Source organism: Coptis chinensis, chromosome 2 (genome assembly GCF_015680905.1).
Source record: "Coptis chinensis isolate HL-2020 chromosome 2, ASM1568090v1, whole genome shotgun sequence".
Lineage (NCBI taxonomy): Eukaryota > Viridiplantae > Streptophyta > Magnoliopsida > Ranunculales > Ranunculaceae > Coptis > Coptis chinensis.
The window spans coordinates 40,609,997-40,732,428 of NC_141457.1; the positions used below are offsets into that span (position 1 = coordinate 40,609,997).

Consider the following 122,432-nt stretch of genomic DNA (forward strand, 5'->3'; position numbering starts at 1 on the left):
GCTCAATGCCCCATGTGTGCTTTGTATCACTCCACGGTGTTACAGACACGGGAAGCCATTTGGGGCCCCTTGCTTTGCCCTATGCATAATTCTGAACTCGTCTCAGTGAAGGGCTTAACCCCTCCACTCTCTTTCTCATACGATTTCCACATCTTATCCCTTGTTCATTCTGGAACTCTTCTACTGTTACCGCTAACAATTTCATTTCAAAAGTGACGTTGTATTATATATTTACACACAGCTACATATCTTTGCTTTGGTTTTTCGTTACATTCAAGTGTGAAATTTTTTGAACATTCTAACATTCCACGGTTTCTCTACCAACTTGCCTTCCTTGGTCCGCAATTTGTAAGTTCCCACTCCTCCTACATCTACCACGGTATACGGCCCTAATTTCCCATCATTCTCTCTCTTTGTGCTAGGAGTCACTTGGCGGAGGACCTGCTCACCTATCTGAAAATGCCACTGCTTGACCCTCTTGTTATACTGTCTCTGTAACCTTCTGTGGTATTCTTCAAACTTTATGCGGGCTGTATCCCTTTTTTCAAATATTCTCCAATTTGAACCTTCCTCCACTGCCTTTGTCCACGTTGTTGATGCAACCATCTCTGAAGGTATCACGGCCTCCACACCGTAAGCCATGGAGTACGGGGTCTCCTAAGTGGAGGACCGAGGTGTAGTCCGATAGGCCCAGAGTACATGATTCAGCTCATTTGCCCAAGCTCCCTTTTTGTCTTCCAACTTCTTCTTCAAATTGTTCATAAGAGTCTTGTTGGATGACTCTGCCTGTCCGTTACCCTCCGGGTTGTAAGGGGCCGAAAAACTCTGTTTCACCCTGTACGCTTGCAAGAATCCAGCCACTTTTGCTCCGGTGAACTGGGTCCCGTTGTCCGCTATGATGGCATATGGTAATCCAAACCGGCAGATGACGTTCTCCCACAAGAACTTGATCACTTGTGTCTCTTTCCCCTATTGCAAGGGTACGGCCTCAATCCATTTCGTGAAATAGTCAGTGGATGCAAGCATGAATCTTCGCTTCCCGCTAGCCATGGGTAGCGGTCCCACTATATCCATTGCCCACATAGCAAAAAGCCAAGGAGTGAAAACATTGTGCAAAGGTTCTGTTGGGGCGAATATTAATTAAGTGAATCTCTGACACTTGTCGCATCTTTTAGCAAACTCCACTGCATCCCTCTTCATGTGAGGCCAGAAATACCCTTATTGTGTCGCAAGAACGGGTGAGCTGTAGTTCTTCCTGCAGAATGGCTCCCGCAATCTCCTTCGGGCAATTCGGCCAGCACCTCAGCTGCTAGCCGTGGACTCAAACATTTTAACAGCGGCCCATTGAAGTTTTTCCGATACAATTCCCCCTCAAGTAGATCGTATCTCTGGGACGTCTGTTGCCACCTTCTCTTCTCCTTTTTGTCGACCAACTCTTTTCCCGCCAAAAAGTGGATGATAGGATCCATCCAACTCCACTCTTCCTCCGCGACCTTACATATTTCTATTGTGCCCTCCGTGCTTGGTCTTTCCAACCTTCTCACCTGAATCGTCCTTTCTTCTGACCATGGGATTGCGGCGGTAACATAAGCCAGGGCGTCGGCATGCCTATTTTCACCTCGGCCCAAATGAATGAATCTAAGATTCGTGAAATAGGCAGACCGTTTACGCAACACCTCCAAATATTTTGCCATTCGGGGACATCGTGCGGCGAATCCTCCATTTGCCTGGCACACGACTAAATTCGAATCGGAGTATACTGTCAGCTCCCTCACACCTAAGTCCTTGGCCATTGTCAATCCTGCTATTACTGCCTCATATTTCGCTTCGTTACTGGATGCCACGAACCACAATTTCATAGTTTGCTCTATTATGTCATTATCGGGTGTAACCAGCACAACCTCTATGCCACTGCATGTGTTCATAGCTGACTCATCGGTAAACACCCTCCATCCGTTCCTCTTATCCCAGGGGTCTAACAAGTCTGGCTCTACCTCCCTCTCCGGCTCCATGACCATCTCTTCTCCCCAGGTAGGATCCTCCATGGGAAACTCTGCCAAAAATTCCGCTACCGCCTGTGCCTTTTCCGCGGTCCTTACTTGATACTGTATTTCATATGAACTCAACATCACCGCCCATTTCAATATTCGGCCGGACTTTTCTGTCCTCAAAGCCTGCTTTAGGGGCAGATTCGTCACCACCACCACTACGTGTGCCTCAAAGTAAGGTCTCAGCTTCAAGGTTGAGAAAATTAATGCCAAGGCATACCTCTCGATCCTACTGTATCGGGTCTTTGCGTCCAACAAAGTCTTGCTCTGAAAATATACTGGCTTCTCCACCTTGTCCGCCAGGCAAACTAATACTGAACTAGCAGCATACTCTGTGGCCCCCAAATACAGATACAGCTTTTCCCCTGGCTCTGGCCGCGACAACAGAGGTGCTTTGCCCAGATATAATTTCAACTCCTGGAATGCCTCCTCGCACTCCGTGGTCCATACAAAATCAGGAGTATTCTTTAGCAATCTATACAGCGGATGACATTTCTCGGATGACTTGGAGATGAATCTATTCAAAGCTGCGACCCTTCCGGCTAGACGCTGTACTTCCTTAACATTCTGCGGTGACGGCATCTCTACCAAAGATCTTATCTGCTCGGGATTAGCTTCAATTCCCTGCTGGGTAACGATATATCCCAGGAATTTTTCCATTGTCACCCCGAATATGCACTTCTCCGGGTTCAGCTTCAAATTGTATCTTTTCAATATTCCAAACGTCTCTCTCAACCCTTCTATATGTTCTTCCTCCTACATACTTTTCTCTACCATGTCATCTATGTAAATCTCCATTCCCTTTCGGATCTTGCCTTCGAACATTCTCTCCCCTAGCCGCTGGAAGGTGGCTCCCGCATTCTTCAACCCAAACGGCATCCTCGTATAGCAATATGTACCCCCCTCTACCACAAAGGCCGTCTTCTCCTGATCCGGCTTATACATCGCTACCTGGTTGTATCCCATTGATGCATCCATAAAGGAAAATACTTTGAATCCTGTCGTCCTATCCACCAGCTCATCTACTCGCGACATCGGGTAACTATCCTTCGGACATTCAAGATTCACATCCGTGAAATCGACGCACATGCGGACCTTGCCATTCTTTTTCGGTACCGCGACTATGTTAGACAACCAGTCACTGAACTCCACTTCTCGGATTATCCCAGCTCCTTTCAACCTCGCTACTTCCTCACGAATTCCCTCCGCATATTTAGGTCTGATGTCGCGCAACTTCTGCCTCACGGGTTTGGCGTTTTCCTTCATGTGTAACCGGTGACACGCAAACTCAGGATCTAACCCGGTGACATCCTCTATTGTCCAAGAGAAAACATCTTTATTCTCAGATAAAAATTGTATCAACTTATCTTTCCATTCTTCTGGCAAGCTGGATCCTACCGCTGTGAACTTCTCATCTTCTCCTTCCCTAATATTTACCATCTCGATTTCATCAATCGTCTTCGATCCCTCTGATGCCTCCAACTCCCCCTCCACCGAGGCGCACTGTAATTGCTATGCTCGCCTTTTTCTGGGATCAGAAGTTTCTCCCTCCGGTCCGCGGATCAATTGCTTCACGGTGCCCCTGTGACTATTCTTGGCTGTCACTTGGTCACCGTAAACCTCATATATGCTAGCAGGTGTTGGAAACTGTATCATTTGATAGTACATGGATGGTACTACCTTCATCTCATGGATCCATCGCCTCCCTAAAATCGCATTATACTGTGAAACCGAATCTATCACCATGAATCAAGTGAAAATGGTCACCGGACCCATTGTTACTAACAACAAAAGTTCCCCCATGGGTTCAGTCATACTTCCATTGAATCTGTATAGATTGGTCCGTGAAGGCCGCAGCTGCTTAGGATCTACTCCCATCTCTTCCAACGCCCCTCTGAATAGAAGATCCACTGCGCTTCCACAATCAATCAGCACCCTCTTTACCATGTAGTTCCCCATGGCTACTGTGATCACCAGGGCATCTTCATGTATTGAGTCCAATGCCCATAGATCTACGCTGCTGAACACTATCCTGTCCTTTTCTGATATCGCTCATGAATTCTGTCGCGGTCTATCCACCCTCTCACTAATTTGTTGGATGCTCGTCATCCGTCTTATCCTGTCTCTATGAGCATTGTGACTTAGGACTTCACCGCTGTATATCACATTGATAGTTCCCAATATCCTTCCCAGCGGCGGCATGCGTCCCTCATTCTTCTCTCCTCTCACAAACTCTTTCATCACTCCTCTCTCCACCATCCTCTGAACCAACCATTTCAAGGCGTAGCAGTCATTAGTCTCGTGATTCCGCATCTGATGATAATCGCATAACGGTTTTTTAGGTATCTCTATTGGTGTACTCCGCAGTCCCTCGTACCCCAGTAGATTCTTGATTAAGGGTAAGATCTCGCTCAACGGTCTATTCAAGGGTGTCTGCTCTGTCTCTCTATACGGTTTTATCTCCTGATACTCTCTTCGGGCACCCTCCTGTGTCCCTGCTACCCGTGTGCGATCTCCGAGGTATCCCCCTCTTTCCTTCCCGGTAGATTCCGTTCTCCTAGACTCCCTCCCCTTTTCCAATGACAACACCACTTTTCCAGACTTTCTGGAGTCCTTCTGCATTGTATCTTTGTACCTTATGTATTTCTCCACCCTCGGATAAAGTTCATGTAAGGTCACAATCTCATTCTTCGCCACAAATTAATGTACTCCTGTTCCCGGGTACAACCCTCTCTCAAATGCTATCACCGCGGTCCGATCATCCAGATTTTCAACTTTCAATGTCTTTGCCTTAAATCGACATAAAAACTCTCTAACTAACTCCGAGGACCGTTGTCTCACATTGAATAGAGCCACGATATCTACACCCGTCTCTTCTGGTGTATGAAGTGATCTATGAATGCTTGCTCCAACTCCTGGAAATTGGTTATGCTCCCCGCGGGTAACCTATAATACCAATCTGACGCTCCTCCCTTCAGACTCACCGGGAACATCATGCATCGCAGACCATCATACTGGGCCTCCTGCCACAGAGGCATCTGTTGTCGGAAATGATGGATGTGGTCCGCCGGATCTCCCTTACCGTCATACCTTTCGAATCTAGGTTGAGCGAACCGCTTCAGAACCTCTGATTCCCATATTTTGTCTACCAACGGGTTGCGGTTCAACCCCGCCACCACCTGACTGGCTGCTCCTCCTTAATTTTTCTCTTGTCGTCGGTTCGCTTCCTTAGCGTTGTCTATCATCTCCTGGACTTGCTCCATAGTCAACCCTGCTACCGGATTTTCCACCAGATCTGGTCCCCCCATCTCTTCCTCAGCTCTCTCTCCGTTAGATCCCTCATTCCCTTCTTCCTCGATCTCATCCTCCACCCTTTCTCTCTCCTTTCTCAGTTCTTCATTCTCTTCCCTCAGCCCCACGATCTCCTCTCTCATCAGCCTCGTTTCTTCTGTTTCCCGTTCCTCCCTTCGGTCTCCTTCTCCGTCAATCACACCATCCGGCGCTAGATCCGGCGTTATGTTCTCTACCGCCACCTTTTTAGGCCTACCTACTCTCTTCTTCGGTGCCATTCCTCTCTTGTTCTTGTCTTCCCCACAGACGGCCAAATGTATGAGCACGATACACCTCAATCTTTCTTTCTCTCTTTCTCTTTTCCCTTCTTTCTCTCTCTGTTCTTTTTTTGCCTCCTCCTCTTCTCTTCTCACACTGTTCCTTTTATATCGCCCTCCTCTTTTATGGGTCGTCCATCTGTCCTTATATCTTGCGGTCCGACTCCCCTCCGTACCAGTGACACATCTGCGGTCTAAGGTTCCGCGGTTACGATCTCGTGCTTTCCTTTTCTCTTAAGTATTCTGCACCTTATCCCCTACACCGCTGACCCAGTCATCTTTTCCACATTATGCTACTACAACAAACATGTTTAAACTCTCCTAGCATCACCACTAACATAGTATCAGAGCATCAGGTTTAAATTTAAGTTTAGTGGTATGCTAGGAGAGGTAGCCCCCAAAATAAGTATAAAAGAAAAAAAATCAATTCTTTTTCAGTTTTCAATATAGTATTCGATTCAAGTTTCAATCTTTCTCTAAATAAATTATTTATGTTTGCAAGTTTACTATTCACCGACACTGTTCAAGGTTCTAGTTCCGTATTATCAGTTTTAAGTATTGTCTCTTGGTATTGTGGACGAGGCGCGCATGTGCTCGGTTTAGCCTTCTGCTAGGCGCGCATGTGCTCTAGGCTATGTATCTCATAGTTCCTAGTGGAAGGTGCACACGCGCTCGGTTTAGCCTTCGGCTAGGTGCACACGCGCTCTGGGCTCTGTATCTCGTAGTTTCTAGTGGAAGGCACGCACGCACTAGGTTTAGCCTTCTGTTAGGCTCGCATGCGCTCTGGGCAGTATGTTCATCTAGTGCGCGCTCTCTTCATATCCATATAGTAAGTACTTCTTCTCTTTACAATGACTGAAGTAGTACTGTTTCAGAAGTTCTCCACCTTGGTATCTTCATTGGAGCCTTCTGTTTCATCATGGTTTTCTCGATAACTTGCACGTTTCAGAAATTGTATTGCAATTGTTGGGTTTCTTGATTGAAAGTATCGATTCGCTTCCACAATTGGTGTATGTTGAAAATATGGAGATATGAGCTAGTTTAGTAATTTTGAGTATTGTTGGTATGTTAAATTTGAGGAATATAAAGTTTGATGTCAGTCTTGTTATGGATGTTTAAGTTTCTAGATTCCACGCAGTTGGTATTGATGACCAAAGTATTTGTTAGATGTTTCAAGTTGTTTGTTTGAAGTATTATAGGGGCACACGACCTCTATTTCACGATGAATTATTCTTTCTAACTTCCTCTGTTTCAGGTACTGTTCCAGGAGTTCGCAGTCATAACAAGGAGGCACGACCCACCCTCCACCCTCTATAGTGAGTAGTATATCATACATGTCGAACATTGAGTAGTATATGAGGCAAGTTTTATTCGAATTTTTTTTTGTGAAGTATTGTTCTTGTAGGAACCGTTATTTCAGAATGAATATATCTACAAACCGTGAAAACCATGCGCAGCGGAATTAATGGTTCTCACGATTTTGGATAGGAAAACATACCTTTTAGATCAGCTTCTTGATATTTCTGAGAATCCAATAGCTATGAATCCGAATCAACCTCTTGATCTTCTATTATATTCCTATCTTTAGATTGGACGCTGTGTGGGCAACGATCTACCAACCCCTTTCTTTCTCACAAAACTAGAACCTATTTAGATCTATATTTTCTTTGCCTCTCTTTTCAATCAAGATGAATAGTAAATTTCGGCCAAGAAGAAAGGTTTCTATTTATAGGATACAATAGGGACCATGAGGAGAAATTAGGGTTAGGCCACCTGACGGGCTTGGGCTTCCCATGTTCGCCCAGAACATACGGCCCAAGTCCGTCAACAAATGGCTTCTTCCACTAAAGGCCATTGTTGCACTACCGCCCTAATCCCAAATTACGTGTCAGCGTTTATGAGCTCCATATTATATGTTCATTGATCTCCCCGTGTTTAAGATATCGAATGCCCGTTGATTAAGTCAAGTTACTGACAACTACATTAATCAACTTCTTATGTCCTTGAGTAATACCACTCAACCTCATTGTCATGTCAGAATAAATCCACCTGCAGGGTTTACATGACAATCTTTATGAGCTCCTCAAGGAGACATCATCAGCCCGACTTCTTGCTGGACACGGAATTCTTCTATAATCAACAGCACACCTTACATACAATGTCATTACCTAATCCATCGAGTTTGTTGATTATATTCACAAATGAATCTCACTCATTGATGATTTAAAGCAATGTACAATGCAAGTAAGTGCCCATTATTATATCCGGATTAAGAGGACAATCATCTATAATAACAGAGGCATTTGTTCTCTTATATAGTCAGTATAAAGAGAAAAACCTCACTTGTGTAGGAACCATTATTTCAGAATGCAAATTTCTACAAACCGCGAAAACCCTCGCGCAGCGGAATTAATGGGGTTCACGGTTTTGGATAGAAACATACCTTTGAGAATTGGCTTCTTTGATATCTCTAAGAATCCAAGCTTTATGACATCCGTAATCAACCCCTTGATCTTCTGTTGTATTCATTTAGAATAGATTGGACGTTGTGTGGCCAACGATCTACCAACCCCTTTTTTCTCACAAAGCTAGATCCAATACCCTCTTTTTCTAATCCAGATGAATAGGGAATACATTAATTTTGGCCATAGAGAAGAGGGATTCTATTTATAGGCTACAACATGGACCATGAGGAGAAATTAGGGTTGGGCCTCCTGACGGGCTTGGGCTTCCCATGTTCGCCCAAAACACACGGCCCAAGTCCGTCAACAAATGACTTATTCCACTAAAGGCCATTGTTGCACTACCACCCTAATCCCAAATTACGTGTCAGCATTTATAGGCTCCATATTATATGCTCGTTGATCTCCCCGTGTTTAAGATATCGAATGTCCGTTGATTAAGTCAAGTTACTGACAATTACATTAATCAACTTCTTATGTCCTTGAGTAGTACCAATCAACCTCATTGTCATGTCGGAATAAATCCACCTGCAGGGTTTACATGACAATCTTTTTGAACTCCTCAAGGGGACATCAACAACCCGACTTCCTGCGGGTCACGGATTCCTTCTATAATCAACATCACACGTTACATATAATGTCATTATCTAATCCATTGAGTTTGTTGACTCACAAATGAATCTCACTCATTGATGATTTAAAGTAATGTACAATACACGTAAGTGCCCGTTATTATATCCGGATTAAGAGCACAAGCATCCATAATAACAAAGGCGTTTGTTCTCTTATACAGTCAGTATAAAGAGAAACAACCTCACTTGGTCCTGTTCAATACACACAAAGTGTACTAGTGTAATCATATAGTCAAGATAGACTAATACCATATTATACTACAACCGTACTAATGGTTTGCCCAAATCCATCTAGGTTGTGAACGATTACTTATACTTTATAAGGTACTGATGATATGATCTTCTGTGTGTTCACACCATATCATCTACAACATAAAGTATTAGACACATGCATATAACTAATAACATATATAATATGCATAACATTTGCCTATATGATTCTCATTCAAAATATAAAGAATTAGAGTTAATACAAAAGTAATGCTTTTAGTATATAACCCTATCAACTTGGTCCTGTTCAATACACACAAAGTGTACTAGTGTAATCCTATAGTCAAGATAGACTAATACCAGATTATACTGCAGCCATACCAATGGTTTGTCCAAATCCATTTAGGTTGTGAACGTTTACTTATACTTTATAAGGTACTGATGATATGATCTTCTGTGTGTCCACACCATATCATCTACAACATAAAGTATTAGACACATGCATATAACTAATAACATATATAATATGCATAACATTTGCTCATATAATTCTCATTCAAAATATAAAGAATTAGAGTTATTACAAAAGTAATGCTTTTAGTATATAACCCTATTAGTTCTTTGAAGAAAGCATTGGTCAGTTTTGTTGATGGGGTGGTCAGTTTATTTATTGAGTTGGTATTTGGTCTCCTCAGTTTCAAGTTCAAGCCGAAATAGACAAGTCTTTGTATGTTCCATCTCAGACTTGTATATTTCACCTTGAGGGGGGGATATGGAGATATGAGAACATTGATTAGTATATGAGGCAAGGAGAATATGGAGATGTATGAGGAAAAGTACTCATGTCTCCATATTCCATCATGCCTTGGCGAACTCACTTCATGATGGGGTGCGCCTCCTCTGCATCTCAGCAATATGACATCCCCACTATTCAGTCTTCAGTACTTAGGTAGCAATCAAGCCTAAACTGCACGTATGTTCCAGGTAACAGTCAAGCTTAAACTACACGTATGGTTCAGGTAACAGTCAAGCCTAAAATGCACGTATGTTTCAGGTAGTAGTCAAGCCTAAACTGCACGTATGTTTCAGGTAGCAGTCATGCCTAAACTGCATGTATGTTTCAGGTAGCAGTCAAGCCTAAACTGCACGTATGTTTCAGGTAGCAGTCATGCCTAAACTGCACGTAAAAGGTAGCAGTTGAGCCTAAATTGCACGTATGTTTCAGGTAACAGTCATGGATAAACTGCACCATTATTCAGTATTCAGGAGTACCCATAATAGTATTTTGTTGACTTCAACAGTGTTATTGATAGTAGCAGCCAAGAAGCGCACATCAAATCAGTGTTACTGTTTGCAATTTATATTATGACAACCATAGCAACGAATGAAGTGAGTAGCAGCCAAGTAGCGCGCCATCAAATTGGTGTTATGGCTTCAGTTTGTGATATGGCACCTTCAGTATTCAGGTTAGGCCATTGCCTACATAGACAGTTTCACTTTCCAGAACCTCTCAACAGTTGTTCGAGTTCTTCAAATAAAGACAGTTCTATACGAAAGGGAGAGCAGTATTCTTATAGTATCCTTATCCTTTATTTTTGCAATCTAATATGCAATTTGCATAGTTTGCGTAATTACAGCTTGAGGGGGAGTGTTGAAGTATGTAAAGTATCCCACGTTTTTATAAGTGTGGATACGTATTTAGTAGTTGCTGTTTTGAGTAGCTTGGCACCTAAGTAGGTCAAGTATAAATATATGAACTAAGGTGTAGAAAAGACAACTCTCTAACCCTATTATTCTCTCAGCCTCCATTCTTCTCTTTCTTAGTTCCCCCATTATAAACATGTTTAAACTCTCCTAGCATCACCACTAACACTATCCATCTCAAAAGAGCTTCTTTGATCTCATCTTCAGTGAATGCTGCTGTAAGAAGAGTTGCTTCTTCATTACTAATCTAGTAATCTTTGAATCTACTCTAAGATTTTCAAAGAATTCTCTATTGTCTTCGTTTGCATGATCATCACGAAGAATAGTTTTATGGTGGTTGACTAATACTTCCATTACATATTTACGCTATTCTTCAGGCCTCGGGGGATCAATATGACGGAAAAAATGTATATCTCAAGCAACAGGAGAGCCTCGACAACTGAGTGACATATATTGGTGGTGTCCCGAAACTAGTGTTTCAGCAATGTGGTGCTTCACTGCTCATGTTGATTATTGTTCAAGTGTTAACAGAAGCTCTCTACTCAGGGATGTTAGTATTGTAAAGCAAGACAATATTAATCCTTGTTGCTCCCTTGTAACCCTTCTAGAGGAAATAAATACTTGGGTATGGCCATGGGGAGTCTCTTGGAAAGCAGGTAATAAAACTTGAAGAGGGTCTCGGTTAATTACCTTATGTAAATAATATTTTCCCATATAGAGGACACTAAGTGATTTGGTACATGTTCCATCTTTTGTTCTTTTCTTGGGGGTTGTGAGCCGTTTCACTTGGTAGACAAGTTCTAACGATCAAGATGCTAGTCTCTTCTCTGTATTGATGCTAGATGAGAGTGTGGGACTGCACGTATTTACTGAGGTCACTAGCAGTTGGCCCAAAGAATATTAAAATTCAACACTTTCTTTTCATTTTTTTTTAAATATTGATTTTCATTATTCTTATTTGCAAAGGTAGCTGAACTTTTCTAATGCGTTAAGTTGCAAAAGATCAATTACACCCCGAGTCCCCTGGCTATGTGCTGTCGCGGGACACCCAGTCTGAAAAGATCTAAGATCATGGCTCCTGGAATCTACGTTTGTTGGATATGGGGTCTGCCTTGAGAAAATTGGTAGGTGTATATAGCAATTCCCCATGTGCAACTTGGACCACTTGAACTTTGCACAACTAGTAAGGTGAAAACATGCAATTGTGCGCATTAGTGTAGAAAATTTTATCAAAGTAGGGAGGAGACGAGGAGTGTGTCATGTCCCATGAAGAGGTCATGCGGGTTTAACTGTCTTACGTATTCAAGTGAAGGTAGTCTTGTCAGGAGTTCTAAATTAGGGTGTGTTTGTTAAATTTTAGCTCATGGAAAGGAAAAGAAATAAAATTGGTGGTCCAATATGGAATGGAATGGAATAGAAAAAATTATAAATGGTATGTGTTTGGTAAACTGGAGAAAAAAAAGTAAAAATTGAGAAAATGAATAATCATGTTTGTTTGCAAAAACTATGGAAAATAATAATTGTATTGTTAGGTGTGATAGTAGTAATTCCCTAGCTATCTATTTCATTTCCTTTCCACAAAATTTTCAGAAGTTAGTTAAGGACACAAAATCTTTTCCATTTTCATGATTTTGTTTCCTTGGAAAAGCTCATTTTCTTTCCATCTTCCATCGATAAACAAACACCTTAAAAACTATGGAAAATGTGGACCACTCTTCTTTTGCTTTATTTTTCTTAGTGTTTCCATCGTAACAAACACACTCTAAATAGTGTTTCCATCATAATCTATTCTACTATGTAGTGTGGCGCATGCCAGTGAGCCGTTTGCCATGGCAAATTCCGTTCGCACCAATTCAGACGATTATACCCCCAGTTTCTATCTTAAAATACAAAAGAGTCAGCTAAATACAAATGTAATAGTTGATTTATTTAGGGGCTAAACGGTAAAAGACGAAACTTACTTTATTGATGGCGTGGGCTACCTTTCTTGATTGAGTTGTCTCTGTCAATACAAATTATTGGACGATTCTGTCCTTATTTTGCATCTTCAATTACAAGATAATTGTTTTTATATTATTTTAATATTTGTTATGTTTTAGGGGCAAAAATATATTAAGAATTTTTTTGAAAAAATTGGTCGGTGCAAATTGTGGCAGAGAGTGGCGTAGCCACGTGCTCAAAACTAGTCAATATAAAGTGTGAGTGCCCGGTGGAAGCACTACAGAAATGTAAGTCTCTTTTAGGCCAGGGCGTAGAAAGCATGAGCATAAATATTTGAAGAGAAAGTGTACTGAAGGATGTTGAATATTGAATAAAAGTTAAGGCTCTGTTCTTCAGTGAAGTCAGAGAGTTCTATTTGCTTCGGCTATTATTCCATTGTATTTGGGTTCTTCCAAATCACTTGTAGATCAGGACAATTGGCATCTAGAGCTATCGACTCTTGGACTGAGGATGGCTTTGGCGTTGGTGCAAAAGAACGAGACCCAAATCTTAGAGCTTCGGGAACAATTCATACAATCACGAGAAGAGATCGATCGGAGGACTGAAGAGAGGTTTGATCAGATGCTTAAATTGATGAGTGATGGACTGGAGCAAACCAAAGGATATTGGGGGAATTTCTGGCACCAACGAATCAACTGAGATTATCAATGGATTCCGCTCTCGTACTAGCCAAACTTGATCTCGAGCTCCATCATCAATGGGAACCAAAGGTAATTTTCTGAAACCCCCTAAATTTTATTTTCCTCATTTTGATGGGACAAACCCTAGAGCTTGGGCTCGTAAATGTAACAAGTTTTTTCAAGCTCATCCTGTTGACGATAGTCAGAAAGCGAGTGTTGGATCTCTGTACTTCGAGCGTAAGGCCGACTCATGGTTTCTAGATTATCAAGAAGATAAAGAGTTTATTGGTTGGGAAGAACTGATTAAAGAGGTTTGCACAAGATTTGAAGTGGTTGGGCAAGAGAACTACGTGGGAAATTTTAATAAGTTAGTCCAGACCACCACTGTGGAAGATTACTATGAACAATTTGAGGAGTTGAAATCACTAATGGTGAGCAAAAATAAACACCTTAGTGATGAGTATTTTGTGTTGAGTTTCTTGAGTGGCCTTAAAGAAGAGTTGCGAGCGTCGGTACAGATGTTCAGACCTACTAGTCTCAGCCAAGCATTATATTTATCCCGAATGCAAGAAAATGCATTAGATGCCCAATTCAAAAGGCCTAAACCAGTTAAAAAACAATTCCCACCCACCACATCTTATTTCTCAAATTCCTTATTACCTTCAAAAACTCCAATTCCACCCGACACGAACACCAAACAACATATCCCTTTCAAATTTACAAGTACTTAATTACAACAAATCAACCACAACCGTACCACTAATTAAAAGATTAACTCCTGTGCAAATGAGGGCTAGAAGAGAAAAGGGTTTGTGCTATAATTGTGATGACCAGTATAAACCCGGACACCATTGCAAAAGCCAACAGCTATATATGTTGGTTGCTAGTGATGAAACTCAAGAGGAAGAGGAAGAGGTGCAAGGTACTGAAAGTGAGGTAGAGGAGTTGATGCAACAGGTGGAAACTGATATGGAATTATCTTTAAATGCCTTAATGGGAAATGTAAGTTAGAATACCATTCGAATTCAAGGCCGCATTAAACAAAAGTCCTATATATTACTGTTTTAATTGATACCGGGAGCACGCATAGCTTCCTAGATTCAGAAGTTGCAAGACAAGTTGGGTGCAAGGTAGAGCCTACTGCTCACATGTTGGTAACAGTGGCAAATGGAGAGCGAACAATGAGTAAAGCCATGTGCACACAGTTAAAATGGGAGATGCAAGGGCACTCATTTGAAGAAGATATTAGGCTGTTGCCATTGGGGCGATGTGATATGGTGTTAGGAGGGGACTGGATTAAAAAATGTGGAGATGTATTAATCAATTTGAACAAGTTGTAGCTCACTTTCAAAAGAAATGGAAAGAAAGTCACCTTAACAGGAGGTGAAGAGGAAGCAACCTTGAAAATGATGACTGGACATGCGTTGAAGAGGTTTTTAAGGAAAAACATGCATGGGTTAGTGGGACATTTGTTCTCCATTACTGCTACACCAGTAGAAACTGAGGTTCCTTTCTCCATTGGCAGTTTGTTGGAAGAGTATGTCGATGTTTTTGCTGAACCCAAGGAGTTGCCACCAAGGAGGGTACTGGATCACCGCATTCCGCTTAAACCCGATGTTGAAGCCACTAACCAGCGACCGTACAGGTATCCATATGTCCAGAAATCTGTCATTGAGAAATTAGTTAAACAGATGTTAGCAGATGGCCTAATCCAAACCAGCCACAATCCTTTTGCTTCACCTATTTTGCTAGTTAAAAAGAAAGATGGAACTTGGAGGTTTTGTGCGGATTATCGGAAGCTAAATGACCTTACAATCAAGGACAAATTTCCGATGCCAATAATCGATGAGTTGCTTGATGATTTAAATGGAGCTAAAGTCTTTTCCAAAATAGATCTCAGATCGGGATACCACCAAATCAGAGTACATGAAGCTAACATTTATAAGACGGCATTCAGGACGCATCATGGACATTATGAATTCAAGGTGATACCTTTTGGTCTCACTAATGCACCAGCAACGTTTCAGGTTTTCATGAATGAAGTATTTCAACCATATCTTAGGAAGTACATATTGGTATTCTTTGATGATATGTTAATTTACAGTCCCAGCATCGAAGCGCATGTTGTTCATTTGCGAAAAACTTTGGATGTACCCAGACAACATGGATTGTTTGCCAATTTTGAAAGTGCAGTTTCGCCCTGCAACAAATCGAATACTTGGGTCATTTGATCCATCTGAAGGGTAAGCAGCAGACACCTCAAAGATCGACATCATGATAAACTGGCCTAAACCTGCTACTCTAAAGGGATTGAGAGGGTTCTTGGGACTCACTGGATACTATAGAAGATTTGTCAAAGACTACGGTAACATCAGCAAGCCCCTCACCGAGATGTTAAAGAAGAATAACTTCAAATGGAACCCCATCGCAGAAAAAGCTTTTGAGCAAGTTAAGACCGCAATGACTACTACACCAGTTTTAGCACTACCAGATTTTACACACCACTTTGTACTTGAAACAGATGCTTGTACTAGAGGTGTTGGAGCTGTGCTAATGCAAGGCGGAAGACCTATTGCCTTTTTCAGCAAGGCCTTAGGGCCTAAGGCATTAGGATTCCCGACTTGTGAAAAAGAGTTGCTCACAATTGTCATGGCGGTTAGCAAGTGGAGATCTTATCTTTCTGGGCATCATTTTGTTATACATACAGATCAACAAAGCATAAAATATTTCATAGAGCAACGACTGACTACCTTACTGCAACAACGGTGGCTCACTAAATTATTGGGTTTTGATTATGAGATCAGATATAAACAAGGGAAAGAAAATAGAGTGGCTGATGCATTATTGAGAGTTTTGGAGGAACATGCTAGTTGTCAAGTCATTTCAGTAGTTGAAGCACAATGGGCGAAAAAAGTAGTGTCGAGGTACGATCAAGATCAAATGGTTCAGCAACTCATCACCCAGCTATTGTTAGTACCTAATGACGTCCAGCATTATTCGTACAAGTCTGGAATTGTACGGTACAAAAATAGAATCTACATTGGGTGCAATAATGACTTGCGACAGAAACTGTTGGCTACCATCCATTCCTCATCAGTTGGGGGACATTCAGGCATCCAAGGTAGTTATCAAAAGGCTAAATCCTATTTCTATTGGCCTGGCATGAAGAAAGACATCATCGAATTTGTGAGTTCTTGTGATATATGTCAAAGAAATAAAGGAGAGCACGTGTTTCCAGTGGGTTTGTTGTAGCCTCTCCCTGTTCCTGACCATGCTTGGCATGGCAACATATCACTATGGATTTCATTGAAGGACTTCCAAAGTCAGAGGGTAAGGATGTTGTGATGGTAGTGGTCGATAGACTTATTAAGTATAGTCACTGTGTGGGTCTTAGTCATCCATATACAGCAGTAACTGTAGCCAAGGGGTTCATGACTCATATTTACAAGCTACATGGACTCCCAACTTCAATTACGTCGGACAGGATGAAGTTTTTATCAGTTCATTTTGGTGGGACTTGTTCAAAGCACTGGGGACTGAGATTAACCTTAGCACTTCCTACTACCCACAAACTGATGGCCAAACGGAACGAACAAATGCTTGCCTTGAAAATTATCTCAGATGCATGGTGGGGCCTAGGCCAAAGAATTGGTTTAAGTGGTTGCCTTTGGCGGAGTGCTGGTTCAATACAAATCATCACACCAGTCTTAAAATGTCACCATTCAAAGCTTTATATGGGTATTCGCCACCACACCTTGCTCTTCCCACGGTAGTAACTACATCTGTAGCAGTTGTAGAAGAGTATATGAAACAAAGGAATGCGATGATAGAGGTGATAAAGGCGGAGTTACAAAAAGCACAGGAGCGAATGAAGTGGTATTCGGATAAAAAACGAACTGAGCGAACATTCGTAGTAGGAGATTTTGTATATCTTAGGTTGCAGCTACTGACAAACTACAGTAGCTATACGTAAGAACCTTAAATTGTCTGCAAGATTTTATGGCCCTTTTAAGGTGCTCGCCAAGGTGGGGGGAGTTGCTTACAAACTGCAATTGCCCCCAGGTTCTAAAATTCATCCTGTTTTTCATGTCTTGCAATTGAAGAAGAAACTCGGGAATTCAGTTCCAATGGTGGATACCGAAGGTCAGATGCTAGTGGAACCTGTTGCTATATTGCAAAGGCGAGTGATTCCAAGGAACAACAAAGGCATTACTCAAGTGTTAATTCAGTGGTCAAACACACTTCCAGAGGACGCAACATGGGACGATTGGTCTTACATTGCCGCCACTTTCCTAAATTTTAATCTTTGAGGACAAGGATGCTTAAAGGAGAAGGTATTGTCACGTCCCATGAAGAGGTCATGAGGGTTTAACTGTCTTATGTATTCAAGTGAGGGTAGTCTTGTCAGTAGGAGTCCTCAATTAAATAGTTCTGGAGTCTATTTTACTTTACTTAATCAAAATGATTAGTTAGGTACTTAGTGTGAGTGCCAGGTGGAAGCACTACAGAAATGTAAGAGTCTTAGGTAAGGGCGTAAAAAGCATGAGCATATATATTTGAAGAGAAAGTATACTGAAGGGTGAATATTGAATAAAAGTTAAGGCTATGTTCTTCAGTGAAGTCAGAGAGTTCTATTTGCTTCTGCTATTGATTCCATTGTATTTGGGTTCTTCCAAATCACCCTGTAGATCGGGACAGAGTGGTAGAGTTTCCCACTACAATCATATTTGCCTTACAGTAAGTGTTGAAATAAATCTGCAGCAATGTTTATCGAAAAAATAAAAATAAAGATTGCACAAATAAAAAACATTCTAAATTTAATGGTTCGCGTGAAAATGCATGAACTTGTATAACTAGTTCAGATAGGAGAGAGTGAATTGTCACCATATGGCATGAATTCTCCTTTGTAATCTTTAATGCGAAGAACATGATATATATATATATATATATATATATGTGTGTGTGTGTGTGTGTGTGTGTGTAAAGCAGGTTCCGTTTACCATATTTTTTGTACCATAGTTTATACCATGTCTTACAACTTTACCTACAACGTGAATTAAAATTTAGTTTTTTGTGGATGTGTTCAACTAATCATGAAAATCACCTCTATAAAATTTCAACTCATTTGATAATGTTTAACTATATCAAAAGATGATTGCAAAATCAAAAAAATTGAGCCGTTAACAAAAATTTAAAGTTGACAATGATTTTTAGCTAGGTTAGATATTTCCAAATGAGATGAATTTTTGTGTAGATGCTATCTATAATTAGTAGATCATATCTACAAATTATAAGCCTTTAACTCATCTTGTAGGAAGGTATGGTATAAACTATGATATAAAAAGTATGCTATTCCGTTTACCATGTTTTTTATACCATATATATATCGAGAGTGACTCTCAAGGACAAAAATACCGAAAAAGTAACTCTCAAGGACACATTTTTATTTTTGTAACTCACCAGGGCCGGGTAGATGAAAGGTTAAGTATACCCTTGACGCGAAATAAAAATTGGATCGGGTAGATGAAATGTCAAGTATATTCCTGACGCAAAATAATTAACGTCCTGGCCCAGACAAAACGACCCGGTGTATTTAGTATGAACATTGAATGTTCATAGTCTTTGGGTATGAACATTGATTGGGTATGAACATTCAATGTTCATAGTGAACATTCAATGTTCATAGTCCATGGGTATGAATATTGATTGGGTATGAACATTCAATGTTAATAGTCCTTTGGGTATGAGCATTTGATGTTCATAGTCTTTGGGTATGAATATTGATTGGGTATGAACATTCGATGTTCATAGTCATTTGGGTATGAACATTCGATGTTCATAGTCATTGGTCATTTGGGTATGAACATTCAATGTTCAGTCTTTGGGTATGAACATTGATTGGGTATGAACATTCAATGTTTATAGGTTTTGGTATAAACATTCAATGTTCATACATCAATATATTGTATAAGGTACATTCACTTATTTGGATATGAACAATCATTGTTCATACACCAGCAGAAGGCATGAACACTCATTGTTCATAGTAAAATGACAAAAAGGCTAAAATTGGAAAATATTTATTTTAAATCCGGGCCATTTGTTCTTGAGGGTTATTTTCACGGAAGGGTATAACTGGCATTTTAAAAAATGGAAAAAGGCGGGGCCAATTTATTTTGTCCTTGAGGGTTACTAATTTTGAAATAGTGGGTTGGTGAGTTATTTTTCTCCAAAATTTGTCCTTGTGAGTTACTCATAAAAAACCGTGTTCTCTAGACTTCATTTTCTCCAAAATTGGGCTCTGGGACCAATTTCTTGTATATATATATATAAAAGAAAATAACAAGATTTTGCATAATAGAAACTTCCTAAATAAATGAGCCTCGCGAGATGTCCCTTAACATCTGGTGATCAGAAGTAAGGCCTTTGTTTGAAAATTTTATATATCCAAGTTCTGTGAAATTCATAATGGTCAGCTACACCCGTGCCTTTTGATCATAATTATTTTTCGTTGTTGCTAGTGTCTGTTGACATCATTTGGGAGAGGTCTTTTCTTTGTGTTGGTTTCGTCACAGACAAATCTTTGGCTAAGTGCCATTTGCAACCATTAACCATTACTCCCTAATCGTCTCCTCAACCATTGTATCACTGTGTAGATGGACATTATAAACATCACAGACATCTAGAACCAAGACCTAAACCATTGTGTATTGTTAGGTGCCCAGCTCTTTTCTCTGTTGCCTTTTCCGGAGCTTGACAAATCTGTTTCCTCTTGGACTCTTGGAGGATCTGCAAGGATCAATAACATGTGGTTTGTAAGGACGGTTCCTCTGTCATTTATTTCAATGTACTCATGACATGACTGGTCGAGCATGCATGCGATTGATTGTTCAAAGAGGGTGACCACCTGAGTTGCTTTGCTACTCCTAACTTTCAGTACAAGGCTACACGGCATATCAATTTTACTCCTTATCCACTACGATACTTTTGTTGGCTTATTTGTACCTAGTATGTTTATATTTTTGTTGGCTTACTTGTACCTAGTATGTTTATATTTTATGAATTTGTTCCTCGATCTACATTTGCACTCAATTATTTCTCTGAGAATGTATTTTGTTCTATAGGTGTCTGGACAAAGCAGCGTTGCAATTGAAAGAGGATGGCGTGGATCCAAATCCTTGGAAGCTTTGCACCGTAACCCAAGTAGAAGAAGTCAAGATACTCTTGAAACTTCTACCCATACCAGCCTGCACGGTAATGCTGAATGTAGTCTTGACAGAGTATCTCACACTGTCGGTTCAGCGGGCATATACAATGAACACCTACATGGGAAGTCTAAAACTTCCAGTCACATGTATGCCTGTCTTCCCAGGAATAATAAGCATCTTTCTTATACTCTCCTCATATTACTCCATCTTTGTTCCATTGTCCTGTCGCATCACTGGTCACCCTCATGGTGCCTCTCAGCTTCAGAGAGTTGGAATTGGCTTGGCAGTATCAATCCTATCCGTGGCCTGGGCTGCAATTTTGGAGAGCTACAGAAGAAACTATGCTATCAAACAAGGTTATGAGTCTGTTTTCCTAACTCCCATGCCCAACCTGAGTGCATATTGGCCGTTGATCCAATATTGTCTGATTGGCATAGCTGAAGTATTTTGCATCGTTGGACTTCTAGAATTCCTGTATCAGTAATCTCCTGATGCTATGAGAAGTATAGGTTCTGCTTATGCTGCTCTTGCTGGCGGTTTAGGATGCTTTGCTGCGACTATATTGAATAACATTGTCAAATCTGTCACGGGGAATTCCAGCAAAGGACAGCCATCATGGCTGTCACAGAACATAAATACCGGAAGATTTGATTATCTTTACTGGCTTCTTACAGTATTGAGTGTTATTAACTTGTGTGTGTTTCTGTATGCGGCACGGAGGTACAAATACAGAAACATAACTGAAGAAGTGGTTGAGATGGGGGAACAAAAAGGAATTAACATGGTGGTCAGTCCACTTGGAGCCAAGGGGTAGGCATGCAAGTGTGAGGCTTTGTCAGCTGTTATACTAGAAAGTCCTGATAGTCATTAAATAAGTTTTTGTTTCGATAGGAATATAGTCATTACATATAGTTTCTACTACGATCCAATTTAATTGGTCTAAAAAAAGCAAAACTGTCAAATTAATTTATTTCCTTTTGCCAATTCTGATCTTACTTCTTAGCCAATCTGCTCCTTCACAATTTTCTTCATCTGATTTTCGATATTGTCAATAATCCATTTCTGCAGCATGGTCTATTGGTCTATCCCAGCTGAACTTGTTCTTTTCCCTGATATTTTTTCAAAAATAAGGACTACACCAGAAGAGCAGGGCGGTTATTTCACTACTATCAGACTTATTACAAATGTTTCGAGTGCATAAGTTTGAAACTGGAAAGTTTTACAGTCAAATTCCCAACAAAAAAGGCAGAGTAGTGACTTGGGCCCACTGCCGACTAAAGAGAATCGACTCAAACATAACCCTTTCTTTTTTCTTTTTCTTTTTCTTTTCTGGGGCTAGAATTAATAACACCAAAGGTGTGTGCCACGTAACTGTTTCAAGTCTATTTATTCTCTCTCATAAATAACACGTAACTGCCATTCTCTCTCTCTCTCGTTTAAAACGTCGTTTTACACTTTTACTATATTGTCTGTTTGCGTCTCTTGAGTGAAGAGAAGAATCAAGAACGTGTAAGTAAACCATTTCTTGAATACCAAGCATCAAATCTTTGCCCTCTTAAAACAAACAAAGAAACAAACTGTTCATCTCGTCATTCTCTCTGTGTCAAGATATATCGTAAGTGTGTTCGTGTATGAAAAAAATGGAACAAAACAAAAAGAAGAAGAAGGAGAAAGATGTGATTCGGTTGGAGCGGGAATCTGTTATTCCTATATTCAAGCCTAGGCTTATTATGTCTCTCGCCAACCTCATTGGTACGTATATCCTACACCACCCTTAATACATGAATTTAATACGTTTGGAATTGAATGCTTTAAGTGTTTTTGAAAATGTAACAGAACATGCTTCGGACCGAGTTGAGTTCTTAAAGCTATGTAAGAGAGTGGAGTACACGATTCGAGCTTGGTATCATTTACAGTTTGAGGATTTAATGGTATATATAACTATATATATGCCCATCTCGTCCTTACTTTTTTATGCACTCGGCTTAGAATACTTATTTTGTGTCTGTAGCAACTTTACTCACTATTCAACCCTGTCAATGGAGCTGAAAAATTGGAGCGACAACAATTATCTGAACAAGAGATAGATGTTCTTGAACAGAATTTCCTCACCTACTTCTTTGAGGTCAGTTTTTCTTGGATAATTTTTGCTCTTCTATATTTTTGTCAAACAGAGGAGATTGTTAGATAGACTTGTTGCAATCAACTCAGTTGCTCTTTTTGTGTTCTGTATTTTGACTTTCTGTTCAAAACTGTTTTGGAACTTTACCAGTCACTTTGCATGAGTCGCAGAACCACTAGAGAAGAAGAGATGGCTAACTTGAACTTTTTTTGGAGTGCCCAATACAAAATATAGTTATTGATGTGGTGATTTTGTGATCATTGTACACTTGTATAAACAAAAATACGGAAACAAGCACACACATATTAGCATAAAACGTTAGGTGCTTAGAAGTTTTCTTCCTTCCAAAATCTGATTGCTTTCTTAACGAAGTTGTAGGTTACTTGGATAATCTATCTTTCATTCTATGTCCCAAGATGCAAATGATTTTTCGGCCATGTATCTTCCACTTTTCTGAAGTCTTTTATGCTGGCTAGGCAGGGGCGGATGCAGGATTCAACAATAGGGGGGGCTACTAACACTAATTCTCACTACTTTTTTTTTTTTTTTTTTTTTTGGAGTGAATAGTTACCACTGTACTTTTGGGTTTTGAGCAAAGTTAGGGGGGGCTACAGCCCGGGTCAGCCAACTCATAGATCCGCCCCTGGCTAGGACCTTTTTTTTTTTTTTTTTTTTTCATTTTTTGAGAACTAAGGGAAACAATTAATTTGGGTAATCTTACTGTATACCTGGTCATATACAAGCACATGTTTCTTTGGTAAATTGGATGAATTGGTCGGTAAGTTGTCTTTTTAGTTGAAAAAGGTGGATAATTCATATGGTAAAACTCAAGCTGAATAAGCCATATCAGATATGTTTGTGTTTGTGACTTTGTGAGGTTTGTAGTATTGTAATTCCATAAACGAAAGAACTAGTATTAGTGGTTTCATCATCGTTGTTGTTATTATACACCATTAGCATTGATCATCACTCATCAAATCATCATCAATGTCATAAACTCACAAGTACTTTTACCATTCACATTCATCATAAACACCATCGTTCACTTCGAACATGATTTTCATGATTTATCATCATCATATGAGATCATTAATGTCGTTCGTCCTCATTATCAATTTCACGACTCATCAACATTGCCATAACTCGTCAGTCATCATCCTCTTCTTGCATCAACATCACTCTCGAGAGATTATTATCCTTTGTTTTTATGAGTATTCATTTCCATTTCTATTCGCTTTTGGTTTCTACTATAACAGTAACATGATGTGCTCCAAAATTTTGTGGCCAATCAATAAGTATCCTATTTGTATAATGACTTTCCTTAGTTTTGCATTGTACTTTCTAGAAGTTTCATTACCTTGTGTTTCCTTGCCTTCTTATTTTTCCTTTGTGTTTCCCCTTAATTGCAGGTGATGGACAAGAGCAACTTCAAACTTGCAACTGATGAGGAGATTAAAGTTGCACTTTCCGGACAATATCTTTTGAATATTCCTATAAGCATTGATGAATCTAAGGTCTAAACATATGCAATGTTTAATCATAGGGTCTCGAGATACTCTATCATTATTTTCACATGCTTTCATATCTAGACGTATTAATCCCAATGTTTTGTTTTGGTGCACATAGCTTGACACTAGGCTTTTGAAAAGGTATTTTGAGGAGCATCATAATGAAAATCTCCCTGCATTTTCTGATAAGGTAGACGTTGAACTCAAGAAGTTCGTATCACACTTACCCTCTTATTGTTCATTTTGTATCTGCTATCCTTTTATTCGTGTATTAGTTTTTTTAATGAAGTTACCAGGGTGCTCCTCTGACCCCCTTTAAAAAGTTACATGTGGCTATACCTTTGGGATAAATGATGGAAAAACACCTTTCCCAATGGGTGAAGGTTGCACCAGGATTTTAGTTCGGTTGTGTCACATACTTGGGATTCTCAACTGACTGTGAAGAATGACTATAATGGTTATTGGTGTTCTATGTGCTAATTCCTTAGTTTTTATATGTAACATGTCGTCTAAGAGCATGACCAATGGGATTGTGTAAAACATTTTTAGTGTAAATTTACACAATTCTCACTAAAAAACCTCTACCAATGGTATTGCGTAAAATGACTTTTAACTTATACTAGTTTTCGAACCCGTCCTACGAACGGGTACTGTTATATTAAATTATTTTAAAAATTATTTTTAACTATGCATAGTTATAAAATATGAATATTATATTAATCACTCATCTAAATTTCTTGCAACGTTAAAACCCACTCTCAATAAAAAAGAAAGAACCCACCCTTAATAAAACATTTTGACTTCTTTTTGTTGTTTAATAGTTGTTTAATAAGAAAAGTTTAATTAAAGTTCAATAATAATACCCAATGAAACAAAGATCATATTGAAGCTATTTGAATGGCAAATCATTCTCAATCATACGAAAATAGATATTATAAACTAAATTTTAACTGTAAAACTATACTTGTCGAGACATTCCCAATACAACTATGTTTTGAGGCTAGTTCAATGTATTTCCATATATTTTCCAATTTTATGTTAATTATTTTTTTAGGTTAGTTCAATGCATTTGTATCCAGTTTCTGATTTCCTGTTAAGTATTCTTTAAGTTTGGTTCAATGCATTTGTAAATTCAGTTTCTGATCTATCGTTAATTATTTTTTGAGGTTGGTTCAATACATTTGCAAATCCAATTTTCGATTTTTCGTTAAGTTTTGTTCAATGCATTTGCAAATCCAATTTCTGATTTCTCGATAATTATTTTTATTTGAGGTTGGTTTAATGCATTTGCAAATCCAGTTTTCGATTTCCCGTTAATTATTTTTTGAGGTTAGATAGTTTAATGTATTTGCATCTAGTTTCCGACTTTCAGTTAATTATTCTTTAAGGTTAGTTCAATGTATTTGTATCCGGTTTCTGATTTCTCATTAGTTATTATTCTTTAAGGTTAGTTCAATACATTTCCATCCAGTTATCAACTTCTCGTTAATTATTCTTCTTTGATGTTATTTAGTACATTTGCATCCAGCTTTTTATTTCTCGTTAATTATTTTTTTTTAGGTTAGTTTAATGCATTTGCATCCTGTTTTCGATTCCCCGTTAATTTCTTTTAAGGTTAGTTCAATACATTTGCATCTAGTTTCTGATTTCCCGTACGTTAATTATTCTTTTATGTTAGTTCAATGCAATTGCATCTAGTTTTCGATTTTATACTAATTATTCTTTGAGGTTAGTTCAATACATTTGCATCTATTTTCTGATTTCTCGTTAATTATGCATTTGAACATCAAAATTTTGATTTCCAGCTATTTATTCTTTGAGGTTAGTACGATGGATTTGCATCCAATTTCTGATTTCCCATTAATCCATTATTCTTTGAGGTTAGTTCAATGCATTTGTATCCAATTTCCGATTTCCGGTTAATTATTCTTTTTTGTGGTTTACCAATTGTTTCCAGTTTCCGATTTCTAATTTTGTGGGATCCAAAAAAATACCTTGAAATGATATAATAACATGTGATAAGTAATAGCGTCATACTCTAATTTGTGCTTCTATTTCCAAATTGTGTATGTTTTATGATTTTAATTCGTGGCATTTTAGCATTTCCCAAGTCATAAACGTCTGGGTAGGAATCAACAATTTTTTAATTGATTTTACATGCATCAGGTTCAAAATTAATTAAAACAATATTGGTAAGAAAAACTAATGACAATAATTAATAACACCACTTATGTTTTTCCCCGTCAGATATATATAACATTTATTTAAAGAAATCAAAAGAAAAAACAATTGGCGAAGGTTTTTGTTAGGGGGATGGGGCCAATCTAGATATTAGGAAAGAAAAAAGCTTAAAAAAAATAGAGGACGAAGGGCACAAACGGCAGCATTTGATGCCTCTTATATAAGTAGAAAGAATTATTTGCGAATATACATGAAATGTAACCAAGGAAGCTTTGTATAAAAATAATCGATTTCAATTACGGGTCCGATTTCAGACCAGTAAACAGTTTTACAATAATTAAGATATATGAAACAACATTTTTCTTGTTTCATTAAATCAGAACTTCGCAAGAATAATTTCCCTCATGAAGTCTTCTGGCGCTGCAAACACAGATATAAGACTATGTTAGATATTCGTTCACATAATGCAATATTGAACAGAACATATATCGAAAAAATTATTGGAAATTATTTGGCCTGTGCAGTCCATATTGCTAATAATACTTGAGCTAAGAATACCGGGCTAATGATCAAGTATCAATCTAAACTCTCGAAAGTATTTAAAGTATCCTTGGTGCGTAGAAAATAGCACAGATAGTGCACAGCCCACAAAGTCAAAATGAAATAGAAAGTATTAGAAGAAACAATTAAGCTAACAACTAACACCTAACTTGATAAAATCAATCTTTATTTCAATACTAATGTCGTTACAACACCATACCTAATGGAAAATAAAATACTAAAAAGCTCAAAATTTTTGTCTAACGGGTCAGAAGTTTCAACACCTGACTGGTATAGATTGATGGCAAACGGAAGGGGTAGCATGCTCGTCAAATTAATTTACTTAAAATACTAAATATACTTGCAGATCGAGATTTGAATGATAGACTCCAAAGTGGTTGAGTGTGGCTTAATTAACAAACGATAAATTGCTTTAAGAAAGTAGAACACATTGATTAAAATCAGTGTAAAGAAAATAAACTGTGCAGTTCTAATAATAGCTGAATCACGGTGTTCATGAAAGAAAAGATAACTTACCAGATTTCTAAGATTGAACACAATAAAATTAGTGTTGGAAACCCTTCGATTGCAGAGATCTCAAATTCTATTTCTGGAAATATATAACGAATATGAGGAACTAATCTCACCATCAGAAATTCAGAACCAAACCCAAAAAATAAAAATCAACACTCCTAATAGAACAACTTCAAAATAATATTAATAATAAAATAGCTTGATTTTACCTCGCGATCATGGAAGTTCTGTTAAGGGTTTCTCAACATCTTGATTTGAGACGATAGAGTTCTGAGTGGGGTTTGAAGCAAAAAGATCTCACCTGAAAAAATTCCTAGCCAAACCCCAAAAGTTTAATGAGCTTGAAGAGAGAAATTAATGACTTCTCTAGGTGTCTGATTCGCTTATGCAGTGGCCAAGCTTACAGAAGTAAGCGGCAAATATTGAGAGAGAGAGAGGAAAGAAATTGATTTGTAGTGTTTGGGGGAGGGGTTTAATGAAGGGTAAACTTTGATTTCTAGAGTTATTATTCATCACTAATAGATTCCAAGCTGTGAAGGTGAATAATATTTATTCTCATTGTTATTATTCATAGTATCTCCTTCTTCTGGATTGAATCCCGGATAATAGAATCGGAGGCCCGGCCAGTTATGCATCTAAATCTCTTTGGTTCTGAGACTCCTAGTATAGGTCTGACTTACCCTACCGGCGGTGCCTTTAGGTAAGGATAGTTGAAAAAAGAAAGTGATTACTATTTCAGCCCTGTGTGCCTATACTCTAAAGCGTAGTGATCGGTCCTCGCCCATGGTAACATGAAATCCAGAGATGACTAAGAAGTCGCATGATGGACGTAGAAAAGAACTACAAAATCTAGTCTAGCTAAGAGCACTAAGCCCATCAAATGCGGTCCTCCCTGGCTTATGTTCATAGGTGTTGGGAACTTTACTTCCTTAAGAGGGGGGCTCATGTGACATACCGGAACATCTTTCTTTGAGTATCGAAGCCGTCCATGAGTGAAGGATCAATCTCAGGAGAACCGTATCCACGCGAACAGTTAATAGTGAGTGGTTGTTACACTAATACAGGTCTTAAGTTCAATATAGTTAAATATAATTTTGAATTAAAAGACGCTAATATCTCATGTGTTTAAACTTTAATATTATCATCAGTTGAATCATAAAAGAGAAATCAACAAAATTATTAAATAAGATACTGGAAAAGAAATTGTTTACCTTATCTATTTTGTTAACTCTTTCTGAAGCCTTGATTAAATATCTTCTATTGCATGCAATGAAAAAAAGAAAAAAAACTCAGTTATATATGTAAAACTAATGTAAATCAGACTAAAAGAAAAAACTGAAAGTTTACCTTTGTTTTTTGTTTTGTGTTAGGAGGATCGTGGGTTTTTTATATATAGGTTTGTTTAGGTTTTATTATGTTATTAGAAGTTTAGTATTAATAGGATTCTTATTAGATATGTTTGTTTAGGAAGTTAAGTATAAATAGGATTCTTTTGGTAGAAGAAGTCGTTATGTAGTCCTGGGAATTATACCGTATACTTCGTTGCTAGTCCAGAAGATCTTACTCAGGCAGTGAAGTTCGGGTACAATAATGAATCCAAACCCAAGATGCTTCTTGAAGTAGGATCATCCCATATCAAAAGCAGGACCCTCACACCTTCCTGCGACTTGGACTTAAGAAAATCCTCTATAGTGCCATGTTTCTAATTCCGCCAATGTGAATAAGATGTCATTGCAGTTCCAACCTCAGTAGTTGCTCTACGACATTGCCCTTTATGACCCAACTCAATCCCTACACGCTTTGGTCCCATAGTTAAGCGGTTAACAACATCATCTATGTCTGACTGAAGGATAGAACCACGCCCTCTCCGAACTGCCACCAATGCAGCCTCTTGGAGTAGCTGCGCCAGTTTTGCTCTTGGAGTAGCTATCAAACTTAAATTTAACAATGCACCAAATTGAAGGACATAAATACTGTATGCTGTCACGCTCCATACCCGAACTTTATGATCCTTGTGTGTTGTGAAGAGCATGTTATCGTAAGCTAATATGGCACGAACATAGCTAGAATTCGTTTTAAGGTATCCCCTCTCTGCAAAATCCATCTACTATTCGTGACTACTCTCTGAACCCGTAAACACACTGCCATGCAATACTGCAATGGAGAAAATATTTCCTTCATGACGGTGTAGTGATGCAATACATTGGTAGAGAAGAGTTGAAGAAGGTGAGGGATTAATAGGGGTGCATGCCCATGGCAACTCTTGACTCGGAGGGAAATATGGGTCCGTCAGTGAAGCTGTATAATATTTTGCAGGACGTCGACTATTTTGAGGATCGTTCATATATTTCATCTTTGAGGTGATTTTTGGGAGCTCTTTTAGATCATTATTAATGAAACTTAGTAGTGTTCAATTGCCGAGATTTCCATGAATATAGAGAGGAAACCGAGGTTGGCCCGGTGATCACTTGGTTGAATAGTTGAGGTATATGTTGGCCATACAGATTGAAATGGTGGGTTGAATATAAAGATGTTAATTCCCATATAAGTAGAATTAAATGCGTGTTAGATTGGGAATATTGAAGGCATTAAAGGCTCAATAAATTCGATGGTGATGATATGGGCCATTCATTAGGCAATGGAGGAATTAGAATTAAGATGGAGGTCCAAGAGCAAGAATAATATTTGACATCTTCTGCCATAATTCTGAGTCCTTGTTCTTCCTGACGTACTTGGTGGAGCAGAGTCATTTGAACTGGCTGCCAAGTTTTGTTATGGGATAAACTTCGAAATAAGTACGGATAACATTGCCATGCTGCGGTGCGTGGCAGAATATCTCTAGATGACAGAAGACTATGCAGTCGGTGAATGAAGTAGCGATGAATAGCCTTTCAGGGGCAGTCTCCGTGTTGCATCTATCAGAAAGTCTCCTTCCCATGGCGGGGTAGGTGAAACTGATGTGGTCGTTGAATAGACGCCATAGCGTACATAGCCTGCAAGGATAGTGAATTCTGTTTGCCTAGCAGGATTGACAATAACAATGAGAAATATAAACCTATGGACAATCTATTCACCTTCACAGCTTGGTAAAGTACATCAATAAGGGTTAATAACAATATTATGAATAACAAATATTCATAATATTTGCATAAAGAAAAATATAAGCAATAAGAACGTTGCAAGGAAGGTAACTACTTATGGCTTGAAAAGAAAAATATCAATGTTTATTAAGGATGAAATGTTACCTATGTTGCGAACGCATGCCCAATCTAATGGTGCATACAACATCTTGGGGAGTTGGGGTTAGAACCATCCTTGGCAGTGCAAAACTTTTGGTTTGTAGTCATTCATTCACCAATAGTTGCCCAGATCTAGTGCATTGGAAATGAAAGCATCGACTACTCACTTTTGTGATCCATACTATACTGTTACTGCCACAGACAACTATATCCCCAAAGAAAATGATATTGAGCAAAATAATCCATTTTGTTAAACATCAAGTATCCTATTACTAACTGTTCCAAGCAAGATATTTGTCAAATTATTGGGCCAATCTTTGTTTTTTTTCGCTACCAATTATTGGGTCAATCTCAACTTTAATAGAGTTGAAAATCAAAGCACATAATATTTACAATGAATCAATGTGAAAAACCCCAACTATTTAATTATTATATATAAGCTCTCATTCAATGCTAGAAACCCTTAAATAAAGGATATGGTAGTTTCTACACCAAATTAAGGTGGGCAACGTTCAAAATGTTTTGCTATATTAGCTTCATACCTAGAAAAACGTGAATGAAATAACATTAGGACAAAAGTTACTTATACTGGATAGACTTCTACGTCAGTTAAGAATGGGATTATACTTGTTGCATGTAATATTTTTGCCTCCATCGCAACTGCCCTTCCATTTTTCGGTGGAGGACCATGACGCCCACTATGACGTTGCTCTCGTAGCAACTCTAATAGAGCATGTAAGATGCTATGCTTTAATTATTAAAATCGAAGTTAAGTACTATACTAATTGTCAAGCTTTTTCCTCTCTCTAGCAATGAGTTTGGCTGCAAATCCATTGAAACTTATTTTGTAGCTATGAACCAAGGAATCTGAAAGCGAATTGGGAACTAAATAAAAACTACAGAAAAAATAATCATAGGTGATTAAATCGGGATACAAAAAAGTAGAGAAATTCCCAAGTAACGTGAAGAATTAATTAACTAATATGCAATAATTGTACCTGTTCTCAAGAACTTGTTCTAGAATGGTCTAGTGGTGTGCTAGAGGTGAATATGTGCTCTTAGTGAGAGCTCCCATATACACAATGTAAACCTTTATGAAAACAAAATTATAATTTTCATTATACATTCATACTCTATCTTATAGTATTCTTATAAACATTTACACACTCATGTACACAATATCCCCTATAAAGAAAACAGTTAAAAGAAATAAAAAATTAGACCTATCACAGAAACACCCTAATCACACACGGATAAGTTGTTCTTACTCCCTATCCAAAGACATAGAACCAACAACACCTAATTCACGAAGTCACGCAACTTCAAGTGGGCTCTTCTTTGAACCCAATTTTTCCAAAACCTATCACACAGTTGAGAAAAAAGAAATATATATAAAGTAAGTACTATCAACAATGCTAACATTGCTAACAGGGCCTCCACAACCGGTACCATTTGCTAACATAGCTCCTGCTGCTTCAACCGCTTGTGGTTCAGAGTTGGCTGTAAAAAACTTCGGTGTAATGAAATTCGATCTGAAGTCGATGGTGAAGAGGTGTGGAGTCCATCAGCCCTTCTTGATATCAACCTGCAATTCTCTAATTGGGATAGCAGCCAGAATTTTTTTTGATATACTCCTTGCATGATTCCTTCCCTCTACACATTACCTCTTCTTCCCCTCCATTTTTCCCAATTCCTCCGGCTTGGCCACTTTGGTTGCTTTGTTCTTGGCGTTTCTTTTTAGGTTGTTGGTCTGCTGGACCTACCCATTCCTCCCTCTGCAAATCAAGCACTGATCTTACGATATGCACCAGTTTTCCCTTCTAACAATTGTGTTTCAATGGGCAGTCCTACGATGGTTGTCTCCCCTATCGAATTTGAGGATGTAAGCCCGGTCGCACCCTTCATATAGTCTCTCACCCAAAGTGTCAATAAAAAGGAAAAACCAAATGGCTTATTAGGGAGGAGTGGAGGACAAAGTAGAGTGTTACCTTGCGATCATCAAGCAAAGGCGCGAACAATAGAAGATGCTTAAGAAGGAGATTAGAATAAAATAGTTGATGTTAACTCTCTTGATTGACTACAAATCTCTTTAATATCCATAAATAGTGGTTGAAATGACGAATGTACCTTCTGAATTTCGGTAGCAAGCATTATCGACCATAGCTATGAGAAGTAAAGCGGTCATTGTAGACACAACTCTAGCCTTGCATTGCCATATATTGATCATCCGCCAAGGACTTGATGACCGGAATGCTCAGACCGATCCCCGCCCAACGCCTCACAAACTTGACATATGTGTTTTTTTTTTTTTTATTTGAGGGGAGACCACGCTAATTTCCCATCTAGTGGGGCGGAATCCTAATTGGCTCATGTGTGTGTGTGTGTGTGTGTGTGTGTTAATACTACTTAACCCATAAAAAGAGCTCCTCGTAGACATACATTCAATCCATGATCCAAAACATTCCAATTAGCACTCTTTGTAGGGCATCAATAGATTTCCATAAAATGATATTCATTGAGTAAAACGAATGGAATTATACCCGAAATCAGCGTAGTACTTTCGAAAAACTTTCCTTTAGTTGAGAAAAACAATCAAAGAAGAACTGAGATCTCATGAGCTTTCTTTAGTAACCCGGACCTTCTTTTGATCGAAAACATAACTTGTCTGTTAATCTTGTTCTCAATCCTCTTCAACCTAACCCTACCTTTTCCCATACTTATTTTGTTTTTTTCTGCAAGAAATCGAAAGAAAGGTAGATTGATTGATTTGTAGTACGAACAATTTCCTATTATTTGGATTGGAAAATAAATTTCAAACACACAGCAAGTTGAAAATTGGATTTACAATAGATTTCAGGTTGTAATATAAAAATCACTTCTAATGAAACAATGAAATGGCTAGAGGTATAACAATCACATATTGTGGATAGTCATAAATACTAATATCTATGGAGCTGATAAATTACACCATGAGAAAAATAACGTGAATTTGGTAGGCACTTTACCTTGGTTATTTAAGTGGATTTACAATAGATTTCGGATGTAACACAAAACCACTTCTCATGAAACAAAGACAATGGTGATGGTATAACAATCACAGAATCTGGATAATCCAACCACATTAATATCTAACGGCCTGAAAAATAAGTTACGTCGGGAGATAAAGAACATGAATTTGGTAGGCACTTTAATTACCTTGGTTATCTTGCGTGTTGAGCTCTAATGGACGCCTCTCGATCCATTGTTTACCTCGAGTTATATTTATATCACACGACGGACTCCCCGTGGACATCTCGACCCATTGTTAAATCACGATATCTCGATAAATATTAAATAATCTCGATAGGAAATATTTATTGCATGAAAATGCCGTTCAGGTTGGATTTATTTAGACTAATTAATTCCGAAGGTTTACTATTATGTTGAATTACCAAACAAATAAATATATTCAGATGCACATATGGAATTTCTGATAAACTAAAAAGGTATATCATTCATGTACTAAGTGAGGAAAGATTTAACATGGTGTGGCAGAACCATTTGAGTAAATGGGTGAAGGAGGGTGTCATCTTGGTAATGGTATCTGCCGAGATTTTAGAGCAAATTAATATTTACTCTAAAGTGAACCATTGAGCATGTTAGGTACGCTGAAGTTTTTGCAAGCTCAATAGTGTGTATGAACTCTGGAGTAGTGATAGATGCACTATATTCAGTGTAATGTGTTTTATCACCAACAATGAAGTTATGAACCACCTCATCATCCACCTCAACAAAACAACACCCCGGGGAATTCTTAACTCCTCTCTTCTTCATGGTTTTTCTCAATGTCTTGGTATCTTCCCATCGTCTGGCTATGTACCTTCAGTGGTAGGAACACTATTTGCAAGCCTAAACTAAGAGTCATATATAGCTCATGTTTCCTACTGAAAATTTTTCTTACTAAAAGAAATTTTGATATACATAAAAACTATCATAAATGCCGCAATAAACAATTAACTAAACCATCTAACTGTGAAAGGAGAAGAAAACACAGTAAAAATGCCTCACCTATGTTAATTGAAAAGATAAAAGCATATGCAGCCACCAAAGAGGGAGGACGTAATCATTCTCAGGACGATAATTTGTCAATTTCGACATTCTTAACCTTGCAAGTTGCTGCATACGAACACGAAATAAGAAATTAAAATTACAAAAACCCAAGTCCTACCAACATGTTCTGTTATTTCTATATTTATGAATTTTGTTAAATGAATTATAACAACATATGTTTTTAATAAATCAATGTCTCAAATTAAATCCATAATGGAAATAATTATTTAAATGTTAAATCTAAACAACCACCGATAAATAATTATCCGAGAAGATAATCAAGTTTTAAACGTATTTAGTGGCACACCACTTCTCACCCTGAAGAAACGGGGCATCTAGCATTTGAGCTGTTTTCATCCGGTCTTTGTGTTGGGTTGCACATTAAAGAAGAGAAGAGCATTCCCTTTAAGTGGTTTGACGGCATAACCTGTCCTTGCACACTCGGACCATGTATCTTCCTTCGGTTGGTTGTTTGTAGGTGACAATGAGAATATACTGATTGTGTCATTCAGAAATTATAATTGGAATAATAGCTAATAAGTAAATAGTAGTGTTGAGGAATATCCTTCCAATCACATACCTCTGATTTACGGAAGAAAGTCTTGCCACCATGAGAGACATTTGATAGATACAAAGACTACATTTGCCATCAATGACTTGTCAAATCCCAGTCTAGCTATATCGCCATAGTAATCAAGATGCTCTCTAGTATCTTCATGAACATAATGCATAATTTGCACAGGCTCACTATTCTCTGTAAAGTATACGAACATCTTTTCATATGTACATGTACACGATCAAAGGCAACAACAATATAACAAAATGAAATTGAGGCCTAGAATCTAAAGAGAGAGACAGAAGCACAATACCCTTAGGAAGAAAAGTCCACCCTGAAATACGGTCCTCAATCCTCGCTACAATATCATCCTTGACAACAAAATAAAATTAAATAGTCTATCAATTAAAAATGTGATACTGAAAACGCAAGAGTGTATAAGAACTTGATAATCCAAGAAGCAAACACTACGTTTAAAAACACAAAACCAATGGAAATATAAGTTCGAACGAATAAGATGTCAAATTGTCTTATACCATAGTAATTGGTTGTTTCTCTTTACTTTGTTCGTCTATTTTTCAGTATAAGAAGACAAAGTATATTTTTTTAGTATTGATTAAAAACGACTAAATAAAGGACCAATCGGCCTATAACACATAGGAGGGAAGATACCAAAATGAAGGTCGATCAAACAATCGCTAATTCACTATAGTCCAAGTGAAGTTCTTACAGATAGATATTCATTTGATTACTTCGTGCAAGAGGTGAAAAACTAAATACAGGTAAGCAAGTTCAATTCTCTTGGAATCCAAAGTAGAATTTTAGAATCTAAAATATGAATCCATTATAACAGATACTACATCGTAATAGGCAGTTAAGACATGACATACCTAGAACTTTTGAAGTAGTGAGGCGTTGGGATCAAGATCTGAGCATTCCAGTGATCAAGTCCTTGGCAGATGCAGATATGTGATCCCAAGAATCGATGGAAACCGCAAATTGGCAGCCCTGATAGAATTGAAAATCCTCAACTTAGTCTTCCCCAAAATGGTGGCATCCCACCGAGAAGAATGTAAAGAATAACCCCAAAGACTCCGGACATCACCCGGCTTTGGTTGTAGCCCCCAACTAATACCTCGGGGGCTATATAAAATGGACTTCCAACTATCCCCTGTAGACTTTGCCCTGTTCATAAAAAAAACCAAATTGTTTACACCCCCACTACGCCCATTATAAGTTCGGGTTGATTCGATTCCCCCGCTTGCCAAGTCTTCTTCAAATCCTACTTCGTCTTTGTTTAAATCTTTTCTTCCATCTTTTTGGTAGAATCCGATTGTTCAGTGGTATTAGAATGATAGGCGAGCTCGGTATTGAAAAAGAATTCAAAGAAAAGAGGAATCCGGCCTAATCACATATATAACGGTCACCTTAAGTTTAGGCAAGGGAGAAAGACGGACAAAAGGGATAGGTTCTCTATCAGAAGGGAGATAGGTTATGCGATCCTATGAAGGGCTTCATGCCAAAAGTTTAGAAAAACATTGAGTTATTAGTTAAGTCTCGGAGATCTATTGATGGCCTTAGTTTCCTTGTAGATAGTGAGTAGTATTCCAAAAGAAATATTGTAAAAAAAACATTATCCTAAAAGTAGATATATACTATAAAGATCAAAAGCAAAGTAGCCTATCAAAAAAAAAAAAAATATCTTCAAATCAAAGGTTGACAATGTACAAAAATTTAATAGTTTTAGTAATTTGAAAGCCGAGAAATGGAACCAACATCATGTCGTAAAGCCAAGGAATCAAGAATGCTAGAATATTTGATCACTCCACGGAATATTTTTGTTCAAAATCTTTAAGAACTTACATTAAGAATATTCATTGCTATCTGTTATTTGACCTGTATAGATAAAAAAAAAAAATTGATCAAAAAGCAAACTTGTATACTGGAATTGATTAAGGGTCAACTTAGATGATAAAATTATGACACACATTTTAAAATTTTAGAACATGTTTTCTAATCACTAAAATAGGTATAATTTTAAATTTGAACCATTGGAATCCATGATCAATATTAGAGCTTCTTGGGAGCAGAAACTCTGCAAGTACGCTATGAAGGGGTTACACACTATCAAGAATAAAAAGAGAGGAGAGTGTAACTACCTTAGCTATGAGTACATCAAAGTAAGTTTTCTTCATTAATCTCAAATTATGTGCAATCCAATTCAATAGTGATTCACAAACCATTACTTTTGTTACTACGAACCTAAAGTTGTTGCAAATGTTGTGAAGGATCACCATCACCAGCCCTACATAAAAGTGACTGTGAGACATTTTAACAAACGCTTTGACCAATTCCATTCAACACATGCCATACCTATTTATTATTAAAAATTACAAATTTGAAACTAAGATTTGGTTTGTTCTTGGTAAAGTAATCAAGAGGCTGAATTTGAAAAAGAGAGAAACTTAACATTTAGATTTAAGTGCCAGCGTGGCACTAATTATCCATTGAACATATATAATGGAGTAAATAATGGGCACATTTCCAAATACATTTCCATGGAATGAAATTCAAGCGAGTAGAAATGAAAATTGAAGGGAGTAAAAAATAATGGAATGATACCCGGAATCAACAGAGTACTCGAAAAGTTTTTCTTCCTTTGGTAGAGATAACAATCAAAGCGACATCCGCATTACAAAGAACTGAAAAGCTTTCTTCAGTAACCTAGACATTTTTTTCAAAAATGTAACCTATCAGTAAATTTCCATTGATAAATTTGAATTCATAAAAAATAATTATTTCAAAAACAAATAATCAAATTAGTTCAAATAACAAAACAACATACATGATACATTCAAAAGTCAAAACCCATCATTCTGAACAGAGTCAGTACCTTAACTCAGGCAATTTTATCAAGTCACTATATATTTGAACGTCAAATACATAAGCCACATAGTATTGAACAACATACCTGGAATCAACAGAGTACTCGAAAAGCTTATTCTAATATACAATTGGATATGGACAATGAGACTGTACGTTCAATTTGGTTCTGAAGTATATCTACATCTGACTCAAATTCTATTAGTACCATAATCCTCAAGACCTCAACGATGTTCTTTCTAAGATCTGACATCATAATCCTATTGGTATCACAATCTCCAACATATCTGCCTTTCATTCTAATTTAATCCCAAGATCTACTGTGAAAAAAGTGGACTTTATAAACATCTACACTCAGTTCTGATCCATTAAGACTAAGGTGATGACTTAATTAATGAATTATACATCAGAATAAGCTTTCATAATATACTCATCATTTCTAATTAGCATGTATTAACATAAGTGCAAAAAATTTCTGGTGCATTAAACTGTATTTCCCTTCACAATGTAAAAGATGCAAACAAGATTAGGTAGGAAGGAATTACATTCCTTTGAGATGCTACTGATGCCATACATGAACATTTATATTTTTTGAACCACAATTAAAAGTGAGTTCTTTTTATCGAATAACTTCTTTTCACTTATACTTGAATGTAAAATCCACACCCCCTACTATGTTTGATATGTCCATGATCATAAAGAAGATAAAAGTTTAAACAAAATTTATATATGCTACGGGTTACAATTAATTATTGATTCCTGTTCTTTCATTTGTTGACTTTTTTTTATGTTTTCTTCCTTTGTTAGTGATAATTAAAAAAGAAAAAAGAAAGAAGCCAAGCAAATACAAAACTTTTACTTTAAATTTGGTGGAGTTGTTTGTTGTAAGATGAGAGTCACATATATCAATTCATTCCATGCATCAGGAACCCCTAGAACACACCAATGACTGTAGTCATGCTACCTTGTAGAAACCTTCCGTCCATCAGTCACATTTTTGCCGTAGATTGATGGGTGCCCATCCTTACGAAGTTTTGTTAATCTTGTCACATTCAACAAGATCACCGGTACCTTCATTTTATGAATAACAACCTCGTCATCCCTACTCAAGCTCCTCTTCCTCGATATCATGGGGCTTGGGCTCCTAAAAGGACGCCACTCGAACATGGAGAACTTTTCAAAAAGGTTTTGGGTTTTGAGTCTTTGGGAATTTTTTTTAGGGTCGGGGGAAGAGAAAAGAAGAAAGGTTTTGGTTTTTTAAATCGCGGGGTTGTTTTTTTTTTTTTGGTTTAGTTTTCTATTTTGAGCCAGTTTCTCGGGCAGTTTTTTTTCCCCTTTCTTGTAATCGTGGGGTATAATTCCTTTTTTATTTTTTCCTCTCCTGATTTAGCGTGAGTAAAGTGGGTACTTAAAATTTGCCTACGTGGACACCCTCATAGAGCAGAAAAAGGGACTGCTATTATATATATATAAAGAAGTGTTTAAATGGTTGTTTAAAAATGAGAATAGTTTTACACATTTTTTAATTCAATTACTTCTAACTACCCACTACTTTTTTTAATTTTTTAATTGTTTAAAAATGGTTGTTTAAAAACACATGAGACTCCTATGTGGCTGTGTAAATCTACACAACCTATGGGTAATGCTCTAAGGATTCTGGTCTTAATTAATTTCCAAAATAGCAGTCTTCTAGCGTTTGATGTCTTCTCAAAATTTAACAAGAGAGGACAAAAGAAGAGAAAGAAAGAAATATTACTTTTGTACATCTCCTCACTATATTATGTTAAACTTTTAAAAGATTACAGTTGTGTTGTAGCAGAAACAGTTTTGTCTACAAATTTTGTGTGTTTTGGAGGCAAAACAATGGTTGAGATGGAATGATAGGAGGGATACATATAAATGGTAAACAGTCTACCGAAGATAATATATATAGGGGTTTGGGTTCCCCTGGTCAAGCTCTAGACGAAGCTTGTGCTCGACCCCTCGATGACCTTTTGTCTTTCGTTTATCTCGGTGGTTGTTCGCAAAGTGTGTTGTTCCCTTTATTCTGAAAGACAAGTGTCACTACCCTCCTGGTCCACACTGGGTCTTGCGGAGCGATGTAAAGAATATAAGAAAACTTGTTTCAGTGAGGCACGACTATGGGAAGAGATAGATCCAGATTTTAGCAAAGTAACGGAAAGGAAAAGATAGAAGTAAGGGAAGGTGGTGGTGGGGGTATTTTTTTTTAAAGGGGGGGTTTGGTTTAATCGGGAACTGGCCGATTATGATTCTTAGGGTTGAAGTCTTTGGGTTTTTAGATTCAAACAACTTATTGCTACATGAAGAATTCAACCCTAAGAAGCAGAAATGCTTTCTGTTCCGGGAAACAGTTGTGCAGGACTTTTAGTGAAATACTAGTATCATGACAAAAGAATTTGTTTCCCAAGCCTCTCCTGCATGTTTTAGATTCTCCGTAGTCATTTACTATGTTACATGGACATGCCATAATTTGAGAATAATTTGTGTTGGATACGTGTCCATGTTGGACACATATTCAATGTGATATACCCTAATTTTATATATTTTGTCGTATCAGACACTTCGTATCCGTGTCAGATACAAACACACCTATCGTGTCAATGTAACTTAGGCCATTTATTGTATAGAAATTTGTAATCATCACAGCTGAGACCTCCATAAAATTTATAATCACATTTTGTTCCAAGTTATCATCACCTCTATCAAATATAATAATGGTGGTCCTCCTCGGTATCACTGCAGCGAAAGTTCTGTTTCAATCACAATTAGTCTATAACACTAAACATGAAAGAAGTGCCAAGGCTGAAAACGCTTCTTGGCTGATTTATGGAGTTTTTTTCACATTTTGTGGAATATAATTAGTTTGTTTGTATTTCAGGGGCTTGATTTCAGATATTAATTCTAAGTAAAGAACATGAAATAGGTTAGAACCTTAAAAGTGGAAACTTCTTAGCACAAACTAATATATCATAATGATTAAAAAGTTAGAACATCTGAAACATTCAAAAAGTTCTAGTGTTGAGCATTACTGTATCATACTGGTAATTCATATTAGGCGTTGTTCATAGTTCCCTCTGATAGTTTTTTTACATTAATTGTCTGACTAGTATGCCTTTTGTCTATTTACAGCTTTATAATTCACTTTTTTTTGTCTGACCTTACACCACTTATTTGGATCTATATGTGGATGTAAAGTATATAATATTCTGCCGGGGCACTGGAATTGATCACACAGCCGGGTTTTTTTTTTTTCTTGGAGAAAGTGAATATAATTATTGGAAGGTTATGGGCGTGGCTTCTAAGAGTTACTAGGTGAGTGGATTTGGATCACAATTTTTCTATCTAATATATATTATATAATTGTACTAATATGAAAAATAGCATTCTCTAAAGAGGATACCATATGGACTCCACCTCATGCTACCCTAGCAAGGCACTAACAAATATAAAGCAAAACTCAAGAAGTAAAAAGTTACAAAACATCAAATTTCTAATACAATACATCCTGATTACGAGCAAAATATTTGAAGTTCACCCGTCTAAAATATGTTGAAATGGTGATTTCTCACAGAATGTCAAAGGTGGGAGTTAATTCTGTTGAAATAGTAATTGATTTTGCTACTTGTTAGACCCTTGAAATGTCATCTCGGCAGAAAGTTGGAAAACATCATTATTTGAAGATGAAACTATTTATTAGAACTTTCGTCTTTCTTCTACTGTTCTTTGTTTGTATGTATAAACTATCTTTTTCATGACTATAATACAAAGATTGGTGGTTGAGTAAGGTTTGAAACAGAACAGAGAAGTCAAGTTATATTAGTTTCCATACTTAAACTGTATATTTTGCAAATGCTGGTTTGGCACTTTATTGAAATATCCAGACAATTCGCTCGATTCAGTAATTTATGTGAAATTTGATTCTTTGTTGTTTTCTTTATATACATGGGAAACTTTGTTTTCATGTTATCTTTGGGTCCCTTTTTTTATTCCCTTTTTCCACTTGCAGAATAGAACGTATTATATCCAGGAAAATAAGAGCGGCACACCAGAAGGATCCAAAGAAAACTGATGAAATTATCATTGAAGGAGATCAAGAAGATTTATGTGTTGAACGTATCCGCATTGAAAATATGGAACTCAGGTTGCATTCTGTTTATTAATATTCTGCCGATTATAAAAGATTGTAGTATTAGTTGGATATCCCTAAAACTTTATGCTTATTGTACGTCATTAAAGACACATGCTATACATAAAAATAATTGTATACACACCATTCTTATGTTTATGGATTCAATTAAACTACTGTGTTTGAAAACCATTGGAACTTCTTAATACCTAGAGATTACTCACAAGAAATATTCCATTCTAGGACCATTCTTTCAGAAAGTTGGGCTTGTCTACTATCAAAGTTTGGTGAAGGTAGTAATTTTATCATTATTAAGTAATTTTATCATTCTTAAGTTTGGAGCGTCCAACTCAAAATCAATTGCAAATGAATGGAGGGGTGGCGGGACTTATATAGTATGATGCAAGGTTTTTTATGCCAATTTGGGACTATATATCTTAACATGCATCCTCACATGCGGTGTAACTTGAGCCCAACATGTGGACTGAAAAAGAAAATAGCTCTTTATCTTTCGAACCTTTAACAACATCTGACATGGTGTTTTTGATAAAAGAAAAGTCTATCTTGTCAGTTCTTGGCCTCTTTTCACAAGTAAAATTATAAAAATGGAGATGTTTATAAGTAATATAGTGAGAGTATGTATGTGAATATCGTACCTTGACTTCTATAAAAGTTTTTGTTATATTGAGTGTTACGTTGATTTGTTTTGATAAATAGATATTTTCTGAGATATCATTTGGATGCTCTGAGAAATCTTCGTTGTTACAATGTATGCGTTCCTTTTTCACTTGTATTATTTAAATTATAGATGCTTAAAATCTTAACAACTTTTCAGTTTTGGGGACGGACTTGATTGTTATGTCGACTACTGTTCAAATTTCTTATACTTTTTACTTTCTTAGCACCTTTTTCTATTTTTCATGTTTTGATTACTTATTTACAACATTTGTGTACATCCAGCATGCAAAATCTGCTTAACAAGGTCACAATACAAGAACCAACCTTTGACAGAATTATCGTTGTATACAGGTATTAGTATTTTTTACTTTTATCTAATTATTTTGTTTGACTATTTTCCAAGAGATCAATATGCTTAGAAAAATTAATATATGTATTTTTGGAAGAAAATTTTGGTGCTATCTTTGTAAGAATTTAGTGTCTTTCTGGAAGAAAGGAAGGTATTCTTTTCCTATTAGTTCTAAGGCTCTACATTTTTTAGGGCTATGTAGACATAAAAGGAGTCCCAATCTGAAATAAGTATCAAACAATCCAAAATATTATATTACTCAATATCATATTTTTTAATATTTATAGAAGTTAGCTGATTATGATCAAAGTATTCATTTATGTTGTGAACTAGATTTTGAACATCGATTTTCACTGTGGTTGTTCCCTTATTAATTTAGTGACTGTAATAATTCAATGGTGGTTTCTGGTCCCAGTTTGTACACTATTTAACATAATGCAAATGTCATTCCAATTAAGAAAGTGTGTTCGTTTGCAGATGAGCAAGCAATGATGCTAAAAGAGAACGGGGAATATATGTGAAGCATTTTAGGAACATTCCAATGGCTGATATGGAAATAGTTTTGGTAAGTGTAGTTGTATAAATACTCCTTACTTGTGCTTCTATATTTTGTTTACTTCTTACTTTTTTAAATTTATGTCTTTCCTAATAGCCAGAGAAGAAAAATCCAAGCTTAACCCCAATGGATTGGGTTAGTTCCTTGCTTCTGCTGCCATTGGGCTGGTAAGCACTTCACAATAATCTTGAATACAAAGCTAACCCCAAAAAATTCTTACTTTGCACACTCACACACAGTACTTAATGATTGTTGTGCATCTTTCATTCCTTTGTTTCCAGTTTACACTTATCAGCTCCCTCGAAAGTCCTAAAGATGATGTATGGGTCATTATTGCCATTTTCTTTGGGCTTATGGGCTATTGTGCTAGGATTTATTTCACGTAAGTGTTACTTATCCAAAATTAGATGCGTTATCCATTTTTCGTTTTTGCTTATTTCATCAATCAATTAGAATAATGGCACTATGATAATATCATCATGATGCTGCGACAAATTCTTTTTAATAAACGTAGTATAATTTTATTTTGTATAACTTATTATCTTTCTGTTCTTTTGACACAACATTTTAATCAATATTTCAATTGTGGCCAGGGAGCATTAATAACTAAGGAATGGAACATAATTATTGTAAATAGTAGTTTGGTTTTCCAAGTTAATCTCAATCTAACTAATAGCAGCTGTTGCCGAAACATAGTTACTAATAGCATTAAAATTTCAATTCCATTTCTTGTTTGCTAGAAACCTAATGACACATCCTAGAGTTAATCATCCCCAATTTTGTTACTATTAATATTAGTAATTTCAAGGATTTTTAGGAATTGAGTTTAATTAGTTTTTTGAGTGTTTTAGGCTATTTTTATTTTTTAGGTTATTTTAATGTATCTATTTTGATTTGAGTTGGTTTTTAGAATAGATTTCTAATGTCAAAGTAGTATAAGGTTATAAATTGAGTTGTAGGGCTTTGGCCATAGTTAGAGTTGATGAATGATAAAGTATGACTTTAGAGAAAGGTTTTCTCTATGTGAATTCTTGTGTGAGAGTTCATGTTCTTCACGAGGAACAAGGTTATCGAATCCTGAAATTGACATAAGAATTGGAATTTTAGGTTCTAAAGTCATATCTTGGTCTTACTCGACCATCACCTAAAGCCCAAATATTGTCACGGTGTTATTGTAAGCATTATGAGCATCCAAATTAAAACCAATTGGTGATAAGTGGAGAGGCCCAGGAACATTTATGCTATAATACAAGGCTTCACACATCCAATAATGTGGGACTATAATAGACATCTCAACACGCCCCCTGACGTGTGGAATTACTTGAGTCCTAACACTTGGGTGACGTGAAGTAGACGAGCCCTTTGAGCCAAACACAATATCCTGCTCTCATATCATGTTAAACATTATGATCATCCAACTTAACCAATTGGTGATAAGTGGAGAGGCCTAACAACATTTATACAATAATGCAAGGCTTTACATATATAATAATGTGGGACTATAACAAACATCTCGACGGTTATAATCATCCCTACTTTTTGTCTAAAGTAGCATGGACACTTCTTATTTTTAATAAAATCCGTGTTGGACACACAGACACACGAACACGTGCATAACTATTTTAAATTAGGGTTTCTTTTGAAAACAGTAAAAAAATAATTCTATTAACACAGTCACAACTCCATAATTTTCCACTTTCATAGTTATATATTTGTAAGGATGCGCTTTGGAAGGTCTTGGGCCCAAGAATTAGTTTTGTTAATATTTTTAGTTAGTTTTGTCCTCTTCCGTATATGTTTCATATAGGTGTTGGACACTCCATATCTATGTCGGACACCGACAACGTATCCTTGTCAATGTGATTTAGCTTTTCGTAGTAATCTATTGTATAGTAGCCACACAATTTTCATATTTTTAGGTATTGCTTGTTGTGAACCTCTTGTGCACTACCCACGATATGCATCATTATATTAGTGTAGCAATTGATTAATGTCAGATATCTCAGTGAACCGCCCCTCGCTCAGAAAGTCCAGAGGCGGTTCTAAAATTGAATGGGCCCTGTGTAAAAGTGTGAGAAGGTCCTCGCATCGCACGCGATGTTCTGTGTACTGTTATCCTAATGGTTTTAGTGAGGTGCCATAATTTTCTAGTAGTAGCATATGTTCCCTCTGAGTGCTCATGATTAACGTTTGATGTTATTGTAGGTTTCAGCAAAACATGGCAACGTATCAGAATCTAATCACACAATCTATGTATGATAAACAACTGGATAGTGGGAGGGGCACCCTTCTTCACTTGTGTGATGATGTCATTCAACAAGAAGTAAGTAGCTAGTTGTTTTCTTTTTGGCTAATTAGTACTAGATTCACAATAATTGAAAACTGCTTTTAGGAGTGCATGCTCTTGGTTACCTAGGCTGGGTAGTGATGTAAGCTTAGCAGTTTTGTCAATCTGACTTTAACCTTTTATTTATTTATTTATTTATTATTATTATGTAAAGAAAAAAAAATTGAGTGCCCTTCCTCAAATATGGATCAATTTAACTTTTTAAAAGCTAAGGAAATTCTTCCCTCATGGTTTGACAACTACTGATTGAACTTCTAAGGAGCATAGGTAGTTGTGAACTTGACTTTTAAACCTCTGTTAAACGACAATATATTTTTATGAACGGTCGAAATGACTTGAACTTGCAGGTGAAAGAGGTGATTCTTTCATTCTATATTTTGATGGAACAGGGTAAAGCTACGAGAGAAGTATGAAACGTTTGTTCGCCATCCTTGTTTCCATTGTCAGTTTAGAATATGTGTTATGGGTTCTCTAGAAGTATGCTAACTTGTGAGTTGTGTTAATGTGTCATGTATGATCTTGACCAGCGTTGTGAAGACTTAATAATGGATGAGTTTGGTGAGAAATGTGACTTTGATGTCGTTGATGCAGTACAAAAGTTGGAGAAACTAGGCATTGTTGCTCGGGTGTGTGCTACTTTGGCATCTCATATTGATTAAGTTACTAGGTTGATGGGTGCTATATATATATAGTGACACGGTAGAAAATGGAACTTTGCTTATAACCATCATTTTATGTTTCCAATATATGAATATATGTACAGGTCACAAACTGTAACCAACTGGATAACCTACAATCTAATTTTACTAATTTTAAAAGTTCAAAAAGGCATAAAAGAAGATATTCACATACTGGGTAAGAAGTCTTTTCATAGACAATGCTACTAGCAAGTAGGACTATGCAGACCTAATAGTAAACTTTTATGACATATTTGCCATCAGGGGTGATGGAAGTATAAATTGTACTATTCCTGGGAGCATTTTAGATTTGCATAATAAATGCACATAATAATTCGAAATAAGTGATGTAAGTGTAGGAAAAATTGTACAGTGTCAAATGGGACAGTTGGCAAGGATTTTTGTTGGGCTTTTAAGATGAGAGGAGAAAATAAGATTTAATTTTCCTCTTGATTGTGATCCTACTGTTAGTCAATCATCTCTTGCTTGGTTTCCGTCTTTGGGTCCTTATGTGTTAATCTGTGCATGACAGGATACTATTGGTAGATATTACTGCGTAAGTTTGAAGCATGCCAATGAAATCATCGGCACAACCACCGAAGAGATGGTGTTAAAGGCTAAACAAGGTGCTACTATTGCTTAGCATTCATATTTCTCCGACTCCACTGTTTTATTTTGATGCAATAGGTGTGCTTATGAGCTTTTTGAAACTTGGCATCTCAAGCTGTATATTAAAGTCCTGTCCAAGATGGCTTGTATATTCCTTGTGGTTTTCTTTCCCTCTAGGCATATATATTGGACTAGTTTTCAAGCTTGTGTCTAAAAGAAAACTCCATTTGGACAACATGGACATAGATCGAACAACCACATTAAGAATAACTATTTCTAGAACCTTAAGATCCCAAAAGACTGCTCGTGGGTCTGGAATAATATTCTGTAGTCCAGAGATGCTGCTAAGAAGTTCATCAAATACATCATCTCCAGAATAGAAAACACTCATGTTTGGTATGACTAATGATGTTATGAGACTGTTCTCATTGAAATGCCTGAAGCTAGGAATCACTTGGATGTTCCTCTTGATGCCAAAGTTGCTCTCTTTTTTCAGCTAGGGTTTGGAATGATAATGTTCTGAATATTCTCTACGGACCTGTCAAAAGAGCATGATTTTGGACACAAACATTAACAGATACATTACATGATGACAAGATTATATGGGCTCCAAGCTCTAATGCATGGCCTTTTATCCTCCAAGTCAGCTTGCGAAGCTACGAGAATCCCAAAATATAATAGTGTTACAGTCTACCCAGCAATTTATCCATGCCTTTATGTTAGAAAATAGTTAGGCCTCTCCAAGCTAGCTATAAAATATACATAGATATTCCATAGCAAACTGGAATTGTTAATCAGGTCACTAATGCTCCCTATATATCTACTAAAATTGTTAATTGTATACCGTAGTATACAATTAACTTTCATCATACAATATATTTTTTTTCCCCTTCACATTTTCTGCATATGAAGTGGAGTTCCAGAAAGTTCCTCCCAAACCCATCGACCCTAAAACCACAATTTATAAAAGAACCAATTCCAACCAAGTTTTAGAATGTGTAACTGAATAAGTAGCATGCCTAAATATGAAACACTGTGTCACCCACTCTTTGGATGAGTTCAGTAATCCTCACTCTGATACGTGCTCAAATCTTCTTTTATCTTTTTGTATCTCTGTCATAGTTATTAACAATGGCTCATGTGGTCTTCCATCCAAATACGTAGGTTGAAAAAAGAGTCAAGTTAGTTGTAGAAAAACAAAGAAATAGCTTATTCCAAAGCCTCATATCCATAATGCCTAGCCCTCCTTCCTTATTTCTCATAATATATAGTTCTGGCCGTATTTGTATGATGCATACTTCCTTCCATTTGTAGGACCACTTTAGAGAAATCTGTTACATATTCTTCTAACCTCATCTAAAACAATATAGAATGGGATGAAAGTTCTAGCCCAGTAAACATGGAAAGATGAGAGGACATAGTGAATCAATTCAAGTGCGCCAGCATGAGAAATTCATCTTGACTTCCAATTTTGAATTCTATTTGTGACTTTTCCAATGAGAGGCTAGCATTCCCTTATACCAAACCGAGAAGAAACTAATGGAAGTCCAACATAGGTGATAGGAGGTTAAGGAAGTTTTACCTCCATGATGTTAGCCAAAAGTTGACTTTCTTCATGACTCAATCCTCCAATGTTTAGAGTAGTCTTGGAGTTGTTGATATTGAGTCCCGTTACTTGAACAAATGTGTTCAGGATCACCTTAATAGTGTGCATGGACTACATATCTCCCTTGAAGAATAGTAGTAGGTCGAGATAAGGGCACATAGAGCTTCCTTGTCTCAATCCTCTCTTTCCTTTGAAGTAGCCCTCCGGAGAACCATTTATTAACACTTCTTAATCCAATGCACTAGTGATGGGAAAATATGAGACAAAGGAGGAGGCTTATGGTGTGGATTAACACATCTTAATCCAATGCACTAGTGATGGGAAAATGTGAGACAGAGGAGGAGGCTTTCAATGGAAGTCCAACTGACATAGTATCAAAAGCTTTACTAATGTCAACTTTCAACTAGTTTTCGAACTCGTCCTACGAACGGGTGCCGTTATATATTATATTATTTTGAAAAATATTTGCAATTATGCAGAGCTATGAGATATAAAATTATATTGATCTTGTAACGTGGAAACCCCACTTACCATAAAAATAAATAACCCTGTTTTTTAATAATAGGCGTTTGATCAAAGTTTTTTTGAGAATGCCAAATTGAGGTGAAGATCATATTGCACCTAGTTGAATAGCTAAGCATGCCCAATGATACGAATAAAGATGTGGTAAACATCATTTTAAATACAAAACTATACTTGTCGAGACATTTCGACTACATATAATACAATTATATTTTGAGGTTAGTTCAATACATTTGCATTTAGTTTCCGATTTCTCGCTAATTATTCTTTGAGATTAGTTAAATGTTGTTGCATCTAGTTTCCGATTTTTTGTTAATTGTTTCGATGCATTTGCATCCAGTTTCCGATTTTCCATTAATTATTCCTTGAGATTAGTTCGATGCATCTGCATTCAATTTTTAATTGTCAAGTTAGTATTTGAATTCCGTCATTTCGTTATTTGCATATTGATTTGTAGTTTCCCATCGTAGTATAATTCCATCGTTACTCTCATTGACTTTGATAGACTGATAATCATAGTTAACATTAAATTCTAAAGAACTAGGAGTGGAACGAATTTTCTATTCCAACTATATTGAACGATAACGAGAGTAGAAAACTTTGATAACTTATAAAGCACGTAAATTAGTTTTAGTTTTACTTGCGTTTGAGTCTCGTCATTTATTCGTAGGTAAAACTATTCATTTTACAGTTTAGCAGTAGTTTTGTCAGGAGTTCTAAATTAAATAGTTCTGGAGTCTATTTTACTTTACTTAATCAAAATGATTAGTTAGGTACTTAGTGTGAGTGCCAGGTGGAAGCACTACAGAAATATAAGAGTCTTAGGTCAGGGCGTAGAAAGCATGAGCATATATATTTGAAGAGAAAGTGTACTGAAGGATGTTGAATATTGAATAAAAGTTAAGGCTCTGTTCTTTAGTGAAGTCAGAGAGTTCTATTTGCTTCTGCTATTGATTCCATTGTATTTGGGTTCTTCCAAATCACTTGTAGATCAAGACAATTGCCATCTAGAGCTATCGACTCTTGGACTGAGGATGGCTTTGGTGTTGGCGCAAAAGAATGAGACTCAATTCTTAGAGCTTCGGGAACAATTCATACAATCACGAGAAGAGATCGATCGGATGACTGAAGAGAGGTTCAACCTGGATCTGTAATGCTCACTAGCATTGGATTGGTAAACTACATGCCAGTTCGACCTAGATCTGACATGCTCACTAGCATTAGATCGGTGAACTGCATGCCAGTTCTACCTGGATCTGACATGCTCACTAGCATTAGATCGGTGAACTGCATGCCAATTCGACCTGGATCTGACATGCTCACTAACATTGGACCAGTGAACTGTATGCCAGTTCGACCTGGACCTGACATGCTCACTAGCATTGGATCGGTGAACTGCATGCCAGTTTGACCTGGATCTAGATGCTCAAATTCTTGATGGATTGCACTTATAGGAAGGGCAATCATCAGCGTTTGTTTGGTGAACTATATGCCAGTTCGACCTAGAACATAGAATCCTCGGTGGGTTGAGCGTTTAGGGAAGCAACCATCATTATTTGTTCAGTGATTTAGATTTACCAGATGAATCAATGATTTAGATTTACCAGAATTAACCTACTTTTGGATCCGCTCATGAAAGAGGGCCAAGATACTTTGATTTATTACGTTTTAGCAAACAATACATATATGCTTATGTCGCACATACAAATTTTTTTTGTGGATTTTATTTAGATGATTTACTATTAGTACTATTTATTCAACAAATTAGATTGATTGATGCGGGTTGATTTTCTGTTACGATGAATTGATGAAACAATAGCTAATCCAATAGCCGCCTCAAAGCGCTGCAATTGCTATAACAAAAATCGAAAAACGTCTCCTTTTAATTGGCGACTATCAAAAAATCAGAAAATGTTACGAAATTCATATTAACTGCATTCAAGATAAGCTCAAGACACATAAGCCGAACCATATTTCGACTTGTAATCAATCCATAGATACCGATTGATAATAAATAGGCACTCAAAACAAGTACATGTTCGAGCATCATTGACCAACTCCTCACCAATCTCGATTCATTTCAATATGAACAACAATTCAACCGATTCGATTGACCAAAAAAAATATAATTATAATATTATATTAAGATTAAGAATATAAAAAGTACGTAATAAAAGGAAGGTATTGGTAATACATAATAGACTGAACTAAGAGCATTTTTCTTTTATACATGAACAATAAATTAAATAGAATTTATGGTATAAGACATAGCAAGACAAGTACTTATTATTTTCTTATTATTTCTAAGTATTTAGTAATCGACGAGCCATAGCAATTGCACCTATCAAGGCAACTAAAAAGAATTATCGAAATAAGTTCAAATGGAAGAAAAAAATCTGTTGATAAATGAATCCCAATTTGTTGACCATTATTTATCAAGTCCCGTTCTATAATCTGGTTTGATCTTGTAGTCCAAATAATCCCGCACCATGATGTATCTGGGATAGTAGTAATTAGTGAAAAAAAAAATACTTCCACAAACCAGTGAAGTGGCTCCATCTCCAACGGCCCAAAGATGGAAATTTTTGTAATATTCTGAACCATTCATGAACATCACAAAGAAATACAATTAATACATTTATAGCTCCCACATAAATAAGGAGTCGCAGCTACAAAAATGGGAGTTCGATGGAATATGGAATAAGGATGTACAAACAAGAACCAATCCCAATGAAAAGGCAGAAAAAAATTGGATTGGTAAGTAATACCACTCCTAGACCTCCCGCTATAAGACCCAATCCCAAAAATACTAAAAGAAAGTCGTGTATTGGTCCAGGTAAATCCATTCTATGTAAAAAAGCGATAAATTAAGTCGAAATGTTTCATAACCCTATTTATTGACCAAACCGGAAAAAAAGAAGTTACCCTTTTTTTTTAATAATCCTAGTTGAATTAAATCTAATGGGGTTCGGTTGATCTAGATATACTTAATTAATTGAATACCGTTTCTCTATCCGAAAGGTTCATTTTATATTTTCTGTTTTTTAATATATTTATTCAAAATATAATTATATTATTTTATATAAATATATAATTTCGAAACCATCAAAGATATATATGAAGAGGTTTTAAATCTAAAGCAAACAAACCATTATTCTCATCACTCCATAGTTAGGATTTTTAGTTATTGACCAAGCAAAATGAAAGAAGCTTCACTACTTTAGATCAAAACTTAATCTTAGTAATTGGTAATTGCTCTTGAATCAAGTGGGTTACCCGTGGCTTTTTTTATTTGAGTCGAATTCATAATTGTTCGAATTGTGTAATCTCCAATTACTGATATTGGTAACCGACCCAAAGCAATTTGATTATAATTCAACTCGTATATCATCATAAGTAGAAAGTTCATACTCTTCAGTCATTGATAAACAATTTGTTGGACAATACTCAACGCTAGTTACCGCGAAAATATACAGATTCCAAAATCAATACTGTAATTAAGCAATCGTTTCTTTTCAATATGGGTTTCCAATTTCCAATCAACAACGGGTAGATCTATAGGGCATACCCAACACATACTTCACAAGCAATGCATTTATCAAATTCAAAGTGGATTCGGCCGCGTAGAACGCGTTACGATGTGATCAATTTTTCATAAGGATATTGAATAGTTATAGGTAAACGATTCGCATAGGATAAGGTAATCATAAAACTTTGACCGATATACCTTGCAGCCCGTACCGTTTGTTGGCCATAATTAATGAACCCAGTTACCATGGGGAACATATCTTGAATATCTATAAATAATTTGATGTTTCTTTCTCTTGTTTGAGAGAAGTTATGAATCTAGAATATCCCGTGGCCCTTTACAATGAAAAGAGTTGGGAAGAAGTTGTCAATAATAGATTACCTAAAGAAATAGGTAAAAGAAATTTCCATCCAAAATTTAATAGTTGATCCATTCTCATCCTAGGTAAAGTCCATCTTGTTGTGATAGGAATGAACAGGAACAAATAAGCTTTAGCTAATGTAATAAAGATACCTATTGTCGCTTCAAAGACTCCGCCCCACTTCATTTATTCCAAAAGCCCCAGGAATTAATATGTAAGGAATAGATAGATTCCAACCACCCAAATAAAGAACTGTTACAAATAATGAAGAAACTAGTAGATTTAGATAGGAAGCAACGTAAAATAAAACCAAATTTTATACCGAATATTCGGTTTGATAACTGCTACTAATTCTTCCTCGGCTTCTGTAAATCAAAAGGCAATCTTTCGCATTCCGCTAAGGAAGAAATTAAAAAAAAACGTAAACCCTATAGGTTGACGCCACACGATTCCACCCCCAAAACCATATTTTTTGATCAAGCCTCAACTATATCAACTGTACTTGAACTGTTAGATAATTATAGTCGGTGATAACATCACTATTCCCATCGCTATTGCAAAACCGCATACATGAGATTTTCACCTCATACGGCTCCTCCATGGCCACAAATAAATCTAACGACCGGTTCAATATTATCTCGATATACTTGTAGGGTAGATAGAGTAAACATCGGAGAGTCACAAATTAGACCAATGCAATTCCATTTGCCATAATAACCAAAAATGCTTCTGAATTGATCTCATTCCTTATAATAATAATATAAATTAAAGGATTACTTGTTCCTGATAGTAATTTGTTTAATAAGTGGGTAAGAGCATACTGGATCGGGATCATGGGGAAGTACTTGCTTGGTCATTTCTACCAACTTAAGGCCCCATCGATTCCTTTTATTTTTATGCAGAAATACATCTTTATATAATCTACATTATCTCCATTACTAATCCTTTGTGTACCTTGGTATTCCTAACCTTCCACTCATTTTTTGTTCGATCCCCCGGTATGGTAATCCATACAATAGTAAAACCCCATACAGTTGATCTTTTGTACCCGCTTCAAACTATGATGACCAATCGACCAATCTTGGGGTAAAGCGTTTCTACTTGTTTATGTTTACGTTCTCGCTTAACTCTTGTACCTAGGGAATGAGACTCATTCTTTTACTGCCAATTTCTAAGCTGTTTTGTTTCACTCATATAACTATCTGGGTTTAGTTCATCGCCCGAATGATGAAAAAAAATAGGTAAAAAAAAAGTTCATGTCCTAACGAATCGCATCGTAGAGATATTGATAACACACATAGAGTTAATGGTATTTCATAACTAATCGATTGAGCGCTGCTAGACCACCCAAAAGGAATATTTATTATTCGATCCATATCCCGACATAAGAAGTCCAATAGGAGCAATACGAAATGGCAATCCATAAAAAAACCCTATAATTGAGATCGGCTAAAACAAGGTGATAACCAAAAAGAATTACTGAATAACTTAGTAAAATAGATATGACCGCTATAGACGGTCCAATACTGAATAAACTAATATCTCCTCTAGATGGGAGAAGGTCCTCCTTGAAAAGTAGTTTAGTACCGTCTGCTATAGCTTGAAGAATTCCCAAAGGACCTGCAGATTCAGGCCCAACACGTTGTTGTACCCCAAGATATTTGTCTTTCTAACCACACAATTACCAGTACCCTATTATGATTCCCGATACGGGGAGTAAAAATAGGAACAAGTAACCATATGAGCCCATAAACCTCTTTTAAGGATTCCGATCCGAAAAAAGAATTGATAGCTTGTACTTTTGTCGTTATCAATTATCATTTCAACGATCAACTTCTCCCATAATAATATCTATACTACCTAGTATTGTCATAATATCAGCCAATTTTATTCTTTTAACTAGCTGAGGGAGAATTTGCAAATTGATAAAACCCGGTGGACGAATTTTCCATCTCCGGGGGAAAACGCCTCGATCTCCTATCGAAAAAATCCCCAATTCTCCCTTTGGCCTCCACTCTCACATAAAGTTCTTGTTTAGACAATTCAAAAGTAGGCTAAGGCTTTTTACTAATAAATCGATAATCAAAATCATTCCATTCGAATTCTTTGTTCTATCAAAGCGTCGTACCTCTAAATTTTCATAGGGTCCCCCGAATTCCTTCCAGAGCTTGTTGAATAATTTTTATGGATTCCGCCATTTCACTGATTCGACTAAATAACGAGCTAATGAATCTCCTTCTTTTTGCCATTGTACTTCCCAATCAAACTCGTCATAACATTCATAATGATCAACTTTACGAAGATCCCATTGAATTCGAAGCTCGTAGCATTGGTCCCGATAAACCCCAATTTATTGCTTCTTCTCCGCCCAATAATTCCCACCCCTCAACTCGTTCCAAAAAAATTGGATTGCGCGTAATAAAGCTTTTGATATTCAGTAACCCCCGTTAAAAATAATCACAGAAATCCAAACATTTATCTATCCAGCCATGAGGTAGATCAGACTACTCCCTCCGATACACGAAATAATTATGCATCATTCGCATACCTGTGGCAGCTTCCGAATAGATCATATATCAATTCTCTTTCGAAAATATAGAAGAAGGGAGTCTCAGCACCGATATCTGCCATAAAAGGGCCAAGCCATAACAAATGAGAAGCTATAATGACTCGGTTCTAGCATAATTACTCGAATATAGCTCGCTCTTTTAGGTACTTGAATATTTCCCAACTGTTCTGGTCCATTTACCGTTATTGCCTCTGTAAACATAGTAGCTAAATAATCCCACCGTGTTACATAAGGAAGATATTGTATAATTGTTCTATTTTCTGCAATTTTTTCCATTCCTCTGTAAAATAACCCAATATGGGCTCACAAATCAATAACATCTTCCCCATCTAGAGTAACGATTAGTCGAAGAACACCATGCATTGATGGGTGGTGAGGACCCATATTGACTATCATGAGGTCTTTTCTTGTAGTTGGTACAGTCATATATTTTTTTTCCCAATTAATTATTCTATGAATTGCTGAAAACGAAATAACGAAATGAAGTTCATCAAAATTAAAAATCTAATAACTAATCTAATATCTAATATAGTATAATATAAATCTTCAAATTAACTTAACAGGTTTTTGGCTCCCGAATATCCAATTGACTAATTAATTCTTTATAACGTACTCTGTTTTTCTTTGACAAATAAGCCAATAGCCGTTGGCGCTTTTCCTGCATTTTCCGTAGACCTCACCGAGATAAATAGTCTTTTCTCATGCAATTCCAAATGGGAAGTAAGTCTACGATCTTATTGGTGAAACTGAATACTTGAAATTCAACCGACCCCTTTTTTTCTTCTTGAAAATAAGCTGAAATGAATAAATTTTTACCATAAAATTTTTCCCTTTTTTTTTACGATATGGATTTTACTGATCAAGAATAATAATACTAGTCATTTTAATTTGGTTTTTTTTTGTATACACAATAATCTGGATTTATTCATATATCGTCTTTTTTATCAAATCTAATTATCAATTTTATTCGGATTATGAATACAATGGATATAAAAGGGTAGTACATTTCTCCACCCACAAAAGAGAATACTTTGGACCTAAGATTAAGAAGATTATGATGATTCATTCCTAGATATAATTGCTAAGCCTAAGTTAAGATAAAGTCATCGAATCAAGATTATCATGTACCGAATAATGTAATATAACACAAAGGCGTATGATATTTGTTTGCCTTCATATACCATACCGGATATGCCACTTGATCCATAGGAAATTTATTATCAACTAATTCTTAATCGTGGATACATATGTATCCTTGACATACTGAAACGGCTACCATTATTGCTATCAAACCAATAGCGATTCATACAAGCTAAATCTTCTAATCGATAATTGGGCCAAAAAAATAATTTTAATTTAAAAATTTATTTGTATCTACATCAAGATGCTTATCCTCATACAAAAATTTACCACAGTTCTTTGCATTATTCCCATTGCAAAAACTTTGGTTCTTTCCCCAACATTGAAATTTATCGAATTTAAACAAATTTGAATTCTAAGCTCTCTACTGACGCCCGGGAGATAAAATATTTTCAGGAACAATAAAATCATTATGATTTTCGTCTCTATTCCCAAACAACTTTTCATGTTGTGCAATGGATTCACTAATACCATTATTATTAATTTTTTTTTTTTTGCTTGATATCTTCGATTAGTTTGGTGCTTACTCTTATGCACCCGAAATAGCTATGGTTTGGTACATGAGAAATTGTCCATCCCATTTTATGGATAGCCGAACCGTTTCAATAATAAATATTCCCCTTTTATCAATTTTGTAAGAGTTGTAGTCTTCGAATCAGCATTACATCGATACTCATTTCGTCTCTTTGAATAGAGGATATAGCAAAACTTCCTTTGGATTTATCAATCTAAGCAGAGACAATATACCTTGATATTTTGGATTATTTTTTGGTTAAAAGAATGTTCCCATCTCAGTTGAAAAATAAAATATCCTTTCAGAATAAATCTAGCTCATTTGCTATCTTTGTTCTTAGATTGCTTTTTGTTTCTACGTTTTTGAATGTCCGATACCCCAAAATCTTCTTTCATTTTTTTTTTTCTTGATGAATATGGATCCAATACAATATTATTTTGGTTTTGCGCAGTTGATCCAAGATTTCCTTGGACTGACTGTTGTTTTTCTTCTTGATTTCTATTCTCTAATCCAAATTCAAGCAATTTTTTTTTATTAGATGATACACGAACATTTTTTTTTTCGTTGATATTTTTACTAAAATTTTGATTTATATTTAATTTTAAAAGAAGTAAATTTATTGGTATGATCCGTGGTTGAATCTTATATGCATGATAAAGTAACACAAATTCTGGCAAAAACCAAAGTTCTAAATTCAATATGGGCCAATTTAGTATTTCTTCATTCAGTTCCATCCAATCAAAACATATATTTTTTTGATTGGATGAGTTGATTTGTTTATAAATATCGAGATTAAAAATATCCTTATTATCCATTTTTTTTGTATCGATTTTTTCAATTGTTTGATAATAATTAGTCCGAGTCTTAGTATTTTTATTAATGTTGGGCGGCTCGATATCTATATTTGCCCATTCCTCAATATTGATATTTTTTATAAGACAAAAATTAATAATTCTCCAATCAAAATATTTTCTATCCGTATTTTTATCCCTATCAATAATATAATCTTTTCGTAGATAATTACTAAGATCTATATCTCCTGGCAAATAAAAAATTCAGAATTATATGTGTTGTAATTATAGGGAATCCCGGGACTTATTTACTTGTAACGGCTTGAAATATATGAACCCTTTTTATCTTCATAATGAATATATTTATTTGATAAAAGATCATATTTGTAGGTTTTTAATTTATCGTTTTGACTCGGTAATGAATTCATTGCATAATTGTTTTTTTTATTGTAATGAATTAATTGGTCTTTTTTCACATGAATCAAAAAATTTGAGTTTGTATTTTGAACCAAAAACTTTGATTTATTTTTTTTTTTCGCCATTTTTTTGGTACTACTAATCTAGACCATCTAGTCTGAGATAAATCGTTATTGATAGTGATCATTACCCATTAACCAATTTTTCCATTCATTCATTCCTAATTTCATGGTTTCTTATGCCTTGATTTGGAATGAAATATTCCTTTGTGTTTCACAAAAATCTTTTATTATATTCTTAATAAAAGGGGTTGTTCCGTGATATTGAAATATGGATTTCAAGTGATACTTGTTGATAACTTGGTTTTGTGATAATTTGTAAAATATATATGCCTGTGACAAGGAAGAGAGGTCACAAAAAAATCTGCAATTCTTATTACTAATATTAGAAATGGATTTTTGTAGAGTCTAAATAAAATAAATTGTATTTTGATTTGTTTCATCATAGTAACTGTATTTATCACTCATTTTTTTTTTTTTAAGTAAAATTTGTACATTGATTCTGGGAATATTAATGATATGTAAAAAGATATCTATGTATATCCTTTCAATAAAAAATTTAAAAAAAATAGTGACATTTACGCATTAGTCGGGCATTTTTCTTTTTAATATTAATATCTGCCAAATTTCTTTCGAGATTCTAATCTGTTATTATCACAACTTGTTTCATTAGGACTAATTTTTATATCCGAGTTAAAAATATGTTTTTCTTGTATTTTTGTTATTTTTTTTCTAGTTGATTTCTGATTGTACTTGTCCTATCCGTCAAATCCTTCATCTTTTTTTCTGTCAGTGAATAGTTTGTCCAATCGATGGATCTAATTTGAATGGACGATTCATGAATCGTATGATTACTTATTATTAAATTATTATTTTTGATATTCGATTCATATACCCCCCTCAATCCAAATAATGGAATTGGACTTACTTTTGCAAAATCTTTCATTTTATATTTTATAAATAGAACTATTTTTATAACCCATCTTGTTTTTTTTTTTGATACCGTTAAAAACCATTTTGCTCTTTCTTTTACTTTTAATATTTCTTTTACTTTTAATATTTCTAGATCTAGAAAAAAATTTATTTTTTTACTTTTATCGCTTGTTTTTCAAGTTCTCTATAAATAGGTTTAAAAAAGGAAGGTTTTTTTTGGGGGAACCAAAGGGCGCTTCGCTTCCATTCCCCAAACTGTTAAAAAGAAAAATTACCCTTTTTACCTTTCGCTTTCATCGGATCTCCGTGATAGGATTGTAGCTTAGATCTGTGCCACGGTTTTGCATGAAAGGAAATAGGATCTTTATCCTAATACCCTCGGTTAACCAATTTTGTGGAAATTTGTTTTTATATAATTGAACACCATTATAGGTGCATTTAACATGGATTTCTCTACTCCACTCTTCCCAATCCTCGCACCCACTCGGGTAATTGAAATAATAGTATACGTACAATATTTTTGGCTATTATCAACGAGGGCAATATTATATTTTTTCTAAAAAACGATTGAATTACTAACAAAGAACCCCTTATTGCTTGAGCAAATAGAATAGTATCCCAAGTTTTTGCTATTGTTATACGTTCATTCTCTTTTTTTTTCTCCTCATTTTTATTATTCTTTGCTTTAGTCTCTTCTGAATTCAAAATTTTGAATTCCACACCTTTCCCCACCCAATTCCTAAAAATAAACATTCTGGAAATATATAAAAAAAAAGAAAAAGTTTTGTATGCTTCCCTAAAGATACTTGGAACTAAAGATAATGTTTATGGGCGAACAAAGTAATGAGACTTCAATTAGTACTCCAGACATCACCCAAGGAGTTGCTAGGAAGTTTCGGGTTGGATCCAGAACCTAGCACGCAGTTGTAGTCTGAACCTCTGATAAAATGTAAAACGATAGTTTTACCTACGAACAAGTGATGAAACTCAAACATAAGTAAAACTAAAGCTATTTCCTATTCTATATATCACAGTTCTACACTCTCGATGCTATTGCAATAAGTGGAGTAGAGAATTCGTTCCACTCCTAGTTCTTTAGAATTAACGTTAACGACGATTATCAGTTCTATCAAAGTCAATGAGAGTACGGATTAATGTAATTATGCTAACAACGAGGAAAATAACGTAATCGAAATGTTCTAAATAATAAGATGACAAATAAAATAATAAGGTTCGAATCTAGATAAAGAATTAGGGGGATTTGATTCCACCTTAATTCGACTTAATAAACTAGCAAGAATTGTCGTAATCCGAATTGCAATGCTTTCGCATAACAATTGGGTCTTTTTAATCCCAAATTGTTCATGGTAATCTCTACCAACTAACAACTAGCATGTGAAGTAGTCAAACCCATTCTCATGGTGAACTAACTACTTTCTAGAATGGAATAGATCATTACCAAAAATTCTACGCTAATAACAATCAAGTTTCATCAAGGCTTCCTCAAACCCCTCTAATGGAGGTTTTAGCCTTGAATCATTATACTATCATTTCTAAAGCAAAAACAATCAAAACAAGTCAATATTGAATAGCTAATTAACTTTATTAATCTAATTTAACAATAGTCTAAGATTTAAAATGGATTAAAACTGAATTTAAAACTAATTTAGAACTAAGATTATGAATACTAATTATCAATTTAAAACAACTAAATCTATGAATGAAAGATTGAATTCGAAATTAAATATTGAAATATAAACTAAGTATTTTATTCTAAAATTCAAAACTTGTTCTAACAACTAATAAAATTGACAACTAACTAGATTAATCTATAAAAACTAATTTAATGAATTAAAACTAATTATTTTGATTCTTCACTAACTAAAAACTAACTAAAAACTCATTGACTAAGTAAAAACTAAGATAGCTTAAGAGCTAAGCCTTTGTCTCTCATATGGAGGAGACAATATCCACAAATTTGTGCATAGGCTGAGGAGCCATGTTTTGGCCCGAAAAATCGAGCCCAAAACCGTATTACTTCAGTCCAGAAAAGGATTTTAAGCTAAATTTGACTTCAACAGAATTTTTTCCCACTTTTGGTCCTTTGATTGGGTCAAGGCTTGGACCATTAGAAAGCTCTTTCTGAGCCGGTTGTTTTGACATAAGGTAGGCCCAATTCTGAGGTCTGAGTCCAAAGATACTGCCTTCGGAAGTTCAGCTGACTTTTGTGCGCTATTTCTGCCCGCGTTGATTTTGACTTTTCAGCTTTGACTGGGCTTTAAAAAGGCTTTTTCTCCTTGAATCTTGGCCTTTAATCATAGAACTTCTTAGCAACCAACCTTTGCTTCATTATCTCGTAAAAGGGGCGCATTTCTACACATATTCGACTCCAATGCCTAAAATACATAAGAACGCGATAACAGTACTAACTCTTACTTATTAATCACATAATTGGTCTAAAAGTAATATTTTTAAGGGGTTAAAACTACAGTTTTGGGCTCTTATCAAACCACCCCCAAATAGCATTTTGCTTGTCCTCAAGCAAATATGAGAAATTAGAATAAGTGACCAAAAATGGAGTTCTAACTAATCTCATTTCGTCGAGTGTGATTGCATTGACCATATGCAACAAGGCCTTAAACTACTAGGAATTCCCTAGTGGAAGAGTTATAGCCTCATGAGAGTTTTTCAGTGAAGATACTCACAAACTTCATCTACACTATAACGACTAAGAAATAAAACTATTGTTTCCTTATTTATGTCTCAATTATCTATACATCTCATTAGCAATGAATACAGAATAATCAAGTCGAAACCTAAGCTAATATATGCATAATAATCAATCATCTATGAATAAACATATATACAATGAGTAATACTATGAAATGCACTAACAGTCCGTTTATGAAACTTTGGAATAAGCGTCCTTAAGTAGGTCCTCACATAAAAGTCAAGACAAAAACACTCTGATTTTTCCGCTCAAGTTTAATTTACTCCAAGCAATGCGATTGGGCACACTTTACCTTACAAACTCAATAACACACAAGGAAGCCGAAGTCGATCAAACACATCTGCCACTTACTATCACACTAACATAATCCTAATTGAGCTAGAGGTCTTTATTAGGTATTGCGGGGATTAGTTGATGGTTTTAAGAATGAAGGAAATGTATATTCGAAAAGAACCAGTTTGAGATAATAGAGTCTTCATATTATGTAACTAGAGAAAACATTGTTCTTTACTTTGTTTCCATCCTTAGCCATTTTTTTTTCTTTTTCCTTGGCTTTTGACTCCTTTGATTCTGTTTTTGGAGTTCTAACTCTTTATTTTTATTTTTATTTTCTTTGGATGGAAACTTTCTTTTCTTATTTGAAGCAACTAACAAATTCTTGATTTCAAGGGTCGTTCTCTTTTCTATGCTTTATCTCTATTCTCAGACTTATTCAAAGAATGGGTAGGCTGATTTTTATTTTTATTTTGTTTTGTAAAAGGGTAAAGGATTTGCGGTTTATGAAAGGTTAATGAAAGGCTCAGAAGGACGACTAGTAGAAAATAATTCATAAGGTTTGAATTTCTGGCTATATCAATCCAAAGAGGGCCTAAATTCTCGCTTAGGATATGGTATAGTTATCAAGCAAGTGGACGTGTGATTTCTCTATTCGAAATTTACTTCTCCCTTGTGCCATTTTCTCGAATATTTTACTCATTTAGGCTTTAGGCTATATTCTCACAGGATTTGTAGAATAATAAGTACTCTAGCCTAGTTTTCATAAACTTACTGCCAATACAACATTGATACTCATGCAATATATATATAGAAAGATGTAAAGATTATTACCTACATATTAACCTAAGTTTCTAAAAACTATTCTAATGCAAAAGCTAACGTGAAACTTCTAGATTATTAAGAGCATAGAGAAAAAAAAACAATACCAATATTCCTAAGTGTATAGCATAAACTTTTTATTTATTTTTTTGAATTTTTGATTTTTTTATTAGAAAACAAGTGCATATTATACATATCATGCTCCTAACAGATGTGTTAATTTACTCGTGTTTCTATGCCACCCCTAAACAAAAAATCATGCTTTGTCCTCAAAGTATTGAAATAAAAAGGGTAGAAAAATACCATGGAAATGCGTGAAAGTTTAGAACATTTGCAAAACAAAGTCAAAGCATACTAATATAGACAAATAAGAACAGATGCAACTCTATATGAGTTCCACCCGTGATGGGGTTACAAGAAGTAAATTGCTTGGGACATAAACAGACACTAACTGAAACTAAAAACTTACATTATCTCCAGCGTTTAAGCGTCATCACTCTCCTCTTCATAGGACCAAGGTTCTTTTACGTGCTGCCATGCTATGATAACTTGCCAAGCCCTTCGCCGTGTATCATCAACTATAGATAACCATTAGCGGTTCACAACCTACGTGTATGATCACCTCGCGAAACCAAGCACCATAGGTGTCGCTTTGGAACAAATCTTCAAAAGACTGCTCAGGTATAACTGTAGGAGATGTCATCACAATAACTACTCTCTAGAAGTGCTGCAAACAACCCTGGAAAACTCACAAAAAATCAGAAAATTAAAGCGGCTGCAAAGGTCAGGGCGCGGGGCGCGCTCTGGTCTTACTCGAGTTATAGTGATTTCAGCGCAGGGTGCGCTCTGGAATGGTGTGGGTAGGGCGCGGGGCACGCTCCGTGTACTTTGAGTAGGATGAAGTGAAAAACAAAAGGAAAAATTTAGAGGTTCAAGGTGAGATATGCAAGTGAGATATGTGGGTTGTGAGTGTAGAAGGAATCAAGTATATATAGGGTTTTAGTTTCTAAAACGAATATCAACAAGTTGCCAAAAAAAAAAAAAAAAATTAAGGCAATTGCCGGAAACAAAATATTCTAAAACCAAAATGGAAACAAGTTAGGTGCATATTCCGAATATAAACCAATAGTTTTTTGGTTAAATTCAAAATAGCAACTTCCTAATTCTATTCATTGAAATTCCATTCTACAACAATATCTAATCTTAGCCACATCAATATCGGCAACGTTCTTAAACACTCGTATTTCCACAGTTTGCAAATTAATGTCTAAAATGGTGGATAAGATAAAAACAATGCTAAAAATAATAATATCACCCCCAAACAATTCGGGAAGGTGGGATTTACGCAAAAATCATCGCATGCTTAGACAAAAAACCAAATTAAATTAAAATAAAAATTCAAATAACAATTAACTACATAATTCAAATTTAACTACTAAATTTAACAACTCAATATCCAATCTACTAAAAACAATAAAAACAACATCAAAACAATAAATTTCCTAAACCATTAGCCACAAGATGAAGATGGTCCCTCATACGAAGATTGGCCCGCGTCATTTGTCCTTTGGTGACGACGCTCATGCCTCACAGACTCCTCTGAGGAAGAACCCTCGATGGATGGCATGCGTTCTAGAATTTTACTGTTGACTTGGGCCCAAGCCCAAACAAATTTGGAAATACCCATTTTGTCCCTATGCACACAAAATTAAAATTGAAATTCTCGACTCGTTACCGGTCCGATTTTTGCGAATGGGATATGAAAAAAATCAGGAGAGAATTTCCAATCCAATGATTCATAAAACATTCTATTCTAACCATGGTTGACATATAAAAAGGTGGAAAATGCCTCGAAGTGCGTGAATAACGTAAGTTATACGAACAAATGAAATCTAAATTCATAGATAATGTCAACCATAATCAAAATACGATTAAATGGCATAAGCAACAAAAATAGAAAGTTTAACAATCAAGGATGGATATACTAACACTCCACCTCCAAACAAATTTTATAGAACAGAGTTTAGAAAATTTGTTTTAAACGTGGGTCTTTTAAAGTCAGATTCCCAAGACTTCCTAAATTACAATTTTTATGGTTTTGATATTTTTATGAACACAATAAGCAGTAAAGACGTAAATCACTCCATAGATAAACATGACCCAAAAACCAAGAAAATATGCGAAAGTGGAAAGCATGAATTACATTAAACGTGGACTTAGGATCCGGTACTTACAACCACTCACTCCATAGGGAGGGCCCGGTTACCTGAATAGTGCACTTACCAAAATATAAGATTGGAATGGAGTACACCGAAGAATATAATGAGTCTTTTATAGTCATCTACTCAAGACTTTATCTCTAACATATGTATATAATGAACATGCAGTTTACCATATATCAACAACCGAAATAGTTGTGGATCTTGCCATAAATAATTAACATGGAATGCACCCCCAAACAGAATCAAGTACCAAGACTTTCGACGACCCAACTTAGTAAAATGAAAGCGAAGTCTGATAGACCTAGAACGTAACTGAGCATACACCTTCTTCTTCATGTTTGAAGGAAAAGGTGTCCAAGTGAATGATCGTGAGAAAATAGATGTTTGTGGAAGATATGTTGGATATGTATAAGTTTTAGAAGGAAAGAATGGAAAGAATGGAAAAAATGGGAATATGGGTTTAGCACAAAACTCATTCATGGTGTAGGTAGGAATTGTCTCAATTCTGAAAATAAAGGTGCCAAGTGCCTTTTCCTTGGGAATTATTTTCGTATTAGGAGGATTTAGAAAATCATAAAGCACAGGAGAAACAAGAGGTTCAAGTGCAAACTTAAGGTTCCTTTGAAAAGATGGAAGGTGGGGAAAATTTGTGATGGAATATGAATGAGTGACAGGATGATGGGAGGTGGATGAGTGGGGCCCGGCTAGAGCTCTCCGGTCTAGATCACCAGAAGCCTTGAGATATGCAAGACATTCCTCAATAGGTGGGTCAAAAGAATCACTGGGATAGAGGGTGAAAAATTCTTCTTCTGTCATGGCGTCAATGGATGAATGGAGTTAATAGGAAAGGACTCGCGAGGTGGCAAGGAAGAGTTGCAAAAGAGTCGAAGGAAATCTTCCTCAACTTCCAGGGAGTTCTCGTTGAAGTTCGAACTTCCAATGGAAAAGAATTTGTGCATCTGATTATCAGGAAACGTGGTTTTGAAATAATCTTGAGCTAAGCTCTCGATCATGCTAACCTCTCCATCTAAAGTCATATCTGGGAACTATTTTGTCATTTTAAAAACATTTACCTTAACAGAAAGATGGCCAAAAGACATGGACATCAAACCATCGCGTCAGTTTATAAGCGCGTTGGCAGTAGCCAAGAAAGAACGCCCTAAAATGATCGGAACAGAGTCGTTAGCGACTTCTGTATCGAGGATAACAAAATCAGAAAGATAGTAGAAATCTTGAACCTTAACAAACACATTTTTAACCACACGCTTAGGATAATTAATAGACTGATCAGCTAATTGCAACGTCATTTTAGTAGGTTGCATCTCCTGTAGACCTATTTGTTTATATAAATAATACGGGAGTAAGTTAACACTCGCCCCCTGGTCTAATAGTGCGGTCGTCGTGTGGGAATCTCCTACGGTGCATTGTACAGTAGGACGACCAGGGTCCTTGTACTTAACGATTCCATTATGTTTGGTTAAAGTTGGAAAATGTTCAGTTAAGAAGGCATCTTTAGGAATATTTGTCTTACGCCTAGTAGTGCACAACTCTTTGAGAAACTTAGCATAATGAGGTAACTTTTTAATCTCTTCAAGAAAGGGTAGGTTTAGCGTTAGATTTTTGAAAACTTTCATAATCTCATCAAAATTCGTATCCTTGGTTAACATGGCTAATCTCTGAGAAAATGGTGGTTTCTCTCTATATTTAGCACATGGATCAACAAGATGTCTAACCTTGGCTTTTTGTTTCTTAGGTTGTGGTTTAACTGGTATTTCTACTGGGGTAGGATCTTCAGTTATTACTTCGGTATCTAGTATAATATCTAGTGTAGGGGCTACTGGTGGGGTAACTACAGGCATAGTTACGGCGTTATCAACCACTCTGCCAGAACGGAGAGTGGTGATGGCCTTAAGCTCACCTACGCTTCTATTTTCATTACTAGTATTACCGTTTACCTCAAAGGTTGTGTTTGTTGCTTTAGGATTAGGTATCGCTTGACATGGAAACATACCTTTGGGTTGTACTTTCTCTTGGGCTAACTATTGTAAGGAAAGCTGGATGGACTATAAAATCTGTTGTTGGGTTTCCATAAAGGCGTTGAAACAATCCGGTTGTGGAGGAGTGTTTGTTACAGGTTGTGTGATATGAACTATGTCACGTTGATTATTAACAAATGGGTTGTGATAGTTATGATTAACTGGAACGATACCTCTATTAGTATTATAATTATTATTGTTATAATTATTAAAATTCCCTTGTCCTTGTCCTTGTCCTTGTCTCCATGGAGCTTGATTGTAATTGTTTGCTGGTAGCGACGCCATTTGATAAAATGTAAAACGATAATTTTACCTACGAACAAGCGATGAAACTCAAACATAAGTAAAACTAAAGCTATTTCCTATTCTATATATCAAAGTTCTACACTCTCGATGCTATTGCAATAAGTGGAGTAGAGAATTCGTTCCACTCCTAGTTCTTTAGAATTAATGTTAACGACGATTATCAGTTCTATCAAAGTAAATGAGAGTATGGATTAATGTAATTATGCTAACAACGAGAGAAATAACGTAATCGAAATGTTCTAAATAATAAGATGACAATTAAAATAATAAGGTTCAAATCTAGATAAAGAATTAGGGGGATTTGATTCCACCTTAATTTGACTTAATAAACTAGCAAGAATTGTCGTAATCCGAATTGCAATGCTTTCGTAACTCTACCAACTAACAACTAGCATGTGAAACAGTCAAACCCATTCTCATGGTGAACTAACTACTTTCTAGAATGGAATAGATCATTACCAACAATTCTACGCTAATAACAATCAAGTTTCATCAAGGCTTCCTCAAACCCCTCTAATGGAGGTTTTAGCCTTGAATCATTATACTATCATTTCTAAAGGAAGAACAATTAAAACAAGTTATTATTGAATAACTAATTAACTTTATTAATCTAATTTAACAATAGTCTAAGATTCAAAATGGATTAAAATTGAATTTAAAACTAATTTAGAACTAAGATTATGAATACTAATTATCAATTTAAAACAACTAAATCTATGAATGAAAGATTGAATTCGAAATTAATATTGAAATATAAACTAAGTATTTTATTCTAAAATTCAAAACTTGTTCTAACAACTAATAAAATTGACAACTAACTAGATTAATCTATAAAAACTAATTTAATGAATTAAAACTAAGTATTTTGATCCTTCACTAACTAAAAACTCATTGACTAAGTAAAAACTAAGATAGCTTAAGAGCTAAGCCTTTGTCTCTCATATGGAGGAGACAAGATCCACAAATTCGTGCATGGGCTGAGGAGCTATGTTTTGGGCCGAAAAATCGAGCACAAAACCTTATTACTTCAGTCCACAAAGGGATTTTCAGCTGGATTTGACTTCAACAACTTTTTTGTCCATTTTTGCTCCTCTGATTGGGTCAAGGCTTGGACAATTAGAAAGCTCTTTCCGAGCTGGTGGTTTTCACATAAGGTAGGCCCAATTCTGAGGTCTAAGTCCAAAGATACGGTCTCCGGAAGTTCTGCTGACTTTTGTGCGCAATTTCTGCCCGCATTGACTTTGACTTTTCAGCTTTGACCGGGTTTTAAAAAGACTTTTTCTCCTTGAATCTTGACCTTTAATCATAGAACTTCTTAGCAACCAACCTTTGCTCTATCATCTCGCAAAAGGGGCGCATTTCTGTACATATTCGACTCCAATGCTTGAAATACATAAGAACACGATAACAGTACTAACTCTTACTTATTAACCACATAATTGGTCTAAAAGTAATATTGTTAAGGGGTTAAAACTACAGTTTTGGGCTCTTATCAACCTGTGTCGGCATAACTGTGCTGAAGAAGACTCCGCCACTTTTGACTTACTCAACAGTGTCATCCTCGATAGGTTAAACTTTTAGGGAAAATGGGCACACTATCTGTTCAGTAAATTGTATGCCATTTTGACTTGGAACCAGAGATAATGTTCCTGGTGATCGGACCTGAGTTGTATGCTAGTTTCTTGTGTTCCCATGACATCACCACCGGGGTTGCTAGGAAGATTTGGATTGGATCCAAATCTTAGCACACGATCACTGGCCTAGACTTCTGTCGGCATGATTGTGCTGAGGAAGACTCCCCCACTATTGTTCTAGCGATAACCTATTTATTTTTTAAATAAACAGGACCTATCATTATTGAACGCAGTGTCATGCTCAAGGCATCGAGATACCATCGTATAGAGATCCCATCCGATGTTGTTTCTCTCCTACGATCGTGACCTCCACTATGGTTAAACACCACTATGGTTAAACATGATGGCTCCCAGGATGTCCTAATCAAATTTTGGTTATACCTCTGTTTTACCAGTTCAGCTTTTTAGGGTTACCTATATTCTTCCAAATAAACTTTGGGGGCATCAGAGGTAGAATATGCATATTAGTCCATGTTATGTCGTATAACAACGGAATTGTTCAAATGCATGCATAAATAAGCACAGAACTTAAGTGAGATTAAGTGCTCAATCCGGTATATCTGATTGAAATGTGGAGTCCCGAGTGTATCCTAGAATAAGTTGTTTAATAGTTTAATATGAGCATAGACACTAGGTTATGGACAACTTCAGAGAACTTCTCGCTTAAAGCTAGAGTTTAAGCTCAGTCCACGAGTGGATTGGAGTTCACCTCATATGAGCATTAGAGGTGTTAGTAACACTTATTCACTCAGAATTCAGACTAGTTATTGTTGGAGATCAAGATAACATGGATCTAAGCCAATCAAAGTGAAGTTCTGAGGTGCAACACAGAATTCACAGGAGATCTCCTACCAAGAGTCACACCTCAGTGGTGTCAGCTGACTCTTGACCGAAGAGGGGGCATCTGTAGGGGTAATATTCCGTCAATGTCCTAAAGACACGTGGTGGAGTGAGATTACACCGAATGATCATTATTAGAAAGAGAATGGGGTATAAGATAATGGCTCTAGAACTGATTTGATCAGTTCTGGTCAATTCCTACGAGTTTAGGACTGTTCCTTTAGTTAGACTAGTCAGTTCCGCGAAGTAGTTCAGGAACTGGGCAGGTCAGTTCCGGAATTGGTCCAGAACTGGATGACGACCTTGTACAACTGTATTTTAGTATTAGAAGGACTCTTGGACGTGTTTAGAATAGGTGTTCCATTTATAGCAGACTTCTAGGTCTAAAGGCTTATTATGGAAACCTAGTCCAACTATGTTTCCTTCTATGTGATAACTTCTATTCTAATGTTGATCCTATCTTGACAAGAAAATAGGAAACCCTAGTGAGAGGATGGTTTCTTGGTAGCCAAGGAAACCTTATTCTAGGGCCTTCCATAAGTCACTATATATAGGAGGCAGCAGTATGGGAATGGAGGACGGATCCCTAATGGCCAAGATATAGAGGCTTTTTACGGAGGCCGACTTACGGTCACCTTCTTCTTCCCTCTCGAAGATGCTATTCACCCCATAAAGAACTACTGACGGACTTGATTCCCCGAAAAGAGGATAATGAGGTAGCCACTTCGTGGTTCAGTCCATATTATCAAACACTCATATTGGTTTCAGGAGATACGCTTTGAACTAGAACACGGTGTAAAGACATCAACAGAAGATTGAGGGATACTCGGAAAATCCCCTATACTTATTACCTTCAAAAACTCCAATTCCACCCGACACGAACACCAAACAACATACCCCTTTCAAATTTACAAATACTCAAAGTAGTTACAACAAATCAACCACAACCGTACCACCAATTAAAAGATTAACTCCTGTGCAAATGATGGCTAGAAGAGAAAAAGGTTTGTGCTATAATTGTGATGAGCAGTATAAACCCGGCCGGACACTATTGCAAAAGCCGACAACTATATATGTTGGTTGCTAGTGATGAAATTCAAGAGGAAGAGGAAGAGGTGCAAGGTACTGAAAGTGAGGTAGAGGAGTTGATGCAACAGGTGGAAACTGATATGGAATTATCTTTAAATGCCTTAATGGGAAATGTAAGTTAGAATACCATTCGAATTCAAGGCCGCATTAAAAAAAAGTCCTATATATTACTGTTTTAATTGATACAGGGAGCACGCATAGCTTCCTAGATTCGGAAGTTGCAAGACCTGTTGGGTGAAAGGTAGAGCCTACTGCTCACATATTGGTAACAGTGGCAAATGGAGAGCAAACGATAAGTAAAGCCATGTGCACACAGTTAAAATGGGAGATGCAAGGGCACTCATTTGAAGAGGATATTAGGTTGTTGCCATTGGGGGGATGTGATATGGTGTTAGGAGGGGACTGGCTTAAAAAATGTGGAGATGTATTAATCAATTTGAACAAGCTGTAGCTCACTTTCAAAAGAAATGGAAAGAAAGTCACCTTAGCAGGAGGTGAAGAGGAAGCAACCTTGAAAATGATGACTGGACATGCGTTGAAAAGGATTTTAAGGAAAAACACGCATGGGTTAGTGGGACATTTGCTCTCCATTACTGCTACACCAGTAGAAGCCGAGGTTCCTTTCTCCATTAGTAGTTTGTTGGAAGAGTATGCCGATGTTTTTGTTGAACCCAAGGAGTTGCCACCAAGGAGGGTACTGGATCACCGCATTCCGCTTAAACCCGATGCTGACACTACACCAGATCGGTTGAAAAAAGACATGTAAATGCATCGTTTTTCTTAAAAAACGACACTTTCCTGGTGTCAGATAGTGACCGGTTTTTTTTGCAGTCGTTTTTTCCTACGACACTTCACATGTGTCTTTTATAATATTTTCAATTTTTTTAAAAAAAAGGCTGAATCAGAGCCGAAAAGTTCCCTAGCCCAAAATCTACTGAATCAGGCCTAACAAAGCCTACTACATATAGAGAAAGCCCAGTCCAAGTCAATTGACCCCAATTCTTCCTTAGCCCAAAATCTCTGTAGAAACCCAAATCAGAACAAAGCCTACATACAGAGAAAGCCCAATTCAATTGGATCAATTTCTATCCTTGCACAAAATCTCTATAGAAGCCCACCAACAACCAAAAGCTTGGGTATAATTTCTCCCCAGCTGTTTCTCATTTGATGTAGAAGATTCACCCTCTGATGAACCACTTGTGCTTTCCAAGTATCTCAAGTAGTCTGCAGTTATCTTGGTGTTGATCTGAGCCATGAAGGCACATCTAGAGAGAGAAGCTTCTGATGCTCTATGATTTTGATATGCACGTAGGCCTGGTTCAATCTTCTTAACAGCACCCCACAATCCCACATCCCCTGTCGAACACCAAGCTTTGCAATTTCCCATGGGATGCCCATATCTTCATGATGGAAGAGTATCACCTCACATGCAGTCAGCTAGCCATCACCTCTATTTGATTCCACTGATACATGTAGAAGATGACAGATCAGTTGTTGTTAAGAAAAAGAGAGAAACAAAGAGGAATATAAAATTTAATGAAAAAAAAGGGAATATAAACTGTTTGTTATCTTTTTGAATGAGATTTTGTCTTTAAGGATGTAATTGCCCAAAGGTAAGGGAGAAGGGGTAATAAATTTATTTGGTGTTCATTAGGACCGGCATGGTATACGACAAATTATAGCAGCAGGCAAAATAATAAAGAGTTGTGCAGACTGAAGACCACAAAAATTAAATAATTATTTAGGTAACATATATACACACTGATGTGTTGTACTAAAAAAGTGCTACAAAACACTGCTGAGATCAACTGAGATTTTCGTTCAGACTACGCAAAGAAAACAACAAAATTTGACAAGTGGCTACCAATTCTTTGGTGATATTCATAAACACACAAAAATTTGATTAAGCTTTTACCAAAAAAAAATTTGTGGAAAAACAGGTGAGATTAACATTGTTTGAAATATATGAATACACCTATAAAACACACCTGAAAATCGTGTGATGAACAGGCCCCATCACCAAAGGATTTCTTAAAGCATCTGATACAGACTGTATATTGACCCCATCAGGAATAAATCCAAGAGAAAGAAAGTCCTTTGCTAAGCCGAGAGAGTCACAGTTAACATAATGCACAAGCTGAAAGACATTAGATCACCATTGTTAAAAAATGGAGTAAAATAGAATATCATGCGTTAGAACAGAATTAAAGGAGGAAAATAAATTATTCAACTAGTCCAAACAATTGAGATATATCATTCCTATTTGTCAATGATGCCAGCACTTTCAACTTTCTACAGACAAGAAGACAAGACAAATTCACAGAGGGATTTTCATACGGAAATCTACAGATGAGGGCAATAACAAACTATGAAAAGGAAAAACAAACCAAATGGAAATCAACTGATTTGTGAGCTGAAAGATTTGATATGAAAAGATAGTGCTTAGACCCACAGAGGAAGCATTGTGCATAATTAATGTAGACATTATGTCTTCCAGCCATAAAAGATATTCTCTAACCTTTGAACACCTGGCCTAAGGATGCAGCTGCTACGGGTTCAGGGCTGATATCAGCAAATATTTGTGAAACCGGAACACCCAATTGAGACTCAATAGACTTGATAGCGGGTAGGAAATGGACGTATTTGATCCTAGAATGGACAATTTAGTTCCAATTGCAAGCAAAGGGAAAACCATCCAACAGAAGAAACTGCATAATCTATTGCATATTTAAAACGTCTAAAGTAGCAAATAGGACAACATGACTATATACCTTTAACTTGGCAAGTTCATGGCAGTAAACAGCTGGTAATATATCCGGTCGAGTACTCAAAGCCTGCCCAAGCTATCAAACCAAAGAAAGTATATATTACTGAGACGAATCGAAGAATAACCAAAATATTCAACAAATTAAACACAAGTAGGCATAACGTTCATAGTTGAAGACCCAGAAAGCGAAACAAAAATACTACACCAAAAAGAGTAAAATTGTTTTAAAAGACCAAATAGTGTACTTGTCATTCCCAATAAATTATATATATATATATATATATATATATATATATATATATATAACTAAAACCTTTTAAATGGGTAGTAGCAACATTCAGTGAAGACCGAGGTAATTCAATTGTAAGTCAGGGAAGAGCCCTCTTTGACAACCTTTCCTCCTTTCCCTGGATCCCTACTGTCTAGCATACTTGTTGTGCTTATCCACAGGATAAGGAAACATTATAATTGTACATATGTACCCAATTAATAAGTTTTAAGTACTCTTTCTTTTACTCATTTTCCCAAAAATGAATGCTGATAAAAATTACACAAAAAAGCACGGGTGTGGCGGCGACATGCCGACCTGTGCTTAAGTTTGTTTGCAAGGGGCGAACCTGGCTTAAAACATAATATGCAGCAAATTATTGTTTGGAACATTTTCGAATATTGAGAGAAGAAAATATGCAAGCATTAAGATTTACCAATAAAAATTTAATAGGAATAAACAGGACTAACAAACAATATAACACAAGGAGTTTCCAGAAAATAAGAGGTTAAGAACTTACTGGGTTCAAAATGAATTTGTGAGGGAGAGGAACCTAATATTGCTGCGTACCTGAACAACCCATCAGTGATATCAGATTGATAATTCTGAGAGAGATTAATGAATAAATATTCATAATGAGAGTTTTCTATTGAATGAAGTATAAAAAAAAATCACATTCGACCAATCCCTTGACGTCCACGTTGAACAACACAAAATAAGTGATCACACTGAGGAGTAACACGATTCAATGTAAAAGAATATCATACACAAAAAAGAAGCTTACACTAGCATGCATGACATCCTCAACTGTCGCTGCGATTGTTCCAATTATTTCTACGGTCCCACTGTGACATATTGACCTGCCAAATAGAAGTTCAAAAATCAAAAAGTTTGTGACAAGTCTTAACATGTCTTCTATGATTTGAACTAACTTCCATCTGTTCCTATTGCGGCCGAACATAATCCAGAAGCTATAAGTGCTGCTGGGCCTGAGGAGGATCCACCAGTATAACGTTCCAGAGCATGTGGATTTCTTGTTGTTCTGTTATACAGTTAGGTTTAATAAATGTTAGCACCAGAAGAAATATTGGACATATTACATTAGTGGCTAGACCTACAGTTGAAAACACCAATACTATGTGCAAAAAAAAAGTAAATAAACAGAGACAGTCTGAATCTACCATGACTATGTGGCTGCACTACCGTCAAACCAATATTGACCCATTTGCTACCAATTACCTCCAGATGAACATATAGAACAACCATGCAACTTGACAGCTCCAGCAAAATGAGCATTCAATGTTATAATTGTCCAATCAAACGTGTCTTTCATCATACCTTGATGCCATCACTATCTGCTTTCTCTTGTGAATATTCGATAATCGATATTCTACTGTGAGCTTCAACTTAGTATGTGTATTAATTCTTCTAGGTCTTATATAAAAACTTGAAAATTTTATTTCATTGAGTTCCATTCAATCACAAAATTTGATTTGCAATTCAGAAAAAAAAAAGGTTATAATTAGGAGATATTATGGGATTCTTCGTTCTAAATAATATTTTAACTACCATTACTTGAACAAATAGGTGAATTGACGAAATTGATTGAAAGAAAACAACCATGGAAAGAAGAACACTTACCATAAGGTAGCAATCGAAGCTCTTCAACGCAGTTCAGAGAGAGAGATTGGGAGTTTGGGAGAGAAGATGAAGAATTGAGTAGAAGGAAAATAAGCGAAACAAAACCCTAGGGTTTTCGCCATTTAAATCTCAGAGAAACTTAGAAAATGAAAATGAGGAGGAAGAAGCCGAATTTCCTATTTTTCACTACTTTTGAGTAAATTCCAAACATATTAGATGTAAGTATCGACGGTTTTAGACAGGACACGACGCTTATTTGTGTTGGAGCCGCTCGATAGATGACAAGTGTCTTTTGGGTTAAAAAGATTTTGTCGTATTTTAACAGTTCTGGTGTAGTGTGAAGCCACTAACCAGCGACCTTACAGGTATCCATATGTCCAGAAATCTGTCATTAAGAAATTAGTTAAAGAGATGTTAGCAGCTGGCCTAATCCAAACCATCCACAGTCCTTTTGCTTCACTAGTTTTTCTAGTTAAAAGGAAGGATGGAACTTGGAGGTTTTGTGTGGATTATCGGAAGCTAAATGACCTTACAATCAAGGACAAATTTCTGATGCCAGTAATCAATGAGTTGCTTGATGAATTAAATGGAGCTAAAGTCTTTTCCAAAATAGATCTCAGATCGGGATACCACCAAATCAGAGTACATGAAGCTGACATTTATAAGATGGCATTAAGGACGCATCATGGACATTGTGAATTCAAGGTGATGCCTTTTGGTCTCACTAATGTACCATCAACATTTCAGGCTCTCATGAATGAAGTATTTCAACCATATCTTAGGAAGTACATATTGGTATTCTGTGATGATATATTAATTTACAGTCCCAGCATAGAAGCGCATGTTGTTCATTTGCGAAAAACTTTGGATGTACTCAGACAACATGAATTGTTTGCTAAATTTTCAAAGTGCAGTTTCGCCCAGCAACAAATCGAATACTTGGGTCATTTGATCACATCTGAAGGGTTAATAGTAGACACCTCAAAGATCGACATCATGATAAATTGGCCTAAACCTGCTACTCTAAAGGGATTGAGAGGGTTCTTGGGACTCACTGGATACTGTGGAAGATTTGTCAAAGACTACGGTAACATCAGCAAGCCCCTCACCGAGATGTTAAAGAAGAATAACTTCAAATGGAACCCGATCGCAGAAAAACCTTTTGAACAACTTAAGACCGCAATGACTACTACACCAGTTTTAACACTACCTGATTTTACACACCACTTCGTACTTGAAACAGATGCTTGTGTTAAAGGTGTTGGAGCTATGCTAATGCAAGGCGGAAGACCTATTGCCTTTTTCAGCAAGGCCTTAGGGCCCAAGGCATTAGGGTTCTCGACTTATGAAAAAGAGTTGCTCGCAATTGTCATGGCGGTTAGCAAGTGGAGATCATATCTTTCTGGGCATCATTTTGTTATACATACAGATCAACAAAGCATAAAATATTTCATGGAGCAACGACTGACTACCTTACTGCAACAACAGTGGCTCACTATATTATTTGGTTTTGATTATGAGATCAGATATAAACAAGGGAAAGAAAATAGAGTGGCTGATGCATTATCGAGAGTTTTGGAGGAACATGCCAGTTGTCAAGTCATTTCATTAGTTGAAGCACAATGGGTGAAAGAAGTAGTGTCGAGGTACGATCAAGATCAAATGGTCCAGCAACTCATCACCCAGCTATTGTTAGTACCTAATGACGTCCAACATTATTCGTACAAGTCTGGAAGTGTACGGAACAAAAATAGATTCTACATTGGGCGCAATAATGACTAGCGACAGAAACTGTTGGCTACCATCCATTCCTCATCAGTTGGGGGACATTCAGGCATCCAAGGTAGTAATCAAAGGGCTAAATCCTATTTCTATTGGCCTGGCATGAATAAAGACACAGGGGCGGCTCAAGGCTATTTGGGGCCCTAAGCAAAGTTCGAATAGGGGGCCTTCTACAATTAATACCAATAAAAATTGTTTATAACTTATTGCTTTATTTATGTTATTTCATCATATGAGTGCAAACCCTCATCCTTTATCCGGGCTTGGGACCGGCAATGTATTATCAACTTTGGCGGATTTAAAAGTTTTTTTTTTTTTTTTTTTTTTTTTTTTTTTTATGCAAAGAAATTTTTACATGTCACAAACTTCAATTAAATTTCATTTTTCTTACTTTTTGAGTTGCAAAATCACTAATTAAATCTTTGTATTTAAGTTCTTCTAAAAAATCTCTTTCTATAGATAATGTAGCTAATCCACTCAATCTTTCTTGTGACATGGTTGATCTTAAGTAAGATTTAATTAACTTTAGTTTTGAAAAACTCCTTTCTGTTGAAGCAACGGTTACAGGTACTGTCAACAATATTCTATAAGCTATATAAGCATTTGGAAAAGATTGTATTCTTTTTAGATAGTTCAATATTTTAATTGCAGATTCATTTTTGGTATCTAAAATTTCTCTTAGTAGTCTTAATTCTAAAAACAAATCTGTACCATCAATATCACAACTCTCTCCATGTTTCAGAAAACTTTCAAGATTAAGACAATATTCTTTTAACCTATCATCATCTATTGATTTCAATTTTTCACGTCAAATAAAAATCCTAACGTTTCTTCAAAACTTTTTAACTGCTCAAATCTATTATTAAAAGATGATATCGCTTGATCAATTATATATAAGAAAAAATTAGTTCTAAATGACTCTTCAGGTGTTTGAGTTACTTCATTGTCAACATTCTCATCAAATTGTCTCTTTCTCCGAATTACATGTTTTTCACGAAATACCGGTTCTATATCCATTTGACGTGCAATATCCATGGATGCTATTTTAGCTTTTTCAAATCCTTCTTCTCTGTACTTTTTAAAAAATGTGATTAGACCTTTTATTTGATTTATAGCCATGTCAATGGGCATATCTTTAGATTGTAAATCCTTACTAACCAAATTCACAGTAGCTAATATATCATACCAAATAACCATTCCAAACAAAACTCATAATTTTCTAAATCATGCAATGCTAGACTTTCGGCTTCACTCTTTGTTTTTGGATCCTCGCTAATTTTTGCTAGCTCAAGTAGAGCATCCCTAATTTCTGGCGCTTGAGTAATCAATGCTTTAACACTCTCAACTCGACTTTCCCAACGTGTTGGTGACAAAGTCTTCACCGTATATTTAGTTAAATACTTACATAAAATATCCCATCGTTTTGTAGAGGAAGAAAACAAACAATAAATACGTTGCAAAATTCCAAAAAATGATATTGCCTTTGAACAAGAATTCGCCATATCACATAATACTAAGTTAAGACTATGACATCCACATGGAGAGTAAAATGCTCTAGGATTTATATCTAACAATCTTTTTTGGACGCCTTGATTTTTACCTTTCATATTTGATCCATTCTCATACCCTTGACCTCTTATGTCGTTAAAATCTAATTTATATTCTTCTAAAATACATAATAGCTCATTAAAAAGTCCTTTACCCGACGTGTCTTCTACTATTATAAAGTCTAGAAAATACTCTTCGATTCTTATGAGACTTGAGGAAACATCTACACAACGTAATATGACAGTCATTTGTTCTTGGTGACTAATATCAGGAGTGCAATCAAGTATAACATAATAATATTTTGCTTCCTTAATTTTTAGAATAATTTTATTTTTTATTTCAGATGCCAACAATTGTATCAATTCATTTTGTATATTGGGACTAAGATAATGAACCTTTAATTTATCATGTTTGATACGCCGGAGATGTTCTTGCATAATTGGGTCAAACTCTGCAATCATTTCAATTAAGCTCAAAAACATACCATTATTAGCTTCATAAATTTTCTCATTCTTTCCACGAAATGCCATATTGTTTTTAGAAATTGTCTTAACAACAACAATAATTCTTAGTAGTACATTACTCCAATGTTCTTTTTCCCTATCAATTTGCTCTTGGATATGCTTATCAATTGTTGTTTTGCTATTTAATCTTTAAACTCATCCCAAAGTGTCAAATTATCAATGTGACCAGTAGAAAGTTCATGTTTTTAAGTTTGGTACCAATATTTTGCCAATCATCAGTCCCTTCACCGTTTAATTGAAATTGGGTGCAATTTGAGTTAAATAACTTGCAAATGTAAAACAAAAGACCTTATTGCAATATTTTGAATATACTAACCAATTTCTATCAAACTTCTCTCCATTTGGTGCTACTTGGGTATAAAATTTAGCTGAAAATTTTCTTTTTTGTCTTCATATCAATAGGAAATTCTACGTCACTAACTCTAATTGGACCCTTCTTAACTAACAAATCTCTTAGTTTTGTATCAATTTTACCCCATTGTCCGAGGTCATAAATATCTTGAACTAAAGAGTTGGATTGTTCATTGAGGTTCTCATCAATACTAACAAGCAAATCTTCTGTTGAGTTATCATTTCTTTCATTTGTTTGATTTTCTTCAATGTTATCTTGAACAGAAACACTAGGAGCAAAATTTACATTAGGATCAGTATCAATGTGTTCTATATTTTTATTATTATCCACTTCTATTGGTTGGTCAGGTTGTTCATTTACTAAATTATCACTTGAACTAACCGATTCACTTTGTTTATAGTTTTTTATAAATTTAAAAATAGCTCCTCTTTGAGATTCAATCGCCTCATCTACTTTTCTCTTTTCTTGACGTTTTTTATTACCGGATTTATACTTTCGGTTCATGTCAAAACAGTAAAATAATATGCAAGCAGCAAGCAATAAGCAATAAGTCCTCACATAGTCACATAACATACCAAAAATAAAATAAAATGGAAACAATCACCGTGAGATCTAAGCTTAATTGATAGGCTAAGTCGCGTTTGAAGTATAGGGTAAAAAGTAGACAATCCACGAGACCGCGACAATCACTTTGGCTAAGCAAGTAAGCAACTAGTCCAATTATACCTGTTAAAACCACTATCCACTATCCAAAAAAAAAAAAATAATAATGAGTTTGAGTGGAATTAAATTAGAATTTAGAATATAACAATTTAACAATTAAAGTAAAAAAAGACACCAACCTTTTCTTTTCTTTTATCTTTCTTGAAAATAGAGAGAAGAAGAAGGATATAGAGAGTCAGAAAGAATGAGGGATTATAAAACCAAAGAAAGCAAAAAGAAGATGATAGAGGTAAGAGTGTATTGTTGGTTTTATAAATAGATGAAGAAGAACGTTGATTAGTGATGGAGGCGTGCATTATTTTTGCTTGAGAATTGAAGGCGTGGAAAACGGTGGAGAAGCTGAAGGCGAGAGAAACGAAGGGTCTGTTCTCTGTATACCGTTTTTTTTTTTTTCTTTTCCAATGTAAAAACGTTTTTTTTTTCTCTCTTACCGATAGTGGACTGGACTGGAATATATTGGGGGCCCCTTGAGCTGCGGGGCCCTAAGCCGTTGCTTATTTTGCTACATAGATGAGCCGGCCCTGTAAAGACATCATCGAATTTGTGAGTTCTTGTGATATATGTCAAAAAAATAAAGGAGAGCACATGTTTCCAGCGGGTTTGTTGCCGCCTCTCCCTGTTTCTGACCATGCTTGGTATGGCAACATATCACTATGGATTTCATTGAATGACTTCCAAAGTCAAAGGGTAAGGATGTTGTGATGGTAGTGGTCGATAGACTTACTAAGGCCCTGTTTGGTAGCATGTATGGGCCAACCTGTACATGGGTTAGGGTGCACTATCCAGGTTTTTATGTTTGGTTCTTATATTTTGAGCCCAATTCCGTAGACGTAGGCAACTAGTTGGTTGGCCCAACCACAAAAGCGTGTATACTGGTGTCACTTGTGGAGCACTAGATTCTGATCTACATATTAAGTTATAAAATCCATAAACAAGAAAATAAAAGAAAAAAAACCACGAGAAGAAAAAAAAATGACCGGGAAAGAGAAGTGAAGAAACAACCTGCTACCAGCTAGCTCCCACCATTTTTATCCATTGATCTCTCTACCTTAATGCCTTTTGATTCAAACTCAGGTATTTCTTCTCTCTCTTACTTTTATATTTCAAGAACATTGGTAATGGAAGTGTGAGTTTGAACAATATAAAAGGGTTTCAAAATTTAGGAATGTTGGTAAATTGAAAACACAAATTTACCCCCTGAAATCCATCACTTTTCTCTCAAGGTTATTGCGCGTTCTATTCTTTTGTTAAAAGTTTGGGCAATTTGTTATGCAAAATGGTTTCTAACTAACTAAGTAACTAGTTTCAGTAGTTTGCAAGACTTTATAGCCTTTGAAAAAATATGTATGTGGTTGGCACAAGTCATCGATCTGGCCTTTGGAGTTTGGAAAATGTATATGCTATTGTTTGTGCAAGTCAATCGATTAGAGCTCCATAGGCCTTTAGGAAAAGGAGTACTCAACTAGCGAGTAATAATTGAAGAGGAAAAGGAGCTGAGAGACGATTTACATATTTTGTGGGCTTGTAGGTAATATATTAGTATGACATACTGGTTAGTTCAACTCCCTCTTATGAGTTACTATGTCCAACTAAAACTATTACAATGATGAAGACCGTTTATCAGATTAGTTTAAGGTTCCCATGAACTAAGGTGTGAACTAAGGAACTAAGGTGTGAAGTTCTTCCAAAAGGTGACCAGTGAACAACTTATTACTCTAGTAGTCTAGTATGCTCTATGTATAAGTGACCATATGCCTTACTTAGGGCGAATGAGGTTGAATCAAGAATCGACTATGTCAAACATGAAGCTAGTGCTGAATTGCTGATTGCTGATTGCTGATTGCTTAATCAATTATATAGAGTGTTCAAGTTGGAAATATTTACCAAAGTAAGAGTGTATGGGTGTATAAGAGAGTCGGGGGACACACTAACTTCTTTATAGATTGTTTTAGTTTGAGCTTTTTGGTAACACTAGTTAGCTCGTACATTTTTCTTGTAGCATTTTGTTTCATTCTTTTCTAAACAAGATTATTCTGACAAGTTAGCTCATACATTTCATTTGTTTTGTGACAAGTTAGCTAATGATGGTCTGTTGCATCCATTTGTTTTGTATAACAAACTTGATGTCTGCTTTTAGCTATAATATTGTATCTGCGGTGATATTTGAAATTCCGTCTAAAATTGAATACTTAGTATTTTTCACCAAATCCAACTCTGAATGAAACTTTATTGAGTCCTCTATCCAATGCAGCAAACCACAGTCCTTTTGGATTTGTGAGGAGAGAGTTATGGACTCGAGAACTTAGGCTGTCAGAATTTTCTGACTGCAGAACTCAGGTTGTGTGCACTGGATTGGATCCACGATTTCACATGATTAAGTTGAGATTTAAGTTTTTGATAAAACATGAAAATGTAAGTTTTGAGTGTCTTCTTTCTAATCCAATTGGCCTTATCCCGTTCCGAGGCATGTGGAGATAGTTATGGTGTCTAGAAATTTGGTTGGCAGAAAAATATTGCGTCAGAATACAGTTTCTACGCACTGTATTCGAGCCCCGTTGTTGTATAGTTAGCATAAGAGTTAGATTTTTTGTAAAACATATAAAAGTAAGGTCTGTGAGTCTTCTTTTCAACGCAAAAGTCCTCATAGCTTTTGGACATATATGGAAATACATGTGCCATCCGGAAGAGTAGAAATCATGATTTTTACCGAGTTTGTGCTATATTTACTTCTAGGATAGGCTGGCATTGAGATTTTGTGTTCAATATGAAAAAATAAGTGTACATATCTTAGTTTCTAAATAATCAAGTCACGTGTCATTTGGATGAATGTAGAGAAAGTTATAGCTTCATCAAGTTGCCATGTTGTCGTTGTAAGTGCATAGACCTATTTTGGAAAATATTTCTAGTAATAAACTAAGAGTTTCTTAAATCTTTCTAAGGTGTTTTGTATACTATTTGTAACCTAATTTTATTTAATTTGCAATGTAGGTAAATATTATTTGGCAGATGCGGGCTATACCAATGCACCAAATTTTATTGCTCCATTTCGTGGCACTCGCTATCATCTAAAAGAATTTGGAGTGTTGCATCCTACAAATTACAAAGAGTTATTCAATATTCATCATTCATCTTAAGGACTACTGTTGAACGTATCATTGGAATTTTGAAAAAGCGGTTTGCTATTTTGGCTCTTCCACCTCCATGTCCGTTTGAAACACAAGTAAAGATAGTAATAGCATGTTGTATTCTACACAATCACATACGAAGAGAGAAACTTAATGATGAATTTTTCGATATGGATCGGAAAGAACAAGAAGAACTTTAAGGAGACTCTGGAATGAGGAGACAAGATCTAGGAAACCTTAGTAGAAATAGAATACGAGAAATGGCATCAAATTATAGAAAGTCTATTGCCATTGCAATGTGGAATGACTATTATGACTGTCACAATGCAGATTGATGTAATAATTTTGATTTTCCCTTTTAGATTTGTTTCATGTTAAGAATGAAATGATCGATGGTACGTGTTTCTAATTAAATATTTTGTGGAGTTTTTTTTTTTTTTTTAATTTTTTTTGGGTGAGAATAGGGGCATTTAAGTTATTATTTTCCTTTTGCTTTATAATGTTCTATTATTTTTTCAAGTATGTAACAGGTTATCAATGTAACAAATATAGTGTGAACCAAACAGCGAGCACACTAAACTTGTGACAGAACGAGTAACTGCCAAACAGCTTCCAGGTTACTCTGCTTTAAGTTGCACATTTACAGAATTAGATTAGCTAAACCAGGTTGGCTACTACGAATTTTTCTACTACCAAACAGAGCCTAAGTATAGTCACTGTGTGGGTCTTAGTCATCCATATACAGCAGCAACTGTAGCCAAGGCGTTCATGACTCATATTTACAAGCTACATGGACTCCCAGCTTCAATCATGTCGGACAGGGATAAAGTTTTTATCAGTTCATTTTGGCGGGACTTGTTCAAAGCATTGGGGACTGAGATTAACCTTAGCACTTCCTACCACCCATAAACTGATGGCCAAATGGAACGAACAAATGCTTGCCTTGAAAATTATCTCAGATGCATGATGGGGCCTAGACCAAAGAACTGGTTTAAGTGGTTGCCTTTGGCGGAGTGGTGGTTCAATACAAATCATCACACCAGTCTTAAAATGTCACCATTCAAAGCTTTGTATGGGTATTCACCACCATACCTTGCTCTTCCCACGGTAGTAACTACATCTGTAGCAGTTGTAGAAGAGTATATGAAACAAAGGAATGCGATGATAGAGGTGATAAAGGCGAGGGTACAAAAAGCACAGGAGCGAATGAAGTGATATGCGGATAAAAAACGAACTGAGCGAACATTTGAAGTAGAAGATTTTGTGTATCTTATGATGCAGCCCTACCGACAAACTACAGTAGCTATACGTAAGTGTTGGCGTTATCCCTCACATGAGGAGAGAAAAGGAGTTGATTTCTGCTTGGAGAAGTCTGAGAGCGACCCGCGCTCTGATTGGTCTTGACCCAAGCGCACCCTACGCCCAATCGCCTGGACATCGTCCAAGGCAAGAGCGCGCCCCGCGCCCATGCCTATTTTGGCCGGATTCTATTTTTTCAGAACCGTTAGTTTTGGCTTATATGTTTTGGGTTTTTGGCAAAACCAAACACACGAGAGGCAGCACAATAGTAAGAGAAAACCCAATCTTGAAAGCTATCAAGATTGAGAGATAACCTTTACAGAGAGACAAGAGTGATCTAGTAAGGTGATAGATTGAAAGGAGAGATTGTAATCTTCCTTCCCACTTTATAAAGAACTAGCTCTTGTGGAAGTAGGCATCATTGGCCGAACCACGATATATCTTTGTGTTGTGGTTTGCTTTAATTCTGCTTTACATTATTATTTGTTGTTAATAGTTGTTTAGCGAGTTGGGCATGTTAGTATAGGTTGTGATTGATATTTAGAATTTGTCTGGAGTTGAATTGTGTTCAAATACAAGTTATCTGTGTAGTGGGAGACTCGATTGGTATTGGTATAAACCCCAACAAGTGTTATTAGAGCCTTGGTTAGATTAGCCTAGGGTGTTATCCAAATCTTGGTTGGAAGGTGTTTGACAAAATTCCTGAGAGAAGATTTTAGTTTAAATAACTTATAGAAATGGATCATTCCATGAACACTCGCATGACGAGTCTGAATAGGAAGAACTACATCATTTGGAAAGCCAAGATGGAAGACTTGCTTTATTACAAGGACTTGGCACAACCCATTGAGAATGGAAGAGATAGACCAGAAATGGTTGCTGCGGCTGAGTAGAGCAAGTTTCACAGAAAAGTAATTGGGTACATTCGACAGTGGATTGACGACAGTGTCTTTCACCATGTATCCCAAGAGACAACAGCTTTTGGCTTGTGGAAGAAACTCGAAGACCTTTATGAGAGGAAGTCGGGCGGAAACAAAGTGCTAGTCGTTAAGAAGTTTGCCGACATGACGTACCAAGAAGGTTCTTCAATGTCTGAGCATCTTAACGAAGTACAGAATATCATCAATCAAATGCATTTGATGAAGATTAATTTGGGATACAAAGTTGAGACTTTGTTTCTATTAGGCTCTCTACCCGAAAGTTGGGAGACATTAGCAGTCTCTTTACACGGAGCAGCCAAGGATGGAATTGTTACCATGGTGATGGCTACCACATCTTTGTTGAATGAGGAGACTAGAAGGAGTTCAAAAGGAAGCTCCTCTCACTCAAAGATCCTTGTCACGAGAAATGGGGGAGATATAGATACGGAAAACCATCTCGTTCTAGAGATGATGATAGAAGTAAATCTAGGGGTGAAGCTAGAACTCCTAAGGCAGAGAGGCAATGTTACTATTGTGTCACCAAGGGCCACTTTAGATATGAGTGAAGAACACTGAAGAGGGATGAGAAGAATAACTATGTACACGAAGACATGGTGCAGAGGAACGGAAACACAGGCAGAGATACTACCGCACTAGTCGACGACCTAGTAGGAATTGTGTCAGATTGTGGTGTGTCTTTGCCTTAGTACCTCATGTCAGGATACAGAGTGGGTGATAGATACAGGAGCATCCTATCACGTCACACCGCACAGGGGATTCTTTACTACCTACAGCTGTGGTGAATATGGTGAAGTGAGGATGGGTAATAGTGGCATCTCGAAGATTATAGGCATTGGAGATGTTCATGTAGAAACCAATGTCGGCTACACCTTGACACTCAAGGATGTAAGACATGTCCCTGACATACGGTTAAGCCTAATTTCGGTTGGGAAATTAGATGATGATAGCTTTGTAAACTCGTTTGGTAATAGGGTATGGAAATTGAGCAGAGGTTCCATTATAGTAGCCAGAGGGAAGAAAACTTGCTCTCTTTACAAAACACAGGCTAGTTTGTGTAAAGCAGAAGTGAATACGGCAGAAGAAAAAGCTTCCTTCGAACTGTGGCACAAGAAACTGTGCCATATGGGCATAAAAAGGATGGAAGTTCTTGCTAAGCAAAAGGCCTTGCCAGACATCAAAGGTACACATTTAAATACATGTACTCACTATTTGGTAGGAAAGCAAGACAGGGTGTCTTTCCAAAGATTCTCGTCTCATAGAAAGGACAATGTCCTTGAACTAGTGTACACTGATTTATGTGGTCTTATGAGAGTAAAGTCCCACCAGGGAGCTTTGTACTTCTTGACATTCATTGATGATACGTACAGAAGGTATTGAGAATGTAGAGAACCATGAGTTTGAAGCTCATGATTAGAATCCTATTGCTCATGATGGGATAGAACCTATTGGTATAGAAGATGCAGATGAGATGCATGAACCACCACCAAAGCAAGCAAAAGTACATCCTCCTGAGGCACCAACAGATGGGGCAAGGAGGTCAAACAGAGAGAGACTAGCTTCAACCAGGTATCCACCATATACGTACGTGCTACTATCGGATGGTGGAGAACCTATGTACTATCAAAAGGCACTTGAAGGTACAGACAAAGAAAAGTGGTTGAAGGCCATGCATGACGAGATGGATTCTTTGCATAAGAATCACACTTATGAGTTAGTTGAGAAACCGCAAGGACGAAAAATTCTCAAGAATAAGTGGATATACAAAGTCGAGCATGAAGAGAACAATCCTCACCCAAGGCACAAAGCTCGCCTTGTTGTGAAGGGATTTAGTCAAAGGAAAGGGATTGACTTTGATGAGATTTTCTCTCCTGTAGTGAAGATGACTTCTATCCAGGTGGTATTGGGTATGACTGCAAGTATGAACCTAGAGGTTGAGCAGCTAGATGTTAAGACAACTTTTCTTCATGGAGACCTTGAAGAAGATGTCTACATGGACCAGCCAGAGGGGTTTGAGGTCAAAGGCAAAGAGCACCTAGTATGCAAGCTGATAAAGAACTTGTATGGGTTGAAGCAAGTACCGAGACAGTGGTACATAAAGTTTTATTCCTTTATGGCAAAGCAAGGATACAAGAAGTCTGCTTTCGATCATTATGTGTTTGTTCAGAGATTTCCAGATGGAGATTTCATAGTGTTATTACTGTATGTGGATGATATATTGATAGTTAGCCCAAACATCAACAAGATATCCAAATTGAAGAAAGACTTGAGTAAGTCCTTTGAGATGAAGGATTTGGGTCTAGCAAAGCAGATACTTGGGATGCGGATCACTCGAGATAGAAAGAGTGGGAAGTTGTGGCTTTCTCAAGAAAGCTACATTGAGAAGGTGTTGAAGAGATTCAACATGGATCAAAAGCGGCCCCGGTTATCCGCTTGGTGGCCAGTTCTGCATGACCAAAGAGATGTGTCCAAAGGTGAGCATGAGGAGAGTCAGATGGAAAAGATTCCTTATGCATCCACAGTGGGTAGCTTGATGTACGCAATGGTGTGTACAAGACCGGATATTGCTTTCGTCGTTGGTGTTGTAAGCCGATTTCTGTCAAATTCAGGGAAGGAGCATTGGGAAGGTGTTAAGTAGATATTGAGATATCTCAAGGGAACTTCCAAATCGTGTTTGTGCTTTGGTGGAAGTAAGCACTTACTTGAAGGCTACACTAATGTAGACATGGCAGGTGATGTTGACTCGATGAAGTCAACCTCCTGTTATCTAGTTACTTTTGTAGGGGGAGCAGTTTCTTGGCAATCAAAGTTGCAAAAGTGTGTTGCCCTCTCCATTACAGAAGCCGAGTATATTGCAGCCACTGAGTGTTACAAAGAGTTGCTATGGATGAAGAGGTTCTTCGACGAATTAGAGCTAAAGCAGAAACAATTTGTAGTTATATGTGACAGTCAGAGCGCCATCCATAAGAATCCGATTTTTCATTCTAAATCCAAGCATATACACGTGTGTTATCATTGGATTAGAGAAGTACTCGAAGACAAGCATTTGTGTATCGAGAAGATCCATACCGACAAGAACGGGTCAGATATGATGACCAAAGTCTTACTGAAAGGTAAGTTTGATGTTTGTTGTGCTATTACCGGAATGGCAGCACACTCCTCCTGTTGATTTGGAAATTGCATGGAGGTAGCCCCCCTCACTGTTCGGTAGGGGGAGAGTGTTGGCGTTATCCCTCACATGAGGAGAGAAAAGGAGTTTATTTCTGCTTGGAGAAGTCTGAGTGCGACTGGCGCTCTGATTGGTCTTGACCCAAGCGCACCCTGCGCCCAATCGCCTGGACATCATCCAAGGCAAGAGCACACCCCGCACCTATCCCAGCACAATTCCGAGCGCGCCCCGTGCCCATGCCTATTTTGGCAGGATTCTATTTTTTCGGAACCGCGAATTTTGGCTTATATGTTTTGGATTTTTGGCAAAACCAAACACATGAGAGGCAGCACAAAAGTCAGAGAAAACCCAATCTTGAAAGCTATCAAGATTGAGAGATAACCTTTACAGAGAGACAACCCTGTAAAGAGATAAAAGTAATCTAGTAAGGTGAGAGACTGAAAGGAGAGATTGTAATCTTCTTTCCCACTTTATAAAGAACTATCTCTTATGGAAGTAGGCACCATTGGCTGAACCACGGTATATCTTTGTATTGTGGTTTGCTTTAATTCTGCTTTACATTATTATTTGTTGTTAATAGTTGTTTAGCGAGTTGGGCATGTTATAGTATAGGTTGTAGTTGATATTTAGAATTTGTGTAGAGTTGAATTGTGTTCAAATACAAGTTATCTGTGTAGTGGGAGAATCGATTGGTATTGGTATAAACCCCGACAGTAAGAACCTCAAGTTGTCTGCAAGATATTATGGCCCTTTTAAGGTGCTCGCCAAGGTGGGGGGAGTCACTTACAAACTGCAATTGCCCCCAGGTTCTAAAATCCATCATGTTTTTCATGTCTCGCAATTGAAGAAGAAACTCGGGAATTCAGTAGTTCCTATGCCCAAACTTCCAATGGTGGATACCAAAGGTCAGATGCTAGTGGAACCTGTTGCTATATTGGAAAGGCGGATGATTCCAAGGAAGAACAAAGCCGTTACTCAAGTGTTAGTTCAGTGGTCAAACACGCTTCCAAAGGACACAACATGGGAAGATTGGTCTTACATTGCCGCCACTTTCCCAAATTTTAATCCTTGATGACAAGGATGCTTCCTTGAGGACAAGGATGCCTAAAGGGGAAGGTATTGTCATGTCCCATACTCCCATAAAGAGGTCATGAGGGCTTAACTATCTTATGTATTCTAGTGAGGGTAGTCTTGTCAGTAGGAGTCCTCAATTAAATAGTTCTGGAGTCTGTTTTACTTTACTTAATCAAAATGATTAGTTAGGTACTTAGTGTGAGTGCCAGGTGGAAGCACTACAAAAATGTAAGAGTCTTAGGTCAGGGCGTAAAAAGCATGAGCATATATATTTGAAGAGAAAGTATATTGAAGGGTGAATATTGAATAAAAGTTAAGGCTCTGTTCTTCAGTGAAGTCAGAGAGTTCTATTTGCTTCTGCTATTGATTCCATTGTATTTGGGTTCTTCCAAATCACCCTGTATATCAGGACAGAGTGGTAGTGTTTCCCACTACAATGAACTAATTTAACCAATGTGATATTTGCCTGATTAACGAAAATAAAATATATGATATTTGCCTTACAATAAGTGTTGAAATAAATATGCCGCAATGTTTATCGGAAAAAAAATAAAGATCGCACAAATCAAAAACATTCTAAATTTAATAGTTTACGTGAAAATGCATAAACTTGTATAACTAGTTCAAAGTTATACAAGTAATACAAGTTGTATAAACTTGTATAACTTGTATAACCATATGGCGTGAATTCTCCTTTGTAATCTTTAATGTGAAAAACATGATATATATATACAAGAAATAAGCCAAAAGGCCCAATTTCCAATTTTAATCATAGTCTAAGACAGCTGGGTTTTGAAACCATTGATAAGGACATTTTTTGGCTTATAACTACTAGAAAAACCAAATTTTGTTAGAATTAAACCGATTTGGAGAGAACACCACACTAACTTAACATGTATTGAATTATTGAGAGAATGAGATAGAGAGAATTTTTATTCATTAAGGTGAGTCTTAATGGGAGGAGGTTACCTTTATATGCAACTAGGTAACCTCCTTTCTAAGATAAAGGATTACAAGGATAAACACCAAAATAGAGGATTATCATGATAAATACCAAGATAGAGGATTATCATGATAAACACCAAGATATAATATTATCAGGATAAACATATATCAATGGTAGGCATCTATATAAGCCCACAGATTTCATAACACTCCCCCTTGGATGTCCACCATTCATGTGAAAATTATGGTGGATGCATCTTTTGTAGCATTCTTCTGGATGCTCTATAACTATCCAATGATAGTTGCCTCATTAAAACCTTGCTAAGGAAAACCCAGTGGGAAAAATCAAAGCGAAGGGAAAAAGAGTACAACATTACTCAGAATCATTGTGACTTGCTTTATACTGCCTCATTAAAACCTTTACTAGGAAAACCCAGTGGGATAAAACCTAGATAAGGGAAAAGAGTACAGTGCATATGTCCTAGGATACATTCTTCAGGATGCTCCCCCTGTTCTATTATTCCCCCTGATAAAGACAAGTCTTTATATGGCTTAGTGGTGAACTCTGCGCATGCTGATCCTATATACAAGCTTTTGAAATGTATGCTTCGGTAGTGATTTAGTGAAGAGATCAGCAAGGTTGTCACTGGAACGAACTTGCTAGACCTTAATATGCTTCTTCTTCTAAAGCTGATGAGTGTACAAGAATTTTGATGCAATGTGTTTGTCATGTCTCCTTTTATAAATCCTTCTTGAATCTGGGCTATACAAGCTGCATTATCCTCATAAATAATGCTGGAAACACCTATTATAGAAGGTAATTGACAAGAACTACGAATATGCCCAATTAATAACCTTAGCCATACACATTCACGACTAGCTTCATGAAGAGCTAAAATTTCAGAGTGGTTAGAGAAAGTTGCCACTAAACTTTGTTTGGTACAATGCTAACAAATGGCAGCATTATCATTAAGAAATACATATCTGTTTGGGAGTGACCCTTCTGAGGGTCAGATAGATAACCAAAGACTGCATAGACAACTAGATCATAGTCATTAGTGGAACCATAAGAATAAAATAGTTTCATACAAGTTATTCCATAAAAATATCTCAATATGTGTTTGATATCATTCCAGTGTCTAAGTGTATGTGCATAATTATATCTTGATAAGAAACTAATAGAAAATGCAATGTATGATCTTGTGCACGTATTGTTCTAGATACATAAATGCTTCAATATCACTCAAGTAGAGTATTTTTAAGACCAAGAACTTCCTCATGTTCTTCCTTTAGTCGAAATGGATCCTTATCCAAATCCAAGTTCCGCACAACCATGTGCTTTGTCCATTTCATTTCAAAAATCTATAGTCAGCAGTTTTCTCTAATTCCTTAAGAGTCCAAATCAAGTTTATACCAACCAAACTTGCTACTACTATATTGAATCCAACCTCGGATTTTACTATAGATCCACACCACATTTTTCAAAGAGTTTAATTATGCTTGAATAGCAAATTCCAGATTGGCCAATCTTTCCTTTGTCGACAAAACACGTGGTTCATTTATTTTTCATCATTGTCCTTTGATGTTCCAATAGCTATACCATAGCTAAATATGTCATCTATGACAAGTGCTTTCCTATCTCACAATTCACCTGAACATGCATGGAATATTGAGATCGATCTCTTCATTTTCAGGTACCTATGCCTCTCCATGGGCAACCATAGGCATTTCAGTAAATTTTGGATATTTACACATTTTCATTATTTGTTTATGGAGCTCTAGCCATTACCTAGCTATTATTTAGACAAGATGGTTCCTCAGTTCTCCTCTCCTAGGAGCACGCTCTTTGGATCTTATAGGTTTACCACACTTTTAGTGTATAGTAGATTCATTTGCCGCCATGTTCGAACCCCGTCCAAATGGAACATCAATTCTGGCTGGCATATTCATGGTTACTTTTACCATATCATTAAATGCTTAGACATTTTCTCTGCAACCACTTGAAAGTGTATCATTCTCCTTATCTCATATAGTCACATTCATTGTTTGGATCCTTAATGAGACAGAGGACATGATCCAAGTTGCTTCACGTCGTTCCTTATAACAACCATTACTCTTCTCCCCCTAACGACGGGAATATTGTCTCAGTAAATTGACAATTATGTAATACATAATGTCTAAGTGAGTTTCTTGCTCCCAACGTTAGATATGATACACAATGTCTTTCTCATTTATGAGTATAGTCTACCAGACATATATCCATATATAATACTTTTCTCCATTTATATATCCATACATTTTAACATAAAGCAAAATAAATTTGTAAAGATTTATACTAGCACAAGTATATTAAGAAAAATAAAACTTGAGATTCATAATAAGGAAATTCAAAATATTAACGACAATCCTGGCCTAGACTTTCCATGAAGAAAACACAATATTAACGGTAAACGTTCCATGAATTGGTAATAAAAATATACTTAACTAAATAAATCATTCCAAGGATGAAAGTTTGCTCATCAAACTTTCCCATTGCTATTTGGATCCTCATACTGAACCTCAAGGAAATCGGAACAATCCAAATGAGTACCATCATTAAAGTGGTCACTCTTCCAATTCTCCATCACATTTGTTTCCATTTTCCTAGAGTCTTTATATTTTTCAACCTCTTCTATAGGAGCTCGGTAGTATTTATGTTAGAACTTCAAGTTCTTGAAAACAAAATAGCTATAAAAACGAATTGGACCTACATAAATGACCATTGTAATGGGCCAAAATCGGACGAGTCCTTATGGGTTGAACTTGACCAAGTCAATATAGTCAACCAGATGATCTTGGAACTTCAAGTTCCTAAAAATTGAATCTTTGGAAATTTAGGTTCTTTTAAAAAAATATATCTTGGAACTTCAGGTTCCTAAAAATTCGACCTTAGAACTTCTGGTTCCTAAATATTAGATCTTGGAACGTCAGGTTCCTAAAAACAATAGATTTTGGAACTTCGGGTTCCTAACAATTTAATTCTTGGAACTTCAGGTTCCTAAAAAAATAGATCTTGAAACTTCGGGTTCCAAATATATCGTAGAACTTTCTTTCATAACAAAAAAGTGTGATCCATAAGCACTTACTCATTTACATCATAGCTAATTAACAAATTACACCGTACCTGACTAAAAATTGAAGAAACGAGAAAATTTAGCATTGAAGAATTTAAGCACAACTTATCACGATATATCAGAAAGTATGCACTTAAAACTCGTTTTTTTGTAGTAAAGTTAAATTCGACAGTAACAAATTTAATACCAAAATACGAATTTAAATTCAATAGTATCGATTACGATTCATAATAACAAGTTAAACATATACCATTAATCGTAAGTAAAACACATACCTTTAATCCAAAGCTAGAGACTATCGTGTTGATAATGTGTTAGAATTAAACCGATTTGGAGAGAACACCACACTAACTTAACAATAACTTAACATGTATTAAATCATTGAGAGAATGAGATAGAGAGAATTCTTATTCATTGAGGTGAGTCTTAATGGGAGGAGGTTACCTTTATATACAACTAGGTAACCTCCTTTCCAAGATAGAGGATTATCATGATAAATACCAAGATAGAGGATTATCATGATAAACACCAAGATATAAGATTATCAGGATAAACACATATCAATGGTGGGCATCCATATAAGCCCATGGATTTCATAACAAATTTCATGTTTTAATTATTAATAAGGACATACTTGAGTTTTTATTTTTTACTATTTCCAATTTTACCTTTCTATATTTGGTATGCATTGACGTCTGTGCATACTTCATATACCAAGAGGTGGTATGCACTGACACTTGTTCATACTATTTTCTTTGTGATGTTTGGTATGCATTGACGTTTGTGTAGTCAGTGCATACCTCACATACAAAGATATGGTATACACTGACACTTGTGCATACCATTTTATTTGTGATGTTTGGTTTGCACTGACGTCTGTGCATACCTCGCATACCAAGAGGTGGTATGCACTCACACTTGTGCATACAAATTTTTTTGTGATGCTTGGTATGTACTGATGTCTGTGCATACCTCGCATACCAAGAGGTAGTATACAGTGACACTTATGCATACCATTTTCTTTGTGATGTTTGGTATGCACTGACGTATGTGCATACCTAAGGTGGTATGCACCGACACCTATGCATACTAGGGTACTATTGTCTTTTTCAGACAAAAGTCAACTATTATCCTTGAGAGTGTTTTTGAAATGAGAGTGGGTTTTTTGGTTCGTAATTTTGGAATTTTGTCCTTTTCAGCTTTGTCCCCATATATATATATATAAGAAAATAACAAGATTTTGCATAATAGAAACTTCCTAAATAAATGAGCCTCGCGAGATGTCCCTTAACATCTGAAAAGAAAGTCATGGAGATATAGGTGATCAGAAGTAAGGCTTTTGTCTGAAAATTTTATATATCCAAGTTCTGTGAAATTCACAATGGTTAGCTACACCCCATGACTTTTGATCAGAATTATTTTTCGTTGTTGCTAGTGTCTGTTGACATCATTTGGGAGAAGTCTTTTCTTTGTGTTGGGTTTGTCACAAAAAAATCTTTGGCTAATAAGTGCCATCTATGACCATCAACTATTACTCCCTAATCCTCTCCTTAACCATTGTATCACTGTGTAGATGGACATTATAAACATCACAGACATCTAGAACCAAGACCTAAACCATTGTGTAGTGTTACATGCCCAACTTTTTTCTCTGTTGCCTTTTCCAGAGCTTGACAAATCTATTTCCTCTTGGAGGATCTATGAGGATCAATAACACGTGGTTTGTGTAAGTACCATCCATTCTACAAACATATCACTACAACACACGTGTCTATAACCCAGGTCGTATATCCATTAGCTCATACTACATGACCAGTACGTCATAACAACCCAAACTCAGGTCATCTAGGACAATCCTGGAGCTCAGTTAACGCACCAATCAAGGAGACATTTACTTTGTAACATCAGGAGTAATGGTGAATCATCAAGATAGCATACAAGGTGGATCTACACTTGATAACGGCCTGGAGAAAATAAGGAAAGTCAGCTCAAACATCTATAAGTAGAGAGAGATGAACTTCGTAAGGCTTGATTCAAGTTTACCCCAAGAAACTTGATACGTAGGCAACTCTTGTCCCAAGTAAGAGTGCAGTCATTCCCAATCAAATAGAACATCATGTCATTGATCCCTAAAATACTAAACCTCTACATTGGCGCCGTCTGCCGGTTCGTTTCCTTGAGAAAACACACAAACCATTTTCTCAAGCCCACGAAGCTGATCATAAAACCACCATGGAAGCACAGCTACAAGCCTTAGCAGATCAGATGAAGACTCTCCAAGATTCATTCATAACATTTCAGTAAGAAAACAAAACAATGGCGAGCACAGCACTTCCAACACCAACAATGACACTCCAGACGCAGTGGAGAACAACGCCGTCACAGCACTCACCACCGCCACCAATCAACGACTAGAAAACTTCACCCAGAGGTTGGAGAAGTCGAACGACAAAGCTAGCATAATCCAAATCGCTCAAAAGATGCTCCAGACATACAAGGCATCACCATTTACCACTAAAATCAGGGACAAGCAGCCTCCCTCAAAATTCATATCCCAAAAGTTTCTGCTATACGATGGTAGCTCGTGTCCAGGCTAGCACGTAGCTCATTTTAGCCAGATCCTCTCACTTTACAGTGCTCCAGACTATGGTTACCTGAAGTGCAAACTCTTTCCAGCTAGCTTGAAGGATGGAGCACTAGACTAGTTATACACGCTCACCCCAGATTCAATCAACAACTTTGACAAGCTAGCTGAGTCGTTCGCAGCAGAGTTCGTCCACAACAGGAAGAAACAAGCCGACCTGGACTCCTTGCTTCAACTTAAACAAGCACACGGAGAGACAATCCGCACTTTCCTAGGACGTTTCAAGAAGGAACTTCTATCAATGGAGCCAAGCCTCAAGGACCGCTTCGCAACTTCTGCATTCACCAATGCCCTCTTGGACGACTGATAAGAGCCCAAAATTGTAGTTTTAACCCTTTAACAATATTGCTTTTTGACCAATTATGTGATTAATAAGTAAGAGTTAGTACTGTTATCGTGTTCTTATATATTTAAGGCATTGGAGTCGAATATGTGCAGAAATGCGCTCTTTTTGCGAGATAATGGATTAGGGTTGGTTACTAAGAAGTTCTATGATAAAAGGCCTAGATTCAAGGAAAAAAAGCCTTTTTAAAGCCCGATCAAAGATGAAAAGTCAAAGTCAACACGGGCAAAAATAGCGCACAAAAGTCAGCAGAACTTTCAAAGGCCATATCTTTGGACTCAGACCTCGGAATTAGGCCTACCTTATGTCAAAACGACCATCTTGGAAAGAGCTTTCCAATGGTTTAAGCCTTGATCCAATCAGAGGAGCAAAAGTGGACAAAATGGATGTTGAAGTCAAATTCAATTGAAAAAGCCTCTGTGGACTGAAGAAATTGGGTTTTAGGCTCGATTTTCCGGCCCAAAATATGGCTCCTCAGCCCATGCACGAAAAATTGGATCTTGTCTCTTCCATTTGAAGACACAAGACTTAGTTCTTAAGCATCTAGTTTTTTTAGTTAGCCATTATCCAATAACTTGTTTTAGATCTAGTTTTAGACTCCATTAATTTAGTTTTATTACCTTGTTTTGAATTCAGTTTTGAATCAGTTTATTGTTATTATTCATTAGATTAATAAAGTTAGTTAGCTATTGATAATTCTAGTTTCATTTCATTAAATCATTTTAGCTTTAATTCATAGATTTAGTTAATAATCAAATAAGTAAATTTATATTCTTTTATCGTGTCTTGTTATTGTTTATATACAAATGATAGTTTAATGAATCAAGGTTAAAACTTCCATTAGAGGGGTTTGAAAAAGCCCTGATGAAAACTTGATTGTTGTTAGCGTAGAATAATTCGTAATATTCTATTCCATTCTAGAAAGTAATTAGTTCACCATGAGAATGTGTTTGATTGCTTCACATGCTAGTTATTAGTTAGTAGAGATTACCATGAACAATTAGGGATTAGAAACACCTAATTGTTATGCGGAAGCATTACAATTCGGATTACGATAATTCCTCGCTAGTTGATTAAGTCGAGTTAAGGTGGAATCAAATTCCCCTAATTCTTTATCTAGATTCGAACCTTAGTATTTTAATTGCCATCTTATTATTTAGAACATTTTGATTACGTTATTTCCCATCGTTGTTAGCATAAGCATATAATCCGTACTCTCATTGACTTTGATAAAACTGATAATCTTAGTTAACGTGAATTCTAAAGAACTAGGAGTGGAACGAACTTTCTATTCCAACTATATTGCAATAGCATCGAGAGTACAGAACTTTGAATATTAAGTGTAAATCAGTTTTAGTTTTACTTGCGTTTGAGTCTTGTTACTTATTCGTAGGTAAAACTATTCATTTTACTTTTATCAATGACTTCGACCTGGCAGGGTCTCTAATACGCAACAAGCCAGAGCGCTTAGACGACCTGTACCACAGAATCGATAAGTACATCAAGTACGAAGAATGGATGGCCAAGCACAAGGGCAAAGAATTCCTCGCAATAAGCGACAAGCGAGGACCCAAAGAAAGCAATCACTACTCAGGCAACAATAACAATAACAACAGCAACAAGGGCTCCTGCTCCCACAAGCCCTTATACACCAAAAGAGAATTCGAATTCTCCAAATTCTCCAGGACGCCAAGCCAAATCCTGAAGAAGATATATACAACACCATACTTCAAGCCTAACATCAATAAAGTCATAGCAATCTAAGGACATCCATACTACCACTTCCACAAACTCCACCACCACGACACAGATTAGTGTTGGAGCCTCAAGCACTACCTCCAAAACTTAGTCAAAAAGGGAAACCTGAAAGAATTCCTGTCAGAAAGCGAACCAGACACAAATTGAATGCCAACTGCCACAAAAGTAGAAGTCGCAGCCAGGAACGACCTGCTCGCAGAAGGAGCAGGAGCAGAACAGCCCAACGATCTAAATCTCCAAGATGGTCGAGGCACAACAGGAGAAAACACTCCTCCGATCACAACGAGGAAAAGGTAATCCATATGATTACAGACACCTCCAACAACGATACCTCATGTCGTGAAAAGCGAAGACGTGTAGAAGCGCTGCAAGAAATATACCACCTCTCCCACAAAGCTAAAGTGATCACTCCTACCGGCTCTTAAACAACAACCACAATTTCATTCACCGAGGAAGATCTAGACATGGTGTGCCTACCCCACAATGATGCCCTGGTAGTGCACATCAAAATCAACGGGTAGACAGTCAAAAGGGTCCTCATTGATCCAGGCAGCTCCTGTGATATCCTATTCTATCAAACATACAAGGACATGCACCTGCCAGACTCAATGATGATAGAATCAAATGCACCACTCTATGGGTTTAACGGAGACTACACAGATGCCATTGGAAACGTCATCCTACCAGTCTCCATTGGAGAAAAAGAAGACATGGTCAAGACCTCAACAGGCTTTAGTGTGATTGATGTCAAGTTTTCCTACACTACCATTTTGGGAAGTAAATGGATTCACAAGATCCAAGCAGTCCCACCCACATTGCACCAAGTCCTGCGGTTCCCCGGACCCCGAGGCATCATGGAGCTCAGGAGAAGCTAACTAGAAGCTCATAGATGCAACCAAGTCAGCACCATAATCACAGCCAAAACTCAGGTTGTCAAAGACAAAGACGTCCCAAAGCTGCAAGATCTTCAAGCGTCCAACTCATAAGAACCAACAACAGACAAGCTCAAGGAGAAAAAAAACACAAATTGAACTTGGAGAAAAAGTCAATTTGGGCAGAAATGATGACCCAAAATTTGTTTAAGTAGGGGCTGATTTAGACCCCAAGCTCAAGGAGCAACTTGTCAAATTTCTATCTCTCAATAAAGACGTCTTTGCTTGGTCGTATATCGATATGCCAGGAATTGACCCTCAGGTCGCTTGACACAAATTAAATGTAGATCCAACTGTCAAGCCTATCAAACAATGACATAGGAAACTAGCTGTAAGGGATTTTTTGAGTTTTCCCTGATCTTCCTCTGTGCCTTGTGATCTTGGAACCTTTGAATGAATAGAGATGGGATAAGATGATTGTGAGTTCAGGGTTGAACCATCTGATGGCTATCTACGTATCTCCTTCTTTATTATGGAGAATCAAACCTTATCTTGCGTTGTTCCTAAGAGCAAAATCCATATGGTTTATATAGGAAGAGCTTCGAGAGTGCTAGGGTTAGGGCTGTCCTCACCACTTTTGAGTTCCCTTCCATCTTTGGACTCTATCTTCCTATTAGGAATTCTCTTTTTATGGAAGTCTAAATCTAGACCATATCTTTATGAGAGGTAAGTTTCCTTGTTGATCATAATGTCCCATCGTGTATGGGAAGATTATATCTAAAAGGTAACTACTAAGATATGTCTTCACGATTCCTTCCTTATCATCAAAGATCGCCATCTTCAGTTCCTTTTTGTTCAGGAACTATCTACATCAGTTCCTAATGACTGGGTAACTGTTATGTTGGAAGGCGGTCAGTCATGTGCCTGGCACATGTCCACTAAACACTCGTGCTATGCACGAGATTACTTACTCACAGAACTGATCCGATGGTCCTCGTCTCATTCTGGACATCTATAGTCTTAGGTTATTTCTCATACACATGTCATTTGTTTAGTGACGGGAAATCCCCCCCTACAGATGCCCTCTCTCGTGCCATCTAGCATGTGGGTGCTTGAAGCGACACTGATTTTGGCGCGAGGACCCTTTTTCGAAAACTGTTGTTGGGAACTGTTGACATACCCAAATAATTATGGTTATGAAAAGATTGCTCTAACAGACACGCCTTTTCCCGAAAAAGGTAATGATAGCAGTTCAATTCCGAAAAGACGCACCGCTTGGGCTCATCCTAACCGTCCATCTTATATGTATATAAGAGATATGGTGAGAGAACTTGCTTTATCTCTTCTACTACCTTTTTCATACTGAACCTTTTGATCTCCCGCTAGGGTTTAACCAAAACTTGAAACTTTTTCTCTTTTTCGATCATGAATCCTAACTAGTCGCTTGTAAACAAAGGATGCCTTGGGTGATAGTTCCTAATCCCACCCGTCTTTTTGAATACTTCAACATGTCTACTGAAGAACTTCTACAACTTGTCCCTAGCTTTTCCCCTTTTGGGATAAATACTGTGAATTCTAGGCGCACAATACTTCCCCCTCCTGTGGATCAGGATGTCGGACTTCTTCCTCCTCCAGTTCAGGATGATTCCTCCTTAGTTACCAGAAGAGGAGGAAACCGCAAGGAGAAGAGTTATGTGGCCGCCTCTGGTGATATTGTGGCATTGGGCCCAGTTCAGGAGCCTGCTGTCAGTGATGATTGTGTGATTACTGGTGGGAGAGGTCTTGAACTGCCTCATGAACTGCTGGCTGCTAGTAATTTTAAAAGGGAAGTGTGTGCGTCCAATCGTCATAAGCAGAAGAGAACTTATTCTACTTTTAATGTTGCCCCATCTGGTAAGAAAATGAGATTTCGTCCTCTTATTGTGAATGAAGAAACACTTTTTAAGGTTCCTACTACTATTCCCCCACCTGTTAAGTCTTGAAAGAATGTAGCTGTACCTCCACCAGTTCCAGTTCCTTCTACAGGTTCTGAACAGACTGGTGATAATGTCCTTCTGACTATTGACCCTCCCCTCCCTGATAATCGCAAGGGGAAGGGTATTGCTGAAACTAATACTGTGACTATCGCTCTCCCCCCTCCTCGATTTGGTGATAGGAGGAGGGAGAGTGATGACATCCCTTTCTCGCCTCGATCTCCAGATTCCCCTGAAAGGGAGATGATAATGGAGATGAGGCATTGGGGATGAACTGATGAACAACCTGTTACCAACAAACATTATGTTAAAGATGTTGATATTGTGCTTGGAGTTTTGGAAGTTGTGTGACTTCTAGTTGATAAGGCTGAAGCCAATATAGCTGGGACCTTGAACCTGTCCTATTGTTGCTCTGCTGTTCACCTTGCCAAGATAAGACTTTTTTCTCTGTTTAATGTTCGGTTTCTCTTATTGTGATACTTACACATCCTATATTCTTCTCCAGTTAGTGAATAACTTCTTCGCTATGAAAGACCCCATCTTTGTGGCCTCCGCTGATTCATCCACTGATGCCATGTCTACCGGTGAGTTGATATGGACAAAAGATGTCGCTGAGAAAAGAACTGCGGAGCTACAGATCCAAGTTGACCAGCTCTTGGCGAAAGAGAAGAAATATGATACTGGCTTTAGGAACATGAGAGACACTATCTCCATCCTTCGGAGCTCTCTGGAGAAAGCCCAAAAAGGAGCTGCTGATGGTGCCATTTGGAAAGTTAAGTTCTTGGAATTACATGCCCACTTCACTACCTTACAAGCACAACATGATCAAGTCCAAGGGGAACTTAACCGTAGGAACACTAAGATGAGGACACTTGGGCAAGCTATTGCCCATGCAAATGGGTCATGTCAGGCTATGAGAGGGCTCTAAAAGAAAAACATCTTCTCTATGATAAGAAGACTGATGACCTCTTGGTAGAGACCTCTAAGTTCTATTCTCAAGTGGTGAAGGAGGTGAGGAAGAGGTCAGCTGAAAATATCATTCGTTTTGCTCTGAGAGTACTTGATGTTTCTCAAGAGTCGTTCGAGGCTGCTAGACAAGTTAATTTTGAGGAGGCTATTGAGGCTACTAGATATGTCTCTCAGTTGGATGCTCAGGGGAGAGTGACCAACCCTTTCATCTTGTTTCCTGATCTAGACACCAGCATCTCAGCTATCCAGGAAAAACTTATGCCTGATTCTTCTTCTGAAGAAGACACCGATGATAACATGCCTCCCATTCAACTTCCTTTTCTGTCAGTTCCAGTTCAGGTGAGTGCTCTATTTAGCCTTCAACCATTCCAGTTAATCCAACCACATAGTATGTTCCTCATAGTGAAGCACAAGTTCCTGATGCTGGTGCAACAGCAAGCACTGATGGTGAACCAAAGTTTGACTTTACCCCTGCTTCATAAGCTTTTCAATTGATGATTCACAAAAACAATTATTCTTAAACAATTATTCTATGGGTATGTAATATCAAGCTATATAGCTCACATATAATTTACTTTACTGAGCTATGTAGCTCTTCTATTTTATGCATTCTATTTACTTACTGAGCTCTGTAGCTTTTATATTTTATGTATGCCTTTGAATTATTTTATGTTATATTACATATATTACTGTGCATAGTCTACTCTTGTGCCCCCAAAGTTCATTTGGAACAACAATAGGTTGTAGGAACCATTATGGTTTTGCCGAATGATTTACTACGAACCGCGAAACACCCATGCGCAACGGAATAAGGGGTGTCATGGTTTGGTTAGAAATTTATCTGTAGATCGGCTAAGATAACTCTGAGAATCTAATAGCTATGAATCTGAATCAACCTCGTGATCTTCTGTTGTATTCCTATCTTTAGATTGGATGTTGTGTGGGCAACGATATACCAACCTCTCATTTCTCACTTGGCCTCTATCACTCTAAAAAATGGAACCGATTTTGGATCTATTTTTCTTGAGCAAAACCTTGATTTTTCTTGTGTGTAAAAAATGGCCAGAGAAAGAGGTTTCTATTTATAGGCTACAATAGGGACCATGAGGAGAAATTAGGGTTGGGCCTTCTGACGGGCTTGGGCTTCCCATGTTCGCCCAGAACACACAGCCCAACTTCGTCAACAAATGGCTTATTCCACTAAAGGCCATTGTTGCACTACCGCCCTAATCCCAAATTACGTGTCAACGTTTATGGGCTCCATATTATATGCTCATTGATCTCCCCGTGTTTAAGATATCGAATGCCCTTTGATTAAGTCAAGTTACTGACAACTACATTAATCAACTTCTTATGTCCTTGAGTAGTACCATTCAACCTCATTGTCATGTCGGATCAAATCCACCTGCAGGGTTTACATGACAATCCTTATGAGCTTCTCAAGGGGACATCATCATCCTGGCTTCTTGCGGGACATGGATTCCTTCTATAATCAACAGCACACCTTACATACAATGTCATTACCCAATCCATCGAGTTTGTTCTCACTTATTGATGATTTAAAGCAAATGAATCTCACTTATTGATGATTTAAAGCAATGTACAATGCACGTAAGTGCCCGTTATTATATCCGGATTAAGAGGACAATCATCCATAATAACAGAGGCGTTTGTTCTCTTATATAGTCAATATAAAGATAAACAACCTCACTTGGTCTTGTTCAATACACACAAAGTGTACTAGTGTAATCCTATAGTCAAGATAGACTAATACCAGATTATACTACAACCGTTCTAATGGTTTGTCCAAATCCATCTAGGTTGTGAACGTTTGCTTATAATTTATAAGGTACTGATGATATAATCTTATATGTGTCACCACACACCATATCATCTACAATATAAAGTATTAGACACATGCATATATATAACTAATAACATATATAATATGCATAACATTTGCCCATATAATTCCCATTCAAAATATAAAGAATTAGAGTTATTACAAAAGTAATGCTTTTAGTATATAACCTTATCATAGGTGACCCTAGTAGGCTAAACAGATTAAGATGAGGCATAACCAGAATCTGATCAGGATGTCATGGGAGACATTTCAACTTAACTGTAAATGAGAATTTGATCGCATAGAGGCATATGCCTTTGCGAAAGCAACTCGGTGCCATGAGCACAACACTGTGTATAATAACGATAGGTCCAATTTATTTTTTAAAAAAATAAAAAGGGTATCACCTGAACAGCAGTGGAAGAGCCTTCCTCAGCACCATCATGCCGATGCAGTTCCATGCCAATGATGGTGTGCTAGGATCTGGGTAGGGATCTGGATCCTACCCAGATCTTCCTAGCAACTCCTGTGTTTGATGTTTTGAAAGCGCCCGGAATTGGTATACAGTTCAGGCTCGTAAGAACACTATCTCTTGTTCCAAGTCAAACTGGCATACAGTTCCAGCTGCATGGGGCTGAGAAAGGAACTGTCAGTTCGACTTTCCCATACTCAGTATCACTAGTTCCAAAGGAAATTGGCATACAATATTCTTGAATAGATAGTGAGCAAATAATTCCTTAAACGCTTAGTCCATTAAGGATAATAAAGAACGTGCAAGGAATATATTCGATTACAAAGTGAAGAACTTTATTGATGGTAAAATATGCATAACAAAGCATGAAATAACAATTTACTAATAGTACTTGTGAAGGTGTTGTCCGTTCCATAGTTTGACAAGAACGTCACCTTCAACAGTGCGTAGGTAGTAAAAAGCAGTTCGACCAACCTTGTCGATGATGTATGGTCCTTCCCAGTTAGGTCCAAGTTTGTCGTTGGGCTCTGGGATCTCACGGAGAACTAGATCGTCAGTTTTGAAAGATCGGATCCAGACTCTCTTGTCGTATGATCTCTTCAAAGTCTATTGGTTAGCAGCTAAGCGAAGTGCAGCAACTTCTCACTTTTCGTCTAGGAGATCCATTTCTCCACATACCAGCTCCTCGTTGTCCAGAGTATGCACTACATTTGACTTCTGAGTGGGAGCTACCAATTCTAGAGGTATGACAACTTCAATTATGTAGGTTAGTGAAAATGGAGACTCACCAGTTGACCGCCTGGGTGTAGTTCATTACGCCCATAGGACCTTATGCAGTTCTTCGACCCATAAACCTTTCGCGTCATCTAATTTACACTTCATGTTATCCAAGATGACCCTGTTAGAGGCTTCATCCTGGCCATTGCCTTGTGGATGTCTTGGAGTTGAGAACAGATGGGTGATGTGAAACTCCTCGCACAATTTAGCAACCAGTCCTCCAGTGAACTGTTGCCCGTTATCTGAAATGATAACTTTGGGTATGCCAAACCTGCAGACAATATTATTCCAAATGAACTTTCTGACATCCTATTCTCGAATGAAGACAAAGGGAACTGCTTCTATCCACTTGGTGAAGTAATCCGTTGCGACCAGCAAGAATCTGACATTACCAGGAGCGGATGGTAGGGGTCCTACAATGTCAGTTCCCCATTGGGCGAATGGCCATAGGCTGGCCAATGGGTGCAGTTCTATTGCTGGAGCATGAATAAGTGAAGCAAAAGTATCCTTGCATATAAGGCCAAAAGTATCCTTGCCTTAGGATCTTGAGAGCTAAAGTTCTGCCCCCAGTATGGTTGCCACAAATTCCTTCATGAACTTCTCGCATAACCTGTTCAGTGAGATCTGGGGAGAGACATCTGAGATAAGGTCCCAGAAAAGACTTCTTGTACAGATCGTCTCTTACGAGGGTGAATCTTTAGATCTTTACAAGCAGACGCTTTGTTATACTCTTATCTTCAAGGAGTGTCCCTTCTTTTTAAGGTAAGACTTATATGGATCCATCCAAGTTGGAGTAATGGTGGGAACAACACAAACTGTAGTAACTGGGACCTGAATGCTAGGTTTCTCCTGGAACTCGATAGGGATTGAACGAGACTAGCCGTTGCTCAATATTGAGGTAACATATGCCAAAGCATCTGCGTGTCTATTGGCTGACCGAGGCAGCTGATAGAACTAAATGTTCTCAAACTTGCACTGAAGGCCCCTTACCAGTTCCAAGTATTTTGCCATTCATTCATCCCTGGCCTCGTATCCACCATTGACTTGAAAAACAACCAGTTATGAGTCACTAAAAACTGTGAGGTGTGTCCGGCCCAGATCGAGAGCCATTGTGAGGCCAACAAGAGTGGCTTCATATTCTGCCTCGTTGTTGGAAGCATTCTAACCTAAACATATGGATTTCCCCAATCGCATATTGTCAGGAGTAACTAACACAGCTCCAATTCCTGCGCCTTTGTCATTCGAAGATCAATCCACAAACAACCGCCGCCCGAAGCTTGGCTCCCAGGGATCTAGATGGCTTTCTGGAGATTTAGGCTGGACGCGATCATCTGAACTGGGGGTAGTTAAGTCATACTCGGTATAGGTTATTGGGAAATCTCCTAAGAATTTTGCTAGTGTCTGACCCTTCTTTGAGATTCTGGGGACGTAAATAATATCATATTATGACTGTTGCACAAACCATTTTGCTAGCCTCCCTGACCTATTCGGTCTTTCTAGAACTGACCGCAATTGGTACTCTGTGATTACTCTGATAGTGTGGGCCTGGAAGTATGGTCGTAACTTCTCTGCTGCAAAAACAAGTGCTAGAGCGACTCGTTCAAGTTTTGGATACTTTGTTTCTGCTGGAAGAAGCGTGCAGCTCAAGAAATAGACAGGCTTTTCAACCTTCTTTTCATCCACGTGTATTAGTACATAACTGATGTCGTAGTCCGACGAACAAAGATAAAGATCTAAAACTTCTCCCTCAACTGGCTTGGAGAGAATTGGTGGTCCCTCCAGGTATATTTTAAGTTGATTAAATGCTTTCTGGCATTCTTCTGTCCATGCAAATGAGGTATTCTTTTGTAGTAACTGAAAGAGAGGTTTGCACTTATCTGAACTCTTGGAAATGAACCTGTTCAGAGCTGCTAACATGCCTGTAACTTTTTGAACCTCTTTCATGTTTTTAGGTGAGGGCATATCTAGGAGTGCCCAGATTTGATCTGGGTTTGCCTCGATTCCTTTTTTAGTAACTAGATACCACAAAAACTTCTCTGATGAGACAACGAAAGCACACTTTGCAGGGTTGAGCTTCATGCGATACTCTCTGAGAATGTCAAATGCATGATTTAGGTGGGAGAGATGATCTCCTCGTCTCAAGCTTTTGATCAAAAGATCGTCTACATACACCTCCACAATTTCACCTATTAATCCTTTGAACATCTTGTTAATCAATCATTGGTATGTAGCCCCTGCATTTTTCAGTTTGAATGGCATGACCTGATAGCAGTACAAGCCATCCTCAGTTGTGAAACTAGTATACTTGTGGTCTTTTTCATGCAACGGGATCTGGTTGTAACCAGACGACCCATCTGTGAAAGACAATAGTATATGTCCAGCCGTTGCATCCACCAATTTATCAATTCGTGGCAGAAGGTAACTGTCCTTCAGACATGCACAGTTCAAATCCATGAAGTCGATACAGATTCTCCATGACCCATTCTTTTTTCTTACTGGGACAATATTAGAAATCCAAGTAGGAAAATTGATTTCTCTGAAAAATTTAGCTGCCTTCAGATTTTCAACTTCGGCTTTTATAGCTTTGGATCTGTCAGCACCTATTTTCCTTGGTTTCTACTTGACCACTACTGCATCACTACGGACATTGAGTTGGTGGCATGCCACATGGGGATCAATTCCTGGCATTTCTTCAAACGACTAAGCAAACACATCCTTGTGCTCTTGGAGGAACTGTATCAAAGTCATGCGCTCTTCCGAACTTAACATGGTGCCAATGAAAGTGGTTTTTGGCAAGCTGCCTGATAAGAGCCCAAAACTGTAGTTTTAACCCTGTAACAGTCATACTTTTAGACTAATTATGTGAGTAATAATAAAGAGTTAATACTGATTACGTGTTTTTATGCATTTCAGGCTTCAAAGTCCATTATGTGCAGAAATGTGCCACTTTAGCAAGATAAAGGAGAAAAGGTCGGTTGCTAAGAAGTTCTGTGATTAAAGGCCAAGATTCAAGAAGACAAAGCCTTTCTAAAGCCCGGTCAAAAGCTGAAAAGTCGACGTGGGCAGAAACAGTACTCAAAGTCAGTAGAACTTCCGAAGGCCATATTTTTGGACTCAGACCTCGGAATTGGGCCTACCTTATGTAAAAACGACCGGCTCGGAAAGAGCTTTCCAATGGTCTAAGCCTTGACCCAATCAGAGGAGCAAAAGTGGACGAAAATTCTGTTGAAGCCAACTGCAGCTGAAGAGGCCTTTTTGGACTGAAAGAATTGGGTTTTGGGCCTGATTCACTGGCCCAAAACATGGCTCCAAGCCCATGCACGATTTTTGGATCTGAACATATAAAAACAAAAGCTTATCTCTTTGTTAATGGTAGCTAGTTAGACCTAAAACAATAAATAATTCTAGATCTAGTTTTCATTAATTAAATTAAGTTTAGTTTAAATTCAATGCTTGTTTTAGATTAAACTCTTAGAATCATTATTCTTAATTAGTTTGATAAATAAAATAGTTAGTTTGTCAATTTCGATTTTTGTCATTTCAATTTATAGATCTAATTTTAATTCTTGTTGAGTATCATTTCTGAGTTGTTAAATTAGATTGAAGTATTGTTAGTTAAATTAGCCAAGTAGAATTTTGGTATGATGTTTAGTTTTAAATCAATGGGAAATGATAGTGGTATGAATCAAGGCTAAACTTCCATTAGAGGGGTTGAAGAAGCCTTGATGACGCTTGATCTTTGTTAACTTAGAAATCGTCGTGATAATTATTCCATTATAGAAACTATTAATTCACCATGAGAATGGGTTTAATCGCTCACATGCTAGTTATAAATTGGTAGAAATGACATGTATAATTAGGGATTAGAATTACTATTTTGATATGCTAAGCATTCAATTTGGATCACAACGAGTCTTTGTTAGTAGGATTAAGTCGAGTTAGGGTGGATTCAATTCCCTTTAATTCTTTATCTAGATTCAAACCCTTAGCATTCTCTCTTTTCGTTATTCGTAACTTGTTAATTTAATTCACCTCGTAGTATAGAATTCCCCTCGTAAACCTCTCATTAGACTTAAGACATATTAATTAACTATGAAATCATTCCATGCTAGAGAACTAGGAGTGGAACGAATTTGTTACTCCACTCTATTTCGATAGAATTGAGAGTAGAAAACTTGATAAATATAAAATCGTAAATAAGTTTTAGTTTACTTACGTTTTTTAGTTTCATCGTTCATTTCGTAGGTAAACTTTTATCATTTTATGTTTTATCAAATGGCGCCGCTGCCATCTTAGTTACCTTTAACATTATTTTCATAGTATAATTAGTCCTTTTTAAGCCCCATTAAACCCACCCACCCTTGTTTGATTCATACTGTGGTTGTCCGTTTCAGCATTGAAAAGTTCCACGAAAAACTACACCGAAGCGACCTGCTTCAAACGCTGAACCTTCCTTCAAGGCGACCCATACTAAAAACACTGTAACTTGAAGTATACGGAGCGCGACCTGCGCCCAAAGTGAGCGCACCCGTGCCCTAAGCTGAATTTTGCCGGATTTCCACAGGTTTGTTTCGAACTTCGAGTTTTTAAGTTTTTCAGTGTTCTAACTTGTTATATACACTGAACACGCGTAAACAAGACCCTATTTATAAGCGAAGCAAGGACGCAATCAGGTATTCCTTTCTTTCATACCTCGCATCTCCAGTTAGAGGTTTATACTGATATATCAAGATTGTTTGGAGGGTTGTCGTGTTCAGACTTAAACTTGCATGAGATTAAGGTCTGGTCGGAGAAAAACACCAAACGTAATTAACCGTCAACGTCAACAAACAAGTCTATCGAGTATACCAATCACTACACCTCTAGCTATTATCCTACCCACCACACCTGACATAATGGCTGAAGAAAGAGAGACTCCTCTCTCCGACTTTTACAAAGCCTTGAGCGATAGCCCTAAATCTTGCATCGTTCTAGCAGACCCAGTGGGGGATTTTCGAATTCCCCCAAACATATTTAATTTGTTACCCGTTTTCCATGGGTTAGACCATGAAAAACCTTATCAACACATGCGTAGGATTGAACAAGTCCTTACAACATTCCATCATCCTACGGTTGGTGTGGAACAAATTAAACTGAGGGTATTTCCCTTCACTTTAGCCGATAAGGCAGCGTCTTGGTTAACTACCCAAGCGCCTAACTCTGTGGACTCGTGGGCTAATTAAACTTGTTCAGCTGTTTATGGAACATTTTTACCCACCCCTAAGACGGATGAGATGCTTTCCAAGATTCATTTCTTTTCGACAAAATCCTCATGAATCATTTTCGAGGCTTGGAATCGTTCACCGATCTCCTTATAGAATGTCCACATCATAACCTAGCGAAAGACACGTTAGTTCGTTGCCTTTTCAAAGGACTTCTACACCACCATAAAGAAGTCCTTGACATAATGAATGGGGTACTTTCCTAAGTAAAAGGAGCCTCGGAGGCTTAAAATTTTAGAAGATCAAACTAATCGCAATAACAATTGGTAGTGATAATATCCCCCGCTCTTAGTTAGTTCTTCAACAACTTAAGGCACGGTATGTTTGAGATGAAACCCGATCCAGAACTTAAAAATTTAATCGAATCTCTAACTAAAAAGGTAGAGGCTATTTCTGTTCAACAAAAGCCTATTCCCGTCATGAATGTCAACTCCAACCCATGTAATTTCTGTTTGAGTCCTGAGCACCCTGACTCCTATTGTCCTCTCGCCTATGAACAACAACAATTAGAGCAAGATAATGTTTGCTCCATTAATAGCTATCCTATTCCTAATGCCCCATGGAGACAACATCCCAACTTTAGTTGGCGAAACAATCAACAAGTTACACCTCCAGGGTTTAATAACCAAAATGTTAGGCAAGCAAACAATTATAACCAAGCTCCACCTAGACAAGGACAAGGTCAGGGGAATTATAATAATTATAACAACCAAGCGCAACCACGACAAGGTCTAGCACAAGTTCAGGGTAATTATAATAGTTATAATACCAATAGAGGTATCGTTCCGGTTAACAATAGTAACTATCACAACCCACCCATAAATAATCAACGTGAGATAGTTCGGTCGCACCACCGTGACTACTACACCTACACAACCGGATCGTGATCGGCGCTTTCTACAGGTTACCCAACAACTTTTCCAATCAATGACTCAATCAAACCAACAGATCTTACAATCCATAAATCGGGGCATACAACAGTTAGCCCAAGAGAAAGCCCAACCAAAAGGCGTGTTTCGGGACAAAGCGATACCAAATCCTAAAATAGCAAACACGGCCTTTGAGGTAAACGGTAATACTAGTACGAAACTACAATCGTAGGTGACCTAAATTCCATCACCACTCTCTGTTCTGGAAGAGTGGTTGATAACAAAGTAACTATGCCTATAGTTACCCCATCGATACTCCACACCGGATATTGAACTAGATACGAAATAGAAACCTAAGAGCCTACCCCTTTGTAGAGGTACCGGTTAAACAACAAACTAAGAAATAGAAAGCCAAGGTTACACATCAAGTCGAGCCATACGCAAAATATAGAGTGAAACCACCGTTCCCTCAAAAATTAGCCATGCTAACCAGGGATACAAACTTTGAGGAGATTAGGAACGCGTTTTCAAGAATCTAACGATAAACCTTCCTTTTTCTCGAAGCTATTAAAAGCTACCTAACCACGCTAAGTTTCTTAAAGAGTTGTGCACTACTAGGCGTAAGACCAACATTCCTAAAGACGCCTTTCTAACTGAACAGTTCCCAACTTTATCCGAAAATAATGGAATTGTTAAGTACAAGGACCCTGGTCGTCCTACTGTAAAATGCACCTTAGGAGATTCCCATACGACGACCGTTTTATTAGACCTGGGGGCGAGTGTTAACTTACTCCTGTATTATTTGTATAAACAAATAGGTCTACAGGAAATGCAACCTACTAGAATAACATTGCAGTTAGCGGACAGGTCAATTAGGTATCCTAAGGGTGTAGTGGAAAACGTGCTTGTTAAGGTTCAGGATTTCTACTATCCTGCTGATTTTGTTATCCTCGATACAGAAGTCGCTAACGACTCACCCGATCATCTTAGAAGCCCTTCTTGGCAACCGCAAACGCGCTTATAAATTGCCACGATGGTAAGATGTCCTTATCTTTTGGCCATCTTTCTGTTGAAGTAAATGTTTTAAAATGATGAAACAGCAGTTACGAGAATCGCCTATAGATGGGGAGGTTAGCATGATTGAGAGTTTAGCTCCAGATTATTTTAACAACACTTTTCCCGAAAACAATATGTATAAATTCCTTTCTTTTGGAACTTCAGATTTTGTAAATGACTCCTACTTAGAGGAAGTCAACACCATCCTTGAGTCCACACCAATTGTAGACCCTTCGGTTGCTCCATATACTGAGTATGAAGACTTGCTACCTCAGCAAGTATTCATTATGCAAAATGGGGACCCTGGTGAAACATCTATTGATTTTCCTTCCACCCCAGTGCTTAAACCTCTTCCCCCGGAGTTAAAATATATTCAACTTGATCCGAATGGTAGTCATCCGGTAATTATATCTTCTCAGTTAACTAAGGGTGAAGAGACACGTTTAATCCGGGTGATTAGGGAACATCGGTCTGCGATTGGTTGGTCCCTAGCCGACATTAAGGGAATTGACCCTAATGTTTGCACTCATCGCATCCATTTGGAGGATAACGCGAAGACTATCTCGAACCTCAGCGTCGTCTGAACCCTGCCATGAAAGAGGTGGTTAGGGAAGAAGTCTTACGATTACTCGATGCGGGTATCATATACCCAATCTCTGATAGCGAATGGGTAAGCCCCATTCATGTAGTTCCTAAGAAGTCGGAGTTACCATGGTACGTAACGAAAAGGGTGACTATGTTGTCACACAAGGTCCTATGAAATGGAGAATCTGTATTGATTATAGACGTTTAAATGCTATGACACGAAAGGATCACTTTCCATTACCTTTTATAGATCAGATGCTCGAACGCCTAGCTGGTCATGCTTTTTATTGTTTTCTGGATGGCTACTCAGGCTATTTTCAGATTATTGTTGATATTGATGACCAAGAAAAGACTACCTTCACATGTCCCTTTGGAACGTATGCCTATAAACGAATACCTTTTGGCCTTTGTAATGCTCCTGGTACCTTCCAGCGGTGTATGCTTTATATATTTAGTGACATGGTAGAGCGCTTTATGGAAGTTTTCATGGATGATTTTTCTATCTATGGAGACTCCTTCACAGACTGCTTGTCTAACCTGTCTAAGGTTTTGACACGGTGTGAAGAAAAGAGCCTCGTTTTAAATTGGGAAAAGTGTCATTTCATGGTGAAAAGGGCATAGTACTAGGTCACATTGTATCTTGCGATGGCATCGAAGTAGATAAGGCCAAACTAGATAAGATAGCAACTCTACCTAAACCACGGACTGTCCATGATATTAGAGCCTTTCTAGGCCATGCAGGTTTTTATAGGCGATTTATTAAAGATTTCTCAAAAATAGCTAGGCCTTTAACTAATCTGCTTTTAAAAGATGCAATCTTTGATTTTAATTTTAACTGTAAGCAAGCTTTTGAAACTTTAAAAGCCGCCCTAACCTCTGCACCAATTATACAGCCTCCCAATTGGTCTAAACCTTTCGAACTCATGTGTGATGCTAGTGATTATGCAGTTGGTGCTGTCTTAGGACAGAAACTAGATAATAAGTCCACTGTTATTTATTATGCTAGTAAAACCTTAAACGATGCTCAACGGAATTATTCAACTACTGAAAAAGAATTTTTAGCTGTCATTTATGCTTTAGATAAGTTTAAGCCTTATTTGGTTGGTTCTAAAACTTTAGTTTACACGGACCATGCAGCCCTTAAGTACCTGCTTGCAAAGAAGGATGCTAAGCAGAGATTAATCCGATGGATCCTTCTCCTGTAAGAGTTCACATTAGAAATAAAGGACAAAAGAGGGGTCGAAAACGTAGTTGCCGACCACTTATCTAGACTTACAAACGACGATAATAGTGATTATGAGTCCATACCGGACTCCTTTCCGATGAGCATCTCATGCTATTTTTTCAAACCATGGTATCTTTGACATTGTAAATTATTTAGCGGCGGATGTTATGCCTTATAATTGGTCAAGAAATGAACGTAAAAGTTCTTGGCCGAGAGTTAAGTTATACTCTTTGGGATGAGCCCTACCTTTTTAAGTATTGTGCGGATCAGATTATTCATCGTTGCATTCCCGAGTGGGAATATAATGAAGTTCTATCGTTCTGCCATGACAAAGAGTGTGGTGGCCATTTTAGTGGAATGAAAACAGCCGCTAAAGTTCTTCAATCTGGATTTTATTGGCCTACCCTTTTTAAGGATGCCCAAGTGCATTGCAAGACGTGTATTCATTGCCAACAACTTGGGCGAATCACGAAGCGTAATATGATGCCATTAAATCCAATCTTGATAGTAGAAATTTTTGACGTTTGGGGCATTGATTTCATGGGTCCCTTCCCTGTTTCCCACGGTTTCATTTATATTTTAGTTGTCGTGGACTACGTGTCTAAATGGATAGAGGCCATGGCTTGCCGTAGCAATGACCATAAGACAGTTGTATTTTTTATTAAGGAGTATATTTTCCGTCGGTTTGGCATTCCTAAAGCCATCATTAGTGATGGTGGAACACATTTTTGCAATAGAGTTGTTGCATCCCTAGTGAAAAAGTATGGAGTTACACACAAAATAGCAACTCCTTATCATCCACAAACTAGCGGACAAGTAGACGTTTCTAATAGGGAAATCAAAAAGATTTTAGAAACAACTGTAAACCCTGATAGGAAAGACTGGTCAAAGCGTCTATCGGATGCCTTATGGGCGTATAGGATGGCTTTCAAAACTCCTATAGGTATGTCTCCCTTTAGACTTGTATTTGGGAAACCATGTCATTTGCCCGTTGAATTAGAACACCGTGCTCTGTGGGCTATAAAAAGCCTTAACTTCAATATTGATGAGGCGGGTGTCAAACGCAAGTTGTAATTGAATGAGCTTGAAGAAATCCGTAGCGATTCTTACGATCTCGCGAAGGATTATAAAGCTAACATGAAACGTGCTCATGATAAGCAAATCTTGCGCAAAGAGTTTGTAGTTGGTCAAAAGGTTTTGCTTTACAACTCCCGTCTACATATTTTCCCAGGGAAACTAAAAACCCGTTGGTCTGGTCCTTTTCTGGTTACTGAAGTCACCCCTTACGGGGCAATTACCTTGGTAAATCCCAAGGACAACAGTACCTTTCAAGTTAATGGTCAACGGTTAAAACATTTTCACGAACTTCTATCCCCTGATGTAGAGGAAGTCCTTTTACAGGACCCTGTCTATGAGGATTGACCTTTGTCACTTGGTGTACTTCCTTTCACTTCCATATAGTGGTAAGTGCACCATTCAGGTAACCGGGCCCTCCCTATGGAGTGTGTGGCTGTAAGTACCGGATCCTAAGTCCACGATTAACATAATTCACGTTTTCCACTTTTGCATGTTTTCTCGGTTTTTGAGTCATGTTCCTCTATGGGGTGAATTATGTATTTATTATTTTTAGTTTTTCTTTTAAAAAAAAAAAAAAAAAAAAAAAAAAAAAAATCTAAATCGTAGAAATAGCAATCCGACAAGTCTTGGGAATCTGACTTTAAATGACCCACGTTAAAACAAATTTTGTTTAGAAATTTGTTTGGGGGTGGGCAGTCGGTCTTTCCATCCGGATTGCTCGAACTTTCCATTTGTGTTGCTTAGGCCCATTAGTTGTAGTTCAATTGGGTTGACGTAATCTAAAACTTAGATTTCCTTCGTTCGCATAACTTACGTCACACACGCACTTCGAGGCGTTTTTCCACCTTCTTATACGTCACCCATGGTTGGAATTAAGTGTTTTATGAATCATTGGATTGGAAATTTTCTACTGATCATTTCCATAACTCATTCGCCAAAATCGGACCAGTAACGAAGCGGCAAATTGAATTTGAAATTGCACGAAATATCGAAAAAGTTCGGAATTCAAATTGGGCTTGGGCCCAAACTTCAGCAGCGCATGGCAGCGCCTGCGCCCTTTGTTTTCGCTAACGATGTCGCGTTCTAACCCACCACCGCCATTAACAAAGTTTTCAACCTAAAAAAAAAAAAAAAAAAAAAAAAAAAACAGGAAGGAAACCTAACTAAACCCACACCAAGCAGTTAAACCAAACTGACATCTTCTCCAAACCATTACTACCACCAACCCCAACAATTTTAAAACTCCGAAAACAACCACCAATTCAAGCTTCAACCTGCCACCGTACCCACCATCGCCACCACCGTAGTTTTTAGTTGTTTTACATCAAACTCGCCTCCTTCACCGTCTACAAAACCATTGGTTGTTTCAAAAACTTCAATGGCGCTAATTGTGCCGGAGCACGCATTTGCGGCCGACCGTTTCGCGCCATTTTACGACGTGGAGATGATTAGGAGAAATTGGAATGGACTGTGGTACTCAACTGAGGAGTTCTATCACTACGATTTGGTAGAACAGTTTTATAAGAAGCGAGAATTGGAGGGGGATAGGATTTTCATTAAGGTAGCAGGAATGAGGAGGGAAGTAACGAGACAGTTGTTGGCTGAGCTGTTAGGAATTACGCCTGAAAGCAACCTAGAAACGACCATTCAGGAATCCCAGTATACTGGAGTTCCTGCTTTGATGAAAGATACTGTTGTGGAGGTTGAATACAATACGAGTTCTCATTGCATTCGCCAGTCAACCCTGAGAACCAATCAACTGGCTGTAGCTCAGTGGATTGGTAGGAATGTCCTCGGGAAAGACAAAGTCAGCGATATCGGTCTGCAATGTCTGCACGTTCTTTGGATTTTGCAAACGAATAAGTATAATTTCTGCATCCTTGATTTAATTTTTAATGTGATTAGAGGAGTAGGAAAGAGCATGGCGCCTCTTCCCGTATTGATCACTAAGATCATGCTCTCATTTAGAGCTGTCACAAAATCTGCTCCTATTAAGATCAAATTGCATTCTAATGCAAGTATTTATACGGATTGCATCCAAGAGACTTGGCCGTTGTCCGAAGGAAATGTGGTTGAGTCGGAGGATGAAAGGGAGGATATGACATGTCTGGATAACGATGCATTAGATAGTTGTAGTTCTAATTTAGAACGCATGCAAGTGTTGTAAACTGGCTTGCGTTGCGTTTATGGTATTTGTGAAGATATCCGAGATAGACAGATTGTAGTTCGAAATAAACAAACGAACCTTTAGCGAGAGTTGAAATGCTTGAAAGGGGTCAGGAAGATATCTTGTCTAACGTGGAGACTATGCACCAGCGCCAAAAGGACCACTATGTAGTACTCAGGACTAAGATGGAAGCACAACGCTTGTTCCAAATTGAGATGTTACGACGCATGCCACCCGTGGAGGAATCTGTTTTAGCCGAGTCTGAGAGGCATGAGCGTCGTCGCCGAAGGACAGATGGCTCAAGCCATTCTTCATCCCAAGACCAATCTCTATCTCAGGGTCCATCTTCATCACATGGCTAGGTGTTCACCATCAGTTTGTGTTCGCTGTTATTTCATTGTTTTGATTGTTTTATTAGTTGGATTTTAATTCAGTTGTTAAATTTAAATATTAATGTGTTTGTTTTATGTTGTTTGGATTTAAATTTTTAATATAAGTGGTTATTTTCGAATTGTACGTGTTTTTATTATTAATCCCACCTTCCTGAATTGTTTGGGGGTGGTAATATTTATACCGAGCATAATTCGTTATATGATCATCTTCTGTAAGGTTGTCTTGGAATAAAGGTTGAGAATTTGGCCGATATCGGCATATCTATGAATATGTGTGGTGGTAGCATGAAACCTAGGAGAGTTTAGAAGTTACTATCTAAATCCAGTATAAAAGATACCAGGGTTGTTAGAAAATCAAGAATATGGTTTGTTTCCATTTTCAGGTTTGGAATTTTTCTATTTCCGAAAATTGCCTTAAAACAATTTGGCAACTTGCCGATTCGTTTTGGATACTCAGAACCTATTTAAACTCCCTCCATTCTACACTCACAAACCACACTACACCCCACCATCATCCCTCACCTTTCACTCCAAGCTTTTCCTTCTTTTTCCTCTTAAACTTCGCTTTCAAGATTTACGAAGCGCACTGCCTGCATACACTTCCGAAATTTTACTCATAGCGCAACCCAGCCCCAAGTTGAGCGACTTCGCAAAACACCGTAATTCCAAAACACCGAAGCGTGACCAGCGCCAAGTTGAAGCGTGACTCAAAACACCGCTTCCAAAACACCGAAACACGACCCGACCAAGTGGAAGTGGAAGCGCACCCGCACCCTCCGCATTACACACGAAAATTTCCATTTTTCTGAGGGCTGTTCCAGGATTTTTGGAGCTGTTCAAAAGAGTAGTTGAGATGACATCTCCTATAGTCATACCTGAACAGTCTTTCGAAGACGTGTTGGGAACCAAGACATATGGACATTGGTTTCGACACAGGATCCTGCAGTTAGGATGGCGCCATCTACTGGTAAGTGATGACGATTCATATTCAGCACAACTTACTGCTTATTTCTACGACCACGTTAGATTCTATTGTAATCAGGATGGAGAACAAGAATTCTCCGTCGTAGTCGATGACACGACACTAGAATTCAATAAAAATGTGGTCGCTTTAGTTTCAGGATTACCAATACCTGATCCTGTTCACACATGGGCATATATGACCGATAATGCATACCTTTATGATTATACATATTTCCATGAGTATTATGGAGGAGGGGTATTTCGAGTAATGGACCAGGGGCGATATAGCATTGCCCTTGGTAGCCTGTCCCTAAACGTAGGCACCACCATATTATTCATCCTGATGAATATTTTGGGGGAATGGCAGTTCATTTCTGCAAACAAGCATCTAGCGGTGACATTTTCCTCGCTTTAACTGAGGGACGTCGCCGATATGACATTCCCCGAGTTTTAGTCGCTAGTCTTAAGAGAGCCCAAAGCATGAGGCATAAGTATCTTCTTATGCCTATTTTGGTAAGCCGCATCATGCGTAGTTGTTTACCCGTATTACGTGCCTAATTCACGATTGGAAAAGGGTTGAAGTCATGAGACCCACCAATTAGTGGTTCACTCATTCATTAATTATGACTTGGCGGGATGGCGGTGCAGCCTCATTTGGTTTGGCCCGTACATCCCATCGACATAATAACACTTAACAAAGCTAGCATTAGTAGATGATAAATGGCGGCAAGCTTGGCAAGTTATAATGGCCCGGCAAGATCTTGAAGGAACCTTATCTCTTTGATGAGGGAGGAGGATGCTTAAAGCGGGAGATAAGGTAAGTTTTAGTTTTGTTATTGTTATGCGCTTAGGTCCCAAGCAATTTAATTACATTAGCCCCATAATGGGTGGAACTCTTATAGAGTTATACGTCGGTATTTTTATTTCCTATATTAGTATGTTCTAACCTTGTTTTTGCGGATGTTCCGAATTTCATGCGTTTCCATGGTATTTTTCTACCCTCTTTATTTAAATGCTTTGAGGACAAAGCATGCTTCTTGTTTTGGGGAATAGAAACACGGTAATTAAGGCATCTGTTAGGATATAGATATGTATAATATGCATTTGTTTTCAAGTTAAAAATTTTCAAAAATATAAATAAATAAGTTTATGCTATACACTTAGGAATATTGGTATTGTTTTTTTCTATGCTCTTAACAATCTAGAAGTCTCAATGTAGCTTTTGCATCGTAATAATTGTTAGAAACTTAGGTTAATATGTAGGTAATAATCTTTGCATCTATCTATAAATATATTACATGAGTATCTATGATTGTTAGCGATAAAGTTTAAAATCTAGGCTAGAGTACTTATTCTACAAATCCTGTGAGAATATAGCCTAAAGCCTTATATGAGCGAAACATTTGAGAAATGACACAAGGGAGAAGTAAAATCTGGATAGAGAAATCACACGTCCACTTGCTTGATCACTATGTCATATCCTAAGCGAGAATTTAGGCCCTCTTTAGATCGATATAGCCAGAAATTCAAAGCTATGAATTATTTTCCGCTAGTCGCCCCTCTGAGCCTTTCTTTAGCCTTCCACAAACCACAATTCCTTTACCCTATTACAAAAACAAAACAAAATAAAAAATTCAACTTACCCAATCTAGAATAAGTCTGAGAATAGAATGAGTGAAGAAAGAAGAAGAGAAAAACCTGTGTAAACAAAAATTAGTTAGTTGCTTCAGAAAAAGAAAAGAAGTTTCCATCCAAGGAAAAGAAAAAAAAAAAAATAGAAATAAATAAAAACTCCAAAAAATAGAATAAAAGGGAGTCAAAAAGCCAAAGAAAAGAAAAAGAAAAATATGGCTAAGGATGGAAACAAAGTGTAGAAGCAAAAAGTAAATAACAAGGTTTTCTCTAAGTTACATAATATGAAGACTCTATTATCTCAGACTTGTCCTTTTGAATATCCATTTCCTTCCTTCTTAAACCATCTCCTAATCCCCTGACACCTAATAAAGACCTCTAGCT

The 122,432-nt window shown here is 37.2% G+C and overlaps 3 protein-coding genes, 2 long non-coding RNA genes and 2 pseudogenes across 11 annotated transcripts; 2 read left to right on the plus strand and 5 right to left on the minus strand.

Annotated features, from left to right (window-relative positions):
- Nucleotides 1-1,196: 1,196 nt before the first annotated feature.
- LOC147516032 (uncharacterized) lies at nt 1,197-2,708 on the minus strand. Its single transcript, XM_086593145.1, has one exon. It carries the CDS (start codon nt 2,706-2,708, stop codon nt 1,197-1,199), a length of 1,512 nt encoding a protein of 503 aa, XP_086449271.1.
- An 852-nt stretch (nt 2,709-3,560) lies between these two features.
- On the minus strand, nt 3,561-4,007 carry LOC147516033 (uncharacterized). Its single transcript, XM_086593146.1, has 2 exons — nt 3,866-4,007; nt 3,561-3,754 (listed from the first exon to the last, which is right to left on the minus strand). Exons 1-2 carry the CDS (start codon nt 4,005-4,007, stop codon nt 3,561-3,563), a joined length of 336 nt encoding a protein of 111 aa, XP_086449272.1.
- Nucleotides 4,008-12,875: 8,868 nt separating this feature from the next.
- Nucleotides 12,876-21,477, plus strand: LOC147516034 (uncharacterized). The gene is made up of 2 exons (XR_015210882.1): nt 12,876-13,375; nt 20,410-21,477. It is a non-coding gene; the product is annotated as an uncharacterized LOC147516034 (long non-coding RNA).
- A 439-nt stretch (nt 21,478-21,916) lies between these two features.
- LOC147516035 (uncharacterized) lies at nt 21,917-47,713 on the plus strand (annotated as a pseudogene). The gene is made up of 15 exons (XR_015210881.1): nt 21,917-22,245; nt 22,330-22,424; nt 22,505-22,618; nt 24,025-24,129; nt 24,242-24,313; nt 41,362-41,478; nt 42,173-42,307; nt 43,253-43,321; nt 43,797-43,884; nt 43,972-44,042; nt 44,157-44,257; nt 46,081-46,198; nt 46,570-46,629; nt 46,717-46,848; nt 47,432-47,713. The product of XR_015210881.1 is annotated as an uncharacterized LOC147516035 (transcript).
- On the minus strand, nt 32,108-32,802 carry LOC147516036 (uncharacterized). The gene is made up of 3 exons (XM_086595003.1): nt 32,745-32,802; nt 32,469-32,567; nt 32,108-32,190 (listed from the first exon to the last, which is right to left on the minus strand). The coding sequence occupies exons 1-3, from the start codon at nt 32,800-32,802 to the stop codon at nt 32,108-32,110; spliced, it is 240 nt and encodes a 79-aa protein (XP_086451129.1).
- On the minus strand, nt 34,726-37,140 carry LOC147516037 (putative prolyl 4-hydroxylase 7; annotated as a pseudogene).
- Nucleotides 47,714-72,648: 24,935 nt separating the features above from the next.
- On the minus strand, nt 72,649-76,778 carry LOC147516038 (uncharacterized). 6 transcript variants are annotated; one of them, XR_015210886.1, is made up of 8 exons: nt 76,579-76,776; nt 75,870-75,979; nt 75,722-75,797; nt 75,458-75,507; nt 74,674-74,745; nt 74,421-74,551; nt 73,891-74,039; nt 72,761-73,365 (listed from the first exon to the last, which is right to left on the minus strand). It is a non-coding gene; the product is annotated as an uncharacterized LOC147516038 (long non-coding RNA). The 6 variants fall into 6 exon arrangements; XR_015210885.1 differs by having other exon boundaries at nt 75,722-75,979; XR_015210888.1 differs by lacking the exon at nt 75,870-75,979 and having other exon boundaries at nt 76,579-76,775.
- Nucleotides 76,779-122,432: the final 45,654 nt, after the last annotated feature.

Coding starts and splice junctions, on each gene's coding strand:
- LOC147516032 (XM_086593145.1), bottom strand. CDS start 2,708: ATGGAAAAATTCCTGGGATATATCGTTACCCAGCAGGGAATTGAAGCT.
- LOC147516033 (XM_086593146.1), bottom strand. CDS start 4,007: ATGGGGAACTACATGGTAAAGAGGGTGCTGATTGATTGTGGAAGCGCA. Junction 3,755..3,865: donor TCTATACAGATTCAATGGAA/GTATGACTGAAC, acceptor ATGCGATTTTAG/GGAGGCGATGGATCCATGAG.
- LOC147516036 (XM_086595003.1), bottom strand. CDS start 32,802: ATGACCGCTTTACTTCTCATAGCTATGGTCGATAATGCTTGCTACCGA. Junction 32,568..32,744: donor TTGCTACCGAAATTCAGAAG/GTACATTCGTCA, acceptor CTCCCTAATAAG/CCATTTGGTTTTTCCTTTTT. Junction 32,191..32,468: donor CGATAGGGGAGACAACCATC/GTAGGACTGCCC, acceptor GTTGATATCAAG/AAGGGCTGATGGACTCCACA.